General features: G+C 36.9%; 3 protein-coding genes across 7 annotated transcripts; 1 reads left to right on the plus strand and 2 right to left on the minus strand.

Moving 5' to 3' along the window:
• Positions 1 to 19,079: 19,079 nt before the first annotated feature.
• Positions 19,080 to 40,814, plus strand: LOC105198812 (basigin). The gene is made up of 5 exons (XM_011165652.3): positions 19,080 to 19,420; positions 36,118 to 36,381; positions 38,199 to 38,447; positions 38,644 to 39,091; positions 39,624 to 40,814. The coding sequence occupies exons 1-5, from the start codon at positions 19,345 to 19,347 to the stop codon at positions 39,667 to 39,669; spliced, it is 1,083 nt and encodes a 360-aa protein (XP_011163954.1). The 5' UTR covers positions 19,080 to 19,344; the 3' UTR covers positions 39,670 to 40,814.
• Positions 40,815 to 41,090: 276 nt separating this feature from the next.
• On the minus strand, positions 41,091 to 86,399 carry LOC105198813. Of its 5 annotated transcripts, none has more exons than XM_011165654.3 (18): positions 85,340 to 86,399; positions 84,626 to 84,673; positions 69,926 to 70,299; positions 64,232 to 64,302; positions 54,209 to 54,306; positions 54,014 to 54,137; positions 53,165 to 53,396; positions 51,443 to 51,904; positions 49,745 to 49,789; positions 49,006 to 49,548; positions 47,365 to 47,808; positions 46,495 to 46,637; positions 46,324 to 46,401; positions 45,739 to 46,081; positions 45,040 to 45,244; positions 44,747 to 44,934; positions 43,414 to 43,586; positions 41,822 to 42,262 (listed from the first exon to the last, which is right to left on the minus strand). In XM_011165654.3, exons 3-18 carry the CDS (start codon positions 70,110 to 70,112, stop codon positions 41,822 to 41,824), a joined length of 3,777 nt encoding a protein of 1,258 aa, XP_011163956.3. In that variant the 5' UTR covers positions 70,113 to 70,299; positions 84,626 to 84,673; positions 85,340 to 86,399. The 5 variants fall into 5 exon arrangements, with proteins under 5 accessions (XP_011163955.3, XP_039310640.1, XP_011163956.3 ...); XM_039454705.1 differs by lacking the exons at positions 84,626 to 84,673; positions 85,340 to 86,399 and adding exons at positions 42,666 to 42,891; positions 82,504 to 82,890 and having other exon boundaries at positions 42,090 to 42,262; XM_011165653.3 differs by lacking the exons at positions 84,626 to 84,673; positions 85,340 to 86,399 and adding an exon at positions 82,504 to 82,888 and having other exon boundaries at positions 41,091 to 42,262.
• Positions 86,400 to 96,276: 9,877 nt separating this feature from the next.
• LOC105198810 (protein espinas) lies at positions 96,277 to 113,320 on the minus strand. The gene is given in 10 exon segments (XM_011165650.3): positions 96,277 to 96,895; positions 96,999 to 97,414; positions 97,936 to 98,262; positions 100,305 to 100,624; positions 102,531 to 103,067; positions 107,697 to 107,831; positions 107,833 to 107,870; positions 107,873 to 107,920; positions 107,923 to 108,002; positions 110,925 to 113,320. Coding segments are annotated over 10 exon segments (2,676 nt in total). The 5' UTR covers positions 111,446 to 113,320; the 3' UTR covers positions 96,277 to 96,641.
• Between the last annotated feature and the right edge of the window lie 30,859 nt (positions 113,321 to 144,179).

The following is a 144,179-nucleotide window of genomic DNA, read 5'->3' on the forward strand; positions in this document are numbered from 1 at the left end:
TACTCAAAAATTTCAAACTTTGTCTGATCTAAACCTTTCGTCTTGCAATTTAGCGATTCGATCTATTATGATAAAAGTTAGAACTCTTTTGGGGGCTATAAAAACACAGAGATATTTGAGAAATTCGCAAAATAGTTTTACTCAAAAATTTCGTACTTTGATTGATATAACACTTTGGTTTTTCACTTTAACGATTTGATACATAATGATAAAAGTTAGAACTCTTCTCGTGGCTATGAGAACACAGAGATATTAAAGAAATTCACAAAAAAAATTTTACTCAAAAATTTCGAAATTTGACTGATATAAGTCTTCCCATTTTCACTTAAAAAATTCGATACATCGTGATAAAAGTTACAACTCTTCTATGGGCTATCAGAACACAGAAATATTGGAGAAAATCGGAAAAAAACCAATTTTACTCAAAAATTTAGAACTTTGACTGATATAACTCTTTCATCTTGCACTTTAGCGATTCGATCTATTATGATAAAAGTTAGAACTCTTCTGGGGACTATAAAAACACAGAGATATTTGAGAAATTCGCAAAAAAGTTTATTCAAAAATTTAGTACTTTGAATGATATAACTCTTTGGTTTTTCACTTTATCGATTTGATCCATAATGATAAAAGTTAGAACTCTTCTCGGGGCTATGAGAACACAGAGATATTAAAGAAATTCGCAAAAAAAATTTCACTCAAAAATTTCGAAATTTGACTGATATAAGTCTTCCCTTTTTCACTTCAAAAATTCGATACATCGTGATAAAGGTTACAACTCTTCTGTGGGCTATCAGAACACAGAAATATTGGAGACATTCGGAAGAAAACCAATTTTACTCAAAAATTTCGAACTTTGACTGATATAACTCTTTCGTCTTGCACTTTAGCGATTCGATCTATTATGATAAAAGTTAGAACTCTTCTGGGGGCTATAAAATAACAGAGATATTTGAGAAAATCGCAAAAAGTTTTACTCAAAAATTTCGTACTTTGATAGATGTAACTCTTTCGTTTTTCACTTTAGCGATTCGATCGATTATGATAAAAGTTAGAACTCTTCTGGGGGCTGTAAAAACACAGAGATATTGGAGAAATTCGCAAAATAGTTTTACTCAAAAATTTCGTACTTTGATTGATATAACTCTTTCGTTTTTCACTTTAGCGATTTGATCCATAATGATAAAAGTTAGAACTCTTCTCGGGGCTATGTGAACACAGAGATATTAAAGAAATTCGCAAAAAAAATTTCACTCAAAAATTTCGAAATTTGACTGATATAAGTCTTCCCATTTTCACTTCAAAAATTCGATACATCGTGATAAAAGTTACAACTCTTCTATGGGCTATCAGAACACAGAAATATTGGAGAAAATCGGAAAAAAACCAATTTTACTCAAAATTTAGAACTTTGACTGATATAACTCTTTCATCTTGCACTTTAGCGATTCGATCTATTATGATAAAAGTTAGAACTCTTCTGGGGACTAAAAAAACATAGAGATATTTGAGAAATTCGCAAAAAAGTTTATTCAAAAATTTAGTACTTTGAATGATATAACTCTTTGGTTTTTCACTTTATCGATTTGATCCATAATGATAAAAGTTAGAATTCTTCTCAGGGCTATGAGAACACAGAGATATTAAAGAAATTCGCAAAAAAATTTCACTCAAAAATTTCGAAATTTGACTGATATAAGTCTTCCCTTTTTCACTTCAAAAATTCGATACATCGTGATAAAAGTTACAACTCTTCTGTGGGCTATCAGAACACAGAAATATTGGAAAAAATTCGGAAAAAAACCAATTTTACTCAAAAATTTCGAACTTTGACTGATATAACTATTTGGTTTTTCACTTTAACGATTTGATACATAATGATAAAAGTTAGAACTCTTCTCGGGGCTATGAGAACACAGAGATATTAAAGATATTCGCAAAAAAAATTTCACTCAAATATTTCTAAATTTGACTGATATAAGTCTTCCCATTTTCACTTCAAAAATTCGATACATCGTGATAAAAGTTACAAGTCTTCTGTGGGCTATCAGAACACAGAAATATTGGAGAAATTCGGAAAAAAACCAATTTTACTCAAAAATTTCAAACTTTGACTGATCTAACCCTTTCGTCTTGCAATTTAGCGATTCGATCTATTATGATAAAAGTTAGAACTCTTCTGGGGGCTATAAAAACACAGAGATATTTGAGAAATTCGCAAAATAGTTTTACTCAAAAATTTCGTTCTTTGATTGATATAACTCTTTGGTTTTTCACTTTAACGATTTGATACATAATGATAAAAGTTAGAACTCTTCTCGGGGCTATGAGAACACAGAGATATTAAAGATATTCGCAAAAAAAATTTCACTCAAATATTTCTAAATTTGACTGATATAAGTCTTCCCATTTTCACTTCAAAAATTCGATACATCGTGATAAAAGTTACAAGTCTTCTGTGGGCTATCAGAACACAGAAATATTGGAGAAATTCGGAAAAAAACCAATTTTACTCAAAAATTTCAAACTTTGACTGATCTAAACCTGTCGTCTTGCAATTTAGCGATTCGATCTATTATGATAAAAGTTAGAACTCTTTCGGGGGTTATAAAAACACAGAGATATTTGAGAAATTCGCAAAATAGTTTTACTCAAAAATTTCGTACTTTGTTTGATATAACTCTTTGGTTTTTCACTTTAACTATTTGATACATAATGATAAAAGTTAGAACTCTTCTCGTGGCTATGAGAACACAGAGATATTAAAGAAATTCACAAAAAAAATTTTACTCAAAAATTTCGAAATTTGACTGATATAAGTCTTCCCATTTTCACTTCAAAAATTCGATACGTCGTGATAAAAGTTACAACTCTTCTATGGGCTATCAGAACACAGAAATATTGGAGAAATTCGGAAAAAAACCAATTTTACTCAAAAATTTAGAACTTTGACTGATATAACTCTTTCATCTTGCACTTTAGCGATTCGATCTATTATGATAAAAGTTAGAACTCTTCTGGGGACTATAAAAACACAGAGATATTTGAGAAATTCGCAAAAAAGTTTATTCAAAAATTTAGTACTTTGAATGATATAACTCTTTGGTTTTTCACTTTATCGATTTGATCCATAATGATAAAAGTTAGAACTCTTCTCGGGGCTATGAGAACACAGAGATATTAAAGAAATTCGCAAAAAAAATTTCACTCAAAAATTTCGAAATTTGACTGATATAAGTCTTCCCTTTTTCACTTCAAAAATTCGATACATCGTGATAAAGGTTACAACTCTTCTGTGGGCTATCAGAAATATTGGAGACATTCGGAAAAAAACCAATTTTACTCAAAAATTTCGAACTTTGACTGATATAACTCTTTCGTCTTGCACTTTAGCGATTCGATCTATTATGATAAAAGTTAGAACTCTTCTGGGGGCTATAAAATAACAGAGATATTTGAGAAATTCGCAAAATAGTTTTACTCAAAGATTTCGTACTTTGATTGATATAACTCTTTGGTTTTTCACTTTAACGATTTGATACATAATGATAAAAGTTAGAACTCTTCTCGGGGCTATGAGAACACAGAGATATTAAAGATATTCGCAAAAAAAATTTCACTCAAATATTTCTAAATTTGACTGATATAAGTCTTCCCATTTTCACTTCAAAAATTCGATACATCGTGATAAAAGTTACAAGTCTTCTGTGGGCTATCAGAACACAGAAATATTGGAGAAATTCGGAAAAAAACCAATTTTACTCAAAAATTTCAAACTTTGACTGATCTATACCTTTCGTCTTGCAATTTATCGATTCGATCTATTATGATAAAAGTTAGAACTCTTCTGGGGGCTATAAAAACACAGAGATATTTGAGAAATTCGCAAAACAGTTTTACTCAAAAATTTCGAACTTTGATAGACATAAGTCTTTCGATTTTCACTTTAGCGATTTGATTCATCATCATAAAAGTTAGAACTCTTCTAGGAGTTGTCAGAACTCAGAAATATTGGAGAAAATCGCAAAAAAAATATTACTCAAAAATTTCGAACTTTGATGGATATAAGTCTTTCGATTTTCACTTTAGCGATTCGATTCATCATGACAAAAGTTAGAACTCTTCTAGGAGTTATCAGAACACAGAAATATTGGAGAAATTCGCAAAAAAAGTTTTACTCAAAAATTTCGAACTTTGATGGATATAAGTCTTTCGATTTTCACTTTAGCGATTCGATTCATCATGATAAAAGTTAGTACTCTTCTGAGGGCTATCAGAACTCAGAAATATTGGATAAAAACGCAAATAAAATATTACTAAAAAATTTCGAACTTTGATGGATATAAGCCTTTCGATTTTCACTTTAGCGATTTGATTCATCATGATAAAAGTAAGAACTCTTCTAGGGGCTATCAGAACACAGAAATATTGAAGAAATTCGCGTAAAGAATTTTACTAAAATATTTCGAACTTTGATGGATATAAGTCTTTCGATTTTCACTTTAACGATTTGATTCATCATGATAAAAGTTATAACTTTTCTAGGAGTTATCAGAACTCAGACATATTGGAGAAAATAGCAAAAGAAATATTACTCAAAAATTTCGAACTTTGATGGATATAAGTCTTTCGATTTTCACTTTAGCGATTCGATTCATCATGACAAAAGTTAGAACTCTTCTTGGATTTATCAGAACACAGAAATATTGGAGAAATTCGCAAAAAAAATTTTACTCAAAAATTTCGAACTTTGATGGATATAAGTCTTTCGATTTTCACTTTAGCGATTCGATTCATCATGATAAAAGTTAAAATTCTTCTAGGGGCTATCAGAACACAGAAATATTGGAGAAATTCGCAAAAAAAATTTTACTCAACTATTTCGAATTTTGATGGATATAAGCCTTTCGATTTTCACTTTAGCAATTCGATTCAACATGATAAAAGTTAGAAATCTTCTAGGGGCTATCGGACACAGAAATATTGGAGAAATTCGCGAAAAAAATTTTACTCAAAAATTTCGAACTTTGATGGATATAAGTCTTTCGATTTTCACTTTAGCGATTCGATTCGTCATGATAAAAGTTAGAACTCTTCCAGGGGCTATCAGAACACAAATATATTGGAGAAATTCGCAAAAAAAATTTTACTCAAAAATTTCGAACTTTGATGGATATAAGTCTTTCGATTTTCACTTTAGCGATTCGATTCATCATGATAAAAGTTAGAACTCTTCTAGGGGCTATCAGAACACAGAAATATTTGAGAAATTCGCAAAAAAAGATTTACTCAAAAATTTCGAACTTTGATGGATATAAGTCTTTCGATTTTCACTTTAGCGATTCGATTCATCATGACAAAAGTTAGAACTCTTCTAGGAGTTATCAGAACACAGAAATATTGGAGAAATTCGCAAAAAAAGTTTTACTCAAAAATTTCGAACTTTGATGGATATAAGTCTTTCGATTTTCACTTTAGCGATTCGATTCATCATGATAAAAGTTAGTACTCTTCTGAGGGCTATCAGAACTCAGAAATATTGGATAAAATCGCAAATAAAATATTACTAAAAAATTTCGAACTTTGATGGATATAAGTCTTTCGATTTTCACTTTAGCGTTTTGATTCATCATGATAAAAGTTAGAATTCTTCTAGGGGCTATCAGAACACAGAAATATTGAAGAAATTCGCGTAAAGAATTTTACTAAAATATTTCGAACTTTGATGGATATAAGTCTTTCGATTTTCACTTTAGCGATTTGATTCATCATGATAAAAGTTATAACTTTTCTAGGAGTTATCAGAACTCAGACATATTGGAGAAAATAGCAAAAGAAATATTACTCAAAAATTTCGAACTTTGATGGATATAAGTCTTTCGATTTTCACTTTAGCGATTCGATTCATCATGACAAAAGTTAGAACTCTTCTTGGATTTATCAGAACACAGAAATATTGGAGAAATTCGCAAAAAAAATTTTACTCAAAAATTTCGAACTTTGATGGATATAAGTCTTTCGATTTTCACTTTAGCGATTCGATTCATCATGATAAAAGTTAAAATTCTTCTAGGGGCTTTCAGAACACAGAAATATTGGAGAAATTCGCAAAAAAAATTTTACTCAACTATTACGAATTTTGATGGATATAAGCCTTTCGATTTTCACTTTAGCAATTCGATTCAACATGATAAAAGTTAGAACTCTTCTAGGGGCTATCAGAGCACAGAAATATTGGAGAAATTCGCGAAAAAAATTTTACTCAAAAATTTCGAACTTTGATGGATATAAGTCTTTCGATTTTCACTTTAGCGATTCGATTCGTCATGATAAAAGTTAGAACTCTTCCAGGGGCTATCAGAACACAAATATATTGGAGAAATTCGCAAAAAAAATTTTACTCAAAAATTTCGAACTTTGATGGATATAAGTCTTTCGATTTTCACTTTAGCGATTCGATTCATCATGATAAAAGTTAGAACTCTTCTAGGGGCTATCAGAACACAGAAATATTTGAGAAATTCGCAAAAAAAGATTTACTCAAAAATTTCGAACTTTGATGGATATAAGTCTTTCGATTTTCACTTTAGCGATTCGATTCATCATGATAAAAGTTAAAATTCTTCTAGGGGCATTCAGAACACAGAAATATTGGAGAAATTCGCAAAAAAAGTTTTTCCAAAGATTTCGAACTTCGATGGATATATGTCTTCTCCGGAAGTATGCTGCACGCGTTCCCGGAGCCCCCCAGTCATGGACCAGGGCAGGGCCCCCGGAGAGGTTTTAGTGGGTATGTCCCCGCCGACACGTCGTCGGCGGGGAAGAGCCCCACATAACCACCAGGCCTCCCCCGAGGCCTGGGGTATGCGTAACGCATTTCCTCTCCGTTATCAAAAAAAAAAAAAAAAAAAAAAGGATATATGTCTTGCGGTCTCCTCCTTCTGCGAGCAAGTAATGCTGCAGAAGGAGGAGGCCGAGAAGGTGAGAGAGAGGCGGCCGGGGTGACGAATGCCCCCTGGCAACGCCAACAGTGGCAGGGGCGGCAGGGACGAGAGCCATGACCCAACTTGGCTCCCGCCCCGGCCGCCTAGGCGAAGAAAAACTGCCCCCCATCCTCCGGGCCCTAGTGGCCCTGCTGTACGGTGGCGGAGGGGCAGAAGAGCCGTGGCGGTCGCCCCCTCCCTCCCCACTATCGAGGAGGAGAGGGACGACGGCGACCGCCACGGAAATCATGATGAAAGGGAGCGACCCCCCACCCCTACGGCTGCCGGCCCAGCTTTTGGGACGCGCAGCCGTGGGAGGAGGGCCCCCCACCGTATTAGTGAACCCGGCGAGGCAGACCCGACCTGACGGTCCGGGGGGGTCGACTCCGTGACGTAACGCGGAGCCGTACCCCCCCCTGCCTCGCCGGGGAGGGGGAGTGGGAGGATTCTCCCCCCTCCCCCTAGGGTAGTCAGGAGGGCCGCGCCGCCGCACAGGGCGGCGCGAAGAGGCCCGGGGTTACGGCGGTGGCCGGATACCCCGGGCTCTACCACCAAACCAACAGGGGAAGAGGCGGGGGGGCTGGTGTCCCCCTCCCCCGACCTAGGGCTGCCAGGCCCAAGAGCCCTGCCGGGAGTGCCCACGTGGACGCTCCCGGCGCGACGAATCGGCCCGCGGCCGACCGGGTCCGGGGGTCTCCGGAAGTATGCTGCACGCGTTCCCGGAGCCCCCCAGTCATGGACCAGGGCAGGACACCCGGAGAGGTTTTAGTGGGTATGTCCCCGCCGACACATCGTCGGCGGGGAAGAGCCCCACATAACCACCAGGCCTCCCCCGAGGCCTGGGGTATGCGGTAACGCATTTCCTCTCCGTTACCAAAAAAAAAAAAAAAAAAAAGGATATATGTCTTTCGATTTTCACTTTAACGATTCGATTCGTCATGATAAAAGTTAGAACTCTTCCAGGGGCTATCAGAACACAAATATATTGGAGAAATTCGCAAAAAAAATTTTACTCAAATTTTTCGAACTTTGATAGATATAAGTCTTTCGATTTTCACTTTAGCGATTCGATTCATCATGACAAAAGTTAGAACTCTTCTAGGAGTTATCAGAACACAGAAATATTGGATAAATTAGCAAAAAAAATTTTACTCAAAAATTTCGAACTTTGATGGATATAAGTCTTTCGATTTTCACTTTAGCTATTCGATTCATTATGACAAAAGTTAGAACTCTTCTAGGGGCTATCAGAACACAAATATATTAGAGAAATTCGCAAAAAAAATTTTACTCAAAACTTTCGAACTTTGATGGATATAAGTCTTTCGATTTTCACCTTAGCGATTCGATTCATCATGATAAAAGTTAGAACACTTTTGAGGGCTATCAGAACACAGAAATATTGGAGAAAATCGCAAAAGAAATATTACTCAAAAATTTCGAAGTTTGATGGACATAAGTCTTTCGATTTTCACTTTAGCGATTCGATTCATCATGATAAAAGTTAAAATTCTTCTAGGGGCATTCAGAACACAGAAATATTGGAGAAATTCGCAAAAAAAGTTTTTCCAAAGATTTCGAACTTTGATGGATATATGTCTTTCGATTTTCACTTTAACGATTCGATTCGTCATGATAAAAGTTAGAACTCTTCCAGGGGCTATCAGAACACAAATATATTGGAGAAATTCGCAAAAAAAATTTTACTCACAAATTTCGAAGTTTGATGGACATAAGTCTTTCGATTTTCACTTTAGCGATTCGATTCATCATGATAAAAGTTTGAACTCTTCTAGGCTTTATCAGAACACAGAAATATTGGAGAAATTCGCAATAAAAATTTTACTCAACTATTTCGAATTTTGATGGATATAAGCCTTTCGATTTTCACTTTAGCGATTCGATTCATCATGATAAAAGTTAGAACACTTCTGAGGGCTATCAGAACACAGAAATATTGGAGAAATTCGCAATAAAAATTTTACTCAAATTTTTCGAACTTTGACTGATATAACTCTTTCGTTTTTCACTTCAGCGATTCGATCCATCATGATGAAAGTTAGAACTCTTCTGGGGGCTATCAGAACAAAGAGATATTGGAGAAATTCGCAAAAAAAATTTTACTCAAAAATTTTAAACTTTTACTGATTTAAGTCTTTTGTTTTTCACTTTAGCGATTCGATCCATCACGATAAAAGTTAGAACTCTTTTGGGGGCTATCAGAACACAGAGATATTGGAGAAATTCGGAAAAAAAATTTTACTCAAAAATTTCGAACTTTGACTGATATAACTCTTTCGTTTTTCACTTCAGCGATTCGATACTTGATGATAGAAGTTATAACTCTTCGGTGGGCTATCAGAACACAAAGATTTTAGAGAAATTCGCAAAAATAGTTTAACTCAAAAATTTCGTACTTTGACTGATATAACTCTTCCGTTTTTCACTTTAGCGATTCGATCCATTATGATAAAAGTTTGAACTCTTTGGTGGGCTATCAGAACACAGAGATATAAGAGGAACTCGCAAAAAAGTTACAGCTTTTTAAAGTTGGAGATTTTTGAAGTTGGCCCCCCCAAATTTTTATATAGTGTTTTTTTATTGCTTTAATCAACAGAACTTTTTTTTTAATCATTCGAAGACTCTAGAACTCTTCGAGGAGCAACCAGAACTGTGCATATTTTTTTCAAATTTTGAAAAAGTGGTGCCAACTTTACAGAGATTTTTTTAATTCTCTTTTCATTTGGAGGAAAAGATCTGTTAAGCCTTCCTTGATTCAAAATCAGTATATCTACCTTTTTATTGATTTTGTCTAGTCAAACACATATTCTTTCACACAGCTTTTCCAGTTTTGCTATTTTATCTTCTTCAATATTAGAGAAAAAACAATTAAATAAAATACTTTTTCTTGGAATTGTTGTACCGGCGGATGCAGCAAGATAAAATTCAAGATTTAATCCGTTTGAAGGTTTGAATCCCACGAGAAGGACACTTGGAGGACTCGCGGGGTAGCCAGTAACACTTTCACTTTCTTATTACCAGAAGTCATACATCTTTTAATGTGACAAATTAATTTTATAAGTCATTATTTTTATTTTAATTAAAATTAAAAAATTATTAATAATTACAATCTTGACTTGTTTATATTTAAACAAAATATTTGACGGTACAGCAACAGACAACTGTTTTGTGTGTACATTTTTTCCATCAAAATCAATATTTTCTAGAAGTATACTTTGTACTTTTTTAGTATTGTTAGCATTCCTATCTTTCCGCTAATGTTTGAAAAATTTTGTTTTTTGTTATAGATTGTAGTATACGAGACTGACAGAAACATGGCTGAATCAGATAATGGAAGACTCGACGTAAAAGATCTAAGTAGTTCTAACTTAAGATGTCTCCGTTGAGGTATTACTGCAGGTGCAGCGTTAGCACTGAGTATATTTTAAACTCTCTTTTAATTTATGTAATACTTATTTTGGCGCAGACATTTGATTCATAAGAATGCAGCAATAAGGTCTCAATCACGGTAAATTACCACAGAACATTTTTATTTCTTTTACATTGAGTATATTTTAAACTGTCGTTTTTAATTTATGTAATACTTATTTTGACGCAGACGTTTGATTCAAAAAGCTCCAAAGAATGTAGATGTAAAAGCTTTCAAATTATGTTAAAAACGCAAGAAGAAGTGATTAAGAATTTACGTAAAAAAAAAAACAAAGACTTAGAGGAACTTACTGTTAAGCAATACAACAAAGTTCGAGTATTACAAAATGCTATTTAAGATATAAAAAGTAATATCCGTGTTTTTTGCCGAGTTTGTCCAAGAACTCGGAAAGATATTATATTAAATTTATTACCACTTTATTAACACTTGTATAATTAAAAACATTTATTAAACATTAATTTAATATTTATTTATTTTTATTATACGAACGTTTTTATGTTTCAGAAGGCTCGACGCAAAAGGTCAAAGTTCGAGCAAAAAAATATCCCCGTTGAGGGATTACCCGAGATGCGGCATTAGCACCTGCAGTAGTCACAGACGTTCTTGTTTTACAAAACATGAATTTTGCACTCAAAGGTGCAAACGCACTTTTGAATGGAAAAATAAAGGGTCAGCCACGGTAACTTACCACAAGAACGTATATAAAGTATTTTTTTAATTTATGTAATACTTATAAGTTACTTCTACTTATTGTGTTTAACAGATAAAATTTCGTTTGGCTCACAAATAGAATAGTCACCTATAAAAACATTAAAACAAGATCAATGTAAAATTATTCAATTGGAATTAGAAATACAGAAAAAAAGAAATAAAAAGTTAGAAGAATTGAATTTAAAATTACACAACAAAAATCAAATCCCAGCCAGAAATGATTAGTCGAATCGACGTCGATTCGACGTCGATGCGTCGATAAATGGTCAATGGTCGAAAACTAGTCGATATTTTTATCATTTTCTACTTTGTCATAAAAATTGTTTATTGAGTAATTGCGAATATTTTTGTAAAATTTCTATTAACTTTTATTCAATTTTACGTAGATCAACATAAATTGGAAGACGAAGTATATATTTTACTTTTTTATTACATTGTTTTTATGCACTAAAAAGTCGAGATATCGGAATGCGATATGTGTTCTTTTGCATACACAATTAAATCAACATATAACTTGTATATAATCTTGATCTGCAAATTGTGTAGAGATGCATACATCATTTGCATGATTTAACAACTTTTTAATAGCAATAAATGGATCTTAAAAATTGTTACATTTGTTATAAAAGAATGATACTCGGAAAAAATTTTTTTTATATATTATTATTATAATATAATTATGTACACTTATATGTCAAATATGTCCGTATATATAATTATATTATATGTAATTATATACAATTTTATATAATTATATGTATATTTATTTACATATAAAGATACATAATACTAATATAAATTACATGTAAGTATATATAATCGTATATATTTATGTTTGGACATATTTTATATATAAAATATTTTTCCCCGGGCATTTAAAATGAATATATCACTAAGCTGCACTAAAATTTTTCATACACATGTATATTTATAATAATTTTCATATTTTATAACATTTATAATTATTATAAGAATTCATCATATTTAAAATTCTTCTAAAGGAATTTTTAAAAACCTTAATTATTGTCAAATTTTATAAGCTTTCTATGTAAAATGAGAAATGTAGAAAAAAGATTTTTTTATTATTATATTATTATATTATTATATTATTATATTATTATTAAATATACTCCCGAAATTCGCCCACATTGATGATTATCGTGCAAACAAGGTTGATAAATTACGACTATTACTATTATCGAACGGCAGTGTACGGTAATATAAGTATGCATCACTTACGCTACGCTTTTAGACTTGGCGCGAATTGCAATTGTGTCTCTTGAATGGTTGCGTCTTACAGTTGAGCGCTCACTGTTATTGGTGTATTCTTCAAGAGCTAAAGGTCTGTTTGAATATTTTACTATGTTGATTTGATTTCATGTTTTAATTATGAAATAGTTTGTTCTAGTTAAATAATGTTTTTTTTTTATTTACATTATTATATTAGGTATATTATTTTTCACAAATGAAAGTAAAAGCCAAAGAAGAATTTAAAATGAATGATAGTGAAGTATTGTATTCAGTTATGGCTGCAGCTATTAGTAATTCTCTTGCATGTAAATATAATTTTCGAAGCGATGGCAATCAAAAGAGACCTTTTTGCAAATTACTATTGTGGGAAGTGATTATAGGTGAATACGTATTACTTTATAAATTTTATTTGTATTTTTTATAATAGTAGGAAAATACTTTGTCTTCAAATATTTCTTATTTGTGTCTAGTAATTTTACACAAAACATTTTATTTCTAGGCGCAATTCATAACAAGAGACCTAATGTATTTGTTACGGATTTATCATTATACATAGGACAATGGTTAAAGAATGCTCTATATCAAAAACAAGATGATGCAAGTTTTGGAAGACGTGATAAAAAGTTTAAAGGAACAGATAAGCATTTCTAATTATATTTTGTTTGGCAAATACACATATGCATTTATATTTTTACTCAACATTTTATTCACATATTAAAGTAATATATTACAGTAATAAATAGCATTTCAATATTACTCACGTTAATATTACCTGTTATAATCTCATTTCTAGATATTCCCAGTGAGAAATGATGACAAAATCGACGTCAATTCAACATCGATTCGACATCAAAATCATCAAAATGATATTATTTCGATGTCGATTTGATAGGTCATTTCTCGCTAGAAATTAGTATTAATTCGACATCAAATCGACATCAAATCGACTTGTCGATGACTGGTCGAAATTTAAGCCCGTTTTTAAGTCGAATCGACTACACATTTCGACCGTCGATCGACCAGTGTTATCGACGTCGAATCGACGTCGATTCGACTAATCATTTCTGGCTGGGATACTGCGTAATATAATACAAGATCTGAAAGAAAATATGAGTTTTTTGCCGAGTTCATCCATGGCTCAATCAAAAGGGTAAGTAGAAATGGTATATTAAATATTTATTTGTTATTTACTGTTATACGTTTTTATGTTTCAGAAGGCTCAACATAGAGCAAAATTTAAATAAAAAGTCCCCCTTGAGGGATTACTGCAGGTGCAGCGTTAGCATCTGCAGTAACCACAGGTGTTCGTGTTATACGAAACAAGAATTTTGCACTTAAAGGTGCAAATGCTCTTTTGAGTGCAAAAATAAGGGCTCAGCCACGTTAAATTACCATAAGAACATATATAAAGTCTTTATTAATATATGTAATTTATAAGTTTACTTCTACTTATTTAACAGATGGAATCTCGTTTGGCTCAAAAACAGAGTAAAGAGCCACCTGCAAACACATTAACGCAAAAACATCAGCAACTCACTCGAGAATTGGAAACGCAAACAAAACAAAATAAAGAACTAGAGATATTAAAATTAAAATTAAAAAAATCAGAAGAATTAAATGTAAAATTATACAATAAAAATAAAATACTCCATAACATAATACAAGATTTAAAAGGAAATATGAAAGTTTTTTGCCGAGTTCGTCCACGAATAAGTAAATATATTTATAATAATAGCTGTTTAACGAACTATTATGAATTAGGGACGATCAGAGGATCCATGATTTCCTTTTTCACAAATAACGAATATTCCTCATTTTATTATGAGAAAAATGCGACAAAGCATAGAAATTGTTTCTGAGAAATATAACTCTCGAATGTTACAACCGGAGCGATAAGATTATTAAGATAGAAACAAAAAAAAAGAAATTGTGCGTTGACAAAATCAAGAGCAGTATTTGCTCAAATTACCCAAAGCATTGCTTTCGATATTCGATGGCAAATACAAGAACTGGCTATCGTTCAAGAATACATTTCGTGATATAATCTGATCGCAGGCAGAATTGTCGGACATAGATAAATTGCATTATTTGAAATTGACATTAACTGATGAAGTTGCCAATAAGATAAAGATTTTAACGGATGACGTAAGCTATGCGTAAGTGTTCGAATTACTCGAGCAATCATTAAAAGTAATCCCGATACAAAATGATCCGTAAGACAAAGTCAGGATTTAAAAAAAAATACTTGAGTTTTATTTAAGTCCGTCGACGACGGGAGATAAAATTGAGTCAAGATGTCTAACAGGAATTAGCAAAACTATAAATTAAAATTTATAGACCTGGCTTTGTCTGCCTAAATGACGTTTTGTCACGAACCGGAAGAGTGACTAACCTTAATAAATATAGAAAACAAATTCTAAGCAAACAAAAGATATAAAAAATCAGAATTGTAAATTTCCTTAAAATGAAAATTGATAGATCCCTAAAACGAAAAAATTAATAATCTCCTGGATACACGAACAATACGTTGTACACAAAAAATACAAATGGAATCAAGATTTGTACGTTACTAATGTCCAACAAAACACATAGGCCAGAAGAACTATATGAACACCTTTGAACAGCGCATCGCAACCGAGCCAGGGCGGCTACACGTTTAAATGAACGGTAAGTTTATTTATACTTTAGTAAGTTTACTTTTTTAATTAAATTTAAATAATATAGTTATTGAAAAATAATACAATCTTTATTGGGATATAATTGAGATCAACTTATAATTTAATTTAGAATACACGGTGCGGCAACCGTGTATACAAATAATAATATATTATATAATAATTCAATTTGTATTGTAGATCATCGAGATCACATTCCATCACAAAAATAATAACTACAAATAGACACGAGGTATCGACACGACTTCCGAAAAGAGATTAAAACGTGTCTTCACACGTTCACTCAAATTGTACAAGGAAATTTGAGTATTGCATAGATAAACTGCATTATTTAAAATTGACATTAACGGACAAAGTTGTCAATAAGTTAAAAATTTTAACAGATGACGTAAGCTATGCGTAGGTGTTGGAATTACTCGAGCGATCGTTTGAAGTAACCCCGATACAAAATGATCCGTAAGGACAGACAAGTTAAGATTTGAAAAAAAAATACTTCAGTTTTATTCAAGTCCGTCGACGACGAGAGATAAAATTGAGTCGAGACATCTAACAGGAATTATCAAAACTATAAATTAAAATTTATGGACCTGGCTTTGTCTGCCTGAATGACGTCTCGAATGACGAACCGGAAAAGTGACTAACGTTAATAAATATAGAAAGTGAATCCTAAGCAAACGAAAGATATAAGAAATCAGAATTGTAAATCTCCTTAAAATGAGAATTGATAGATCCCTAAAGTGATTGGGCGATGCGACAATTCGTTCCTCTTAGAATTAAGTAAATACATATGATTGAGGTTTTGAAAGAAGACACACATGAGTGCTACAAACATTTTGTCTCTAGGTCTTTAGCTAAGATCTTTGCGGCAAGAAGTCTAGAATATGACTGTCGAGAAGTTAAAGGCACCTAAAAAAGATAATGAATTCTTGAAGAAAAATGTTGAAAATTGAAAAGAGTAAAGTTTTACAATGCTCCTTCTTGCAACTTAGTATCTATTGTCGTAATAAAGTTATACTACAATTTTCCAAGCAATTCTAATTGTACATAAATCGACTCCTTAACAAATTTAATCGCTTTAGATATATTCATATAAATTATAATTATTAAATTTATCGTTTTAATGGTTAAATTTACCGGATTTAATTTGATAAATTTAATAATTGACGTGTCAGCATAAGAGTTAATATAACTTTATCCACCCATTTAGCCCTGCCGCCAAGTGTCGTTAATATATTTTTTCAGTATTCAAAGATCTACTCCTACTGCATCATCATCGTCCAGAGAAATACAATCATTGTTGTCGATATCATCAACAATCTTCGATCAAACTACATTATTTGTCATGTATCGTAAAGATTTGATTCAAAAAATTAATAAATTGCAATCTTGTTTACTCGCCATTGCCATCTTTTTGATAACATTTCCATCATTGCATTCATTCCATTATGTAATTCAATTTCCATATTACCATTCCATTGCCATCATTAACATCGAGAACATTGTCATAATTGCCATCATTTCCACCATTGCCATCATTGCCGTCAGGCTATATATATTGTCATTGTCATCATTTCCATTATTGCCATTCCATTAACATCATTGCATTCATTCCAATATTTCCATCCCATTGCCATCCCATTTCCATCATTTCCACAATTGCCATCGATTGATATCGAGAAGAATTTGATTAAAATCCGTTACTTTACTGATTAACACTTTAATACCTTATATCGTATATTATTATATAATTCTTTATTAATTTTTTTTTCTAAAGTTTTGATTAATCTTTACGTGATATTTCGTAAAAAACTGTTGAAAGGTTGTATTAAAATCAGATCAATAATCTTCACGTTTGTAAATTAGAGAATAAAAATAATACTCAAGTATCCATATATTTCATTGATTTTTATTACATTATTATTATTATTATTATTATTTATTGTGCCATATTAATCGCGCGTATTGTCATTTGTAAATCATGCGTATGCATGTATATGCCATTGTAACATAATAAAAAAAGAGTGGGCGCTTTCTAGTCTCTCTACGTCCCTGCGCAGAAATCGTCCGAAATCCTCTTTCTGAATTTTACGGTCTAAACGTAGCACGGAAAACGTGAAGGGTCGAGAGAGGAGTGAAGAGGAGGGTATCCATAGAGATAACATCGCCGCTTGCTCCATGTCTATCACCGCGATGCTTTCTCTCTCTAACTGAAGGAATAAACAATTAAAGGACAATCACGTTAAAAGAGAAAGAGAGAAAGAGTGAGAGAAAGAGAGAGTTGCGTCAAGATTAAAAAAAATTAAAAAAGCTAATTTTTTCAAAAGCATAATTTGAAGACATTTAAATAATAAAGAATTATGTAAAAATAAAAAGATGGTATATTTATTCGTGGAAAGATTTATTTCTTCTTCATCATATGATGCGATGTTAATTACAATTATTTTTTAAGTACTGCGTAAAATAAATGTTTCTTTATTAAAGAACCAAATTCTCTCTGTTACTATTAAACATCTTTTTTAAGTAAAAATATGATTGTGCAAAATATGGGCATAAACGTATTGATATGTATTAATATCAATGTTAATGTAAATAATTCAGACTATAATAAATAAAAAATTACGCGAAAGTAGACGTAATTAATCATTTGTGCACATTCTCGACCCCTGTTCTGGATGCAACACACGCGATACGCGTCAGATTTTATTTGCAGCAAAATGGATGTTAGCACGGACAACAACCTACATCCATTTCTCGAGAGATGGATGTGGGTTGTTGTCCGTGCTAACATCCACACTTTTTTTAACGACGGGTTGCAAAATGGATGTGACACGTAGTTCCCATTCTGACCAGAATAGATGTGCGTCACTAGTGTACGGGAGTTTCGAAGCGTTATAGGAAAAAGGCCGCCGTGGCCGCTCTCAGGTTCCTCTCTGCCGCTACCAATCACAAACGTTCCGCAGTTCCGCCATTCCGCATCTCATGTGAGCGCACCTTAAGAATTGATCAAGCACAGGCTGCATTCATAAATTCACTGCCAGTACTAAAAATCTATAGTATATGTTACGTATGCTATAAACAATAACTTATTGTAAATAAGCCTTAACATAAAACAATGGACCAATGAGAATCTTATGTAAATCAACATGGCGACTTTATGCTGGATGCCTATTGGTCCAGCGACCTCAGGCTATGCTTGTGCTCTGTTATGCATTTCATGCGCGATAGGCTTTACAGAGCTCTAGGGTAATACAAATATTACAAAAATTACACGGAAGTTGATCAGCCCTGGAGTCAGGAGCTGAACGCGGCACGTGACAGAACAAGACGAACGTGGACAAACGTATACTTTTGAGCTGTGGAGAAGGAAGGAGAAGGAGGCCCCGAGCAGAAGACAGCGGCCGCCATTTTTCTTTTGACATTGCCGTAGCTGTTGTAGCTCGCGCTGTGATATCTACTATACCGTGCTGATTAGTGTGCCTCTCTCCCCTCTCTCTTTTTCGTCCGTTGGGTGAACCGACGACGACGGTAACGAGGAGAAAGGGAGGAAGAGGAAGAGGAAGAAGGAGAAGGTGGAGGAGAGAGCGACGTCGACGACGGGGCGGCGACGACGACGGCGGCGACGACGACGACGGCGACGACGGCCACCCGGACGATCTCTGTGTATAGTGCGCATTAAGATAAGAGCCGAGTACAGAGATAACGATAAAACGTACGATCAAACGTCAGTGATAGATCGTGCCTGTTCTATCATTATCGGCGACGGCAACGGCAGCGACAGTAACTTCGGCGGAGGAAGAGGAGGAGACGGCAGAAGAAGAGAAAGAGGTGGAGAAGGAGGAGGAAGAGGAGGAGGAGCAACAGCAGCAGCAGCAGCAGCAGCAGCAGTAGCAGCAGCAGCAGTAGCAGCAGCAGCAGCAGCGGTGTGACGGACGTTTTCGCGCGCGATCGGAGCGCAGGGGAAATTCGCGGTTGACGAACGAGGTGACAGCCGCGGGGAGTCACGGTGGCAACAACGACGGAGAGGACAAGGACGACCGGACAACTTTGCACCATCAAGGCGACGGGCATCGGCGATCTTGGAGCGCACCACCGTTGCGCGACGACAGCAGGCATCGCTCGTCCAGGTGCCGCGTAGGTCCCTCTCTCGCCTCGCGACGACGACGACGACGACAACGACGACGAGGTGGGGCATCGTGCTCGTCGTTGGTAATCGTATTGTGCACGGTGCACACGGTCACGCGCCACCGCGTACGTCGGCAGCAGCGCCACCGGGATGGAGAGGCGAGCCGCTTTTGTGCTGCTGGGGATGCTATATTTAGCGGTGGGCACCCTCGTCACGGTCCAGGCAGGTGAGTCCCTCTCTCCCTTCTCTTCGACGGGCACACACCGGCCGCCAGCCGCCTCTCTCGACTCGCGTTCGTTCGTTCGTTCGTTCGTTCGTTTCTTCATTCGTCCGTCCGTCCGTTCCATGTTCGCGCACGCGAGCGACGGTTCGTTCCTTTCACCTTCGGCCTCCCGGTGTAACGTCGTCCCCGACGAGGCGCACCACCGATCGAGTCCTCTCGATCGCCACTCTATCGCGCTCCGGACACTACTCTCGTCCGATTCCTCGTCCTCTGCGCGAGGAGATTTCTTCCTAGCAGCACGAATTCCGCCGTGGTCGATAACGCACGGTGATTCACGCGGCTCACTGTGTGTACTTCGCGTACAGTTGATGATGCTAATCAACGTTCACGGTGATTGACGAAATGCAACGCTGACAGAAGGAGCGGTGACGCGTGCGAGACCTTGCGTCCTATCGCGCAAAAACTTGTCATCGTGAAGACAACTGTCCTCGGCTCACCTTTCTGGAGTACTCGATACATTTTCGGTGATTTTGCACAATAATTTTTCATCATAGACGATGTTTTATCAATATAGGCAGCGATACGACCAAGTCTGTCAATAAGAACGTTCTGTCCGCGCGACGATGCAAACTTGAAACGACCGGCGTCGCTTTTTTTATCACGGTCGTCCCTCATCGATTGGGCAGCTATACGTCGACCGCTTTTCGTGGCACGGTCAAACGGTAAACCAGAAATTTTTCCTAAACCGTCTTCTCGAGGATTGCGTCCGATTGACTCGTAAACGGCGCTCATTAAGACCCGACCGGGTTTGACTTCCGTGACAGATAGGTTTAATTAAACCCGTGTCAATGATTCGTCGTCGCCTCTCGGCTCGCGGACGTACGACACGAGCAAAAGTAATACGTTATTAATCATGCGAAGGTGGTAAGCGACGCGTTAAAGGTCGGATGGCGCTTGTACACACGTTTCGGAATCTTAAAATCGCACAGAAAGAAAAGAACATTCTTGTTTTGACAATATTTTTATTTTTGAAATGTTAAATATTGAAATGAAATAACATAGCGTTATTAAACAGACAGAAACTTGTTTACATGAAGGATTTTACATGTTTACATTGAGAAAAACATATTCTCATTCCATAATTTTCATAAATTAAAATGAACAATTTCAAATAAAAAATAAGATTAGCTTCAAGAATTAGAATTTTTTAACACTATTATTATCAAAACAATTATACCGCGCTCTTTAGATGACAATTAAAAATTGGAATGAAAAAAACAGTATTTTATAAAATTATAATAATTTTTGGATAATAAAATTTATTATCAAATTTTTGAGAGAAGATTAAATTAATAAAATGTTTAATTTAGCTCGTATTTTAAGAACAAAACGTATACATTAACAATAGGCCAAAATAAACGAGCGAAAGGATGTTAAAAATAATCTATATATTTGTATTTAAAGCAAATATTGATTTTAAGTCCTTTACAGTCGCAAAAATTAACCGCAATAATTAAACACGTATATATCGAAATTTGTTCATAATTGACTCTTTGAGATTAAATTATGTAAATTAAGATTTTCATTATTTCATAAATAATCAAGAAATTATATTTCTTGCTTATATGTATATAACACAATAATTGTTAAATAAAATTAGTTCTAGTTTGACTGTTTTATTCTGTGCGGAGCTTCGGCACAAAAAAGTGATGAAACTCGAGTGCATCTGCATCGATGAAAGATTAGCCTTAACTCATATATGTGTTACACATATTTTTCTTACATTGACGCTACTCTGGATGAAAATTTATTTACAAAATTAGGAACTTTTCTTACACTTTTAAGAATATTTTACATTTTTCTTCTACTTTGTAAATTGCAAAGTGTTAGAATAACTTAGCTAATACTACTTTAATATAAACAAAATTTTATTAAATGTTATTTTGATCTACCAAAATTAATAACAAAAATTGGATGAATCACTTGGAAAATTCACCTACAGTAACATTCCAGAATTAAGCCTATTGCACAATGAAAAGCACAGGCAATAAGAACAGGGACTAACAATAGGCAATAGATTTCGCAACTTCTGAATGATTCGCAGATATTTTTCGCGGCTTTTGATTAAAATCTATTATCTGTTGTTATTTCCTGTTCCTATTTCCTGTGCTTTTCATTGTGCAATAGGCTATAATTCTGTGCCTCATCTTCACAAGCTTTCTCAACCAAAACTATCTTTCTATTCGATTACCAATTTCATACGCGTACTGAAAAAGAAGTTTGGTTCAAATAATATCAAGTCTAAATGATAATTACTAACAATAAGCTTTAATAAAATAATTTTAATGAAATGAAATGAATTCGGTTAATATGACCATGTAATAATATTTAGCGACAATTTGGTTATTATTAATAGAATTATACAGGGTGTCCTATAAGTCTTAATTAATATTTCAATATTAATACTGCGTACTCTGGCTAGACGCAATCTGATTGATCAACTTTACTCGTTAATAAATCAGTAAATTGGGAAAGGAACTTTTACTTCAAAATTCCATCCTCTTTCACTCCCCGAAATATTAATGAAGAATTATAAGACACCCTGTATATTATCAAGGTGGATATTTATAGTTGATGCTTATATTTAAGATCGTCTTAAGTACAATCTTAAGACGTCATAAATCAATTGCAGAGTCTTGAGATATTACTTCAGATGGTCTCGAAATAAGAATCAACTATGAATACCGGCCCAAAAATATTTGGTTATATTAAGCAAACGTTTAATTGAAGTTATTTCGCCGAAGCTTTATTATTTTTACTAAACTCTTTTCAGTGAAGGCTATTTCAGGTGCTTCTATTAAAAAGTCGATTTGAATAGAGCTGTTGAAGCCGACGAAACTTTATGCCATTCGGGATTAAACACGGCCGTCTGTCGTCGATTGTTATTCTCCTATTTCGTATCCGAAATTTGCACGATAGATACGCGAAATGAAAGAAACAGACGAACGCGTCTAGCCCTGAATGTACGACGAGAGTACTGGGCCTATGGTTCTAGATACGAAAATGGAACATGTCGGGCTGTGTTTCTATCGAGCGCGACGTGGATTATAACTCCCGTTTAATCTGAAGACCAACGGATGTGTTACGTGGAATGGTTGCAGTGAGAAGTTGCAGTCTTCGCTATCTCGAGTACATTTTATTATAGTCTATCATATCTATCACACATGTGGATTTTGTCTGTAGATTAGATTGCTCGTTCAACGAATAATAACCGCACAATTTCGTAGTTTACCCAACGAGCATTTCAATAAGGAATTGTTTAAAGCTGCTTGAAGTCTTTGAAGTACTACATTGAGAGAAAAAAATATAACAAAAAAAATTTTACAGAACAATTCGGTAGGTCTTAATAGCTTATTCACTTATGTCAAGTTAAAAAATTTCTTAACTGAATTATTTATATAAATATATAAGGAAATAAATTTTATTCAAGTATTTTTTTTTTTATTTTAGAAAATATATTTACTGTTAGATTATTATTTTATATTCAAGATTTTTATATTAAAACAATTTTTTAATAAAAAAAAAACAATTTAATAACATTTTTAAAATTAGTAAAATTATTTAAATGTAAACAGTGTAAAAATACAAAATTATTTGCTTAAAGTAATATGTAAATTTACTTGTAATTTTTACCTAAACAAAATAGATAAATATTTGCATCAAAATATATGGTTTTAAGAAAATGTATTTTCTTTTAATAAAAAATTTTTTTTCTTACAATCAACGTAAACATTTTTTTACTGTAGTATCGCGACGCTCTTGTGGCAAAAGTGCAAGTCAACAGTGACTGTAAATGAATACACGAAACTAGATTTAATATCTTTTAAATTTTTGCTATTAATAATATTTTCATTATTACTTTATTGAGTGCACATTGCATATTTGCCAAATGTAAAGATTAATAGAAAAAAATGTCATTTGTGTAGTTTTATGTGTAATCCTTTGTTGAGTTTGATTAATTGTGCGATCAGAATAACTTTTTTGTACATTTAGTTCCTTCTTTACGAAAATCTGTAATCTGAGAACTTCTTCTCGTTCTAACATTATCGTGATATGAAAGATCAATAGAGAAAGTCAAACAACGTGAGACAGACGAAATGTAGATATAAATCAGTAACTGTCATGCGCGCAATGGATATTTTTTTATTTATAAGGAGATAAGGTTCACGGTTTTTGCGTGAGGACATTAAACCAGGGTTGTGCCATAAATTTCAAGATTATGTCTACATGAATTATTTACGTATTGTTCATGTTATGTTTTAACGAATCTTTTTCGTGTAGACAATACAAGCAATATAAATTATTATAAATTATTATAAATTAGATAGCACAGAAAAAGTAATTAAATTATAAGATTGTTAATATATCACTTTTTATTAGTATTAATAAAATAAAAATAATCATTCAAAATAGTAATAAAAGTATGTAATATTAAAAATAAAAACATAATGTAATATATAGAATGGAATATAATTTTTACTATTTCTGATAAAATTTAAATATTCTATGATCAGTAGATTATTGTTTACTTAGATGACACGTAAAACAGTTTACAAGATTTACACATTGTATGCATAACGTAGATTATTTATATTTTACGTGTAAATGCTTAACTCTGTGTTAAACCGACATTCGCGTATTTGCTTTTCCAACGTGATTTCGTTGAATCGCGTTGAAAACTTCGTGTTTACGGATACGCGTAAAAAGCGACTTTCGTTTTCTCGGTACGATCTTTCTTCGTGAATCGCTAATATTTACGACTCTATATTGATGTGTCTATCAAAACGATACATCAGTATTCGGGGGGGCAGCACCTTGAACAAACTTCTTGGCGCAATGAAACCGAAAGTTTGACTCTCGTTCGATTCTCGTGTAACACGTGTTCATCAAGCACAAAATGCACGCGATCGTGCATTAAACACGCGAGGATAAATTACGATCTTTTTCTTTCTCCCCTCGGAGCCTATGTTTCGTTCGAGGAAGCTTTAAGTACACGGATTAAGTACACTGACATTGAGAAAAAATGATATTGAGACTAGTTGCATAGTAAAATAGTTATATATATTACTAAAACTGATATTCATAATCGATTTTTATTTAAAATTGTCTTAAGGGGATACTCGTTTTTAAGATGATTTTTGAGAATTAATTTTATAAAAATAATTAAATTTGCAGAGATAATGTTTAATGTTTACATTTATTTATATGCAAGGTAACAACTCAAATTTTTGTAAAGCCTTTTTATTGAAAATTGTACAAAGCACAGAGGGACTCACACAGTCAATATCAAGATATGGATAGTAAAAATAAAATAAACATTTCTATGCAGTAAATAAAATCACAATTATAGCAAATATAATTGTTTTTTTTTTTTTACATTTGCTTACTATTTACATAGTAAGAATAACTAGTAAAAAATGTTTTGTGTTTATGTTAATAACTATAATTTGCATGGTTAAAACAACTATAAATATGTAGTTGGCAACACATCGTAAAGGACTATGAATTATAGTTAAATTATGATAATTGCAACTATTTTTTTTCTCTTAATGTAAGGAGATGGAAGGAATGTTCCTGGAGAAGAATTTTATTCCTATTACTGATTATCTTAAAGTGCAAAGGACATAACGATCTTTACATGTGATGGATATATCAGTAGATACTCTTTCAACTCGTCATGACAGACGCGTTTGAAATTTTAACGATGAGATTCAACAGCGGACGAATGGAAAGTTTCCAAGCGGAGGTGTTTATTAACGTAATTTGCGGTTTGTTGAATATCTCGCGGCAAGGCGTCGCTTTCTAGGTCGCTTTAATGAGAGTTATCGACACCAACGGGACGCGTTCTAAAAAAGTTTAGTCGATAATGCTGCAACTGTGCATCACGGCATGCTGCGCCCATCGCAAATCCATACATGCTGCTTCGGCGTCGTTTTAATCAATCTTTATTTCCCAGAATTCAATAATTTGGAAATCATTCATAATTCCATTATTTCATTTTTTTTTTTCATAATTTTACATTATTTATCGTAATACTTACGTATTATAGTAGAGAACGTTTCTGTTTATATTAAAACTGGTTCTTGTTAAAATTTTTATGTTAAATTTCTGACATATGCGCATGTAACTTCTAATAAATTGTTTAATCGTGTGATTGTTAATATAGTTTTAAAAGTATAATATATTAAATATTAAAACAAATGAATAAAGTGTACATATCAACATAATATATATTGTAAATATTAATTTCACTGAAGGAATGTGCCATCACATTGTGATTTCAAATTGTATCAAAGTATTTCTTTTTTGTATTAATTTTTAATATAATATTTGTTACTTTTTAATATATTTATCTTGCGTTTACATAAAAATTTTAGACCATTGGATCCACATATGATATCCGTTCACTGAGAAAAAAGTATTTGTGTGATATTTGTAACTATAATTGCATGGTAAAATAATTATGGTTAAAGCCCACTTTATACGATCTATAATTTGCAACAGAAGTCAAGACAATTTTACTTATAATGTAAGTACATAATTTTATATCAAATTATGTACTTACAAAATATTCTGTTGCTTCTTTAACATAGTTGGATTGTTAAAAAATATAACACGGTTATTAAGAAATAAATGTAAATATAATATAAGTATATCATGGAGAAATCTTTAATAGTAATATCAGTTTCAATAATATCCACAATTATAACAATGTTCAATCATAGAAATAAACATCGTAAACGTAAAAAGAATATTTGGTGTAAGTCATAATATATCAGGAAAGAGCAAAGTATACTTAACACCTCATGTTTATAGTTTTATCAACTATGAAAATTATATATTATATTATAAATTTATGATAATTTCAAATATTAATACAGTAAAATCAAATATTAATATGATATATCAAGATATGGACAGTAAAAATAAAAATAAATATTTCTATGCAATCTAGTGCTCACAATTATACTAAATATAATTTTTTTTTGCTTGTTATTTCCGTAGTAATAATGACTAATAGATATATCTTTCATGGTTAATGCAAGTAGGAATATACATATATAGTTGGCATTGAAAATAACTGTGAACTATAGTTAAATTATGATAATTGCACCCTTACACAAACTAAATCTAACATAAATGTTACAACTGAAAAATTATATAACATAACAATAATAGATATTAGAACAGTACAATAATAGATATTCTGCGATAAATAACGAATGCGAAATAATCTCGTCAACGTATCTCGTATCGATCCTCGCGTCGCTCTGTTCACGGTCATTAACTCTACATTAATCTTCTAAATATTAACATTTCAGATCGTTAGTTATACGCGCATCAATTGCTTCCAACTGTCAGCATTCAAAATTTAGATTTATTAACACTTAATATTTTTCTAAATACTTGAAAGTTCTGTTAGAACATTCGAGATTTTTGATAGCTCGGGCTCTACGTCTATAATATCCTCAGTACTGTGAAAAAGCATTTGTCGTCTAACGTATAATATTTTTTATATAAAGAGCACATGTCAGCCATTTTTATCAAAAATATTTATTAAGAAAATATGACAGTGACGAGGAGAAAAGAATAAAAGAAGCTCTTATCGGCTCTTCCTTGATCCTATATCGGCTATATCTTGTTGGATCTTTTTTGTATCTATACCGGAGGCGAAGAACATTTTTCTTTCCCCTTTTTATTATCGGTAATAATAATAATCGGTGCGGCAGTAATCGCGCGAACGTTACTTTCACGGCGGAGAAGGACTCTGTGTGTGTGCGAGGTGCCGTTGCCAAGGTTCGTGCCTCTCTGTCGTACAACTCGGCATCCAATTCCGCGTTCACGCGCGCATATAGATTAGCCGCGCGCGGTGTTTTGCAACGAGCGATCGCTCTCAAAATCGCGACGCGAAAGCGAGAGTCCGCGTGACACGCGGGTACGCCCCATCACGACCGGGTCGAGGTGGAGGACGACGCGACGGCGACGGCGACGGTGAACTATTCGCGCGCCGCGGTGACTTTCGTTGCGCAACGATCGACCCTGTTTTCCGTTCACCCAGAAAACTCGACTCGTCTCCCGCGAATGGTAACCCATATCTGGACTATCTGGAGTCTGTTCGCCGAGGGGGATCGTTATAGGTACATCAGTTCCGATATACGCGACGCGAGGAGACCAACGTCGACGGGAGAGACGGAGAGGGAGCGCGACGAACGCGACGAACGCGAGACGTCACTTTTGCATATCCGCCTGTTTGTGCCAGACGCGAGAGAGTGCGAAAAATTTAACTTGGAATTATAGCTTGCGCCGAGGCCCGCCTATTTTTACATCTATAAACCGCGAGACATGGCGAATCATAACGTCCCGAATAGAGACAGTATCGGCGCCGTCCCGTCGAAAAATTGCACGACTACCGTGACTTGGACATTTTGAACATCGTTCGAGTCAAGGTCGAGCTGCACGGAATTCACGCACATCTTCGAAAGACCGTTAAAATACACTCCGCACGTGGATGACACTGAAAATTGGTGGACTGGGAAAGGTCAACAAACTTAACTTACCAAGAATTTTTGAATTCTGAGCAGTGCTAAGAATGGATGAATTCTTTTTTTTCTATTTTGCATTTTTGTATTTTTACATAACTGGGCAAAGATAATGAAAAATTATCTTCAAGAGACACAGAGTTGTAATGCGTTTGTGTATGCGATTTTATCGTGATCCAACTCAGTTGTTTTCTTGATAAGCTTTCTATTTATGAATATGAAATGAAAGATGTTGAAAGGCAAGTGAGCCCGAAACATCCACTTTACGTTAATGTTAACTTTAAAATAATTTACATCTTTATATTATTGTTCATTATTGATCTGCCTCTTGCAATATGAAATGCGATTGCACTGATTGAGCCAAACTTCTATTAATTTTTGTCTTTTTCTTTTTATATTTTTGTGTACACCGAAAAAAATGTATTCTTTAAATAAGGAGACTGTATACTTTGCAAACTCTCTTAATATATATTTTTAATTGATAAGAATATATATTCTTTTCTAAAATATTCTGAAACTTATTAAGACTAAAAAGATTGATTTAGGTTACTATAAGGGATATCTTGAGGAAATTCTAATTTTTTCGGATAGATCCAAAAGAGATCCTTTACTGTTCTAGATTCGGTTGTAATGTAATAGTCCTCATGGAAAATTATACGAGGCGTGCAAAGCAGCTTTTTGTTTTTTCAATAATAGTCTTTTTCGTCCCAAGGAAGAGACTCCGCGAGTGGTTATTTTTTCCTCACGTTACACCCAACAAAAAATTTATTTTTAACGAATTTCCGAACAACGACATTTTATATAGACCATGTTTCATTTGGTGTTTGCAACAGTTATATCGTTATAATCAATAAGTTAATTGGCTCATATGTATAAGAACAATATGTTAATATACATATAAGCCAATAAATGAGCATGTAGATATAGATATAAATAATTCATTTGTGTAACTCTAACGTTATATCATTATAATTTAATATAACTTGTACTGTGTCGTGTTTAGCGCTCAAAACTTTAAACATCGTGACAATTAAATGATGAGACTTTAAGCCACTTTTTATTATCGTCTCATTCATTTAATTGAATGAGACGACAATGAAAAGTGGCTTAAAGAATTAACTCAATCGTCTTAAACAACACGCATGTTCTAAAGATCAGTATTTATAATTATTATTAGATGTTTAATCTTCATGATTGCAGTGGAAAACAATGCGTGTTCCAGTAAAGTTCAATATTTTAAAATTATTTCCTTTCATATTTGTGGAAAACAATTCCTGTAAAATCCTTATCTTACATATTCTTATAAAAATTAATCTGTTACTAATCGTTTAGAAGAATTCTTTCTAAAAGTTAAAATCCCTTTGTGTGTCTGTTTTAAAAGAGGCACTGCTATAAAAATAAGAGGGATATTCTTGAGAAAGCACAATTTTTTCGATGATACGTATTAATTTGTTTTCATAACTCTTCTGACCAGTTCGCGAAATCCAGCCATTACGTCTGGGTGGTCAAGAAACGTCTCTATTCTTGAACGCCAGATGAGAAAATGCTTACGTCCCATCCTGCAAGGATACATCTATTTTTACGGTTCCCCAACGTGACGCCGGGTCCCATAATCTTCGCGACGCGTTCGCAGTACGGAGGCCACGTTCAAGATTATAATGTCTCTTGAAACGAGAGGGCGAGTCTAGGAATATATCCCGAAAGTATGTCACATCTTGCCTTGATTATCGCACTCAAAAATCGCAACACTGTACGATGTGAAGTTTCAATGGGCACGTGTGAAAATGATTGCAAGCTGAAAGAAAAAGGCGCGAGCCTTTTCGTTTCGAAAGTTCTCCGTTGCTCGTAAAGTCGGTCACACGTCCAAGTAAACTTATCTGGTATACTTGTAAAGTCAGCTGAAACGTGTGTATTTGTAATAATTGTGCAGTTTTTATCTAGATGTCCTGATAGGTTTAGCGTGCTTGTGCAAATATGTATATGTGCAACTTAAAAATAATTATGTGAAATATGCACCAAAGAATTACCTTTTAACTGAAATTGAAAATCCAACAATGGTAATAAAAAAAAGCGATTAGGAAATAATTATTTTTACATAAGAACAGATTTTAAAGAAAATAAGTAAATAAAATTATTTCCTTAGTAACAATTTATGTTACGACTGTTAAGACTATTTTCGTGTCATAACATTATTAATATTAATTAATTAAGTTGGTAATTATAGATATGTAGAAGGAGCAATTAAAGAGCAATTCTTTTGTAAGTTTCAACATAATTACTTTGGGCATTTAATTAATATGCATATATTGCACTGAGAGAAAAAACAACGGTCACAATGATTATAATTTAACTATAATATATAGTTATTACAGTGCCAACTATTATATATTTACAGTTTTAACCATGCAAATTACAGTTTTTCATTATATTTATACGTAAATAGTTAAGCAAATGTTAAAAAAATAATTTATATTAACTATAATTGTGATTACATTTATTATATAAAAATATTTATTTTACTTTTACTATTCATATCTTAATATTTTTCTATATTAATATTTAAAATTATCATAATTTGTAGTAAAATTTTATCAGTAGTTGGTAGAACTATAAACATAAGGTTATTATTACTAACATGATAGCAGTAAAAAAGACTATAAAAATGGAGCTTGTAACACAATTATTTTATCATGCAATTATATCACTTTTTTCTTCTGTATGATTAGTGTATTATACATTCATTAACTCACGTAAAAATAACATCGTTGGCTCAGACAACTTTCTATATTTAATTATAATTACTTTTATTCGCATTCTGATTGGTCTGAATTGAGGTTGCCACGCTACATACGCTTCCGATTTAAACAAGCCAGTTTGGCTCAAGTAAATCAAACGAGGCTAAATTAAAAGCAAATCACATGAAATATTTCCTCAAATTGCTTGCTCAGGTCAAAATAACTGTGCAGTTTTGTTACCTACACGTTTCGATGGACTTAACGTGCTTGCGCATGAATACTTGATGAGTTTGCTTGTACGTGTGTGGCCGGCTTAACTAACTACGGACTAACAAGAGCAAGATGAAACGAAATCGGATGAGCAGTACGAGAAACGTCTCTGATTGGAAACAAAATTACAGGAATTGTACGGCTATTGATTTTCTTCTCCTGTGAGAATTCTTCGCGTGCGAGCTGCGCCTAATGACACAGTCACGCGTTGGGAATGCGAGGAATCGTGACTATACGTTCGAAGGATACGTCCTTCGACCGTAGAACTCGACTCGCCTCAAATGTCATTCACCTAAAATCTAATCGCTTCTTCCATAATCGCGTCATGCACGATTCTTTCTCGAAAACCGTTCTCTTTCGTTCGATCCGACGAACGACGAACTGCGCTTTATCGAGAATTCTTTCTCGACGGAGGAGGGGGGTAGGGAGAGGGGAGACTAAAAAGTGTAAGGGTTTCAATCGAGAGACATTTCGTCTTCTGGCGATTCACGGAATCTCGTGTACGGATTTTCAGCCGTGCGGTGCCGTCGTGAAGCGGGCTTAAAATAACATTCGTAGTTTATTGATTTTCTCGGAGTTACCATGCCCCGTCGATTCGCATTTGAACGCCGTCAGTCCGCCGGACAATTCCCCTTCTGTCGCCGGACTCTCGGCTGGATTTCGCTCTGGGGAAACGAAGGAAAAAAAAAATTGGAATATGAAATTGTTCGGCCGCGATCACACGATATCATCGAATAACGACTGGGATAATTCGATAACAGGAATCAATGCTCGGTTGGCGAGGCATAGTTTACGGTTTGCGGTTTATCCTATGACGCTCTATGTCGCGAAGACATGATGCTGACCATTAAACGCTACTTGACTGATTATCGTCGTGTCGAGCATAAAGCGACTAGGAAGATTTACGAACGCGAGGAATTTATGGCGAAATCAAATGCGGCTTGTGATATATATATACGAATATCGACTTGGAGCTTCGAGTTTACTTAGTAGCTCTAAGGTCTGTAACTTTTTAATGAACGATTGTCCTGAAGTATAATGGGTTTAAACAATGTAATTAAAGTGTAAATGAAACACCGCGCGATAAAATGAATACGTCCGAATTAAAAAAAAGGGATTCGAATTAACGATTGTTATACGAACGTATTTCATAAGAATTGAATTTTTCGAAACATATTCGATTCAAATTTTTTCTGTATCGTAATAAATTCAGAGAGAAACTTGGGAAGTTTTAAAATATTTGCGTTAAACTGCAGTGTAAGAATTAAAATGGACATTGAACGCGGTCAGGATAATTCTCTGCGATGAAAGAATAATGGAATGACACGTCAAACGATCTGTTGTCGGAATTTTTCCTTGTTCATTATCTAATTCTTTAAATGGTGTTTATATGTCTGTTATCAGCGTGTTGAATCTACAATAAGATGAGTTTCAAGCTTCAATATGTTCGGTCGACATTAATGACGTCATCAACATTTATTTTGACCACCGAGCTGTCGTGCCGCGACTCGAAAATAACGATTTACGCTCTCTGATCCATATTCTCTCTCGCCATGCCAGAGACCATGCTTTGTCACTATTTATCACTGTGAAACTATTATGACGCATGTAACTTGCACGTACACACGCACACGTACATACATCACCATGCTGGTATAATTCTGCTGATTCGTCATCAACGCATGACACTTCTGCTACCGTAAGAATTTTACTTGAGCTGTTTGATCGCGTCCAAAGGTCCTCGATTTCTATATAATATTATATATAAATATTATCTATATATAATAATATTATATAATATTATTATATTTATATATTACATTTATATTATATAAATTTTATATATAATTTTGATTGACTATATAATTTAATAACAGCTAATTCGAATTATTCTCTCAATGAGACAACAAATTAATAAAAAAACGCAAAATTAGCTTCTCATTGCAGAAACTCAAAAAACTGATAGAATTTAAAATCCTTTAATCTTTCTTCGGATACAATGAGAAAAGTATTTAATATAAAGAAGATGTTTTTTTGAATATATTTTTCTTAATTAAAAAAATATTTGTTAGATTTTAAAAAATGCATTCAAAGTAATATTTTTTATATAGTGATTTGTTAAACTCAAATTTTTTAATCTAAAAAAGACTTTTTGATTTAAAATGTAATATACAAAAATAAACAACTTTTTCAAAAGAAGGAAATGGATTTCTTTAAATATAAAAATTGTGATTTAAATACAAAAATTTATTTGTTTCCTACATACAAAACAAGATCTAAATAAGTTATTTTATAAATGTAAATAATTTTTTTACAAAAAAGATTGAATTTTTATTTTAAGTAAACAGTTTTTTTAATTAAATAATCAAATCTTGGTAATATATGAAATCAAGCGATTATTGACAGATGGATGCGCCGAAGTTTTTCTCCTCATAAAAACCCATATATAATAAAACACACAGTGTTGTTAGTTTTTTCAATCATGTTTTTATGGAGTGATGATGAAATGACACTTTAAATATGAACCCTAAAATTGAGATCCCTGAAATAAAAGCAATAAAATATTTAACAGTATACAGTATATTAAATACTCCTGTGCTAATGCATACTTGATCTAAATATTTAGATTTTAAAACAAAAAAAAACGAGAAAAATCATTATGTTGATTTTAACCAGCTGCCTTAAACGTAATATTTCGAAAATAAGCATAAGCGTTATAAAATAGAAATATCGATCTAGTGATTACGTCAATCACTAGATCGATGTTTCTATTTTATAACGGTTATGCTTATTTTGTTCTTTAACGACTCCTGTGCAAATAACGCTGCGCGCCGTTTTTAAAAACATACGTAAAAAATTTGAATAACGACGCCTTATTTTTAAACAAGATTTTTTTTAATAAAATTTAATATCAAACAAAGAAAAGTATTAAAATTACAAATATGTTATTGGACCGATAGTGTAACAACACAATAATAGTAAGAAAGCCTTCATCGGTCGTAGCTAGGTCTTAGTGCTTTTATTTTTTTTTATGTGATTTTATATACTTCTCCGAACTCAACCAGAATGTGCGCCGAATTAAAAGAAAAATATGTTTACAATAATAAATAAATATATCTTTTTTATCTCTTTCTGTTTTTCCGTTTCAAAAAGTTTGCAAAGTGAAGCTTCGTTTTGACCCCGTCAAAGTATATATATATATGTTTCCGAATCTTTGTAAACCTAGTGATACTTCCCACTATTTAGAAACTGAATTCGTGATATACTATATATATTAAAATACGTAAGCATTTTATAAAAATGAGATATAATTCAAATCAAGAAATATATCAACCTAAACTTTGCTAAAAAGATCTAATTAATAAAATTAATAAAATTAATTTGTTTATGCGTTCTCACGTGTTATCTGAGAGAATTTCGGGCGAAACTCACAATTAGCAGCTATTCACGAATGTTACTGACAATGAGAGCAATCAATTAGATTGTTATTAATTGTTTCCCCGCGTAAGAATTCCGGGGAATGTACATTGCTCTTTAGTGTGCTCGTTAAGATAATTATAACTGATTATACATGTGCGATCGATATCTGACTTTATGTGGACAGTTAACAATAAGAACTAACAATCGCTAGGAGCCTTCTCACAACGAGCACGCTGAAATGTGTAAACATATGCGTAAAAGCGCGTTCCCCGAGTACGGACGATCAATATTCAGATCGTTCTCCCTCGCAGTCGAGATAAGAACAAACATATTTCCGCCACGCCTGTTTTCTACGCGGCACGTCTATCACGTAGCGAGTTCTCCGGAGTTCAATATCGATCGACTCGCGCTGCAGACACAACGCTGCGAGCCTTGAGATTTTCTTTTCTGTTTTTAACTTGTAGAGAAAATAAACCAGTTGATTCGACTCTTGCGAGTCGGAATATTTAATATAGACGGATTTAACTGAAACACAGAATTTCTCCACTGTTATTGAGAAAGCACCTGATCAATATTACCTTGAATACAGAGCCGCGGAGTTACACAAGGGTTGCTAATGGCTCGTTCCTACGTTATGGGCTCCTCTTGCCTTTTATCCTCGCGAATTAAACTCTCCATCGTCTCCAGAATTAGTCATTACGTGAATATCATTTCATCCTGCGTGACTTTATAGTCACGCAAAGAATAGCCTGATACATTTTCCTCGAAAGGGCGAGCCTGATGTTTTCTGTTGAACAACGACAGATATAATTACAGGTAGCTCTTTACTTACAATTACTTCGACTTGCGACTTTTTAGATCTACGATAAGCTTTGTCTTTAATCACTTTTTAAAATTTATGTTTAACTCTTTGTACGCACGCTGTTTTTTTTTGGCGCTAAATTAATTTAATTTACAAATCAATTTTATTTACAAGTGTAAGAAAAAATTTTTCAGTGACTCTAACGTATACTTTAACATCTCTAAAAAAATATAATTTGTATAGTTTATTTAAAAATTATATATAAATGTTGTAACTAATTACTATGCTTTTAGTTTTTAAAAAAAAAAAAAAAAAAACAAATACGTATAGGATACAATACGCAGAGGATACGTATAAATCCTTAAAAGAATACATTTTTTTGTCATTTTGAAAATTAATATAAACATTTCTAATAATGAAATAATTATTTTCTATGAATATTATATAAAATAATATCACTAACATATCAGTTTAAATGATATAGCGACAATTTAACTTTAAAGAACTGTAGTTATTTGACTTATGAGTCATTTGACTAAGTCTCAGAACGTAAGTAAAGGGATATCTGCATTTAGCGCAATAATTATTTAAAAGGACACGTGATGTTTATTGTTTTCATTATAACAAACTTTATATTTGTTAATTCACAATTTTTTACTTTTATTTTGTTGTCCAAAATGTTAATTGCTGAAGATCAATTTAAATGTTTAGGCAATGCTTTTCTTTGCTATTTCTAAATTGTTTAAAATTTATAAAAGAAATTTATAAATTTATTCAATTTATAAACCGACCCAACTAAATTAAAGATAAAATTTTCATCGCAGTTCTCTTTCTGACTACGCAACTCTTAAATGTTTTGCTTTTTAATTACAGTGAAGTATGTGGGGCCAACGATCGTGCGCGAGGGACAACCTTGGAGTATCGAGTGCATCGATTTGAAGGAGAATGACAACGTTAAGTGGACCAGAAACGGTCAGACGCCGGAGGAGTTATCCAGCGGTCAATTGGTTGTCTCACCGTACAGCCCCGGTAAAAGCACCCTTTCGGCGATCCGTGCGACTGAGAACCATGAGGGAGATTACAAATGCACGGACAATCCGGACAGTACGGAGTCTCTCCATCTCTCGATATCTTTCGGTTCGTAGCATTATCAGACGTGTGTTGTACGTAGAGATGTACGAACTATTCAAATACGAATCAAATCGAATCATAAAATTTGATTTAACTCGAATTTAAATTTCTATGATTCGAATCCGAATTATTCGAAAATTTCGAATCTAAGAGGTTTGAATACGAATTGTATGTACTAATAATCTTATAAAATCATATTTAAAATGACTTTTTATATCATATTATCAGTATTATATTTTTATAATAAATATTTTTTTATTATTACCCGTATATTAATATTCAATTTAATAATAATTATGTTGTTGATTAAAAGTTATGTATCAACGATTCGATTCGATTCAATGTCAAGAAACTCTGATCGGTATACTCTAGTTATACTCTAGTTACAGTTTAATCATCTAGGAAATCTATCAGTAAAAAATTTTACTATATGATTTTCTTGCGACATCCCTTTTATGGACATAAGTATTGGCACATTTGAACGTCGGGATTTTGTATGTCTCTCTTTGTGTTTAATAAAAAGCGCTGAATTGTGTTACCAACATGAATACACATAATTTATCATCAATTGTGCCAATACTTTTGTCCTAGAATAAAACGTTCTAGAGAGACATTTTTAATCCTTAACTGCATTCATTTTCATTAATTTCTACATATAATTATATATAAAAAATTAAATGTTAAAAAAAAAATTAATATTTTACTGCCATTTTCTTTAATGATATAAGCCGTTTTACAGTAGCAACTACGTTGTGTTAATACTTTTGTCCAGTACTTTAAATCTACTGTTTTATTGTTACGTTTATTATACACATGTCTGTTGCGAATCCCTGTGAATTCGATACTAAATATCGATTATCGATTAAATTAATAAGTCAAGTATTTACACCTTTATGAAGATACGTGGCCTATATCGGAAATCTTTTCTTGACATGTGATAAATATTTGATAACTGATATCGATAAACTCTCAGTTATTGCTTTATTATTTGTATCAGATTATTTTATTCACTTTCCTTCTCGATGTATTCTCGATATAACTTATTAATATTTATTAGAGAAATAGAATGAGCTTATTTAACTAAAACTGACATCATTAATCAATAATTACAATATTTATTTTAATAAGAACATAAAAACTGTATTATTTAATAATAATAGTCTTAATAATAGTCTCATTATTATATTATTTAAATCTTGCCCTGTAATATTTATGAATAATTGATAATCTATGTTGATATATAATTCGCAACTATGTAATCAATCCAATTCTTATGAAGAATCCATTTAATTATTATATTAATCACATGTCTCTAATCGCACAAGATAATCGATGTCTTACGTCATACTCCATTATATTTAGATAACAAAACTCATTTGTGATAATTGAAATACATGACGAATATTTCATGCTTCAAAATCGGAAAAATTAATATAATAACATACATGTAGAAATGAATGAATTTATTCTATAAAAGCAGAATATATGAATTGTCCGCGTCTCTTCGGTTGCCGTGTTTCTCGGCTATTATTATAGAATATTTAGGACGACGTTCTAAAAATATGACTGCAGTAGTAGTTGTCGCCGTCACTCGTGCATTACAATATTTGAGTAATTTGTTTTTATGATAAAGTTGTGAATTATGTTATTTTAGTATGTTATACATAGAAAACAAATTTTTTAAATCGTTATCATAAAAATCTGCCCGATAATGTACGCGCGTGCATTTTTTATTTTTTTTATGAATCTTTTTTATTTGACGTTGCAATTTTTGTACGATTATAATTGATATACATTGAAAAACGTGTTTTTGTCTGATGCAGATATTAAGATTAGAGTACTTACGGCCAAAGATGTACCTTTGATACTTGAATGCGCAAACAAAAGCACCGGTGATAAAGTGCAATGGTTGAAGGAGAAGACATCGTTGAGCACAGCGTTGGCTGGCCATGAAGCTGCAGTCAAAATTGATAACGACACTGGTAGCCTGCAGATTTTACAGGAGAAAGAAGAGGTTTATGGAAATTACACTTGTAAAGCGGCTAATTCCACGATAGAGTACAGAGTCGTACGTGAGTACTCCGCCCAACGTTTTTAGATTTATAAAAGAAATTATTAGAAGCAAGTGGCTTATGCGGAAAATATTGTATAAATTTTATCTCCATTATTAAAGTGTTTACATATTAAAAAAAGGGAAAACTTTTTGTAAAGATTTGATTTTATGTTAAAAGGAATTTTCGTCTCACATTCAATGTTTTAAAATTTCAGCGAGGCCAGTGGCGCATCTACCAAGTGAATCTAGCAGTGTGGTGGAGGGCGAGAAGCTGCACTTGGTATGCGGTGGTAAACATAGCCCCGGCGTAAAGATTCATTGGACCTTTGGGGATCAGAATTATACGCGCAGCAAGGATCGCGTAAAGATCGCTAAGGATACGGAGAGGGGTACTTATGGCGCCGTCCTGATTGTTGAAAACATCAAGATGCAAGATCGCGGTCACATTATCTGCAGAATGTCGTATAACTGGTCTGATCCCGTATTGGAACATTCATCGGAGGCAAAGACATTCCTCAGGGTGAAGGACAAGCTCGCCGCACTCTGGCCCTTCCTAGGCATTTGTGCAGAGGTTGTTGTTCTATGCGCTATCATTCTAGTTTACGAAAAGAAGCGGAACAAAGCTGAACTCGAGGAGTCCGATACCGATCAAAGCCCTGATACGTAAGTTTATTTAGGAATGGCAATCTTTCCTTTACCAAATTCCATTATTTTATGATATAATAGAGCTAATAGTATGATAGAGCGATCTTGTATTTTTGCTCGAAACAGTCTTATTTTGGAACCTAATCCTGTCGATGAACCTTCGGAATGGCATGTTCCACTCCATGGACCCCTTCCATCCGATTTACCTCCAACACCACAGTTCCGATTCATCAAGAATGTTCACTTCGCACCCTCGGATAAGTTTCGAAAACACTGTACTCTAAAATCGACTCCAGCTTGGCTAAATTATTTATCTCGATTATTTACGAAAAGAAAAACACAGATGAGGATTATTTTTTCCTACTCCATTTCAATCCTATTCTGTTTTTTTTATAATATAATCAACTTATAGTATTTATGCTTCATATAAAACCTATAACATTTATAACTTTATAAAATATGACTTAATATAAAATATATATTAGTGGCTTTAGATGGATTCTGCATACTTACTACTGTACCTGATATTTTGCTTTCATTGAATTTACAGTAAACCGACACCCAACAAGGAGTCCGACGTCAGACAGAGGAAATGAAACAGCAAGGAACTAGAGCGATGCGATAGAAGCGGGAAAACGGGTTGTTATGTGTAGAGTGCTATAATGGAAACCTGTAAAGACAACAGAATACGGCTTTTGAATGAAAGAAACGTGTCGTCACAAACGTGGAATAAACACTGCAAAATGGACAGCAGCGGGCTTGAGTGGGCCATTTATAGTGCGCACCTGTGTAAAAACAGGCTTGTGCAGCAGACGCGTACGGAGCAGGATCACACAAGTTACTAACAAGTTAAATTAAGCCTTATTACGGTGTTCACTCCGTTTATCAAATGTTCGCCTGTTCATATTCTTTAACTACACCGCTTTGACCGATGGGAAGAGAGATGTGTTGAATTATGTATAAGTGCCGATGATGACACGAGTGCGTGCCAGGGAATGTAGGGTATGTGCGTATGTGTAGTATGTATATGCTTGTGCGTGTTTGGTGAAAGAGAGTAAAAGAGAGAATGAAAAATAATGCATGTATGAGTGGCAAGCTAACAAGTAATCAGACCGATAGATTGAAAAAGAAGCAGAGATAAAATGGCGTGCCTGCCGAGCGCGAATACGCGCGCAATTACGTATAATTTCTTACAAAGCGCTTCGAAATGTGTTCTGACGAGCATCGTAGCTTGGTTACGCGTTTACTCGTCATACACATCGTCCTATTGTCTTGCGCGGCGTTCGTATTCGCGTTCGTTGAACATGCTACATTATTAGATTTGCGTAGAACTCGTTTCTCAAACTTCGCACGTGTGACCGAAGAAACAAAAAAAAAAAAACTTTATGGTAGAGCCGAACATATGTGCTCGATGCTAGTTATGTAATAATAGGAACGCGGGCAGTGCGTGCTACAATTGACTTCCGGATATATGCTCGCATACTTTTAGAGATTGCAAGAGAGAAAGAAAATGAGAGAAAGAGATTGAGAGAAAGAAAATGAGAGAGGGAGAGAGAGTTTATCTTTGGCGTCGCCTTATATTCCATCGCTCGTGAAGATATCCCGGAAGTCTGGCTGCACGCGATGCCGTTGTTAATGACATTAATGTAATTAATAATGTAATATTATTGCCATCGTTACTACTGCTGCTACATCTATCGTTATTATGATTATTACAAGTATTATATCGTTAATTTTATCACTCTATTGTAATAATTTATAATCCGTACCAACACGATTCTCTATATCGACAATGTCGTCATTGTCATAGACATTACCATTTTTATCCATAACGACTATCAGCAATCGCTTCGCGAATGTTTTGCTCGTTTCGTCCTATCGTTATGATCACGCTACCACTTCTCTTGATATTCTCAGAGTATTTATAGACCAATTACATCTATAAGTAATGAAAACAATATGGAGGTAGCGCTTTGAAGATGAAGGTAATCTATTAAAGAAACACAGAACGCGTCAATTTTGTTTAAAAATGTACAAATGTTTTATTGCTCAAACACGCGTCCGCGCTTGCTCTATAGAGTAGGTAATATAGATGCATCCATTGAGCATGTCGATATTCTGTTGCGCGATATAAATAGACGCTTATTTGTTGAGATAAACTTAGGTACATGTTTTTTTATGGGTCTTCGAATTCTTGAATTTCAGGATCCTATTGAATCCTGTCATTCTTGGATCCGTGGGTCCTTCGAGTCTTATTTTCTTGATATTAAGCTATATGGCCCCTGGATCTTTCTTGAATCTTCGAATACATATTACTAGATCGTAAGATTCGTATTTCGGACCCAGGGATCCTGTCAGATTCTCGGCTACTACACATAAGACTTACTTATATAATTATACGGTTTCTCCATCGCAAAAGCACAAAAGTTTGACGAGAGTTCATGCGCTCTGTACAGAACTATAGGGCGTGCGCGCCCCATGGATATCTTCTTTGGTCGTAAGCGCCACTTCTATGCTTCCGTACGAAGCGACTTCCCTTCCCATACGTCAAACCCAGCGTGTTTCCAGGTCCTCGGGGAAGGGAAGTCACAGGAAAATAGAAAGAAGAAACAAAGATAAAGTAGCACCGCACAGGGGCTGCGTAGTCTTTTCTTCGCGTCCTCTGTCACTACGGTAAAACTCGGATATGTACAGATTGCTTCGATGAAGCGGATAAATTGTTCTTCGCGATTCGACCTGAACTCTTGTTTATTTCGGCATCTGATTGCCATAATCCACGTAAACGCGCACGACCTCGCCGCTATATTTTCGTTGGCTGGGCATAAAGTAGAAATCCGGCTGGTTTGCCTGGGCTGCCGCGCCCCCCGGATTGTGCATGCTCTTGGGACGCCCGTAATGATCCCTGCGATCTTGCGTGTAGTAACCATGCTGGATAGGTGCCGAGTGTCTGGCACCGGGTGCTCGTGGGAGACTGTAGGTCGCTCTGGGTCCGACCATCCTGTTGGGTCCCTCGACCGCGTCGGTACCGTTTATGCCAATCATACCGTTGCCGGTTATCTCCCTGGCTCTTGGCAGGCTGGAAATCGGTGGCGGTGGCGCCTTCTCCTCCGTCTCAAACGCCTCAAACGCGAAGTTCGTGTTTGCGCCGGAAGCGTAATCCTTCCAGGCATTACTGGCGATCAAACGTTCCTACGCAAAAAAAATGACATTTAGAATGCAAAGAATGTAGATAATCTTATGTAATTTCCTTTCTTTTGTATTATTTTTTCAAAATTATGCCTTATCATTTTTTAGAAATTGTGGTTTCTTATGCATTTCATAGATATCTATTTGCCAATTAACACATAAGAAAAGATTTACCCATGATGATCTATCGACACATATACTTAAAGAATATAGATACAAACATAGTTAATTTAATCATCCCAAATTAGTGCAAAAAATAGACAAACAGGAAAAGCTTGGTAGCGAGATCGTAAAGGCGCAGCGATTACATGCGATTACAGAATAGAAACAGCCAGATAAGAGAGCGAGTTAGTAGGATACCTGGATTAGAGCGAAAGAACGTGGGGACGAGTGTGATATTGCGCACCGATTATACTCGACGAGAAGCTCTACCAGCTGGGATTAGCCCGATGCATTTCAGACGGGGCGTAGTGATGCCGAAGCTGATGATGGTGATGATGATGATGGTGGTTGGTGTTGTTGTGATGATGGTGGTGATGATCGCCGTTTTGTTGTCGATGGTACCGCGTCGCGTTCGTGCGATGAATCGGGTTGGGCGCGTCGGAAGAAGCCAGAGGCAGCGAGTACACCCTCTTTATTGGTCGCAGGAAGCGCGAGTCATGCAACACAAGCGAAGCAAAAGGTGTCGGGTTCATTAGGGGATGGAAGCGTAGTTTTTACGCTACAGAGTGTTCCAAGAAAACGTAAGCGAACAACAACCTGGTCTTTCAGGCCACTTCCGTGAAGTAAGAGAAGAAAAGAGAAACGCAACATTTTTTTTTCCATCATCAGTTTTTTTCGTGACCTTACTTAATTGAGATTTTTTCAGCAATCGAATTATTCTAATTACTCATTACGATATTACAGTTATTTAGTTAATAGTTTCTACAATAAGCGCGAAAGTTTCATTGAAATGATGCTTAAAGTTTATTTCCCTCGAGGATAGAATTCCAATAGTGTTATACATTTTTCTTGGGACACGTTAGGGATCACCACAAGTTCGTTAGAGAGAGAACAGAACACAACACTCAGGAGGAAAATCTGGGGATGCGAGAAAAAGTAGAGAAAAAATACGTGAAGAAGAACGAGAAGTTTCTAATGCACACAGGACATACCTTGGTCGCTCGTCTCTTCGAACTCCTGTAGAGAGTGCAACTGGCCTGAAGTAGAGCGAGGGCCAGCAATGCTGCTACACAACCGACGACGATATAAAGCTTTGTTGCACTCAGGAACAAGTCCGTCGCAGAGGGTCGTCGATCGTTCTCGTCTTCCGTATCTATGTCGTTCACTGAAAATAAGTATAATATGTATTTTAACTTCGCAACAATATATCGACGGAGATGAAAATCTCTACTACTTTAAATTGATCTTCATTTCTTCATACTGCTAGCATTTAAAAAGTAATGCTATTTGAAGCTACATAATTGAATGGTATGATTTTTTTTAATTTTATGATGAATATTATATATGCGGGAACACAATGGACGATAGTCTGGGTGCCACAGGCGGATCTTCAATAATGAGGACCACCCCCCTCCCTCTTTGCTAATAATAATAATAATAATAAATACCATCATATAGATTATCGAAAAAAGATGAGAAATTATTTAATTTCGGATCTCAATCTCGAGTAGGAAATTATCTAGGGGAGAAAGAGTTTTGTGTTCTATTAATTTCTAGAGGTGTACCAATAGTTCGAATTCGAATTGAATCACAGTAGATTCAATTCGATTCGTTCTCGAATCTAAAAAGTTCGAATTCGTCCATTTTGTTTTTCCGTGCGACAAATTTTAGATCAATGTACCAATTTTCATGCTTAATTGTCGCTTTCCAACTACAACTTTTTCTTAATCTTTATTTCTAAATGTTATAAACTGTTCGAAAATTTGTATACACGATAGATAACTGTTTTTTTAAATTTGTTTCATAGATTTGTATCATTTTATAAAATTGAGAACAAAAATTTGAAAAAACTGCCTCATATTTAACATTGTAATTCATATGATATATATTTAATACTCATTTATCACTATATCTTCACACTTAGCTATATAGTATCTATCTCTTATAAGTTTTTATTTAGCATATAATTTTTTGTGATTATTTTTTAAAATTCTAGCGATTAATTGTCTTGTCTAATTAAAAAATTTCTCACGTTGTTAAAAAAACTTTATTATTACGTTTAAATTAGCATGTAATGTAAATTGTGAAAATTTATCATATTCGAATCGAAGAGATTCAATTTGATTCAATTCAAAATACCTGATTCGCACACTTATATGTATACATATAGCAGAATAACAGCTAGGTCATGATAATTATCAAAATGACATTAAAATAAATCGCGGTTGATCGAAAAGTCACTTAACCATTTTGGAATCATTTTGACGCTATTTGGATGTTATTATTTTGCTCTGCTTGAATAGTATTTAGGAACTTGATGCTTACCTCGAGGTGCTCTCACTATTAAATATTGCGGATCGACGCTGAGTGCTCCAACTTTGCCGGTCACAAGGGCCTCGCGCAACGCTTTTTCCGCCTCTAAGCCAGTATCCGCGGGTTTCAACGATCTGCCCTTGACCTCATTCTTGTCGACGATCAGGTTCATGCGCGCGATCACTCCTTGTTCGTTATCTCTGCAACGGGAACGAACGGGAATTACTAGTATCTTAATCAAACATCGCAACTTCTGTGGCAACTTTATTATTTCTATATTTATTTCTTCTTTTTTTTTATCTTACTTGCGTAACTCGTCCAGCCGGACTTGATAGTAGCCAGGGAGCTTCTCGAAGACCGGTCCGAAGCTCTCAGATATCCTGTTCGAGATCACTTCGAAGTCGGGACTGTCGGGTGTGGGGGCCATAAATCCGTCACCCAAGTTAACAAGCTTGACTTCAATATCGTAATGCAATCTCGGCGGTGCGGGCGTGGTTTGGTCTTCAATTTCTAGATTGTAAATTGAATATTATTAACGGTAATCAGACATGTACTTTCACGAAAAGAACCGTTCTGCTAAAGTATTTAAAAATTTAATTGGATATAGATCTGAAAATAATTTTGTTGGACTATCAATATAATTATGAAGGATGTTCAAACATGACTAGCAATGTTGCAAACAGCTTTTGATACAGCAACCAGTTGAGCGTCCCTAATTTAATCTAACAAAATTATTTTCAGATTTGTATCCAACTAAATTTTTAGATATTTTAGCAAAATCGTTCTTTCCATGTTGGAACACATAAACTAGCCTTAGTCATTATACATTAATAATCAAGAAATAATTTTTTAACAAAAAGTTTAATTAATTAGATGACAATCGCGCAAGCATCTAAATAATAATTAAATAAAACAAATATTATCATTAATCAATGACGCGTTTACGTTTAATAGTTGCGTCGAACAATTTTAGTGAGCAACTAAATATAGTGATCGATAGTTACCTTCCAGTCCGCAAGACTTGATGCATATTCTGTTTGATGATACGACCGGTTTCGCATCGTGTTTTCGTATCTTCTTATTGATCGGATTGAATACGCCTCCCTTCACCGGGAACATCATATACAGGCAGTGATCGTCCGTAAACGAGAGATCCTTACTATCCTTCGTTACGCGTTTTCTCGTAAACTCGAGGGTGGTTACGCCATTCTCGATGCGGCCGCTGATGTTGGTAATGTCCTGCGACAAATCCAACAACGGCGCGTTGTAGCCGCTGATCCAGGTGTCCATCACGAAAGCTCGACCATTCGTTTTATCGACCCAACCGAGAACGGCATCGGTCTGCGACTAAAAAAAAAAAAAAAACCAGTATTATCTAAAAATTTTATAAGTTTCGATTTTCCTCTTTACCCGAAACGTTTCTTTTCAAGGGAAAAACGGTCTGAGACGATCCATTTAAGTGATGGCTTTTCTTCTCAGCAAATTTTAGATTTAATTTGCGATTTGGTTGAAAGGACATCTGATATTGGAGCGACTTATCAAAGGAAAAAGCAAAATGTCCTATTTCTCTTTAATCTTTTTATTCTTACCATGTTACTGTCGTCGGAAAATCCAACTCCGGTCCACATATTGGTATTCGTCGTGGAGATTACGAACTTTATCAGTTCCTACGGAGAAAATTTTCCTTGGTATCAATTTTGTCAAAGTAGCATTGTCCGTTCCCGTAAAAGGGAACACCGAGAATATATGAGACAAATTACCTTTTTACCCTTGTACGTCCATTGTATGGCATATTCGCAAGTGCCATTTTCCGGTGAGCAATTTCTCGGATAACGCCACTGGCCACCGCAGGTACCATCTTGTGACGCCACACCACCGGCGAATTCTGGCTTTTCAGTTTCATCTGAAACGTCCAAAATATTGCATGAAATATTTAATAGGCGCCTCAAGATAGAAAAGTTTTAAGAATTAATGGAATATCTAGATTTATTTATCGTTATTCCATTGATATGACGTCATATTTAAAGAGAATTCATGAACATTTTCTACTCGTATACAAAGATGATATAGCGAAATTTCTTTAATTTCAAAATGTCTCTTTTAAAAAAAGAATTGATAAGTGTTCCAATAAATTATGAAATCATTACTATGTATGATGATATTTTATCAGTTAATTGAATAATAATTATCAGTTACTGATAAAGTAATCAATTTATTGAAATACTCTATCACTTTTTTGAAGGGTTAATCTCTATTTTTTCTTATAATATAGATTTTCAATATACTTATATTTTATTTGTAATTAAATTACTTAAAACTCTCCTTCTCATAAGACTCAATGCTATTTGAGAAAGTTATTTAAAACCATACGATCAAACAAATTTGAAAAAAAAATCAGAAGAATGTCTATATATTAATCATTTTCAAACTCATTCTCAAAATTTCTTATATTATGTGAAAATTCTTATATTATGTGAAAATAATTGGAAAACTTCCTTAAGAGCGAATAGTTTGGCTGGAAAATATTGACTTTGTTATATACGATTTACAATTTGAAACACCACGCTAAACACACGCGAGCATCAGTAATCTCAGGATAAACGCGGCGGAGGCTGAACGGATGAGCTCACCGAAGAAATTCATGGTGACCGCGCCTCTCTGCATTCCATGGCCGTGATATTTCAGCTCGTCGACCTTGTAGAAGTCTTTGACGCTGACCTTGGCCTTTTCGATCCCGCTAGCCGGCTGGTGTACGTATCTGCCCGGCTCTTGACCTTTCGCCCAAATCACCTGCATATTGCCGTCGCGGATCTCATGATCGGTCGGCTCGTTCGCGGCCAACTTCCTGCGGAAGAGCATCGTCGTGACGCCGTCGCGTTCGTAACCGAACGCGGCCGTCAGGCTGTCCCTCCCGTCCCAGTACGCGTCCTTGCGCGGCGTCGACCTGTCCCTCGTGTAATAATCGCCGATCCTGTAACTTGTGCCTCGCGCCGTGCCGATTATGATGTCCGTGCAGTCCATGGGGTTGAAGTCGTGCTTGGGCGTGTACTTGTGTCCCGGCGCCGGCAACGATGCTTTGCGAGCGCGAATAAATTTAGTTAACACAAATAGTTGAAATACATTGAGAAAATTCGCCGTAGAATTATCATGTAGAATATGCCTATGATGAAATTGAACGGTGAACTGAAATGCGTCAGACGTATATGTTTCGAAGTGTTCACGGCTTCGTTTTCGTGCGAGAAGAAATCAAGAATTTGTACGTACATTTCTTAGTATACTATATTTTCATACTGTTCGAGAATTCAAAACTGTAGATTATTTTTCTTTATTTATACAGCGTTCCTGTTAATTGAAATGGTGTTTGTATACATTTTAAGTTTTTTTAAAAGCTTTTGTTCTCCCGTTGAGTGCACTTCAGCCCCAACATAGGATTGATTATTCGTCCGGATGAGATGAGCCGATGTTATGGTAATGCGAGAGTTAAATGATGTCCTACGGTGTCGTGAGAGAAATCGTGACGGATAAAGATCGAGACACGTGCAAATTTCGTGTCGAAGTAATGCATGCTACAACCCGGAAGTTATCGATATTTACAGAAAAAAAAAAATTTTGTGGTAAGTATAGTGTAGCCCCCGGGGAGGGGGGCAGGAAGGAGCAACGTGAAGCGTAAGCGTTATCGACGTTTATCTCTACATACGGTTGTTTATTCTTCCCTGCTGCGTGTAAAGACGCAATTGGCGAAATTAAATCAATCGGGAATTTATACGGAGTTAGGACAGTTGCAATTAACATTTTACAAATAGCATCGACATCCGGTGGAAGCGGCATCCGGATGGAATAGATTATTCTCGCGTTCTTATCAGTACGCTAAATACGCTTTCACAACAAATATTTGCCGTTGCGGTCCTCGCGTTCCAGTCGTGCAAACTTTTACCGATGGCCGTACGCGGTTATCGTGAAAGTCGCGAATATCGAAAGTAATGAGCGATGTATTGTATGTACACATGTACTGATTGAATCGTTGAGATGTCTTCTACAACTACGAGAGATTTTGTATATTTTATCATTGAACTTGTTTTCATTAACGTAATGTCCTCGTATAATACGTGTTAAAATTATTGCAAATATTTTTCCGTTGCGACGTGAAAAACTATAAAGTTAAATAACTAAAAGTTAGAAAGCGAAAAATCTCTGGTAGCTTGGGAGTTAATGATATGATAGTATAGCGTTGCGATATGTGCGGAAACAAGCGTTAAATCGATCCTCGTTACCTTTCGTCGCTCCCGACTTCGGACCCACGCTTGGCTCTGGTTCCGAGCTGGGTTCTGGCTCAGATTTGGGTTCCGGTTCAGACTTTGGTTCCGACTCGGGACTAGGTTCCGGCTCGGATTTTGGTTCTGGCTCAGAACTGGGTTCTGGCTCGGATTTTGGCTCCGGTTCGGACTTCGGCTCCGGCTCAGAACTAGGTTCTGGTTCGGACTTTGGCTCTGGCTCGGAACTAGGTTCAGGCTCGGATTTTGGTTCCGGCTCGGAGCTAGGTTCAGGCTCGGAATTTGGTTCCGACTCGGAGCTGGGTTCAGGCTCGGATTTTGGTTCCGGCTCGGATTTTGGTTCCGGCTCAGAATTAGGTTCAGGCTCGGATTTTGGTTCTGGCTCAGAGCTAGGTTCAGGCTCGGATTTCGGCTCTGGCTCAGAGCTGGGTTCAGGCTCGGATTTCGGCTCTGGCTCGGAGCTGGGTTCAGGCTCGGATTTTGGTTCTGGCTCAGAGGTAGGTTCTGGCTCGGCGACTGCGCTGGACTCGCCGACCTGTTTCCCTGTGCAACAAAGCATCGTACGTCGTGCGAACTACCTACTTATTGGGGCCATCACCTCGTGCGTCGTGTCTCGAAAGGAGGCTATTGTTACAGAGACTACTGGGATTTCTCGGGTAAATCTACATATTGCTATTAAATTCCTGAGCAAGCGAGCGACTCATCGGAGTTGTCCTAGATATAAATATATAATACATACCGAACGCAGGGATAGCAGCTGATTTTGAAGATCTCCTCTTGCGACCTACATATAAAAAAAATTATTAACCAAACAACGATCCGCAAAAAATATTACATTGCAGAGATCACAAATAACTATTTTTTTTTAATTTTCTTGAGATTGAAAAAATAATTCCAGGTAGGCAAAAAAGTAATTTTTAGATTTCTAAAAGATATATTGCTATGTCTTGAGATGTCTTGCATCTTTTCAAGAAGTTTTAAAGAAATACCTGGTTGGAATTTAAAAGATATTTTGTACAACATTTTGAGGTATCCTTCAGTTATCTGAAGAGAAAGATATCTTGTAGAAATCTAAAAAAACATGTTATGTAACAAATATCTTTAAAATATTTTTTAACCCGTAATGGTCCAAATAATAACGTAATGGTCACATGGAGTCCACTGGACCCTTCTGCACAAAATCAGTCGCCATTTGCCAGCTTTTTCATATTTTATTGCAAAAATTTTACTGATCATACCTTGAGGTCTGTTCTTTATGACCCAATAATTTTTTAAAAATTAGAATTTAACACAATGAAACAAATTCAAATAGAAAAAATTGCAAAATTTGATTTTTTTACAAAAATATTTATAAAATTTTTAATTTTTGTTTGTAACGTTTAATTATAACATGGAATTTGCAATTTAAAAATAAAAATTAGACATGTGTATTTTTGACATTTGTGCATATTCTCCGACGCTTGTTGCGTGTAACGTATCATTATTCGGACGCGGATTACTTCTGTTTGCCTTGTCACTTTTTATGATTGTCATTTGTGTAATTACGAACTCCTTGAACTCTGCACGAATCATATATAACACATCTGAATACATTAACTAGCACCAATAACACGTTAATCACTGTGTAACCTGCTCGCGACAAACCGAGTAAAAACTTCTGAATGCATATCATGCATATCTCGTTAAACATGTTTTTTTTTCCATTAGAGGAACACGTAAACGTCCATTTAAAAATATCTTGGCTCTACGATACCAGCTAAAAATTATCGATATTTAAAAACTACAGTCTTCTTAAGTTTATTCTTTTTATACAAATTAATGATAAAAAGTTTTGATTGTGAATATCCAAATTTTAATTTTGAAACCAGCTACAAAGAAGAATATAAAAATAAATTAACTTATAATGGCTTGTGCAGTGAAAATGTGTTTGTTTTTCTGTAATTTTAGATAAGTAATTTTTAAATGAGTACGTGGTTTCAATTGAACTTTTGCACAAATATTTATTTGAGTTTTATTAGTATATATAAACAAAATTCGTAATGCTGTTTCCTCCAAATGTGCAAATAAGTAATATAAAACGTGATTTTACATGAGAATCAAAAGCAAATAAAAAATTAAATAACTTTTAAATTAGTAGGAGAATTATGTACAAATTTTACACAGATATTTAAACGTGATGAAGAACAATCTGTACAATTTTTAAATTTTTGGTAATACTTTGAAATGTGATACATACATTCTGTAACACGTAAGAATAATACAATAGGTATATGTCATACGAAGTGACATAAATTTTAAGAAACACGTGTGAAGACAGTTGTAATAAAATGTCCTTTGCACCTTCTAGAGATACTTTGCGACATAAACATTTTGCAATATCTACGAATACTTTCTTTCCGGAGAATTAACGACGTGATATAAGATAAATTGGTCTTACCTTGTTTCGTGCTGACTTGATAGGTCACGCTGGTCTGCACAGTGACATCAACATCCGGTCGCGATGTCACGCCAAAAGTCGTGGCGTCCGCCTTCGCTGATCGTCTCTTCGCTATCGATTTCTCGCCCTCCACACCGGGCTCCGGCTCCGGTTCCGGTTCTGGTTCCGCTCTCGGCTCCGGTTCCGGTTTAGAGTGTTTAGACGTTTTGTTGACCGGTTCCGATTTTGGTTCCGGCTGCGGAAGTGGTTCGGGTATATCCTTGATTATGGGAAAGGATCGACAAGATGGACCAAGATCGCTAGGCCTCCATCCGATACCGATCCATGTCGTGGAATTGGCCACGAGAATGCCCTCCAGCTCCTTACTCTCCTTTAGAATCCGCCAATAAAATATGACATCGTCGGAAAACCGCTTCATCGTGTATGATTCCAAATTTACATCGATGCTCTTCACTGGTGATCCTGAAAGTGGAATCGTCGATGGAGCAAGAGCGATTGTTACGGACGATTTCACCGCAAACTCGTGACAACAACGTTCGCTACGGCCCGAGGCTTTCTCAATCTTTTTTTTTCTTTTTCGTTTGATGGATGCTCGTTTCATACTGGCAACCATTATTGCTTGTTTTTAAAGATCCATTTAAAAAGTTAATAGATATTCTTTAACTAATGTAATATAATCGGGAATTATAGTTAGGTACAAAATCGATGGTTATTGAATTTTAATGATTTAAATATGTTGAATAAAATTTCTTTCTCATATTGAAAAAAATGTTAATGGCAATATAATATAAATTTGTTAATTTTTAATATACCATTGGTAATTATCACAAAGAATTTATACCTCACCGACCACTTCGATTTTCACATATATTACAAATAATACACGTATATAGTTTCTGCGATATTTCACTTCAAAAGTTTTTATTTTTTTAATTGAAAAGTAACATACAACATATTTCAAGTAAAGTAGTAAATAATTCAATTATCAGTTTTAATAATTTTAACCTTGACGTGTCATGTTCAAAAAGTATTTTCAATGTTATAATTATATAATTTTTATGTAACACTTCATTCGAAACAACGATTATATGTAGAGAAAAGTAAATTAACTAATATCAAAAACAATATGTTTTATTATTTTATTTTGTTTTCTGGGTGTATAATATGCAGAGGGAGTACAAAGTCCCTTCCTTGTCCGGAAAATAAGATAATAAAAATATGAAACTCATTGCCAATAAGACTTAAAAACCTGCGTGGCTACATGTCGAAAGCTGTATAAAAATTGACAGAATAGATGAAATCTATTGATGATAAAGTAACAGTCATACTGAAGAGATAGCGTACACAAACAACAAATAGGCAAATAAATAAAGATGTAATGTTTTAAGGTGTCGTATCTCAGAAACTGGAAGAGTCTGTAATGTGATTCAAAGAAGAACGTATAATTACATTTTAAAATATTTTTTCTAAAGAAATGTTATTCAACATAAGATAAAAGCAACAATTAAGCTGTGATAAAAAGTGCTAATTTTATGTTTTTTTTTTGTGTTTTATGGGGAAAAGCCTCAGAACATTTCTTTTTTCTTTCAACCACTCTATATCGATATGGAGACGTATTCACGAAACGTATTCGGTGAGACATCAGTTCAGTATAAATGTCTCAATCAGAAACGATCGCTCGGCCAACGGCCACACGCGAGAAATTCTTGAAGGAAAACTTACTCTTCGCGCAACCCGGACCGAACCAACCAGCGTTGCAGTAGCATTGCTTGGTAGGCGCGGTCGTGCCACCATTGTCGATGCACGTGCCCTGAATACCGCAGTCCGAGTCTTCCAGGCACTCCTCCTTAAATTCGCACCTCGTGCCGTGATAAAGGCGATCGCACCTGCATCTACCTAACAGGTGACGTCCGTGACCGCTACAGTCCTCCCGGTAGTCCTTCCTATCGCGGATCTGATCGGCAGAAAGATCGTAGATCATTCGGGAGAAAACTCGGAAGGCAAGGGAAAAAAGAATCTCTTGTTAATTACAATGGAAATCTTGGGTATGTTAAAAATTTAACAAGGACCGTTTTCAACATAAACATAAAATGTTTTCTATTATGTTTTCCTCATCGCAGTCTTTTTAATCCTGAAATGTTTGATTTTTTTTTTACATTAACGGCAACTGGATAAAAATCCATTTAATTAGGGATATTTTATATTTATTTTATATGCACACATTTTAATATTTTACAGATTGCAAATTGTGTTAGAAGAACTAAATTAACACTTCTTTAATGTAAAAAAATCTTATTAAGTGATATAAAATGTTGAGCTATTAAAATATCAATAACAAAATCGGTACTAAACTTGAATTTTAATTCAAGTTTACTACTTGAGTGAAAATTCACGCACAGCAGCAATCCGAGATTAATACCGAGCAAAGTGTCTATTAACGTCGCGATGTAACATGGTGCTCAATTTAAACGCATCGATATTCTCCATCGTTTCACTAGTAAATTAAGTTACTCTGCTGCGTTTAATCGGGTTAAAAGCTAGATTTTCCAAGAGAAATCACGAGAAACTCACGTCGATGTCGGCGCACGACCAAAATCTGTAGCTGGAGCCCCATTCCTCGGCCTCCCGCAGCAGCCTGATGGTGCAGTCCGTGCAGGTGAAATCTTGAGGCAGCTGCACGGCGTAGCTCTGTGCCCTGGAAAATCAGAAATGTCAGACTTAATCAAGTAATCCGGGATCCGGGAGGAAAACGTGTCGCACACTTACGTAGCATCATCCTCAACAAACTCGCTGTTTCGCGTAATGGGCGTCAAGTCGATCAGAGGTCTGTCGTAAAAGTCTAAGATCTGAAGACGAAAACCTCCCTGAAAGAAAAACACATGAACAGTGTTGAAAGAAAATATTTATGAAAATGTATAATCCTCTATATCCACAGATAAAAGATTCAATTATTCTATTATTCTTTTATACACATGTCAAAATAAAATTGATATAAGGACAATAATAATTGGTGTTAGGAAAAAAATATTTTATTCTTAAATGGAAAAATTCTTAAATTAAAAAAAAATAACTTTGGTGCTATTCTATTAATTTTCTCAGACAGATTTAAATTATACAATGAAATTTTGTAGCAAATCTTATAATCCTTCTGATTTAATAATAAATTGTGATCTAAAAAAAATTTGAAGAAGTAGATTTTTATCTAATAAAATATTGTATGACAAAGGTTGACAAGAAAGTTCCGCTTTGTAGATACCAAAAATAATTCACTCAAAGTATGAAAGGCCTATAAAGACTCGCTTTACGCAGAAGCAAAAGCCGCTAGGTTTTCCGTAAATTCATTAATTATAATGCATTGAATGCAAATCCTTCTTATGAGAGAGCATTTGTGTGCACAGTCCCCTGAACGGTGATGTCCAAAATTGTACAGCAGTTAATCATGAATTATTGTTATAACATCAAGCAAATTTTTATTCTTAAAAATTTTTAATTTAAAAATACATAAGTAAAAATTTATGTTATTATTTATGTGTTACATTTATCTCAAGACAATAAATTAATCTTATTTAATTCGATGGAGAATAGAAATTATAGATCTCATCTTAATATTGCTTTATTTTTAAATTAAATAATGTTGCAAAAAGATTAAAAGTATAAGAATATTTTTAGTCTTATTATTAAAACTTTATGGAACGTAGTTTTTCTATTTATTAGTAATTCAACAATCTCAATAAAAATCTCATAATTATATTTTTTAGAAAAGATTTTCCCCGGTCAGTTATTTTTTACTTAATATTCTATTTACATGATTTCACAAATTATAATGTTTATTTAAAAAAATGTTCTACTTAATGCATTTTGTATAGTGCTATCAAAAATACTTTTTCCTCTAACATTTTTGTGTATTGAATAAATAGCAAAACTGCTTTTCATAGAAATCTTTCTGAGAATATTGCACATCTGCAACGTTTATTTTCCACAGGTGACTATAAAAATATTATTAGTAAATTCAAGATTTCTATGCATTAATTTAATTACACTTAAAAATTGAAAATGGAAGTTTATACATTGATTACAAAATTATAATATTTTTTATCATTAAAGAGGTTAAACGTTGAAAAAATCAAAATAAAAGAATACAATAAAATATCGATAAATCCTTCATTTACAAAATACTAAAATTAGTAAAAAAAAATATTTTAATAATGATAAGACGATGCAATCTTTAGAACGCTAATTTCTTATTTATTATTAAATATTAATTCATATATGTTATTATTTATTATTAAAATCTTTATATTATTTCAGTTTTCCTTCACCCAAATCTTAAATCTTGACATAATTGACGTGCCATTCAACGTTAAAGACAGAGATTAAATAAGAGTACGGATTGTATTTTCATGTGGAGTAGGATGCACCTGTACACGTATCTAGGAAATAAAGAGTATACTCCATGAATCGTGAACTGAATGCCCGTCCATCCATCCATTTCTATTTTGCCCATTCATGCCATTCCGTTAAATTTATGACTTTTTTTCCATGAGTTCCGCAATAAATGACACATCATCAAAACGAGGCAACGCGGTAGAGCGGCTTCGATACCAGCCAATAGACGGAATCGATGCAAGCGGAATCTGGTCGTTCGATTTCTCGATTTTTTTTTCTCATTGAGTTGCAAGAAACATCGCGAATGATTCGTTCCGTCGCCGTCAATTGGCCACGCTATCTTCGATAAAATCAACAATAACAGATCAGAATTTCTCCACTTTGAGTTTATTGGCACAACTAATGTCATTATTCTATCATTTTCATCGACGTGTTAGCAACCATTAATAACTGTATTAAATTAATAACACATATTTAAAATTAAATTTTTAAAAACAATGAGAAAAATATCTTCAAATGTAGCGAAGTCCAAACCAACTAAATTTAGAAAAAATAAAAAATAGGTCTTATTATTTATTTGTAATCATAACAAAATTAAATACTAATTTTAAATAAAATCTATTTTTATGCTCATTTTTGACCTTCTTTAATTAAATTGCTTTATGATTGACTATTCGTTATTACTTAAGCAATGTAACATTTTCACAAAAATTGCAGTTGTAATTGAAGATAGCCAATTCGTTTTGATAAACTGTATTTTGTCCTTCAGTCGTAGTTAACGACGAAGGATATGTAAATTAGGATGATCAGGACAATGTTGAGGTTTAAGAGATTATTATGAGTTTTTCTTTTTACAAAGATTATACCGGTGACCACAATAGCGAATGTCGATTCTGAAAGAGAGAAATTACACGTTGCACACCTCGATTAAGTTACAATAGCATCCGCATGGCTATTATATCACGATAATCCTTACGTTGTCGCTTCCTACGGACAGCAGGACGGATACGGATGTTACTCAATAGCGTTTATGAACTTGCATCGGCCTGCATACGAACCCACCACGCACTTTTCTAACGGTGCTCGAGGACACGATTATAAAGAATCTCACGATGTCGCAACCGGTGGCGCATATCAATCAGTCGACCGACCCGCTTATTAGACCTGCTGTCGTTATGCTGCCGTCACTACTCTCGCGGACACCTCCGCGAGTCGCGTCGCGCGCTCTCAATTCGGGACACGTTTCATAAACCGCCAAGTGGGTGTTGCAAGCGCGTGATTGCGAGGCGCGTTTGCGCGTAAACGTTAACAGAAACAACGTGACTGAAAAGTGCCGTTCGCGCATACGTTTATAACGTGACTCCGTTTATCGCTATTAATCGATATCCTGATGACGCCTGAATGCGGATATTTTTGTAAAAATTCGTAAGATACGCGGACAACATGATTTTGCTAAAGTATCCAAAAATTTAACTGGATACAGATCTGAAAATTTTGTTAGGCCATCCAAATAATTATGTTAAACTCTTAGACTAATTGCTAGAATGTCAAAATTTTTTGCAGCGTTGCTCGAACATCCGTCATAATTATTTTGATGATCCAATAAAATTATTTCCAATCTGTATCTAGCTAAATTTAGATACTTCAACAAAATCGTTCTTTTCGTATAATAGAGAAAAGTAGCCAATAATGGCATAGTCTTCTTAGAACGATATCTCCTTAATTAACAAAATGCACCGAAAAAAGAAACAGCATCAAATATTAATACTAAATTTAAACTAATATTCTATTTAATGATTATTGTTTCATATATAAAAAATTATAGTCTCGTTTATATAATAAAACAATAATAATTTTGCTTATATATAATTTAATCTTCTCTTTAAAAAATTTGATAATCTTAAATTTCAATAATATATATATATATTTTTTTTTTATTTCAATATAATATAATAGAATTATATTATTTTTTTTTGTTTTTACAAAAAATTTTGCATACAACAAAATATAGCTACCTATTATCGATTGCTAATTTTTGATGATAAAACTTGAATATATTTCTCATAATTTTGACACAAAAATAGGAATTAAGATTACAAATTAAATAAATTACAAGCCTTAAAACAAGAGTAAATTCTATAATCTCATCTTATATATCCTTAAAAAATAATTTTAATATTTCTATTAAAATTAAAAATATCTGTTACTAAATGATCCTTTAAAAAAAAGAATTTCTGTTGAAATTAACATAATTTTGGTTCCTAGCTATATTAAAAAAAAAATTTTACAGATTCCCTTTAAAAATAATAAGAAAATTCTTAAGCTGATAATACAATTTTATACTTAATAGTTTTTAATTGAGAGGAGGGGGGAGAGTTGGAAAAAATTAATTTTCTTAACGTGACCGTTATATTTATCCATTGTATTTTTCGAGTAAAATTTACTGATTTTTATTTTCAAAACATCTAGATTCAGATTTTTATCTTATGATTTTTATTTAATAGATTATTGAATATCATGTGCCACCTTTGATGCGACGAGCATTCGCGCAACGTGGATACAAAATCGGTGGCCGTTTCGTCGCGAAACAGCGGTGTTTTCCCCCTTTTCGACAGGTCGTCGCCGCGCTGCGAAGGAGAAAGGGAAGCGACGAAGAGCCGCGGTGCCTGCGTGGTACCGCTTCGCACGGCGAACACACCTGCACTCTCAGCAGGCACGGTTGTTATTGTCGAATTTTTCTCGTGCCGCGGATATTTTCGCGGCGGTGGAGAGAGAGAGAGCTGCCGAGCCGCCGGCGGCCAAGATTTCAACCTGTCCCTGTCGTAACGTAATCCGCGCGGATGTTCATTGCGGGTGTACCTACTCTTACATCTCTTTGCATCGCGAAATCTTCCTGCGGATGATTACAAGATCTTGCAAAATTAGAAGCTCTTTCTCCGCATTTTTAACTGCGGCGACTATTGACATTTTCACGTTATATCTTTTAACAGAGAGAGAAAGAGAGAAGGGGGAGGAAGGAGGAAAGGAATATGCAATTCACTCATGAAAGAAGTGTTTCATTTTAAATTATTAAAATGTTTATTTTTAGTCTCTATTTTTTTAAAAATTTAACAATTTTTAGTATTAAATAATGTTAGATTCAAAATACTAAAACGTTTAAAGTTGAAACATTTTTAACAGCTTCAAATAATTTAGTATTTTAAATCTAAACACCATTTAAAATTAAAGCGATTTTTTTTTAAATAAAAATAAAAAATAAAATATTTTAATAAAATTAACACTTTTTTAAGAATTTTTAAAAATATCTATTTAATATGTATATACACTTCCTCACAATATTTTATTTTATTAAAATATTTTATTTTTATTTCTGTTTTTTAAAAATGTTTTAATTAAGGTTTTTAATATGTTAATACATTAATATTTTAATAAATTTTACTTACTACGTTTTTAAAATTACAATTCAATTCTTGGATTAATCCAGTGTCGATTTTTTTAACGAATTTCACTCTTTCTAATATTTATTGTTAAGTGCCTGTGGAATTAATATGAAGTCTCTCCCACGGTTTTTTGAAGTTTACGTATAGATATATTGTCCATTGTTCTATTATCACGTGTATCTCTTCTGATGCTTAATACATCCTGGATAATGCAATATTTTTTTAAAAGAGGGATAACTCGACTTTACTCTTACATTTCTCCGAGAGTTGCAACGAGAAAATGTAAATATTGGCCGATAATTGAGCTGCAAGGACGAAAGTCGCTCTCGAAAACGAGCCGGTGCACGGCGTTGAACGTTCGCTCCATTTCGCCGCACGCTTGGCCGGGCAAGAGAATCGCGTTGCGCGTTTTGCACGTTGAAGCCAAAGGCAAGGGACGACGCCTTCGTGTTCGAGCGCGATCGTCATCGGCGACGACGTTCGAGTTACGGTACCCGGCATACCGATCTGTTCTACCTCAGAGGTGCTCCAGGCACCGCGTCTACGTGTGCGAGGCTGTTCGCTCGCCTGTTTGCCTGCCTCCCTATGCCGCCTCTATTCGTCCTACTCGTAGATCTACATGCCTACGAGGAGACCAACGCTCGTGAATAATTCAACGCGCGTCACCTTGAGCGACGAGTGCGCGTAGGCAGAGAGAGAGAGAGAGAGAGAGAGAGAGAGAGAGAGAGAGAAAGAGAGAGAAGAGAGCCTCTTCGCGCCACTCAGCACGTCGTCGTCGTCGTCGCCTTTGTGATCCGCTCCTTTCCTTTTCGTAGAACCACGTGCGGACAAATTCGTAATGTTCTGCGCGCGGACGGCGTCGAGTGTCCGAGTGCTCGTTACGTTGAATACGAACGATCCACGACGGCGATTATACCGTCGAGCACGACGAGCACGTCGGACGAGCGTTTTCCCCCCATTTGCCTGACGATGCAGTTAATGAACAATGAGGAAGCTGTTGCTATTATTATTATTATTATTATTATTTATTACAATGCTTGCGCCTTTTTACTGCGGTAGACACGTTGAAAATACAAAAATAAATTAAAAGCTCTTCATTATCTTGAACTGTAAGAACGGTTACACTCGTTAGAAATATGAAATAAGTTATTGCCTTTAACTTGTGACGTTTTAATGATTTCTAAGCCTTTCAATTTGATGGATTTATATTCATAGCTCTGTAAGAATAGCAAAGAGATTTGTAGACGAGCCTCTTCCACAGCTGAAAAGTTTATAAAAATCAAGTTTACTAAATGGATGGTCCTGCAAGTTTGATGCAATGCATAAGTTTTCTTAACATATGACAAGAAAAGTAACACAAGTAGAAAATGTGAAATGTGCAGGAGTCAGAAAAGAAAATTATGCACAGTAGAAAGTATTTTGTATTTATGTTACAACCAATCCTTGTTAAAATTTTTTGTTGAATTTTTAATATATCCGAGTGTTAATTTAACATAATATAATTAGGTTACTTGAATATTTTATGTTAAATTAATATTTAACTTAAAAAAAAATTATTATAGGTGGATAAACAAATAAAAATGACACAAAACTGTCTAGAAACATTTTCAAATTTTAAGATAAATGAATAAAACGTATATGAATTTTTTACCCGTATATATTTTAATATTAATTATCTACAATATTATTAAACACAAGTTAAGTAACTTCCAGCTAATTGCAAATTGCTTATTTCTTCAAAAGTAATGTAGATATTAATTTTATTTTAGATTTCCAAAAACTTTTTTTCCGATTTGTGCCATTTTTCTCGACTTTTTTAAATTTGAATTTAACTTGTATTGACTTTCCCTGATTGAAAATCATTGTAAGATTACTATACCAATCACTGAACAATTATTAATAAATAACTGTTTAAGAAAAATATAAAAATGAGATTTCAAAGTAAATCGTAAATTAATAAATATTTTTTCCCTAATTTTCATGTAAATTTCACTGGAAAGTATCTTTTACTTAAAAATGTAATTATATTAAGTTCTCTTTATTTGTCTATTGGCTGATCGTATTTCAGAACACAAAATCCGCACATAAAACAAAATTCAAAAATTTCGACTCGCGTCATCTTTCTTGGGAACGTGTGATGTATGATCTAACTCCTCGTAATAGCGCTTTCTGCGAAGGCCTTGCAAAGGTCTCTCTCTTTTTGATTTTAATAAAAGAAAACGCCATGTCGCGTTTACGGTCCTGTATAATTCTCTGATAACATACAGTATCCCCTGTAATTTCCGACGCTTCACCCACCCTCCCCCCGTCCATGCTTTCCACGAAAGCTCGTAAAAGTATCTTTCTCTCTCTGTGTCTCGCTTTCTCGCAATGAAAGAAACGAGAAACGACACAAGAATTGATTTTAATAGAGCAAGGGCCATCGTTTACGGCCTCCTAAAGTTTTGATAACACACGGCGCCTCGTTAATCCCACGCTTGACGATCAGCTAAAATGCTTTCTCCGAAGCCTCGTAAAGCTTTCTCCTTCGGTCGACTTCGATCATAGTAATCGCGCATTCGATAAGATTGCGCATACAATCGATGAGCAATTTAAATTCAATTTATTCGGATTTCAATCTAGATTCTAATCTAGCGCCGAGAGTTGCATGAACTTTAATTTTAGTTGTCTAGAAAGCCTACGCCTTGGAAACAGACGGCCGTCATTATAGCCTACTATGTAACGCGCGCGTTGTAAAAGGGTTAATTACCGAGATATAAAAAAACAGACAAAAGAGAGAGAGAGAGAGAGAGACCTCGGAGAGTGCGGCGTTACGCGGATACTCGCGGAGCACGAAGAAGAATGCTCCATTATGCTGAACGCGTTTTACGCCCGCGTCGGCCGGGGACGCCGCAGCCGTCGTCACGCCGAGCCTGGAAAGTGGTCGGCGCTACGGAGAAAGTGGTCCCGATGCGATGTAATAAAAGGCACGGTGCGCGATTTTATCCTGTCTTCACGTAACCGCTGATACGACTTTTAAGCAGCCGGTAGCCGCCTCGAAGTGCGGATGTGTAACGCGCGGCGAGTTTAATGCCGACGGCGATGGTGACCGCCGGGCTGTATGTGTGTATTATATGCGTTACGTTTTGTTTTCCTTTCTCCCTCGCGCGAAAATCCGCGAGAAATCCGTGCGAGATATTTCGTGCGGCACGAGAGGCCCGGCGGTGCGATGCGTTGGTTAATTCATTCAGGAACGGGTTTCTTTCGTTTCATAGCGTTTCGTATAGCGAGCGAGTAGGCAACGCGATGCGAATGAAACGCAATAAGATAATTGGATATATATTGTCGCAGAAATAAGATAAAGCAGAAATTCTCCACGCGTGTCTCGGTGCCAGAAAATTAAAATGGAAATTTTAATACCGCAAAGTAGGCATACGTCGCGCACGATGTATGCCTACGTTGAGTCAGAGCAAATAAAATGAATGTCGTTGCTGTAAAATATTCAACACGTTAAAATTCCTCGAGTCTATTTTCGGTATTCATGAAATTTCCGTTACTCCCGCTAATTAATTTTCTGTCGACGACTCGTAAGACCTTTCTTCGTATTGTTGCAACGTTTTAGCAGTTCTAATACATATTGTCTGAATTTATTTTAAAATTATTACACGAAAAGAACAATTTTGCTGAAATACAGATCTGAAAATAATTATGTTGAACTATTAAAAAATTTATATTGAACGTTTGCTACTTGCTAGAATGTCAAAACTTTTTGCACCAGTATCATCAATTCTGAACGTTTTGAACGAATTACTCAAGCATGATGACACTGCGGCAAACAATTTTGACATTATAGCAACCAGTTTAAATATCCAATATAAATTTTTTAATGATTCTACATAATTATTTTCAGATCAGAATTTCAGCAAAATTGTCCTTTCTGTAAACGTAAATCAATTTTTATTAAAATTGAAATATTTGAGAGAAATATTTGCGTATTTACCTCCCCGTTTTTGAATACCTTAATTGAAACAAAAATTGACTTAAGTTATCTTTTAAATGACTAATTTATATATGTACATAAATTATTTTGGATTCCGATAGTTACGCGGAAAAAAACAGTTTTGAATTATTCCAAACTTTAGTAAATACAGACATGGAAATTTTGTTGAATCATCAAAATAATTATGTAGAATGCTCGAGCATAATGAGCTAGACTGAAAAAAGACGTTCTAGCAACCTATTTGAATATTTTACATAATTAGTTTAATGGTCCAACAAAATTATTTTTAGATCTGTATCTAGCTAACTTTTTAGAGACTTCAACGAAATCGTTTTATCTGTATAAGAACCATGAACCTAAGACCTATAAAGCCTAGCACTAAATAGAACTTAGCACTTTTACATTTATCACTTAAAAACGTCTTTACGTTTTAAAAGATATATATATCATAGGAAATATGTAAAAAGAGGGACTGGAATATTAGAACGAGAAAACGAGAAAGTATCAGAAGGCAGTAACGCGTTGTCTAGTGCGACAAAAATTTGTGACGAATTAGATGCAAATTAAAGATAATTGTGATGTTGAATAGCAAAGTGTAAATCGTAAAGAATTTTGTTTTCGTGATTAATAATTTTGAAACTGATTAAAAATATAATATTTAATTGCTTTGTTATTTTATTTTTAGTTTTGACCTTGTTATACTTATAAGCGTATGTCAAAGTTTAAAAATTTTGTGTTTATAAACATTCTATGCGAAAGATACATTATTTTTATAAGTAATTGACATAACGATTTCATTCTTATTTAGTTTATTTCAATATCTAAATAGAATTCATTTCATTATCATAAATAGAATTTAAAAAAAAATAAATCATTCCGCTCAGGTACCTCAGTTATTTTATTTTTTTTATTTATTTTGCTGCACCTTAGAGATCGCGTATAATGCGATAAAAATCTCAAAGGATTCGTGAGAGCTTTACTTACTCTGTGAGGATAGGCGAGGTGCCACGTGACGTTGAAATTGCTTCCTGCCAGTAACGACGTCTTGACGTGGCCTGAAAAACATTTCAAATATCAAAATTAGACTGTGACCGTAATTCCATGTATAAAGTAAGACAATGATAAATGGCTCCGCGTTCCGCATCATCGGCGATTAATTCTGAAAATTTGTCGCCATTAAAAGTCGCGACGAGGCCTGGTGCTGGCCTCGTTTCGGGTCTGTCGCAACCTGTTCCGGAGGTCACACGTATCATGTCGATACGTCGCGATCCAGAGACACTTCAGAAATATTCCGTCGCAGGACATTTCTCGTCTATTAATTTACATTCCAACCTTCTATCGAGCATTCCTTCGAATCGCCTTTCGAATGAAGCGAAATTTGAGAGCGAAAAGATATACCAGCTGTAGACCACGTAAAATTTCACCGCTCGTCTTAAGAAAAAAGCTCACGTAAAATAGACCTTCTACGTGCCTAAACGAATTTAACCACGCACACACGTTTATCGAATGTTCGCTGAGCAAATATTTTGCCAATTTGAGACTTATCGATATTTCGAAATAGGCAAAAACATGCAGAAAGAACAATTTTACTGCAGCATCTAAAAATTTAGCTAGATACACTGAAGAAAAATTTATTAAATTTCAATAAATATTTATTCAAATAATACTAATAAAATATTTATTAAATGTTAATATATATTATTTAGTACAAGAATCACTAATTTAATTTAAGTATAATTTTATCTTATAGAATAAATATTTATTAAACTTTAAGAAGTTTTTCTCTCAGTGTACAAATCGGATAATAATTTTGTGATGGGCCATCAAAATAATTATGTAAGACATCCAATAATAATTGCTGCAAACAGTTTTGACATTCTAGTAACTCAGTTAAATATCCGATATAATTTTTTTAATGATTCAACATAATTACCTATTCTCAGATCTGTATTTCAGTAAAATTATTCTTTCCACGCAGGAATCAACAACGCGGGACGAATATCTTCTCAGTGCAATACAATCGTGATATTCACATAATTATTTTTTACATCATAGTTTTCACTAAATACTTTTTTTTATTACGATAATTACTTCAGAAACAAAGGGAACGATCTCGTACCATAGAACGCGCCAAATTCGCGAAGCTTATGCATTAATTTAATAAAAATGCAAATAACTGATTACCCTCCGGTACTTTTAATCAACTTTTCCGGTATTACCGTAATAGCGGCCCCTTCCGCTTCCCCAAGCTTCTCCGGAAGGAAAGCGGTTCTTCTCTTCCACTGACCGAGCGGAGCCGTCGGAGCGGCTCGATTAAATTATAACCGTGGAAAGAAAAATTTATTGCCGCGTTCGCGCAGCCAGTATGCGTTAGCGCAATCGTAGAGGCAGTCAAGTCAAACCACGGCTAGCTTTAGTCATTACAATCCAGAATTGAATTGTGAAGCAAAGCAATATTAATAAAAATCGCGAGTGAACGTTCTGGTAGATTTGTACCTGCAGAAAAAATTTTTAGATAGCTTTTCCGAAGACATAAATTTGTCAGCATTATTTCTTAATCAAGCTTGAAATTAAAATTGAAAATAATAAACACTTTTTATCGGGATAGAATTATACTTTTTTCTGCTGTTTCGCAGCGCATTGCTCAATTTATTTGAGGATGTATGGGTCATGTCTCAAAACATTAGCAAAAATATAAAAATTTCGAAGAATATTCTAGTATTACATTTGAATGTCTGTGTAAAATTTGAACACGATTCTCTTATTGGTTTAACAGTTATTTAATTCTTTGCTCACTCTTGATTCTTATGTAATCGCATTTTGCAGTGCTTATTTGTATCACTACCAATTAAATCAAAACTTTCACATATACTAATAAAACTCTAATAAACATTTGTACAAAAATTCATCTAGATCCATTTAATCATGTAAAATTTATTTAAAATTGCAGCAAAATATAGTAATTTTCGCTGCAATAACCATTATAAATCCAATTCTTCATTGTTTTCTTCTTTCTAGCTAGTTTCACGGCCAAAATTCGGGCATTCACAATCAAAATTTTTAATTGTTAATTAGGAAAAAAAATAATCCCAGAGAAATCTTTAGTTTTAAAACTTCGATAACTTTTAGCTCGTATTGTAACCGAAACATCCTTAAAAACTTAAACGTAAAGTAATACAATAATAATTAGACTGCGTAATCGAATGGTGTCAACAAATGAGAAAAAGATACGATCGCAATCTTTTAATTCGACAATTATGGTCGACGTAAAATGTCGCTGCGCAACCACACGCACTTGTGTAGCGTAACGCGCGTTCGGGCCGCAATTTTCCACGACCGGTTACGCGACTTTTTCGCAATTTCGTGTGACGCGTGAGAGAATAAGTGGCGTGGCACAAATTAATCACCGCCCCGATAATGAGCGAGGAGGTGGTTAAATGAGAGCGCAATGGAAAGAAGTCTCCACGATGACGACTCGCCGTCTCCTTTTCTCGGGCTGACGAATAATTTGCGTTACCCACACGGGAGAGAAAATAATGATATCTCTCCTCTCCTGTCGCTTACGTAATTCGCGCGGTGCCATCTACGGCGTGGTCTTAATTGCACTTTCGCAAGGAAAAATGAGGGGGAGGATAGGAGGATCGATGACACCGAGCAAGGTAATTGCTCGACCTGGCATTGCTGCGCGACGAAACAATGTGAAAACGCCGAACGTAACGGTTACGATTTCCTTTTTCTCAGCTTTCCATCCCGCTGACTTTGTCGTTAGATCGAGTGACGGTCCAAAAGAAAACTAGGGAAAAAATTTAGAGACTCAAGAGAAAGAGAGAAAGTAAACAATAAATTCCCCCCCCTCTCTCCCCCCCTCTCATGGTTTTTCGAGATACACTTCTTGCCGCGAAAGTGTTCAAAAAGTAAGATCGATTCTTTGATTTTTAATTCTTTTGCTGTAAGCCTTGAAAACGAAGAGATGGAAATATGAAACCCTCAGTATTTTCTTAACTCAAAAGATTAAATGTCTAATTAACTATCAATGTTACTGTCACATCGTATCCATCTCTTAGATTTTACGTGCGTTCAATCTTGAAATTCTCTGAGGCAAAGAAAGGTTGTATTGCGATCATGAGTAGAGTCACTGCACCATGTTGCCGAACAATTACCAATAAATAATTGTTTAAGAAAAATGTTAAAATAATAAAACTTAAAATAATAAATTGCTAATTAACTGATATCCTTCATCGGGTTTACAAATCGATGATCAAATCAGTATTGATTATGATTTTTCTTACTATTTAATTTGATGACGATTAGATCCTTTATTGATTTTTTACACAGGGAAAAATTACTAAATTTTAATAAACACTGATTCAAATAGTATTAATGAAATATTTACTAAAAATAAATATATATTTATTTAGTACAAGAACCACTAATTTAATTTAAGTATCACTTTTTATAGAGTAAATATTTATGCACTATTAGTGAATATTTCATTGGTACCATTCGGATAAATATTTATTAAATTTTAGGAATCTTTTTCTCAGTATTGATGTTCGAGAAAAGATCACATTATCGATATTGTATCGATGTTGATATGTATAGACATATCGCTTTAAAATATAGAAGCTATCATGCAAACCAATATCAACCAATTATAGATGATTGGTTGATATCATATTCAAGTCAAGTCCAATATATAGAGATGCTGACTTTCGACTTCAGTATGATATAAGTTGAATGATGACTAGATCGTCGACGTTTACATAATACTTTCCAGATATCGTGATGAAATCTTTGAAATATTAAATTGTTTATCGATTTACATATGATTTCAACTTGATCTTAATATGATATTCATCAGATTTTTTATCTGGATGACTTGTGAACTTAGGTTCATCTCATTTTCATAAAGATTTGATTAAAATCTCATTTTTCTATTTGAAAATATAATCATACTAAGTCATTTTCACTTGTTCAGTGACTGATGCAGTGACCCTATCACGGTCAGTTTCGCTCTTCCCGTTAATGTATATGCGGCCCTGAGTATCGGCGGTTAGGTACGCGTAAAACATGAAAGGTAATGCCCGCGAGTACCGAGAGGCTCGCGCTCCCTTCATGCAAGCCGGTGAAAGTCGCTTCGAATCGGACTGACTGGCGGCGACGTCGGCGGGCTATATCCCCCCAACGGGATAGTGGGAGATCGAGCGTTCGCGTTAATGTCGTTTTCCCATAGAAACCCGTGCCTCCTGCGCACCGTCGCTCCATGCATTCAACCATCCCGCTCCCCTGCGCCGTTCCGCCGGAGCTGGAGACGAGCGCGCGATTCTTCTCTCGCGAAAAGCGCCTTCGCCGTGATTTCCGGAGAACGCAAGGCACTCTCGATGCCATCGACGGGCTTCCGACAGGGAACTCGAGTCCCCTGTCACGTACGTATTACATATACATTTCTATCTCCCGTGCGATTCCGCCACGAAGGTTAAGGTATATATTTGAGAGACTATTCGAAACTATATTACTATTGTTTCGCAAGATATTTTTTTATTACACGTTCTGTCTTTCAAAAATAACTACAAATTTAATTTTATTATTAGCAAATATATGTATTTGACTTATATGCTTTAAATATATTTTTTTTAAAATCCGAGGACAATCGAGTCTCTCGATTCATTTTTTACAAAATATCTATTGCATTTACTTTTCAATATTTAATAAATGTTTTTTTCAAATAACACACCGTGTCGCATGACGAATCGTCGGATGATCCTCGCTGAACTTTTCGTTCAGGCCGTTTGATATTTTGATTAAAAAGAGAAATGTGATTATAAAATAATTTCCGATATTATACATGGATAATTATGATGTATGATATGCAATATTGACACACTAGGCTATTTTCTTTTTACAATTTTTAATCATTGTAAAATGTAGTTTACTTAGCAAATAATAATAAATTTATTTATAAATATAATAAATACAAATAAAAATGCCATGGGTCTCACCGATGTGGTCATGGGTCAACCTATGCGGCGTGGTGAACAAGTCACCTAAAATTAATGCGCGACACGGAATGTGTTAATAAATTTCTTCGCTAAAAGGGGCGTAAGTCCAAGTTACGTAACTATATATTAATCTCGGTCAGCAATAAATGCAATAAGCCTTATGAAAATGACTAACTGTAGTCAAATATTTTTCTCACATTCAACTGTGATTGGTCAATTCCTTACGATTTAAAACTTCCCAGATAACACCAAAATCTAAAACCGGATCATAAGACTGTCTTTAAGACTATTTGTGGAAATGTGTCTTAAAAACATCTTTTAAACTCTGTTATTTGTGCTACTACATTGTAAATCGTAACTAAAGGAATCCTAAGACAAAGTCCTTGATATACGTTTGAAAGCTGGGATCTTCTAAATCGGAATTAGTGTGTTATTCGCTGAATGACAATAAACAGTCTAATTTCAATGCTACATTTATAACTATCAATTAGTTTTTCAGTGATAGTATTGATTCTGATGAGAGTACACTCCTCTTAATCGGAATCACTGAGTGACAATGAATGATTATCACAGTGATTATACCACTGCAAATCAGTAAGACTTCAATGATTCAGATTTAGAGAACACCGTACAGGCGGACTAATATGGAACAATAATAGCAATTAATTAGCAAACTCACCACGCGGCATGCCGCACGGTGCCGGCGTCCTAGCATTGTCCAAGAAGTCCAGATCGTAGTGCCTGGCACGTGGAAACGTCAGAGCCACGTGAGCGTGGGCAGTGCGCCAGGACGTCATCGTTACCAACGTCATCAGCAGCGTCACGAACGACGCGAGGAGCGTCGGGCGTCCCGTTCTTCGCGACATCCTTCCGTTTTTCGCAAGGAGGAAGTAATCTCTAGCAAAAAAGTGACACGCACGGCGTCCTTCGCGACACGCTTCCGCGTCTTCCACCAGCGATTTCTTTTTTCACACACCCGGGATGCACCTGCTGTTGAGCCCTTTCGTCCTGCCCATGTGCGAGTCCAGTTCTGCTCGCTTCGGCGAGGCCGATCTGAAAGTCGAACGATGAACTTTGTTATTTACGATTGATCTTCGATCTCAATCGCCGTTCGATCGCCGCCGAGTGATCGGCCAACGGCCACGGCCGCACTTTTCTCAGGATCAGTATCCGGATACGAAAAGGCGCGCGTTTACAACGCGATAAATGTTATTAGTCGATTCTCGTCTGCATTAACATCAAATGTAAAAAAAAACGCAACTCGCCTACAAATTAAACTTGCGTTAATTAAAAGATCAGGATGATTGACGTAAAGAGCGCAAACAGAACAAGAGAAACTTACTCACGAAAGGATAATTTTATTGGAATACAACCAGAAAATAGTTATGTTAAACCATTAAAAAATTTATATTAGATGTTTAAATTGTTTGCTATAATGTCGAAACTTTTTGCAACAGCATCATCATGCTCAAACATCTTACAATTATTTTGATAGCCCAACATAAAATTATTGTCTGATCTCTATCTAGCTAAATTTTTAAATACTACAGTAAAATTGTTCTTTCAGTGTTGAATATTATAGAGTGAAAATTGAATTGCTGCAGTTTTACGAGTAATTTGTCATTTTAATAAGAGTAAAAAATCACTTCTATAGGAAGTCTTAGTCGTGTGAGCGCAAATCCTACTTTAATTTTTATAGAATTTTTATATGACAGATTGCTCGAATAATTGCACAAGCTCAATTTCTCTTTGCGAAATTTAGAGAGCAAGTTTATGGTTTTTATAAGATTTAATTTATTTGTCGAACATGATCGACAATGATCGACAATGAACCTGATCTATTCTATTTTGAATAACTCGATCATATAATCTTCTCTTAAAAGTAAGAAGGTAAACACAGTGAAAGTTTCGCGTGTCAAGGTATGATAAGAAGTGAGAATTTTCACATGAGTTTGCTCGGGTAACTTTTTTTTTCGGCACGCGAGCACGTTAGATTTGAATGGAGGAGAGATTCGTGTGTGAGAGACGAAAAGGTGAAAAGTGGAAACGTTCACGTTGCAGATTGCACGATCGACTGCCTGCCTGGTCGCATGTTAATTCACCCGTTCGCGAACACGCGTGGGAAATGGCTCATGTGAAGATGGATTCCTGTCTTATGCGAAGCATCATCTCGCAGGACGAAGACGCACAAGTGCCGTAACCTTGCCGTCACTGCATTTTATTCGCGATTACGCAACACGCTTCGACCTGTAACACTTCATTTGATTTTATAATGCATTAAATTATAATTCGATGCGATGTTTTATCTTTAAATAAATGAAAAATTCTTGCCTCGAAAATTATTCTCGATATGATTAATGCATAACTAAGATTTTTTACAAATAATTTTTGATTTTTGTGTGAAAATTTTCCAATTACACATTCGCAGAAATATTGAAAAATCTAAATTTTATGGACTCAATCATAAATCTAATTTTAACATGTAAACACATTCTATATCTGATTGTAAGTTCAGGCTTATTGTTCTCTTAAATTTAAATATATAGCATTTCCGAAATTGCTATTTGTCAAGAAATTAAAATAATAAAATAAAAAATTGTTTTTGAAAAAGTAATTGCGCTTTCATAACTGCGCCCTCATTCTTACTAGCCTTTTTGAAAGATTATTTGTTAAATTACATGAATCTTAATTCGAAATGTAAAGCAGAATCGAAAATGATCGGTAGTGAACCGTTTGGTGAAAACGTGTTTTTGGTAATAACGAAATATTTAGATTTCAGCGTAGATAAAAGGAACGGATTCAGTAATAGTGAAACATCCATATTTCAGCGGAAGCATGCCACTGGAGCAAGAAGCGCACCTATATAAATACATTCTCAAATACGCCCGCTAGATCTTCGGTAGCTTTCGCCGTGTTAGGCGTTCGTTTCTTTGCACAACTTCGATGTCCGTTAATCGGCGATGATGTACGTCGGCATACCAAGCGCGAGAACGTAATAATTGCAAAATAAACACGTAACGAGTGGATCAGAAGAAGAGCCTGACGTACTCGAGGCGGTGTGGAGGAGGCAGATTGCAGAAAGAGGAGGAGGTGGTGAAGAAGCGTACTTTTCCTCGACCTGCTATCGATTCTCGCGATCATACTCGACGAGCCGGGATCTTACGGATCGCATAATTCGAAGGATACCCGCGTCTCTTACATGAGCGACCTCTTTGCCACCACCACTACGTCCTACTCCTCCGCTTCCGTTGGTGAGGCAAGTACATACGCGCACAGAAGGAATTCCGAGAGCAGTCGCCAGAACAAACGGAAAGAGAAAGAAGAAGGCTGAACGTGTTTCATGCTCGCACGTGGAGAGACGTCGTCGAACAATAAAAATTATTAAATTTCGCAGCGTGAATCATCCTTCTGACACCTCGCGGCGCTCTCTTGGCGATTCGCGGCGTCTCCTTTGTAAAAAAAGCGGTGCGCCACATCATTTCTAAATGGATGAGATGACTGACGTGGAACTGATTATACCCTTCACGTCCGAAATTTCTTCATAGTTAAAATATAAAAAAAAAACAATTAAATTCTTATTTTTCGGACCTTTCTGCCTCGAGTTTCTTCGGCAAGTTTTAGGAACTGCTCTATTAATATATGATTTCATATTCGAACAGTCTTTCTTTCGGTGAAAACATTTTTTAATAAAAATATCGCTTCTGATATAAAAAAATATTCAAGTTCTATTATTTATTACATTACTTATTAAAATTTACTATAATATTGTATCTTGAGATGGCTCTATGTGAGAGTGACAGACTCGTAAGTCAAACTTACACATTCTATATAAACAAATTTTTAAATTTGTAATCTTTAGCAGAAGTCAGAGAAATTTTTTAGATCCATCTAGGTGACGTATAGAGATTGATAATCCCACCCGCTCCCATTACTACTATTACTATTACTACTTATATCTCTTTCCGATATTCGGCGTTTATTTATATCTGCATGGAAAGAAAGAACATTCTTGTTTTGAGAATATCCTTATTATCAAAATGTTAAATATGGAAATAAGAACATAGTGAGGCCAATAACAAGCACATTAATGTGATGTATTTAAGATGTGTTATTAACCATAAATATTCACGACAGTGTAAAAAAAAATATATAAAAAAGCATTACGTTTCTATTACGACACAGTCTTCATCAGCAGCGATAAATAAATAACTAAATTCATTAATAATTAGTACCGGGTGAACATAATTAAAATAATAAAACTCAAGATTATCGTTATCAAATCCAATATCACAATATCGACAAAATAGCCAATCCGTGTGCAATTTGATCCATTCAATGATTAACATATTTAATGTTGAAGCGTTACAATAAAAATGCATATTAACTGTTTAAATCGGTTTTAATGTTGGCCTCAACATAACAATAACATATTATTTTAATCGCTGGTAAAGACTGCGTAATAAGAAATATAATGCTCTTTGTTCTATTTCTTCTTATATTATTTTCATGAATATGTAACTACGATTAATAAATGGCATTCTAAGTACATCACATTAATTTGTCCATTGTTCGTTTTATTGTTTCCAATATTGCTTCGCATGACACGAGCTGTTTATTCATTACTTATATTGAAATGAAATTTATATATTGTTAAAAAGACGTAACTTGCTTTAGAGCTGAAATGACAAAAAATTTTATCTAAAATATATTCAGATTATTTAATAATAATTTTTGTCTTCTATGAGTTGAAAGAAAAAAATATCGAAAGAGAAACCTAACAGTATTTCCAAATCAAGAATTAAAATTTTTTAATAATATTATCATCAAAACAATAATATATTGTGCTCTTTAGATAACTCTTATAATATTAAAATTAAAAATTTTTTTGTAAAAATTTAAAATTACTAAATTTTTTGAAAGATATTAAATTATATATGTATGTATAATCAGGATTATTATTGTTTCATATATAAAAAAAGAGTATTATTTGCTTATATAAGATTCAATAACTGTTAAATAGAATAATATATATTAGCTTTAGTTTGATACTAATGTTTCTTCTGTATGTGAGTCATACGTGGAAGTAATTAAAAATTAAACCGGGAAAAAGTACAGAGGAATTTACTTTCCGATAACGAGGATTAGACACACAATTTCGCAATGTAAATTCCGGCTCGATTTATTTCTTATGGATATAAAAACATGCACTTTTCACCGCGTACGTTATTCGTTGCGCATGGCACGCTCATGAGTCATCGAAGTCGAGATACCGCCGCACGTAGGAACGTGCGTATACGTCCGCATCGATGTGGCGAACAATGGGTACGCTGCAGCCGCCAGCCGGTAATTATCTCATCGTTAACTCCTCTTTCACGAGTCGCGGACGTGAGAAGCGGCTACCGTCGCGGGAACCATCCGGAGTCCCCCGAAAAGTTTCTCGATAACACTTGCGAGCATCCAGTCGACTTCGTTCGTTTATAGTATTGACGGTCTAAATAGATAAGAATATATTTTACTAAATAATAATAGGAGATTGAAATATATAAAAACACAAGTAATTAATGATGAGCCTTATTCGATAATAACTTTTTCATCTATCTTCATGTTAATGTTTCTTGTAAAATTTTATATATCTTTTCAGGTTCATCAAACTGCGCGCCAAATAAATTTTCCATCTTGAAACACAATTAGAATAGCAATGTCATTTTTCATTGATAATCAGTTTAATAATAGTGATATTAACAAGCATCTGTCACACCCTTCTTCTCCATCTTCCCTATATTGTAAAGAATTTATTGCCAAAATTAATATACATCTCAGGAATCGAACTTGGAACCCCTTTTGAGGGCGAGTGGTGTCTTACCCACTTCGATCACTAAAGCACGTGGTGATATTTATTGCAACAACAGTATAATATTTAGAAGAATTTGGGTGAAAGGAGGTGACAGATGTGTGTATTTGTTAGCATCATTATTATTAAATTCATTATCAATTTAATATCATGACATTACTATTCTTGTTCAACTTATATCTATGTTTCAAGATTGAAAATTTATTCGCAGTTTAAGGAACTCGAAAGAGTATCTATGTATGTAAAATCACACAAGAAATATCAGCACTAAGATGCAGCTATGACCGAATAAGACTCATCTATAATTAGATACCTTATTCATTTCGTTCGAAGAATATCTCTAGCACACGTGACAACACGTTCATACATCAAGAAGATGTGACAAACGCGACACATTTCGTGAGGAAACTCTTTCTCGTCGAGTTCTGTCACGCGAGGGTAGTCAAACGGCGTGAAAACATCGCGGATTGAAACCATCTGCGCGTTGCATAATTTGCAACTGGAATGGAACCGTGAAAATGCGGCGCATCGAGGACGATCTTCCCATCGTAGTGACACATCGAGCGACGTCGATTGCGTTGAAAGGTCTTATTCAGGAGTCGGATTTCCCCGTGGGAAGTAACGCGAGAGGAATAGATACGCGCGCAGCACGCGGCATTGTTCCCCAAACTGGAGGCAGTGAGAATGTACCGCGGCAGACTAATTGGTGAAAAGAAAGAGGCTTGTCTGCGTAATGGATAATTAAGAATTTCGCAGCGCGTGTTAGACCTGAAGCAAATTTTTGTTGAAAGAGACGAGAGAGCTTCTGAAAGATGCCTAATTGGAGAAAAATATTTTTATAGTAAAACGTCTCGCGTGGATGTCTAATTAATAAGAAAAAGAATGTCGACATAAAAACTAATTCATCAAGTTTCATGTCAAACTCTATGTTAGACTTCTCATTAAAATCTTATTAAAATCAATTTTAAAAAACATTTTAAATATCAGAGAAAAGTCCTATGAGGGCCAACGCAATGTCTTCGTTTGCTAAGAACGTTTTTCGTATTCCTCCCTATAAACGCGTAATATTATTTTTGTATTAAGTAATATTTTTGAAATATTAATAAAAAGTGGCTATATGTCCACTTCAAATAATATTATATAAATATTACTTGAGGAGTAAATATTATAATTTTATTTACTTCAATATTTTAAATTATCAAGAATATTATAAATTTTAAATGTAATAATTATAAAGTGAATAAGTATGAGAATATTTTCTATTATACATAATAATTCACATTAATGTTTTACCACAATAATATGCATAGAACATTTTCATAATATTCCACGGATATTATGTAAAGACGGATGTAACATTAACACAATATTTCTATAATATTAAGATAATATTAAAAATATTGAATAATATTCTCGGAATATTATTTTAATTTTTAATAATATGTGTATAATATTCTAAGAATATTATGTGCTCATAGAGATAGCATAGATATAACACATGTATATGTTACAAAATATTATATCAACGATATATTCGATGCTTACTGGACTGATATTGACTTTGTATTCCCAGTCTGATTTGCTGTGTGATAACAGTTATAAGAAGCAAAAAAGATTCTATTGTTTTATGGTTGTATTGTCTTCAAGGAACCAAAGTGAGATGGGAACCAAATAAATCGAACTGAACTGAAGGTCAGAGAGAACCGAAGAGTTTAAAGATACTATTACGCATAGGCGTAGCGTATATAGTTCCTTTCTTCGCCACGGAAAGCGAGCACGAATACCAGGGCATTCCGATGAAGTTCGTTCCCTCTGATGGCTTTGCTTGTGAGAAGCGAGCACGTAAAAATAACAGCTATTACGGAATCGTCCAGAGCGGAACAGCACGCAAGAAGAACTCGACTCTTGACTTATTACCGATTTCGCATGCCGGAAAATGGACGGGTCATTCGGCGGGAGCTGTCAACGCGAAACGGCGTGGTAGATGCGCACGTACCGGGTAGATAATTGATGAGCGAAGTATCGATGAGGTATGCATGCGAAGAAAGAACGAAGATGAACGCAGGTTGTCTTCCCCGCTTCAACCCACCCCACCTCAACGGCTGTATCTCGCGCTGCGCGCCTTTATTGATGCAAGTCATTATTTATTGTCGATGTATAGACGTATCAACGCGGAGATACATTACTTTGAAGTTATGATAAGGCTAATCGACGGAGACAACGAAAGACTAATTTTCTTTCAACACCCGATTTGTATTATAGAGAAGAAGGGACGCGAGACGTTATAGGAGCTGATGCGTTTTGGGAACTCTGTGATTTCTGTCTGAATCGAAAGTGATTCCGAGTAATCTGAGACCGGCGCGCACAAAAACATTTTGCAACGTGCGTGACAAATTCGATTAGTCACCAAAAATTCTCTCCGGATACACAGCTACGTAGGATGTTGCAAAAAGAGGACGAAAGGCTCAAGGTCTCAAGGACTTGATCCAATTCGACGCGTCTCGGCTTAGTCATTGAGTACTCGACCGTTCTCCATGTACTGATCTCCATCCAACCAGAAATGATAATGAAATCGATGTCGATTCAACGTCGAAATCGTCGAATCGACACCGTCAACTCAGTTTGGTTTCCGAAAATTCGATTGAGAGAAAAATCGTAAAAAATACGAATTAATGTTTTGTCTATAAGGTCATTGCACCAGTCGCTGAATAATCACCAATAAATAACTATTTCAGAAAAGTATTAATATAATAAAACTTTAAAATAATAAATTGCGAATTAATTGCATTTTATATATTTTTTCTAATTTTTATAAAGATTTTATTAAAATATTATTTTTTATTTAAAAATATAAGTAATTATATTAAACTTTTACTTATATGTTAATTGACTGGTGCAGTGACCTTACAAGAAAAATTAAAAGTCATCAAAATTTAAAAACTGCTGGTTTAGATTTATTTTTTCTTTTTTCTAAGCGCAATGACAAAAAATTTTGGTTGCAAATGTTTAAATTTTGGCTTTAAAGCCAGCAGCAAAGAAGAAAACAATTTGATCTATAATAAACTTTGCTGCAGTTGTAAATAAATAATTTTCTCAGCAAACACCAAGTTACAAGTGATACAAATATTAGTTGTAATTTCCCACTCAACAATGTAACTGTCATATAACACACTCGTTATATAACAGTTACATTGTTGAGTGAAAAATTGGAACCAACATTTGTATTATGTGTATGTAACGAGTAAACAGACCTAAATGAATTTTTGCACAAATATTTAATGGAGTTTTATTAATATACATATACAAAAATTTTGATTTAATTTGTAATGTTACTTACTCATAAAATTTGAAAATAAATATTATAAAACGCGATTTTACGAAAAATCAAGAGTAAATAAAAAAATTTAATAATTTTCAAACAAATAAAACAATTGTGTTCAAATTTTACACAGATACTAAAACATAAAACAACCTATGAAATATATACATTTTTAATAATGTTTTGAGACACGACATATACATTCTTAAAAAGAAGTATGTAAAACAAACAAAAATAACTTTTTATGTAAATTTGTATTTTATGTAGATTTGTACATAGTTGCAAGCTCGGTTGCAAGATTAGAGAATTTTTTCTCAAATACAGATTTTGTTATTATCATGGGGAATTTTTTGAGCGGCTAAAAAATTTAGGAGAATCTTTAGAAGAGGAAAATATAAAGATCTATAGTATTTTTATCCTTCCCAATTAACAAAACCCAAAAAAGAAGATTCTCCCAAGTCTCTGGCAACTGGCTTAGAGGCTACAGTGTCTGGAAATAAGGAGTCTGATAGAAGACTCACTCCGTCGCTATGCATTTCGAAGGTGCCTTTTAACCGCGGGAAGAATCGCCGATCGTTCTCATTGATACATCGAGCCGCGTGGACGAAGAGCGGCGTAAACGAGCAAGCGGCGCAGCGCCGGGAGATGGCTCGGCAGAAGCCGAGAAGAAGTGGGAGATTAAGACCGCAACGTACGTGGAACGGTTCTCCTTCGTTACGTCCTGGAAAGCTACCTGGCATTCCAGCGAACGCAATGCCGTTGATCTTGTTGACTTCCCGTTCTCACTGACGCATCCAGCGCCGGCGCTGAGAAACTCGCGGGGACCCGCGTCTCAGCGGGGAGAAGACGAACGCGGAAGTCGACGCGACGCCAGAAATGGCGAGTGTCCTTCGCTCTAATCGTCGGGGCCGCCGGGAATTCGCCCTCTTCGTCTGTCATCGAACGCAACGCCAATTTACTTCGTCCTTGGGACTTTTTTGCGCGAATTCTAACGACGGTTTCTTTCGGGAAAGTATAGAAATTAACAATTGCAAATTTTTTTTAAACCCTAAATCGACAATTCTTTGTGGGCATCATTGATAATTCCATCATCTTTTAAATATGAGATTAATTCTTCGCCTATATACGTGAGTTCGAAACATCCGCGATAACAACTAATAATAATAATTTTTTCCATCTTAATAATAATTAATTTTTTCCTTCATTCTCTCAATATTCAAAGTTTATTTAAGAAAAAAATATTTATTATAGTAAACAGTCCTCATCAAAATATGACATCGTTAATTAGTATTGACAGATGTTTCATGATTTTTTTCAAATTTTTTGAATATTTGATGCCAGACAACATCGAAATTTTTCAGAGACGTCTCAGAAAGATTTCAACTGAAAAAATGTAATATTTCAAAAAATGTAATATAACAAAATATTCGCGATTCTTGCACTTGGAATCTTGCAGAAGAAACATTACTAAAGTAACTTTAAAGTAAATTTAAATTTATTATTATATTCAGAGATTACACCTACACAGCACACTTTATCCAAAGAACGTCCCAAGGATGTTTTTAAAACGTAAGGACGTTCTTTGAGCGTTTTATGGATCTTCCTTAGATGGTCTGCGTTGTGCGAGACAGTTTGTTCTACATTTTTATTTATTTTTTTGCAATCTGTATAAATATAATAAATATAAATATAATTTCTGAAATATTATTTAATAAAAAAAAAATAATATATAAGGTAAAGAAAATAGCGTTCGACGTAACAGATTTGTATAGTCTATGGGTGTCAAAAAAAACACAGGCGGAGAGTTAATCATACTAAACTTCCATAATCTGTGTCCTTAGGCTTATTAAATAATTATCTAATAATCTTCATTACCTACTCATTTATTGCGTCTTACATAAACAAAAAACCAGGGAAAATAGCCGTGTGCGTCCTAACAAGGAAAAGAAGGAAAACAATGATAAAGAAAACTCGAACAGACTTCGCGACGTCGATTGCCGACTCGATGTCGAATCATACGAGGACGTTATTCGAGCGGCCTTGGCCGATCGGGCGTTCCTTCCCGATCACGCTCGTTTGCGCACCGCGGCTCTCCTACCTACATACCTGGACCGGCCGACGGTCGCGATGTTATCTCGCGTATGCGAGAGAAGGAGGCACGCGTACATAGCGCGAGGGGGCCGCAAGCCGCGAGACGTTTATGGAGAACGCACGACCGCGTCGCGGCACGGCGGCCGATGTATGTATTATGGAAAGCGAGCTGGCATTCCAACAAGCGTCGTCGAACTCATTAACATCCCGTGCTCGTTGATGGCGCAGCGTGGTACGGCACGGCGTCCCGTTTTCCCCCGAAATAAACAAACGCTACGCCGTCGGCATTACGACAGTGAAGCTGAATAGAAACGATAACGTTCTTACGTGACGTCCGGCGTAAATCCGACGCGGTGTTCCTAGGCCAGAAAAAAACCGGAATTGAAGTGCGACTGATCCAATCGATCCCGCACGCTATTATTGTGATTATCTTTGCGATTGTGGCTTATGACTTAATAAATTGAGTCATAAGCCGCAATTGACAATTGTTTTCTCCTTTAACGTATGTAAATATTACGAGGTCTTACGAGACGGCCAATTTTCTCTTTAGTTTAACAGCACGTCTGTGACTAGTATACAATTATTTATGAACAATAGACACGTTCTCATATTTAATGGTACAAATTGTACGAGAATCAGCGCATCTGTGCAGTTGTAAAAGTATCTATTCTTTCATAAGTTTCTATTTCTTGTAAATATAAACGCGTATAAAATTTTAATTATAAATAAAACTAATATAAAGTGCATTTAATATTATATTATTTTGTATATTAATCAAACTTCAATTTTAACTCTTCTGTTCTGTTTGGTTTTATTACACCCAAAAAATATATTTTATTAATGTTTTATTTATTTTTCTTCTTTAGTATTTGATGATTTCGTTTTTAATAGATTTTTTTCTATGAAAATTTTTTTATTTCTTAAAGCTTTTTTATCATATTGACATAAACAATATAGCAAATTCAAACCTAACAGCAGGTTTAAGCACCAAATTTTCTCCATTTTTGTTAAAGTATTTTTGATGTAATAAACAGACATACTGAAAAAAGTGAATATTACCAAACGTAATAATAGTAATCAAGCGTTTGGCAATAATTAAATTTAGTTGGTTTTGGTTATTATTTACGTCACGAAGAAAAGTAGATTGGGTGATTCAGCAAAGCTATAAATTGCTGCACGAGTTCAACATAATTAAGGAGATTTGATAGTTCAATAAGGAAATAATATCTGAAAGCAATAAAGAGTTAGAGCAAGTAATTTCTTCGCTACAATGAAAATTGCTAATGTAACAAGATTTCTTCATTACAGCAGCAAAATTATGCGCCATCTTAGCTAGTATGTTTTATATATTAAACTTTTTAATTTTTATATTGAATTGATTTTCATTGAAACTATTGAAAGTCGTCTTACCGTATTAACAGATTTACTGTGCTATTATAACAAATATGATTAGTTACATAATAATTGTTAATTTTATTGATTCTGTAAAACTTTGCTACTAATCTAAAAAAATTGGTTGAACTTATATTACGACTATAGATCTGCTGAATCAATGTGAAGTAGTTTAACAAATCTTTTCTTTCCGTGCAAATATTTGATTGAAATAATTTTATCAAAATCCTAGCAACTATCATCTAGACTTCATTATTATTATTATTGGACTTTCTTTCCAGTGAGCGCGAGTTTGCAGAGTTTGTACCTTCCGATTTCAATATCAGGAGGCAGGGACTCCGCGAATAATTCTCGTTAAAGAATCACGGGAGCGATACTCGACGATTGCGTCACGTTCGACGGGTAGTTAACGTCAGCTTATTTCTCATGGTGAACGTAACCAGCTACCAGATGGATGCCGTCGACCTCGTCGGGGCCGATGTTATCACGCGCCGTATGTATTTTCATTCAGTGTGCCGATCTCTGTACGATTGTGTTCATCGACTGTACATGACTTCGGAGGCATTCGAAGCGTCGAGTTTAGATAAGATTAAACTCAAGTTACCTGGCTTCGGCTTCGCGCGCTTCCTCACGTCCTTCCTTCGCGCGCAGAAAATTCTATCCGAGGCGTTTTCGCGCTGACACCATCGTCAAGAAAGAAGAAACGAGCACCGCTTTAAAGAAGATCCGAATCAAAGCCGAAAGAGAGAAAGAGAGAGAGAGAGAGAGAGAGCCTGATACCCCGGGAAGCTCTCTCAGCGCGCGGCCATTTTAGCAGCGGCTGACCGGATGTTCGCGTCGCGCGTCCGCGGGAGGTGAGAAATCGCGAGATCGATGCAGACAGCAGCACTACTTTACACGCGAGACGGTATCATTTGGCCACCGCGACACCGCGGAATCGCGTAGACGACTGACGGCGACTCGCTTCCACTACGCGAGCGAGCGAGCGGGCGAGCGAACGCCGCGAGCGAAAACTCACTTTACGCTCTCCTCCACTACCACTTTTGCCTCCCACCTCCACGAAGTCGAGGACTCGCTCGCCCGCTTTCTTACCTGACTGCCTTACCTCCTGGCTCCGCTGTCCCCCCCGCTACGCCTGCTAGAGCTCGCGCGCTCGCCCGAATACTTGCCTTCCTCGCGAGCGAGCGAGCGAGCGAGCGAACCCGAGTTGAAAAACTTCGGGATGAATTACGCCGGGGAGTACGACGGCGAGCTACTCCGCGCCTCCGGACCTTTACTACTTGCATGCCGTAGTAAATTCGATATCTGCGCAGAAGAGCGACCGCTTGGCATTCCGCGAGAGCCGAACCAAAACGGGAGTATCCACCCGTTCCGAGAGTCCGAATTTTTCAATCACGCCCTTTACGCAATAACAGGCCGCGCGGATGGAAAGAGTGCTCCAAGCGGAGGGCGGGAACGAGTGCAAATTCGTTCCGCGAAATAGAAGCGCGAAGCGAGCGCGATTCTACGAAAGATCGTAGAATAGCTGAGAATCTCGAGCACTTCACTTTTTTTTCCCTTTCAGTTGGAAGCAAGTTCAGAAGGCGAGAATCTAAATCGAAATCGGGCCAAGTTTCTAAAATGTGGAAAGCGAGATTACAAGGCTAGGAACCGTTGGCCTAAATCAAACGTGATATGAATTAAATATTAATTAATAATCTTACAACATATGACTAATCTCCGATGGAATTTCTGTTGCGTACGTTAATGGAAATAACGCAATTTTAAATACAACAGGTGTTGTAAGATAGCGCAATTCCAGCGCAGCGACAATATTGCGACGGTTGATCTTAAAATATCTCAGAAATATGCTAGATCCAATGAATCATAAATAAACGATAAAGCCGGTTTTCGTAACACCGGTGATAATATATGTTGCAATAAAAAATTAATTAGTGCTACATGCCTAGTAAGCTTCTGTGTATAAACGTAGGAGAATAAATGCACCTCGGAATGCACTTATGGTATATTTACTTTATCAGGTTTAAATAGGCATAAGCCTTCTTTTCTTCACATAAATATATAAAGAAAATTTTCTCTTAGAACTTATTATACCTTCTCGAAATCACGATAATCATGTGGAGAAATATCAATTCTATTGCTAAGAAAAGCGTTTACATTGCTTTTCTTCTTCTTGTAAGGATTATCTTTAATAAAAAAATGTTTCCTTGATTATACTCATTTAAAAAAAAAATACATTATCACATACTGAAAACAAAAATTTATATTTACTCTTTTGAACAATATTATAAAATTATATCGAAGAAAAGTCCAAATAATAAGTAAACTGAATTTTTATTTTAACTTCATATTTTTTATTGAAGTAATAAATTACTAAGATTCAGAATATACTGTGAATAAATTTGATACTTATGACGGATTAGTGATAGATTTGCAAATATATGAACTTATGAAATATTTAAAATAAGTAATATTTACTTAATTCAAATATATTTTTTCCATCTGTATATAGAAGTATTTTAAGCAAATATTACTTGTTTCAAGTAAATGATAAGTATATTTTAAAATATATTTTAACAATAGTTAAGAAAATATTCTTTGCGAAGATAACAGTAACGTTACTTAAAAAAAGAAAACTAAAAATTAATTAATCACTTTTCTTAACAAAAAAATTACATTTCTCTCTGCGTAAGACGACATAAACTTTGAAAAATTTTATAACTCACCGGACCGATGCGCAGCATCGAGAGGAGTTGTAACACAGCTACATTAATCTGTAAAGTGCATATAAATCCAAATTATAACAACGTCCAAAATAATTTTTTTTATTTACATAAACTTAAAAAAACGCAACTTTTTAGAGATAAATTAATTAAAACAATTGTAATGTGGATTATGAAATAGATGTAATATTTTATTTGTAAATTAAATCTACGCAATAACAAAGAAATATTTTTTATGGAAATGTATTTTTTTAACCGTTTTCTTTTTTGGCGTAGACGATTTTTTAAATTTAGGAAAACTTTAATAAATTAAAGTTTATGTGTTTTAAAAATAATTAGTTAAAGATAAAAATCAATAACATTTAAATTTATTATTTAACTTTATATTGTAATTTAAAACTTAGATAAAACTATCTACTTAACCCTGGTTATTTGAAATATCTACGTCTATTAAGCTAGCACAGCCATTTTAGCACAATCGAATACGACACATACAGAAAATTATTTGCTATTTTTTGCTAATTTCTTTATTTATTTAGAATTTTTTGCGACAGTCGTTTCGCTAAAAATAAAAGTTGTGCTAGCTTAACTCATTAAGCCCATAGACAGATCAGCAAAGATAGCCACAAAATAACAATTAAAAATAGGACCGCAGCATGAAAAAATATTGGAATTAATCATGAAGTAAATTAATTTATAAATCCTATACTCATTTACCTCGGTTGCTCCGCCGTTGCCTGGCTCCTTCTAGGTCCTCCTCCTCTTCCTCTCTTGTTCCTTTTTTATGGCACTCACTTACAAAAACACTACTTAGCAATACCTCGACGATCGCGCGACGTTTTGGACGACACTCCCGTGCACGACGCGCAGTTTATTACATTGCGACAACGGGAAGTTAACGCGAAATGACAAAAGCTATCCGCATCAGTCGTCACCCGTGACGCCGTCGGGGAAGTTAACGTGGCAGACGACGACACTCAAGTGCCAAGATATCGCACGGCTACCTTTACGCTGCGCCGCGCAGCGTAACATAACCTCTCGACCGGTTGACCGATCGGTCGGTTGCTAACACACAACACGGCGTCTCCGGACGATTATTATGTTCGCGTTCTCACGTACGCTGATAAACATACGAATTGAGACTGTAAACAAACACCCGCGGATCGAAAAATACGATCGACTAACAGCCGACGGATCACTGATGCCGTCGCTCGTACGACGAGTCTCGGTTGAACGATACACTTGTAGTACATATACGACGACAATTACTTTGATATGAAGATCGCGCGACACTTTGCACTTGCACGACACTTCCGATGTGTGCGATGCACAATTTGTTATATCGCGACAACGGAAAATTAACGCCAAACGGCAAACGCTATCCGGCAGCTGCGATTCGCGTCACTCTGCACCCGACGGCTGCAATGACGTTGGCTGACTCTCGAACGATGGGGACGCGCGGCTACCTTCATGCGACGCCTTCATCTCATCGCAACGAGCGACATAATCTTTGGTCTGGTGACCGCAATCGTTGCTAACGCACAATATGCACGCACGTCTCCGGACAATTATTACGTCCGCGTTCTCACGTACGCTGATAAACACACGAATTGAGACTGTAAACAAACACTCGCGGATCGAAAAATGCGATCGACCGACTGCCGACGGATCACTTACGCCATCGTTCTCGCGACGAGCTTCGATCAAATAGACTCCCACGATACTCGCGGTGTAATAACAGATTGCCAATATAATGGTGAGTACCAACGATAATCACTTTTATGAAGATCGCACGGCACCTTGCACGATGCTTTCGATCGACGCGCAGTCTATTAACGCCATTAGCAATCAGTGCGGTCATTACGCGACTAGCGCGACGGCGCGACCCCCTAGTAACTAGATGCTTACTTATAGGGGGTCGCGCAAGTCGCGTGGTGACCACACTGATTGCTAATAAACTGCGCGTCGATCGACATCGGAAGCATCATGCAAGATGCTCGGCGATTTCATCTCTCATATCAAGGTGGTTATCGCCCGTGTTTTCACGTACGCTGATAAACATACAAGTTGAGATCGTAAACAAACACTCGCGGATTGAAAAATGCGATCGACCGACTGCCGACGGATCACTGATACCGTCGCTCGTGCTCACCAATGCGCGCAAGCGACGGCATAGGTGATCCGTCGGCAGTTGGTCAATCGCATTTTTCAATCCGCGAGTGTTTGTTTACGGTCTCAACTTGCATGTTTATCAGCGTACGTGAAAACGCGGACGTAATAACCGTCCGAAGACGTGTTCGTTAATAACGGTTGCGGCCAACCGTCTCAACGGTTATGTATCGTGTGAAGGCGTCCGCGGGTTCCCTACATTCGAGAGTCGTCCGTCGGCCAACGTCATTGCAATCGAGTACCGAGTGACGCGAATGGCAGCTGGCGGATAGCGTTTGCTGTTTGGCGTTAATTTTTTGTTGTCGCGATATAAAAAATTGTGTATTACGCACATCGGAAGTGTCGTGCAAGTGCAAAGTGCCGCGCGATCTTCGTATCAAAGTAATTGTCGCCGTATATGTACTCACAAGTGTACCGTTCAACCAAAGCTCGTCGTACGAGCGACGGCATTAGTGATCCGTCGGCTGTTAGTCGATCGTATTTTTCGATTTACGGATGTTTGTTTTCAGTCTCAATTTGTGTGTTTATTAGCGTACGTAGATGGGCACAAGAACGTGGACACAATAATCGTTCGGAGATGCGCGTGTTGTGTATTAGCAATGACCGCGTCGGAAGGTTATGTTAGGCCGCGCGGAGTAGTGTGAAGGTAGCCGCGCGATTTCTTGGCGCTTGAGATTCGTCGTCTGCCGAGTTAACTTCTCCGACGGCGTCGCGGATGACGGATGATGCGGATAGCTTTCGTTATTTTGCATTAACTTTCCGTTGTCACAATGTAATGAACTACACGTCGTGCACGGGGGTGCCGTCCAGGATGTCGCGCGATCGAGGTGATTTATTGTTAAGTAGTAGTGTTTTCGTAAGTGAGTGCCATAAAAAAGCAACAAGCAGGAACAAGAGAGGAGGAGGAGGACCTGGGAGGCATCGTGCAACAGCGGAGCAACCACGAGGTAAACGAGTACACGATTTATAAATTAAATTACATTATGATTAATTTCAATATTTTTTCCTGCTCTGCTCCTATTTCCAATTGTTATTTTTTGGCTATCTTTGCTGATCGGACTATGAGCTTAATGAGTTAAGCTAGCACAGCCATTGTTTTTAGCGAAACGGCTGCCACAAAAAATTAGCAAAATATAGCAAATAATTAGTGTTAGCTTAATAGACGTAGATATTTCAAATAATCAATTAAGTAGATAGTTTTACACTGTTAAAAATGTCATGAAATTTAATATATTTTTAAGTTACACATTAAATTTAATATACATTAAATTAATGTACCAATAAGTGAAAATCTTGTGCATGAAATTAGTGCACTTTCAATGCACTTTTGACAACATTAAATTTACATTAAATGTACATTAAATGTTTTTTAATATACCTTCTTGAAATTTACTTTCGTTACTTTTCATTAAATTCTACTGCCGATTTTTAATAGTGTAAGTTTTAAGTTACAATAAAAAGTCAAAAGTTAAACAGTAAAGTTAAAAAATTATCTATGCTAAAAAATCAAACAATTAAAAAAAAAATACTTTTTCTTAAAAATATTTCTTTGTTATTTCGTAGATTTAATTTACAAATAAAATATTAAATCTATTTGATAATCCATATTATAATTGTTTTGAATATTTTATCTTTAAGAAATTACGACTTTTTTAAGCTCATGTAAATAAAAAAAAGAATTATTTGGGACGTTATTATAATTTGTATTTGTATACATTTTTCAGATTAATGTAGCTGTGTTACAACTCCGCTGCTGCGCATCGGTCCGGTGAGTTATAAAATTTCTTTACAATATGAAACATCGCGACGCTTAATGTTAAACCAGTCCACTCAATTTTTCTAATTTTTTGCCAAATAGCTTGAACCACTAATTTGGGGCGGGGGGGGGGAACTTTGGCACCTAATTAACACTTAATTTTATTCTATTATATTCTTGTTTATGCTCAATGAATAATAAAGACAGTGACCAATAACGCTTTGAACGTGAATCGGGCCGCGGCCTTAGTCAGTATGATATATCTTAACAGCTCTAACTCCCTAATTTTAACGCTTAATAACTCGCTTCGCGGAAGTAGGCCGCCTTGTTTTTCTTCCATATTCTTTCATTTTGGGTGAAAACGCGTTGAATGATTACATTTTTATTAAGATTTGGGGTGAGGCCCTTAAATAATTACTCTAAGAAAAAATTCTCTCCGTGTATGATCTACTTAGAATTTATGTAAGAAAATGCGTGCATTCCACTCGCTGAGTCCACAAGCTGCACCCTTGCCGTTCACAATGAGAGACGTGGAAATATTTTCGCGAGTGGAAACTATACTCTGCGCCACTTCCGCAAATCGAAATTACCTTGAAACGTCATAATGTGTAAATAAAAAAAAGGCGCGTTACGTAATTCCCGGGAGAACCGTGTCTCAGAAGCGATACTCGCTGGTGAATCGCGCCGAGCTACATTCACGCGCGGCTATCCATGAAATTTCGCCAGGCTTCGACTCGACCGGCTATCGGTCCGCGATCGGAATTTCAATTGCAAACACGAATTGCGAATTGTCCACGTTGGGCAATTGCGCTAAATCGGCGAAAACGCAGTTTCGCAGGGGTCAACCCGCGTTTCCCCCCGCGATCCGAACTTCGTCTCGAGTCCACATGTTTCGCGCGTCCAAACAGTTGCGCGCCCCGAATTATCGCTCGCGTTTTCTCCTCAGATGTTAGGCGAATTTTTCAAGTGAGACTTTCATTCGTAGCCGCATTGCGTATAGTCGTCGGTATGCGCGCTCGACAGAAGTGGCTCGCGCGGCCCCCGCGGCATCGATCGTCGACCGATCGGAACGCAAAACGAGTATCAACATCCCGTCTCGTGACGTCGAATTGCTCAGGCATGAATCCACGCGTCTCTCTTCAACGTCCTTTTTTTTAAACGATCACGGGATCATCTGAGCATCGTCGAAGCATCGTCCGTAACCCCGATACCGAGATGTTCGGCGACCGGCAGGGACCGCGGCGGTCCGTTAGCGGTACTCCAGTCCCAATATCGTTATCCAATTAGACGGGCGATCGGGCCGGCGCGACACGGCGACACGGTGCGACGCGGCGTACACAGGTGCACGCAGGTGCGCCCGCTTGCGTTTTCCCGTACGGCGTCGCTCCTTACCGGCGATCGACGGGAGATCGGAATGGAAAGTGGTGGGCGCGCAGAGGGACGAGAGACGCGATCTCGCTCGTTCGCTCGCTCGCTCGCTCACACCAATCGTCGTGATATCGGCCCGTACGCAACTCCGTTTTTGCGTGCCTCTTTGTGAGTCGCGCAGCCTTCGTTCGGCCACTTTTGCGATCGAAGGGAGAGCGGAGGAGCCAACGAGGATGGCCACTTAAACAAAATGTGTGGAACGTCTTTTTGCGTAACATCAGTAAGAAGCTTTAACAATTTATCGGACAGGTGTTGCTTCGAATAGAAAAATAAACGTAGATCCTCTTCCGGGTAGTGACGTAACGAGAAACGATGGAAGTTATGACTTATTCAGCGAGAGTTTTTTTTTATTAATACACGCTCGTTAAGAAACAAGTTGTACAGGCGCTTTTATCCATCAAGTATCCTCAAGATAGTATAATGATGCGGGACGGGGCATCATTAAAAAGTGTCAGTACCGTATGTCACCGACAAATATTAGATGATTACAGACATTAATAGGAAAGAAAAACTAAAAGAATTGAATGAAATAACAAGTTTCTTTCGAAATAAATAATCACCATAAATTGATATATAGAAAAAGGGAGAATATGGTAGAATATCATTTTGTGTTTTTTAAAATAACTTAATAAATATTAACGAGACATAACTCTTGTTAACACCAATTTGTTAACCATAAAGTTCTATCAATCACCCTACAGTTAGAAATTCCTAGGATATGTAGAGAGAGAACAAATGTAATTTATAATTTACTGAAGAGGGGAAAAAGGATGCTTTTGTTAGATAGCAAAGGGGTCATGGAATACTAACAACTGACGCCATAAAAGACACTTTTAATTGTAAAAAGTAAATGATTTTTCGTAAATCCTTACACCTTAACAAGTACGATAAAACAAAATTTTATGAACATTTTATGAAATATATTTTATTTGAAAAAAAAAAATAATTTATAAGGAATTTCTTTCGCTTAAAAAATAATTTTTTAAAATAATTTTTTTGCTGCTAGTAAGCACTATGCAATAGTGTGTCTATTGTCTATTATGAAGTTGTAAAGTTGCATGCAAGAGCGGTCTTAGGCCGTAATACAAATGACTCATAACTATCTCACGACCCCTTTCATTACATATTTTATATATCGAATTCATACACACATTATGGCATCAAATTCCATCACATTAATTGAAAACTACATTTAAGGCCTTCAAGCTATACGAAAGTTAAAAAATCAATATTTAACATATTTCTCTAAATTACATAGAGAGTACACACTTGTAAAAGTCGCTGCAAAACTGAAATTCAACTTTCATAAAAATATAACAAATACTAATGTTCAGTAATCATCTTACAATGTCTAAAATAGACTGTAACAAAATAATTTTAATAGTTACTCATAGAATTTAACGTAATACGAGATATCATGATATTTCCTCACGACTCATATGTATTTCATCCTTGTTTTTCCTCTACAAATACATGTATACATATATGTGCGTGTATATTATTAATTTTTTAATTACTTATATTCTTTTTTCTGATTTATTTAACGATCTATTTACCAATGTAAGTTCTTGACTGAGAATAACTGACAACGAATTTAATCAAAACGTTCTGTACAAATTTTTTAATTTAATTTTTAACTAATTTTTAACTTGATATACTTTTCACGAAATTTTTATGCTAGTTTTTTGATCTTTCTCCTTATATTTGAGTTTTTTATACATACATATTATACTTTAACAGTTATATAAACGGGGACGTATTACAAGTTAAGTGAACAGAGAAAGGAAACCCGAGCCATCCGTAAACACCTCCCGGAGAGGTACGCGTAAGAGGAGTCTCGCAACCTCGCGATACGGTCACTTCGCGGCGCATCGACGGCGACGTATCAGCGAGCGGTGGCACGTTGCGTTCTCGATCGACGAGAAATTTTGTCGGCGTGTTACGGCAAGAAGACGGTGTTACGGTGGACGCGAACGGGCGCGCGAGAAAGAGAGGAGAGAAAAGTTGGCTCGTTCGCTCGCTCGCTCGTTCGTTCGACCTCCGAAGGCTCGCTTGTCGTCCCGTAGGCTGAACGCGCACGAGAGGCTTTCTCCCGTGCGCGGCTCGGAATGCGGCCTCTCCCTCGGCCGGCCTCAAGGAAAAGGCACGGAGGCACGTCGTCCTTCCTATCCGCTCCCCTTCGCGCGCCGTCTCGCTCGTTCGTCGGAGGATCGCATCGTAACGATCGCGCGCCGTATTACGTGTCATCGATCAATCGCGAATACCGCGGGGCCCGATACGTGGTATGCCGCGTTCATCACACGGATAACGAGTAGCGTTGCGGTGAATGGACCGCGGGGATCGTAACAGCGATTCTGTATTTTTACATGCGTGATCTCGTGGCTCGTAAGCGCGCAACAATGATACGGCGGGATCTTTTCTTTTTGCCGAGGGAAATGCCGTCTGCGCATTGGAAGGATATAATTGAATATCGCTTGTATCCGTCAAATACAAACGCAATTGTAGTTGATTTCTACGATTTTTAATTCAGCAGTTATATAAGTTAGTTATACAATCCCATTCTTTTTTTTTTTTTTTTTTTTCATTTTTGTGTTCTTTGCATTTTTACGAGTGTAACATTTTACAATTGTGTAATTAGAAAGACTAATTTTATATGGAAAGAATAATTTATGCAAAATCTAAAAATTTAACTGGATACAGATTAAAAAATAATTTTACGTTGGATTATCAAAATAATTATAACATGTTTAAGCGTACATTTCAGCAATCAGCTTAAACGTTCAATATAATGGTTTAACAGCTATTTTAAGTGTATTTCAGAAAAATTCCGTGTGTACAAAAGAAACAAGAAAAAAAAATAATTTGAGAACTACCAAATTGAGTGAAATAACGCCAATTAAATATTTAATTAATTACATAACCAAAAATAATTTTACCTTCTTAAATATTTAGCAAGTATAACCAAATTTGGTGATAATAAATATTAGAAAAGTGAAATTATTTTTTTTTATATTTGGTATTTATTATTAATTATTTATTGGAAAATTAATTATTTGTCAATTTAGTAATTGTTTGACATTATTTCATTCAACATTTGGTAACAAAATAATTTTACTTTTCTGAACATTTAGTATCACTAAATTGGTTAAGCTTACTAAATGTTTAGAGAGGTAAAATTACTTTTGGTTATGTAATTAACCAAATATTTAATTAGCATTATTTCACTCAAGTTTTCGTAATTATTACCAAACATTTTTTAATGTACGTGGTAATAACAATCAAGCCTAAAAGATATTGACTAAGTTTTAATAAAACAGTTGTAATGAAATCAAACAAATGATTTACTAAACTTAAGAATATGCTAAAACATTATTTTCTTAATTTTAGTAAACCATGTGTTTACATATGATTATAAATGCATTTTATTAATTTAAGTAAATTTTTAAATAAATTATTAACTTTTAGTAAATTATGTTTGATTACTATTAAAATAATTATTAGATATTAAATATTTGATTATCTAACCAAACTCATTGAAATTATTTTTCACCAAAACTTGATTATTATTAGTAAATACTTTTTGTGCACTTTATAACTTTTGGTTTTGCTATCTGCGTTTTTTCTATATTTTTCTTCAGTTTTTTTTTTAAATTTTTGCGAAAGAATACGAATCCAAATGCGCCCCATCTGCTGAGAAAAATTCGAGATAACGGCGCTATGATCCTGTCCCGTTTCTTCGATAGATCTAAGAATCGTTCCGCCGAGATTGGGCACACCGCGCATTCTCTTTTGGGCGCACAATTAACGGGCGGCTACCGACTTGGAAATCACGCTCTGCACGCGATAGTTGCGTAACCGCGCGGCCTGATTCACGCACACATACACGCCGATTTTCGCAGCGCAAGAAAGGCGCGTCGAATCGCATTCCACGCAGAGGTGGTGCTTGGTAGGTCTTCCGGCGCCTCTCCTCGATCACGCCATGCACGCTTCCTGTACACAGATATATGTATTTAGTTGCAATTATGCATTTCGAAAAACTATTAATTGCCGAACAGCGATTGCAATTGCACCAAATTTGTACTTTCTATTTTTTTTCTTAGAACGGGAACTGTAACTGTAATCCGCGATTTTTTTTTATTGTAATCCTCTTTCGCATCTGCCGTTATTATATATTTTTGTTTATTTTTATTCTTTTTATTCTTGTTCATATAATCAAAATTTACTACAGCTTACGCACTGGAAAAAATTTGGTAATGGTCACCAAATATCTAGTGATGTAATATCAATTAAATATGTAGTTAATAGAATCAAAAATAATTTTACGTTTCAAAATATTTAGTAAGTATAACGAAATGTAATAATATTTGTTGTTATTTCACATTTTCATTAAACACGTAATATTATTTAATATTAAATAATATTTCTAAAATATTAATAAAAACGTTATTTGTTTAATCCTGATAGTGTTATACGAATATTAGATGAAGAAGTAAATAATATCATTTACTTTAATAGTTTAAATTATCGAGAATATTACAACTTTAACGTTTATAAATATTTTATGCATAGTAATTTACATTAATTTTTGACTACAATATTTATAGAACATTTTTATAGTATTAAAAAATATTGAATAATATTTTCAGAGTATTAATAATATTACTTTAATTTTTAATAACATTCATATAATATTTTACGAATATTGTATGTTTATAGGTTTGTTGCTATTGCTTATGATTTCACTCGATATTTGATAGCTAGCACCAAATTTTTTTTAGTAGGCCGTAATTAACTATGATTAAATATGAAGATAATATCTGTAACACAGAGAGATTGGCTGTCTCTAGCTGTTTCCATAGAAATTGCATTATAAAATAAAATAATTTTTGAAATTCCGCTAAATTATATCGAAATTAATATATAAACAGAATATTTAAATTATAATTGCCTATTAATCTCTTCTTCATCAAGATCTATAGCCATTTATTTAAGATATGTAAATTTTAAAAGAACAGTTTGTAGCATTAATTAAATATATCCTTTATAAAACCGTTACTGATCTATAATTATAAAAAACTTTGATAGGTAATTAAAAATAATTTTTTTTAATGTTCTTAAAACTGCGTTTTGAAACACGATTGATAAAAAATAAAAGCCAGGGCTTCTTTATGAGAAAATTAATAGGTAAAAAAAAACGGATAGTCACCTGTTTACAGTGACAAGGCTGTTACGCCTTAATAGAATACTCAACTTATCAGATCCTGACTCAAGCGTTTCTATCGTTCAAACAAACGAGATGGACATCGTTCCAAATTAGGCAATATATCAATCACGCACGATCGTAAGTGTGTCTATGTTAATGACGATCTTTCGAAAGATCCCAGATAGAAGAATAGGAAATTTCGAGGGCCTAATGGCTAGAATTTTGACGCGCTGTCAGACGCAATATCTCGCCGGGAGCGTGTAATGTGTTTGCCGGATGAGAGAAAGCATGAGTACCCTCCACGAGCCGTAAACTAATGCAGTGAATGATTGTCTCTAAGAGGGGCTACTACTTTCGCTCTTTCCGCCACTCGACCGTAAATTCCAATTTTCGCTCTTGTCGCTTTTACCTGAGATTTTCCATACCGTTCGCCTGTAAATATGAAAGCGAACGATCGATTTGTTCGGCTAAATCGAGATTTGCTTCGCGTCAGTGCAGAAATGCGCTGTATTCTTCTCCGTTTCTGAATTTATTATGAAGAAGCCTTTTGTGCGGCTTTCGTAATTTCCGCATCGGAAATTTAAATACAATTAAATCATAATTTTGTGCCTTAAGAAATCGAGGGAGAGAGAGCATTTATTTTCTGTCAATTAAAAAATTTAAGCGCTTACCGCAATTATCTAATCTTCTTTGATAAAGAAGAAAAGTGAAACTAATTAATGTCATGCGTTAAGAAGTAATACCGCAAAAAAATAATTATTTAATCGCATCAGAAAATCTTCCGCCGAGATAAACTGTGCAATGAATATTTCGCGTTGCAGTTCATCATTTGCAGCAACGATCACGCCTAGAATTTTCACCGATTAAGAAAATGATCCTTAACGACAGCGATTATCGCATTATCGCACTGGTAAACAATCGAATATAGCTATGAAAGGATAATGTCGCATAATTAGAAGGTATACTCACGTTAAACAGCTTCGGTTCTGCACGCGAATGGCTGTTCAGAGGGAGAGTTAGCGATACTCAATAATCAGCACATACTTTCATCGTACTTTCATTTCGCAGCGGGTAAAATGTCAGTGACAACAAGACACATGGGATTTATTATCATTGTCATTATTATTATCAAATACATTAATGGGGTATTAAAAATAGAGGGACGGCCGCGCCCGCTGGATCGTGGCGGCGTACCGGCGATCGCGTGTCCCGGAAGAGAGCTCACGATATTTACATAAATAAAATGAGTATTATTTTCACGTTGCCCGTACGCGTCCATGTGCTTCGCGTGCGTGCGAGGCGTGCTGCGATGCCGCAGGCGTCGACGACGCGCGACGCTTTGAAAGATACATCGAAGATGCGTCCACTTGGCGTAAGGAACTCTTTCTCTTGGATGTCACTTTCCCCTTAATTATCATGACGACAAGGAGGATGTCAAAACTCGTAGAGTACCGAAGGAGTTATCAAGATATGACGCATTTTTCCGTGTCCCTCTGAGCCTGGTTCGACGACGACGAGGAAGCGGGCGCGCGTTTCCTCGCGCACGCCACCGCATCGTTCGGCACGTAAGAGATCCGGACGCCGCCGTAAGCTCGTCGTGGTGGCAGCGCGTAAGCCGCGGCCTCGTCCGAGCTGCTGGATGAGCTGCACGTCGAGCAACAGCTCTCGGCGTCGTCATCCTCACCATCCATCCTCGACCTGGACGTACCTGCCGTTCCTGCAAAGATGTGTTTTAGTGAAAGAAAATATAACGTTTTGTCACTTATATATTTAAAAATAAAAATATAACTTTATTTCTTTAAGATAAGAATTTTACGTACCCCAAGTTGACGTGCTGGCGACTTCCTCGGGCTGCAAACTCCTCGATCGAGACACGTTCGTTCTCGACAACGACGTGGGCGAGGGCGACGACGACGAATTCCGGTCGTTCGTCGGCGAGAGAGGGATACGCGACGTCGCGCCGTGATCGTTGACATCTAGATCCCCCTGAAATCGCACGCGTCGCGACGTTGGCGTCGGCGGATCCGTCTGACTGGTTCCAATCCCGGGACTGGCCGGCGACGTCGCTGGCTCTAGCGTCAGTACGCCGGCGGACGCCGCGCCGGCGGTCGATGTCGATGCTGAGGCTCCCGACGACGGTCGCGGCGGTGGCGGCAGTTCCGGCATACTGGATGCGTGGGAAGGTGTGCAATTTTGGATGCATCTCAGGGGCTCCCGATCCCGCGCTTGCATCAGCCTGCAATGAAATTGCGATTTGCAATATTAATACATTTCTTGACTAAAAAGATGTAAAGTATTGTGTGTTGTATTTATTATTTAGGAAAAATATTGTCCGACACAACAGATCTACTAATAAAGATCCAAAAAAGATGTATAAAGTGGAAAAGTTCAATTTTATTCTTTTAATCTTACATTAGTTATTTAGTACATATAAAAATACATTTTACTTAGTTTATTAATTTATTTTACAGTTACTTCTTCTCTATAAAACTTTGAATTATGCTATTACCTATTCTGCCTAGGGTGTCCAATTTGAATTATGGTGCAAAAACATTAATCGTTACAAAATATGAAATAGTATTATAAAAATGACCATCTGATAAACGACACTAGTTTGTACTTATTAAAATTTTTAGCTTTTATTTAAGAAATATTATTCAAAAACAAAATAGGGTGCTGGTATTGGTGACTCCCCTCTACTTAAACTTAGCTAGCTCGCTGGTGCGTGAGCTATTGCGAGTAGTAAAGCAAACGTACCTTCCCAATTCGCTGCAGTTTTCGTCAGGATGAGAGCCGCGTTCCTGCAAGAGTCTCTCAAGGTTTCGTTCCAGAAGTACTCTGTCGAGGCCGCTGGGTCTGGAACTGCTGGAAGGAAGTCCTTCTACGCCGAACTCAGGGTTCAGAGTGTTCTGGGTAGGCGTCGTCGCCAAGGAAGCGGAAATTTGCTGATGTCTTCTGGTCATTCGAGGCGAGTTTCTAGGTGATCCGAGAGTATGCCTCGAGCCTGGAGGAAGAGGAGGTGGAGGCGGTGGAGGTGGACTCGATGAACCCTCACTCGTGGCCACTGTCTGCCTCCTACTGCTTCTAAACAATATAAAAAAAACAATGAATAATTTAGCTTATAATAATTTTATATACTTAAATCGTATAAGCATATTTGTTGCAGTTTTAAGTAAATAACTTTTAAACGAGTAACTGGTTCTAAACTTTTGCATATTTATCAAAATTTTGTCAGTACCTAAAAATTTATAATTGAATTAAAATGCTACATTTCAAATGTACAATAATATAAATACTATAAAACATGATTTTACATAAGAGTCAACAGAAAACAAAAAATTACATAATTTTTAATTCAATAAGAGAATTGTGCTCAAATTTTATACAGATATTTGTAATTATAGATATTACAATATAATAAATGTAATAATAGAAGAATCTATGAAATTTTTATACTTTTGGTAATGTTTTGAGATGTGCCACTTTTTTAAATTTCACATAGCACATATGTCTATAATTCTCGAAAGATATTAAAATGACATCAAAAAGATACGCATGCTATCTGAGAGGTTCTACCTTCCTCTTTCATATTTTAATTAAATGTATAATAACATGCGAAGTAAAATTTATTAAAATTTTTGTTTTGTTTTGCCACGGTTATGTTGCACGGTTAGAGTGCCACTAATTACTTCTCATTCCGAATTAAAATTATGCCCACATTTGCGGCATGCTAAAAATTCGCGACAATTAGAAGCGTAATAAAATTTAAATGCGACATTCGCTACTCCTTTGTACACGCCTCCGAAACGAGGTTCTTATGTATATGAGCGGAATTTAAATTCAACCACGAAAGACGCCGCTCTATAGGTGATGCATTAACATGTCTTTAAGCATATAATCCAAGTGCTCAATGCCTTGCCGATTTTATTAGCGATAATGTATGCGAACTCAAATGTCGCCTATAAAATACGTATCACTTGATCACGATTTGTATAAACCTATTTTTCTGTCACCTGTACACTGTGAAAGAAATGATTAGTATTTGTGATTATAATTGCATGATAAAATTATGGTTAAGAATTCCTTTTTTATATTATATATATTATTATTATGTTAGTAATAATAATTTTATATTTATAGTTTTACCAATTGATGATAACATTTTACTATACGTAAATTATAATTTCAAATATTAATGTAGTAAAATATCAACATATGGATAATAAAAATAAAATAAACATTTTAAACTTGTTATCTGCTTCGTTTCCAATGTTGGGACAAATCGGACAATTTTCTTTTTTTAATTTTTTCGTTGTGTTATAAGAAATATCATGTTTATGTATCATTTTATTACATTTATTTTATATAAAAATGCATATATATGGTAAAAATAAAACTCTTAAATCTCAAACCAAAAATAAACATTTAAAAAATTATAGTAACGTGTAATAATAAAATTAGTTTTTTTAATAATTTTTTTATGTATGAAAAAAAATTGATCCCACGGTTCGCTTCGATCTACCCTAATTTGCATGGTAAAAATGATAAAAAAACTACAAGTATAATATATAGTTGGCATTAAAAATAGTTATAAATTATAGTTAAATTATGGTAATCATTTCTTTCCCTCGGTGTATAACAAAATTAAAATGTTTTAAACGCAAACCAAAGATGATTAATAAGCGATTTAACAATTATTCATCATTTATCACGATTTTCAGTCTTAATCGTCCGGACAGAAAACGTAAGACAAGTCTACTTCGCTAATATGTCGACAAACTTTAATCTCAGTTTCAACGATTCTCCCGTCTCCATCTATCTCCGCTTCTAAAGCGAAACAAGTTAGACGGTGAAACCGGCTACATTAGTATAATTTATCGTCGCCGTAATAATTTCTCGGCGTATAACTACTCCGCTACTCGCGAACACGGGAAGCAGCGCACACAGCTCGCGAGCTCGCGCGTAATCGCGGGATGTTACCGGCGGCTATAATTTTTACGGATGGATCCGCGCGCGAACCCCCGCGCAGTCGGAGGCAGGACAATGAAAGCAACCCTCCGTGACCCCGGGAATCTCGCCTCGGGGCAAAAGGAGGTATGCGAGAGATCGCGCGCGGAGCACAGTACCTGAGGAAGGACGGCGGGGGTGGCGGTGGCCCGGCGGAGGAGTCGCTCGGTGTCGTCGGCGGTTCCCCCTTGCTACACGCTATGCTGCAGTAAATGGCACCACGTCGCGGCAAGAACGGTCGACCCAGGAGGGAGGTGCGGCAAGTGGCGCAGCAGAAGCAAGCCTCGGTCGCGTGCCAGTGTTGACCCTCGTGCGACATTTGGCCCTGGTCGACGCCGATCGGCTCGCCGCAGCTGTCGCAGTACTCGGCGAAGGAGGCGTCGAAGCACCTGAGACAGTACGGCCGGCCCTCCCGCATCACGTACCGCTGGCCGCCGAGCTGCGAACAGAGGAAGATGCGTGCGTTTCGCATGAATTTACGAATCATTTGCGAAGGTGGATCCAGATCAAGCAGCAAAGCGTGACGCGAATAAATGAACCAGTTTTAACGAGAATGGACGACGACTCGAGTACGAATGAGCTTGAATCTGCATCCACGAATACACTGAAAGAAATGGAAAGAACGATTGCATTGAAAAGAAGATTTGCTAATAATTATTTTCATATTTGTATTTCAACAAAATCGTTCTTTCATTGTACTTAAATATCATTTTTCGAGACATTAAAGGAAAGTATTTGCCACGTTTGATCGAATATGTCGTTCTTATTCGTTCATCTTTGCTAGTTTGATCTGGAATCACAGCTCTCTAGGAGAGACAGCGCATCGCTCGTTTACGAACAGAAATCCTACAGAAAATAAAAGACTTGAAGACTATCGCATTCGAGCGACGCGCAGGATTAGAGCGCTAGGAGTGAGATGCATCAATTTTTTTACGAATAAATATGTTTATACACGTCACATTTTAATTTGAACATATCAGAAAGGGTTTCAATTTCAATTTTAAAAATAAAAAGAGCTTGGAATTTAGCAGTGAGGAAGAGACGTGGCAAAATACATTGTATCGAAAACCGGTAGCGCATTCCTCAATCATAGGAGAACATAGTTGTCTTATCTCAACACGGAGAAGTAGGCATCGCTTCGGTGATAATGGCGTTACGCCGGTGACCGGTTATTCACTGGAGCATGTATTCTACATACGGGCGGCGGTGATCTGATAAAAGCGCAAGGTTCTTACAGTACTCGCTTCTCGCATACGTTCGCGATATAGATACCACGTTACCCCGCACTCTCTCAACCGGAGAGAATAACTCTTATATCACCACTTAGTAAATTGCGCCGAGTTAAATTTAAATAAGAATCGCCTCCACCCTCTCCCACTGAATTTTTCCCAGGTTTCCTTCGCGCGTGATAAATGCATCACAATTCACAAGTTCACACCCAAAGCCGAACACAACCGGTGCGGGAAAGAAGGCGAAAAGAAGGCGGACGCGCTGGCTTCTGTGTATCTCTCGCGAGCGACGCTATCTAAGTCGGAAGACGTATCTGGAGGAGATAGAGTCAGCTGGCGCGGGATTATGAATTGCTACGCAGCTGTAAATTCGATAGCGACGTAATCATTAACTCGGCGGCGCGCGTTTCCGATGTGCCGCGGCACGACCGCGCGTGTACCGTTAGGTCGAAACGATTCGCCGCGGAGAATCATCTTATGAAAAATCCGATATTCTACATTTATATATTTATAAGCCCGATCCCCCAGCACTCTGCTGCCGCAACCAGTCCCTGTACGGGGAGAGAAGTTACGCGTGCGCCGTTATGCTGCATGCCCCCGTATTTGTAACCGTCACACGCGAATGTCTTCATTCGTCGCACCTTGAGAGATATGGAACACATTTCATAATAAATATATAAATATATTTAGCTATCTATGAATAAATGTCGAGAGTAGTCTCGTAATATTGAAAATAATAATTTTGAAAAATTCTTGTTCTCCATTTTAGAAAATCGTTTCTTATTTATAGTCCTACTATTATACTAGTTTTAGGTTAAAATTTAACCGTTAAATTAAAGCTGATTAAGAGGTAGCGATGGAGAGAAGAAGCGAATAAATAACAAGTAACAAAGAAATCTACTGTTTCTTCTACATCATTAGAAATGTATCAGAAAATGTGCAGTTCCCGACATCACATGATGACAAAGTGCTCTATTTTGCATTTTTGTTATTATATTATGGTCTGTAAATGAAAACAGTAGAAACTAAGCTTAAAGAGAACAGTAGACAGAAATCTGCTCTCTACAATGACACATAATCGACACAGCATTTTGCCAACTGGGCATGTATTCCTACCTGCCGGTCGCACTCGAGACAAGCGAAGTGGCGCATATGCCACGCTCTACCCTCGGCCTCGGTGCACTCGTCGGCGAGGATGATCTCGTCGCAGGCGCAGCAACGCGGCTTGAGGGTCTCGGCGTGGTGACGGCCGCAGTAGAGCCTGCCGTCCCGCCAAAAGTAGATCAGATCCACCAGCAGCTGACGGCACACGCAGCAGACGAAGCAAGCGGGATGCCAGAGGGCGGCCGGGCCCGCGCGGCTCGCCGCCACGGCCATCTCGCCGGCCGCGATCGCGCGGCCGCACTCGCGGCATCCGGCGCCGTGCGGCCGCTCGAGCTGGCTCGCGTGCCCGCGGCCGAGGGCCTCGCGCTTCCGCTGAGCCGCGAACACGCGCAGCTCGCGCTTCTCCTCCTCGGTCAGGCCGCTGCAGTAACGCGCCTCGTTGTCGTGCGGCGGTAGCTGCTGCAGCAGCTGCTTCACCCGCTCCCGCTCGCCGGCGCTACCCGCGTACGGGATCTTGTCCTCCGGCAGCGCGCTGAAGTACAGATGCACCTGCGAAAACAGACGCGCGAATTGAGATTGGAGTCGCGAGGAGCGCGAGAAGGCGGAGGACAGAAAAACGGAGTGTGTGCATGCGGCCCGAGCAACCGAGCGTCATATACCGTAAACGCTCACATTGGGGCGGGCCACGCGCGAACGATAATGCGCGCCTATCGCGAAAATTGCACGAGACGACGACCTATAGTTACTTTAACATCAAGCGTGGGACGCTCCGTCGTATTTGAAGCGTGCTATCTCCTCTTAACGGCTCTCGGAGTCCCGACGACGCCACGTGGTGTGTTCGCCAAGTGGTTTCACGAGTGTTGCGAAAAAAAAGTAACATTTCTCACAAGATTAATCGAGAAGACGGATATGAAAAAAAACAAAAATTGTAGTCGGTGAAAAAGAAGAATCGCCGGACCCGTTTGCCCACGTAGAAAAGTCACTTTTGAACATCAGCGTTACATCGTCGATTATTAACTGATCACTAAAACCGCGCGACAGATTCCCTAACTAATGGTCCAGCTGACTTTCTGTCCCTTCATCGATTGCATCGCCGCGCCGATCATGATATATATAGACAAGGCAAAGAATTTAGTGTCAACTGCAGGTGACGTTAACCGATGGTCGTTGAGACTCGCCCTGGCCGTCGCAAATTTAGATAAGTATCGGGATGGGCACTGTCAACATACCGAAGAGACGAAGGAAAACACTGTCGCGCGGGTTTATACTACCGAGACGGAAACCTGCTTGCGGCGGGGCCAACGATAAAAGGGAGTATAGGCAAGGCACGCGAGGATAAAAGTATGCGCGCAGTTTTATTTCCAGCGTATACTCTTACCAGGATACGTACCGCGAAGGGTTTGATGTCAACGCAGGTATTTCCATAAGAATATCGCCCTGGAGAACGAAACCGCGCGCGTGCGCGCGCGTTTCGATAGGAATTTGCACGTAATCGAGTTTCTGCACAATCTTGCGGTAAATTTCCCTGCGTTACGACTCGCGTCCGTTTATGAGTGGCAATAGCAACGTCAGTTCCGTGCATGCCATTAAACACTTGGCGCCGCGCGCGTGGGTCTTATGCACGTTCCTTTTGTGTGCGCTAACCGTTCGAGACGTCTACCTCGCGAGGGTTTATCAAGATACGCTGTCGATTAATAACAAAATAATACAATAAAATATATGGGAAAGTAAATATATTATATGTATCGCATCCCCGCAAGAAAAGTGATACAAATTTTTCGAATGATATACGGATTTTGTATCGATCTTCAATCAAGAAGTGAAACAAGTTGAATTCAAATATGTAAACAAAAAACAGGAAAAATAACACAAATAAAAAAAGAGTAGTTTTTAGGTGTCTAACGTTATAATAAGATTAATATCTACATTACTTTTGGAAACTTAAAACATGCAATTTATGATTAGCTTTAAGTTAAATTATGTTTAATATTGCGGTAAATAATTAATTCTGAGAGCAACTATCAAAGCTTCGTTACAGTTTATTTAGACATTATAAGATGGTTACTGATAATTAGTGTTCACCGTGTTTTATATAAAAAATAAATTTTAGTTTTGCACGTAGCAGTGATTTTTACAGGTGTATATTCTCTACATAATTTTGAGAAGTATGCTAGATATTAATTTTTTAACTTTAGTTTAGCATAAAGGCCTTGAATGTGACTTTCAAATAATGTAATAAAATTTAATGTATGCCATAAAATGTATGTATGAATTGGGCATATAAATTTATATCATGCAATGAGAGGGGTCGTGAGATGTTTGTGAGTAATTTGCATTACGAACGTAAGACCGCGACTTTACAAGTCATAGTGGACGTTGCATAATGCGTAGTAACAGCAAAGAAATTATGTTAAAAAGTTGTTTTTTAAGCCGAAAAAATAATTATATTAAAAAAAATTTGTTTGTAGAAATAAAATACATATATTTTATAAAATGTTCATAAAACTTTGTTTTGTGGCATAACGTGTAAAATTTACGAAGGTTCATTAATTTATGATTTCTTTTCATCATTAAAAGTGCTTTTCATGACATTAGTTATTAGTATTTCACGACCCCCCTGTTATCTCACAAGCACATCCCTTTTTCCCTCTTCAGTGAATTGTATATATATCCGTTCTATCCGATAAACTTCTACCTATAGGGTGATTGGTAGAATTCTATGGCTAACAAACTGGTGTTGATAAGAATTGTATTAATATTTACTGAGTTATTTTAAAAAACAAAATAATATTCCCCTTCACTTAGAGTCACTCTATATTATAAGAGTAGCGCAATCCTTTCATCTAAGCGATGCCGACTTCAATCGCCATTATAGACTTAATAGGTCTCTCATCCAATGAGCGTTCAGTGATTCTAGTTTCCACACTTTTCAACAATGGAAAAATTTCCAGCATTAAGTCCAAAATGGCGGTTGTTTGCGCTAACCCTTATAATATAGAGTGACCTCCCTCTACCTTCACTCCCTCTCCCCTCTCTCTATATATATTATATATGTGTGTATGTATCGGAAACTGAGCTAGAAAGATACTAGTGATTTAAAAAAAAACAGAAGCAAAAAAATATATTTCCTTCCTCTTTAAATTATTACGCGTATTAATAGTCAATTCTTAAAGAAAGTTTATTAAGAATATATTGCAAAATTTAATTCAAAAGACTAAAAGTGAATTTCAAAGACGTGAATTATCAAGAGTTACTGAGTTTACTACTATGGAGATATCGGTATCTTCTGATTCGCGTGAGGATTGCACGTATTACTGGCTGTCACTCGTTATGGAGACGCAAAATCTTCGCGAATTGCAGCGCGAATTGTTGTGCTTTCAGATGCACTCAAGATCGCGCGAAAACGCGAATTGACTGCATCGTCGTGCGGGGATAGGGAGGGTGGTCTTAAGAGCGCGAAAAGCTTGTTGCGCGGGATTATCGTCCCCTTGCCGAGAACGCCGAGTCATAATATATAATGCGCGTTAGACGTAATGACACTTAAAATGAGTAAAGAAAACGCGCGGACGGACGCCGCTAGGACGCGCATCGAAAGCGGGAAATAAAAGCGGGAAGGAGGAGGCGGACGAGAAAGAGAAGAAGAAGAGGAGGAGAAGAGGAAGAGAAGCGGATTTGCACGCATCGCGCCGCGGAGTCGCGAAATAAACGACGATGTTCGCGCGCGGCGCGTATAAGCCAGCACGCATTGTCGAGAGAGAGAGAGAGAGAGAGAGAGAGAGAAAGAGAGAGGACTTTATTCCGCACCGTGCCGACGCAAAACGCTCGCGCTTAAACCAATTAATGAACGACGAGTGCGTTAGTTAGCTCCTTCGGCGGGAAGGGAATCTAACGTGGCATTATCCGATTGTACGCCATCGTGCGTTTAATTAAATAAAATGATTTCGTTTTTGATATTTCGCAACGGAGGGTATTCGTACATACGAAAGGGTGCTTTCCGATAAATATTTAATTAGAGAGAAACCTACGAGAAAAAAGGAGCGATGGCAGTTTCAACGATGAAGTATTGACGATTACAGAATTATTCCAAAAAAGTCAAAAAAACAAAAACTTTGTATATTAAAAAGAGAACTTCAACCGATATGTAAAAACACAATATAAACGAAAAGCCAAAGCGATGGAGTCGTCTGCATTACAAAAACATCATTTTATTAAACAAGTTATATTTCGTATTGGTTTTATAGAAATGTAACTCTTTTATAGAATTAAAACACATGATAATGTATACGACTCTGGTCTATTTTTTATCAAAAACAGGAAAAAATTTTTTAATTACAGATTTTTTTTATCAAATATTAGTTATTATTAAATTGACTTTTAATTTAATCAGGTGATATTACTATTTTATGTTCAACTTAGATCTGTATTTTAAGAAAAATTATTCGGCGCGCAGGTGAACTTGAAAATATAAAATTACACTATAAATATCAACATAAATGTATAAGATCTAGCTATGACATAAAAAAGCTTTTCGTATAACAAAAACTTTGCCGAAAGTTTTTCTTAACGAGTTACGCGGCAGCTTGATCTCCGAAGATGTTCCTTTTCGAAAACAAAATCTTTCGAAAGAGAAGATTGAAGGGTACAACTATACAGTTAATACATTTTGTATCTTCTGCATTCTCTTCTGCCATGCCCTTTTTCGGGTGAACCCCTCGATTACGCTTTATCATCGTTATACCCAGCGAGAGCTTTCACCGGCGCGCAGTCTGATGACTCACTGCGCTGTCGTCGTTCACGACGGTAATCGTCCCGGCGATCTGGAGGCCCGCACTCGCGGTCACTGGTTCCCGGCGAGACGAATCGCCGGCGACACCCTCGCATTACATGCATACACGACACGGCAAAGAGGCCTCCGTCTGCCTTTTTTTCTCTCCCATCTCAACAGCGAATTAATTGATCTCTATTATTGCACAAAGTATAAAGTCCTGTAAAAATTTGTGCCCCGTTTACTCGGTTTACTCAGCCTCATTATTTTAATTCTCGACCTCTTTCGAAACGATGCTACCGCATGCTACCACACTCGTTGTTGTTTATTCTTTTTTAGGAATTTTTAGCCGACACTCCATGCTCACAGGATTTTATTATCTCGGGATAAAATAAATTTATATTCCACTCTACCTGGTCGGGCCTCAACCCAGGTGGCACCCACGTGTATTCTTCGAGCGCGCAGCCACTGTCGTCGTCGCTCTGCGAATGCCTTTGGTGATGCTGCATCAGAGCCTCCTGCAGCGCCAGGCCGGGCGGCGCAGCTTGGTACCGGGCTCTTGAACGGCTCCTGGTGAGGCGCGCCCCGGCGCCACTCGGGAAGGCCATGGCCATCGCCATCGGCGGGCCCGGCCCAGACCGAGTCCCGAGGGACCGCCCGCCTCCGTCGAAGTCCGCTGGTGCTCCTCTCGCGGGCACCTGCAGCTCCTGCACACTTTCCTGTAAGGAAAAGAAATATATTCATAAAAATGACAGTTATTTCTTTAATGCCAAAATATATTTTCAAATTGTGTTGCTATATCGTATTTGACGGAGATTAATTAAGGATGTATAGGACAGTTCTCAAAAAACATTAAGAAAATTATGAGAAAATTACAGATTATTTTATATTGCATTTGAAAATAGTATAAACAATTCGACGACAATTTTCCATCTGAATAAAAAGTTATTCCAATAAAAAGTAGACATGTGCGCTCTGATAAAAATATAATTAACAATAAAATAATGAAAATAATCTGAATGTTTTTAAATACTTTAAATATTCAAAATAATTTATGTAAATTTTCATTGTGATATATAAAGAAATCAGTTCTGTAAAATAAACAAAATTTATTTATTTATTTACAAAATAATTAAAAAGACAATCACAATAAAATTTCATGTAAATCATCTGGAATGCTTAAAGCACTTAAACAAAAAATTGAAATTTTTATTCATATTGTAAAAATTAATTTAATTTTTAATAACAAATACAGTAAATAAACTTTAAAAATATTATTAAATAAAAATATAATCTTATTCACACAACTTTCATATGTGTATAGTTTATTAGAAGTGTTAACATTAAATACATTTTTAAATTTTATTTATTTTGCAGGGACTGTACATCCTTAAATCATTCTTTTTAATTTTTTAGAGAGCGATTGTAACATTGTTATTGCCAGTATCTGTCATCTGTTATAATTGTTGTTGTATTTACGTCGCATTAAGTTACCTGGTCAAATAAATTCTTTGTAATGCCTCATTGTCTAATGGGAAATGAGACTGCGAGAAATACATGTGGAATATAATAGATCTACAATGTATGTATCAAGATCTCAAGATAGATGCAGAAGGATTCTCACGGGAGTAATCCTTGAGTCGCGCAATTGTGTTTCTGAGTTCATGTTTCCCTGAATTAAATTATACAGGCCTACAATTTAGGATCTTCCTATTATTAGAGCCTGGAATCTTACCTAATTACAGACCTAAATTCTGTAAAATCTACTTGGCTTAGGGTAGCCTAGAATTCTGGAATGTAGAATTATACGCGCAAGTCCGAAATATATCCAGAAATTTCGCTTATGATTCATAAATATTTCTGCCCATACCAGTTCTCGTCACGTGTGTGAAGATATAAAAGGAAAATTGGGGACGTAATAACGAGAGAGAAATAGAACGTGATGCACGACAAAATAGAATAAATGACGAAATTACCGCCGAGAGCGCCCGATTCCTCGCTCGAATAAATCGATACGTTTCAATCTAAAATTCTCCGTTCCGCGAGCGTGTAAGGAAATCGCACGTACTGTTCCACATGTTCTGCACCAACGAACGCTAAAGCTATCGAAACATTCGTGCGAGGATGTCTTCCACTGATTGTGAGTACAACCGAGGAACGATTCCTGATTAATACAGGTTTCGCTGTGGCCTGTGTAAATATGCCGTTTCCAGCCGTCGAAGATGGTAAGGCTGTTAAACGCGGAATTGCGTTCCAGATAAGCCTGCATGAAGGCAGATAAGGTAATAAAAACAAACTGATGATAATACGTCCAGCCACACGGCGTTTGATTTTTACTCCTCGAAATCCCCGTATCATTAAATTCTTGGTTCGTTAAATTTAATTTCTATGAATATGTATCATGTGATACTCGATTCCAATAGCAATGTTGTAATGTGCATGTGTAATATATTATTTGAAACGTGACTTTATGTTTCCTCACACGTTTCTAATTTGTAATACTAAATACTACCACTACTTTTCAATGCTTTGAAAACTATTTTGTAATTCAAATTAAACTTGTACTGAAGTACACTTAAAAAAAATTTTAAATATAAAAGGCTCGGTTTGATTAAAAAAAACAATAATAGGTTACGAGCTAATATTGTTAGGTTGGTGTAAAAATAATTGTTTTTGTTATTTTAAACTTTGACGCTTATTTTGGAATGAACTTTGATTTAATAACCTTTATGCTATTTTAAAGCGTGAAATTTGCTTCACTGATTTATGCTAATGGTTTGTTTTCAGTTTATTCTTTCTATTTTAGGCTGTCAAATTAAAGATGGAAAAAAGGACGTTTGTGCGACCCTTCTCATCTTCAAAGCTCTCGTCTTCGTTACGAAGTTTTTAGAACCAATGTTGAGTTGTATGTTCGTTGATGGTCCTCTGACCAAATGCTTGGTTGATATTGCGAGCAGTTTCTGCTGCTTTACATCCCATTCTGAACTCAATAAAATCGTTCGAAATGACTTTTTTGCCATCTTTAGTTTGACAGCCTAAAATAAATAAGAATAAACAGTGAAAACAAACCATTAACATAAATTTCAGTAAAGCAAATTTTGCGCTTTAAAATGGTTTACATATTACGTGAACACATTTATATAAAAGTTAAATAAGTATCAAGCATTAAAGTTTAAAATAATAAAATCTGCAATTATTTTTGTACTATGACCTATAACATCACTAATATTCTAAATGTGTAGTACAAGCGCGTTTCAATAAAATCTTGAAAAATTGATTAGATTAAAAAATTGATATAGAATTGAAAATTACTTTTTTATATTTATAAAATATTTTAGACTTTTTCAAAAGTTTTTCTCACACACACACACACATACACATATTAACGTGATTTACAAAGGATGAACACCTCTCAACTTTGTTAAGAATTTCAGATTTATATCCAGAAGTATTCCACACACCCAAAGCACAGATTCTTCACCTAATACATAGATTTCGGAATAAACGCTCTATATTTTATCATACTATCGCACTGCATATATTTTTGTAACGCGGCTTCCCTGAATTTAAAGGGAAATTTTACATCCACCGAAGAAATGTCCAAGGAGAAACATTCCTCTCGGTCAACAACGGCAACTTACTCCGAACAACCGGCGGCCGCATCGTAACCCGAATGCATCGAACCGCAGTCGACTACGCGGCCACATTCCGCGTCCCCCGCGGCACGGCGACCGAAACTGGTCCCGTCATCATGATGAGCGCCCTTCAGGAACTCCACGCACTTCTCCGTAGGGCTCGCGCGCGACGTCGTCAATGCCGGACAGCCAACCACGGCGGCGACGACGTCGTCAACGTCGTTATCGTTGTTCACGCCATTTTCGCGATTTCTCAGAAACGCGTCCAGGTAGTGATGCTCGGCGTCGGTGATGGTTGGTAGGTCGTAAACTCCGGGCGTTGCCCAGGGCGCGTCGATGCCGACGGGACGTGCCGCGACGTCCTCATCGTTCTGGCCGACACTATTTCTGGCATCCTGGTTGTTTTTCCTGCCGTAGAGTTTACGCAGGTACGCTTCCTGGTGGCTTCTGGTGGCCCAGCATCCGCCCTGCCACCATCGCTTCGAACCGAGCACCGCCGTGCGTCTCCTCCGTGCCAAGCTCGACATGCTTCTTCCTACGCGACGAACGGCGAATGCGATGGACGAGCAATAGCAGCAGCAGCAACAGCAGCAAGAGCAGCGGCAACAACCACATCCGGACCGACGACCGACGAGGACGGTGGTCGTTAAGATCGATTTCCACCGGCGGTCTCTTCCTCCGCGGGCTTCACGGCGTAACCCCGTCCCCGACGGTAATAATCGCCGTGGCCGAGACCTTCTAATCTAGGAAACGCCGGCGGGGACCTCTCTCCTTCCTTCCTTCCTCCTTCTGCCCCTCCTCCCCCCCCTCAAGGTATATTATGTCCCTTTTCGCGACCACCGCCGCTCGTCCTCTCGCCAAAGCTAATAAGGCGACGCTTCGGGCACTCGAGACACACCGGGGTTTTTGCTTCTACGTAGAAACCCTTCTGCTGGTATAAGAGTATTAAATGCCTTTCGTGGTACGCGCTCTTGATTGCGTCTGGAGCCTGACTTTCCGGCGTTCCTAGAAGCGATGGCTCGCCGCGAAGAGGCGTTTGCTCATCACGAACAGAGTTTTTATGCTGATATACACACTCTCTCGCTCTTACATTCGGAGTCTTCTCGGGGAGGAGTTAATGAGATGTACGTGCTTCAACTTATCTCTCGTCATTATTTTTTCCCCAACGTCAATTTAGTTGATAGTGATAGACGCTAATCGGTCCACCAAGATGTCATCGCGATATCCGTCACTCGAGCTTTCCTTCTCGCTTCCCTCGAATGCATTCTCGTCAATCGCCACAAAGACTTTCCGACATCCGTTCACCTTCCTCGGCAGCTCTCTCCATTATCTCGAGATGTCAACGGCGCTCGCGCTCTCAAGAATTTCTCGCATCGGTGCGTAACGGATGTAGAGAGGAAATGAGAAAATTCGCGCGCGAGACGCTGTCGCCGAGATGGAAGTATCGGAATAGAGGCGTCTCGCGTCGCGTCGGACGGAGCGGACGGAGCGAGAATGCAGGGTTCAATCGCGCGGTGCCGCGGCACCGTATCGCCGTCGTCGTCGTCTCGCGAACGTCTCGCCACCGGCAGGATCAGACTCATCGCGCCGTCCGTTCACCATCTCTCTCTCTCTCGATTGGCACGCGCGCTCGCGAAACGCGAGCGAATAACCCGCGACCTCAGTCTCGAGCAATAAGGGCGACAGAGATAGCGGCGGCGAGGGAAGAAGAGGAACGAGCTGATCGGAGAGAGAACGAGAAAAGGGAGAGGATCGAGTGCGCTCCGGCGAAAGCAGTCGCCGTAGGAGGTGAGGAGCGCGGGAGGGAGGGAGGAATCTCGTGAAAGATAAAGAAAGAGATAGATAGATGTGGAGTGAAAGAAAGAAGAGGCGGCGAGCCGCGGAGAGAGAAAGAGAGAGAAAGGGTGGGTAAAGCAGGTCGGAGGGATGAGGATCAATCTGTACGTATAACCGGTAGTACAGCACGGATTAACGTTTAAATACGCGACACCTATCGCGCGGTACAAAAGCGATCGGTCGGCCGGGATCCGAGATACGCGATCTCACACTCGCGTCTATCGAAGTCACTCTCACGGCGGGGCCTGATTGCGGCCCAGATGCGCGGAAACTCGCGTGCGCGGATGACAGCCGCTGATGATTCCGCGTAATCATGCGGAATGACGATCCGTGGTCGTCGATCGGGCGCTTCCACTGCGTTTATCCAGAGCACACTTCTCGAAGCGTAGTCGTTTTAATCGCGACACTCCCTTGTCGCGCACGAAAACTCGATCGCGATCGCAGAAAACATAAGCGAACGCGATTAACGCGCGGTGCGGTACGGCGCGGCGCGACGCAACGCGCATTAAAACCTTCGAGAGGCGGCGTCCTCGTCCTTCGTTCTACCGGCACGGGGCGTGCTGAGGCCGAGCGGACACTGAGCATACTCTGGGACTCAGCGGGCCCCCGTGTCTGCGGGACACGGGGCGAGAGAGGGACAGGCTGGGGCCCGCAAGCGAGTGCCGGCCCCGCGCGAGGAAGGAGGAACGAGCGAGCGTGCGAGTGCCGCGTCGGTGCGTGTAACTCTCCGACGTTACCAATACGCGCGCCAACTCCCCTCTTCGCCGGAGAGAGCCTTCTTCTCTCTTTCTCTCTTTCTCTGTCTCTCGCTCTTCTCGATATATTTATATTCGTTTCTAATACGCGCGGCGTGTCGGGGCCCGACTCCTCTCGCCGTGGGCCTCACCGTCGCGTATGCGCGTCCCGCGACGGGCCTCGGGCCGCTTTGCTCTGCTCTGCTCTGCTCTGCTCTGCTCTGCTGTGCTCTGCTATGTTCGACTCTACTCCGTTCTGTTCTCCGCGAGGAACAACCTTTGCTACTTCTGCAACGGTGTCCTCCTAAGAGACACGCCGCGTTTCTCTACGCTACACGCAAGGCGACACTTCGCTCGCTCTTCCGTCGCGATTAAGTATCTGGTTGGCTAAAAACGAAGATAAAGACGAGTATTTCCACGCTGCGGGACAGCCAGTCGCATATACGATCCTTAAATTGCTGCAGATGGGAAGACTCGTCCCGCGGAGAAGACGGAGAAGACTAATTGCTTGCAAGTAGTCCGTGTTAAATGGAACTGATAACGCGGCCAGACTCTTTTCAGTTTTTATTTCTGGATAAGAGGTTTCGAGTGCAAGTGTAACAAGGGATCGAAATAAATACGTTATTTGCGAGATCCACTTTGGATACAACTTTGCGTTTAAAGTAGATTGTACATTCATAAAACCCGGCTTATACTTGTCTCGAAAAATTCTCAGATATGTACATACTCTCTAAATTGGAATCAATGTATTATTCACTGAAAGATAGTGAACAGTCAGTAATTACAGTTACTATACAACATACTTGTATAGTAATATAATATGTTTTTCAGTGACAGTACACTGATTCGGTCAGTGAGAGTACACCCTTCTTAATTAAAATCACTGAAAAATAGTGAATAATCACTGATTACACAGTTATAAGTATATCACTGCAAATTAGTAAAATTCCACTGATTCAGATTTAAAGAGTAAGTACGCGAAATCCTTTTTATCCGATTTCAAGAAGAAAACAAAATTCAACTTTGAAGACTTTGGGATGATGTATTATCTAAATCCGTGTCAAATCAGGCTCGGTAAAAGATAGGCTAATTCTTGTCGATCGTGTTTAGGTACAAATCCGAACTTGTATTTCGATGGGGTCTTCCACTTGTTTCACCGTTCGGATATCGTCGATTATCCGTCGACCCTTCGTAGGGACATCAAGGGACAGAGATAGAGATAGCTCGGAAATGTCGGACCACCCAAATCGAAAACTCTATTTCTCGTGTATGTCCGTTAAGTTATTAGCTCCTACTTTTACGTAAGCTTCCGTCTATTTCAACAGCATCTCGCATTCATCCTTCACGCTCAAGCTAAGTCTATCTTTGAATTAACATGTTAATTAGATGTATAATACATGAGCGGCGCATACTCGTCGATTTCATTCCTCTTCATTCTCGAAACATTATTATAGTGTATTCTTTTTGGACGGTATTAACCGTGAATTAATCGCGAAGAACAAAGATAAAATTTTATAACGCAAATTCACCTCGTCGGTTTAATTTCGAAAGTGTTTTTTCCCAGCAAAAAAAAAGGTTAATGAACGTTTCTGGTAACATGTAACACACAAATATTCTCTCGTTTATATATATAGCAAATTCGCTGTTTGCTGATTTTTTCTTTACGCTGTTGCTTATTTAACTGTACGTCCATTACGGTATTGTCGTTTCTTATTTGTCGTGTACGTTCTTATTCTCACGGAACTTTCCCTAAAACGACAAAGTATCCAGTCAACCTATTTTTCTCACATGCTCGAGCGATCCCGTGATGCTTAAAGTAGGACGCGTTATGTTCAAAGACACGCTAACGTAATCAACTCGCGGTCGTATCGAAGACTCGTCGGTTTGTCGCAGCTCAGTACCAACCTCCGCCGTCCATAATAGAGGTATCCATTGCGAATAGTGTGAGGTTGAAAAACACGAATGTTCTCGTCGGATTGTGGGCACGTGTAATTGGGTCCATTCGTGAGAGATGTAACACAGCGATTCATTCGTACGTGCGCGTCACGCCTTCTCTACGAGGCCGATTGCCTTGCCGTGGATCCGGTCCTTTAAGTAGACCTTAAGGTTTTCCCGTGTCGGAGGTGCGATCGGCGAGAGCACGTCCTCGCGGAGTTCACCGCAAAAACTGTCACACGCCAGGCGAGGCGGGGCGAGGATTTCGCTCAATGAATGGCGGCGACCGCGCAAAAACCGCCGGCGGAATGCCACTTGGCGTTAAATAAGACTCATAAGGGAGAAACGACGATAAGTCGGGTGACGTCGAGCGCAAACGTGCCGTGTCTCATTGCGGATTATTCTATTAACTCCGTGCTTCGTTTCAACGAAGCTCAGTTATCGGGATCGGCAAAGATGGCCTGTGATATCACGCGAGATCTTCGTCGAGTTTCATTTTGATAGCAAATGCGTACAAAAGAACTTTGTTCATTTTATAGATTCGAGTTTCTGGCATATAGAGATGAATAGTACGTCGAATTTTAGATCATGAAGAATATATTAAAGCTGCATAAGTGCCAACGGCTACAACAACTGCGGATTAATGTTATGACCTCACCGACGTGAGATATATTAATTTTGTTAATTATATTTGCAGTATGTTTTTAATTAACTGATAATTTTTAATTTAATTAACTGATACTTCTAGAATCTTTTTTAATTCCTCACCGTCCTCTTCACAATATTTATTTCTACGTCCAGGACCTCTCCTCGCGATGACGGTACAAAAGTACAAAAACAATTTAGTGTAGTTTGTTTGAACATATTTTATTTGACTAACAATAAGTCCCTTATTAGCTCTTGGTATCAAATTATGCAGGCTAGCTCTTACTATGAAGAGTATGTGACCCAGGATGGACAATGTAGAATAAAACGGATAACAGCTGATTATCTTACAAGTGTTACATTCCGATTTTGATAAGCCTTGAATATGTTGTAATCTAGATCAAAATAAGAGACACATACTTTTTTATACGTGTCCACACGCTCTTGAAAAAAAATCGGTTTTTTAATTTCTGAACTAATACTATCGAAATGGTAAAAAAATATAAAAAAAAATTCAAATAAAAGTTTTAAGGTTTTTTATGTATTTTAGAACAGTTCACACAGATTTTTTTGGAAATGTCTTTTTTTCAAAATTCTTCCTTTCTAAATTTCAAGAGCGTATTTCATCCCTTAACAGTCGTATGGATACATAAAAAAGTACGTGTCTTTTATGTTGATCTAGATTACAACATATTCGAAGCTTATCAAAATTGGAGCATAACGATTGGATAAGTTTACTTGTTAGTAACTATGATATTGAGGCCGTGATCCAATTATTACTTATTAAAGTCAGAATGCAATCTAGACATGTAAATAAAACACGGTACCACGACGTCTACATTGCAGGAGAACATTACGGTAAAGGAAAAAAATGTTATCAGAAAAAAACTGTACATGAGAAGATAAGAATGATGCTCGTATTTTAAGTTCCTGTGCTCACATCATGTCATTTATTTGGTATCTTATAGGACATGTTAAAAAAATATCTTAATGAAGACAGAATGTTAATATATTTGTTAGTCTCGACAGCTCTGATAACGAACTGGACAAGTAGGACAATATTTTAAAAATATCAGAACTGCTTTCTACAGGATTGAGGCTCTAAAGTTACTTAATTTTTTGATATTTCTATTATTATTTACAAATTAAAATCCAATGGAGTATGTATGCCCAAAATCAAGTCAAGTTCTTTACATTCGTAGTAGCGACTTTCCGCGCGAAGTTCGTGACACGCAATCGGGGGTCAATAAAAGTCAAGAAACGTAATTTAATTTCTAAACTTAATTGAATTAAATCGGAAGGTTCGCCTGCGAACCTGTCATCGCCCGTTCGATTTATGAACGCTCGAAGATACGTAAAAAGATAATGATCCTGATATCGGACAAAGAGCGAGTCTCTTGCTCACTCTTTCTTCCCACCGGGATATACTTAGCACATCGTTTTACATTCCGGCGGCGACGGATTTCTCCGCAACCGTCTCGCGGCAATCTAATCGTAAAAAGGAATTTAACGACTCGTTAATGACCGACGTTCACGGGAGGGTGATTTTCCGCGGATCAATAAATTTTTACGATTCAAGGCAAGATTCGAGGTGTCTCCCAAGGCAGCTCCCGCGCTTCTACCTTTCTCTCTTCTTTTTCCTCGTTGTGCGTCCGATAGGTGCCCACGATAAACCGATACAAGGGAATTTCGCCGAGGCGGTATTTTTCTCGCGGGATCGATTTCCTGCGCGGTTAATCGCGGATCCGCCGCGCGCCGCCCTTCGACCCAACAGGCAAATGCGATATCCGGTAACTGCGTCCGTCCAGCCTCCGGCGTGTAAAACTACATTGTGGAGATCGGCATACTTACTTCTTGCGGCTGCCGCGCAGATAGAAATTGCTATTACTTCTCTTAGAGCGAGAAGCGGCCGGCGCACGGCGCGGCGTAATCACCGCGTGCGCTATGGGTACCTTCGGCAAGCGGCTACGCTGGTACCGCAACCGCGGCGGCGTGGCCAATGTCGCACGACGGAATTACCGGCTGTATGTACCGTGCCCACACCGGTGGAGCCCAGGGTTCTCAAACCGCGGAATTTTTGCGCGACCGACAACGGCCGGCGCGAATCGACGAGCGACGGACGCGGAAACGCAACGCGACTCCCAACCCGCGCCTGCATCTTAATTAACTACTATATATCTCGCGAGAAGCGAGATACGTTAGTATATATAAATGTACCTTGTGTCTATTAACTTTATTATGAATAAGGAACAGTATTTGTCGTTATCTATGTCAAATTATGTAGGTACTTGTCTAGATAAAGAAACAGCTTCATCTTATCTTTATTTAGATTATTATAATGTTTATTATCTTCATTATAATCTTAGACAAAATTGTTATCCTTTTTAAATTATCTAAGATAATATGAACAATAATCAGAATGAAGCATTGTTCTCAATCTCCAAGTTATCCTAACAAGAGAATTTTTTAAAGTGATATCAACAAAATTGTGTTTCAAAATTCAATATTAAAGATCTCTAATGTACGTGTCGTGAATTATCGATTTTTAATACTGGCAGGGTATATCGGAACATAGCTCAGATTGCATAAAAGTACAATATAATTGCCCAAAAATAGGACAATGTTATTGTTCTAAAATTATAAATTCGAAAACTTTTGCAAAGAACTTTGTCAGTCATTATATGGTATATATGTCAGTTATATATTCCTTCTGTTTTTTAATTTTGATTTTTATTTGCGTATTGAGATTCAAGTCTAAAGAGTAATATTTTTATCAGTTTGATTATTTGACTTTTGTTAAGAAATAAAGATAAGAACATACTGTCATATCCTGAATATTGCTCAAGCGACATCATTTAAAATTATATGGATAAAACCGTATATAATTGTATTTTCTATCTTGATAAACTAAATTTAAATCATCTTTATGTTATCTAAGATTTACTTGTAATTTATTTTTATCTGGATTATCTAAATTGAAGTTATTTAAGAACACTGATGAGGAAAGTATGTTTATAGATTGTCGTCATAAAACTACATAGTTACGTGATCCTTTAAAAGACGTAAGTGTTAAAGTAATCAAGATACTGAAAGTTTTGATTTTTGTTGAAAGCGCAAATTAACATGGAGTTACGTACTGCTTGTATATATGAAATTTAAGATAATGAAATTAGTTTGTTGATAAATTTGCGGATAAAGCAATTTGAGTTAAGCATCAAAGAAATGAGAGAGAGAGAGAGACATTGTAAATATCAAGAAAACTAGCAAGATCTAGAAGATTGCGGAGATAATCAAGAATACAATTCAACGTAAAGTCAAAGAAACCAAGAGGATTCTCCAACGTACATATATAGCAATCCCATGTTTTGTTTTCGCGGAAAGCCGTCGTCGCACAGTTTGAGTACCCCTGCATCTAGGTGCATCCTGCTCGTGCACGCGAATAGCTCGACCTGTACGATCGTACATGCCGCTTACAACGCGTTCATCAACGTCGACGATCAAATGGATTTTCGCTTATACAGACTGATGTATCGCTTATACTTAGCGTCATCGCCTCGAACGACTATATCCGTTTGGGCATTACATTGAGTCGTATCATCAGAAAACGCCTGGTTTGTAGCGCGCAGTGAGGTTCTCTGTATACGCAAATTGCCAATTCGGCCTTGTCCTTTATTCGCTTTGTTTCTCGCAATATTCGACGCGGCACCTTTCGATCAGCGTTTACACGCACGCGCACACACACACACACATGTTCTTTTTATAGCATCATGGTGGCCTTAAGGAGGTGTGACCGAAAAAACAAAATGCTTCAAAGTGTTTAAAAATTAAACAAAATATTATTTAAAACGAAACTAATATTATATTATATTTCAAAATTATATTTCAAACCGGTTGATCGTGTAGTTTTTACGATTTAGAGTTTTGTACATGAGTTAAAGTTTTGTACATGGAATCTTGTGACACATGCATTGAATAACTGATGTCAAGTTGTGTTACTTTCTAAAATATTTTGAAATAGACAAAATGTTTTTGTATATTCTTGCAAAAATTTAACCCTATTCATTATGTAGTTTTTTTCGTATACAAGTACAAAAATTGATTAAATTATACTTATAAATTATACTTATAAATTAAAAATAACTTTTGATAAATTAAAAAAATATAATGAAAAATTTGGTAACGCTGTTGAAAAAATTATTACAAAAATGTTAATTGAAAAGTTTTATTAATTAAGTTGTTATAAAATGCCAAATTTAAATAAGAATTGAAATGTACAATGATATGCAGTAAGCATTGTAAAATAGGTTGCAGGTTTATCTATGTAATTATATAGTCACTTCCGACATTTTTAACGGGAAAATTAAGAAGATGCATAAACATTAAAATCTTATTAAGTTGATGCAAAAATAATGTCGGTTTTTAGCGAAAAGTGGAAGGTTACAAACTATCATTATTTTCGCATCAATCTAATATTAATGATTATCAAAAGCATTTCTTTAATTTAATTTTACACAGTTAAAAATAATCTCTTGGCATCCAAATCATGCTAAAATTTTAATAATTTGTTATGCTCTCAATAATTTACATACTATATATATTATAAATCTTTTGTTGAAATTGTATCGATCATACTGCCTTAACTGCGTTCTTCGAAAATATCGCTGTGCGATGCAATCTGCTAACGCTTTTATTCTTCTGCGTTATGTTTGTAAGAATTGTACTTGAATCAAGCCGACGCTTCCGAACAAGCGGGTATATGAATGCGCCGCTACGTTGCGAGTCGTCCGCCCATCACCTGTTTCGCTAACACGCAGGTGTTCCGTGAAAGTTACTCTACTAGAATCATTCTACATTCATTGTACACATACTAGGGTAGCTATGCAACATTACTCGTATAATTCTGTTCCATTAGTATATAAAACTTATTTTATTATTAAATGACATGTCGATCATCTTATTATGTTTTACTGAACTTGCAAATTATTCCGGAAATATAATTAGTAAGATAATCAATGTAATATTTAGAATTTAATCTTAATTTTTTACGAATATCAAAATTGTATATTACTGACAAGGGAATACAACTGAACAATGTGTTCTCTAATTGTAATAAGCTATATGTTAAAATACAAAAATAAGAAACACATTATCTTTTTTAAGTGATTTCTCGAACTCAAGGAGATGAAATACCTGTTTACAAAAAATTAGTTTGATACGATTTTATTAGCTCGAAATATAAAAAATAAAGAACAATTCTTTAAATAAAAGTAGAATAATTTTAGAAGTACTTTAATAATAATGTAAAATTAAAAACAAAATTCAATAAATGTTAAAAAAAATTATTACTATTATAAAGTATTCTTGAAACCATTTAACTTTTATTAAAAAATGTCTTTCTACTTTTTATAGTTCAAACAGTATTTGATTTGAAAGAAAATAATTAATTTTTTTCAAAGAAATATTTTATCCGTTAACGTATAAAAAAAAAATTTCAAAAAACAAATGTCTTTTATCTTGGTTTTATATTTGAATATCCAAACATTATATTAAAATCGGAGAGAAACACCTGTTTGTGTTCCCTCGTGATAAATTTCAAGAATATTCTATTCGTCTATTTTTCGCGGAAGTAACCAGCACCTGCTGATTGATTTTTAGTGATTTCTATTCCGACGAGGACGGACGAAATCGAGGGACTCTTTCGAGAAAGGTGACGACGCAGGTGTATCACGATGCAGTAGAGCGAGAAGAGCGGAGGTACCCGACGCGTGCGCTTGCTCGCTTTCTTTCATTCCCGCGCTTCTGGAAGCGAGACTCGACGGCGGCCGATGATGGCAAAGAGGACGACGACGCTACCTCGCTCCCCCGTTTCCCACGACGGCTCATTACGGCTTCCCGACCCGCCGCCGCGTCTGCCGTGGCATTCCCGAACGGAACGCATCGTTCGCGAGTAGGAGCCCCCGCGCACCACGCTCGACTTCTTTTCCGTTAAGAAACTTGGGCTAACACGTTTCGTAGAACGGGATCTGCAGGCGGGGAAAGAGGCTCGTTTCAATATTTGTACTAGAAACGTGCGGCGGGGGCGAAGACCGACTCTTACACGCGAGTATCGCGTGTTTTCCCTCGGAAAGGATCCGGAGGACATAGCACAGCAGCGCGAAGCTGCCAGCCGGCGGAGCCGGCTCTCGACGGCTACCGGGAATTGGTTTTGCCTTATACGATAATACTCCTCGAGTCCGTCCAGTGCGCGAGGTGTCCGCCGGAAAAGGCGGTAGCGGTACCCCGACGCACGAGTAATTTGCATCTGATTTCTTTTTAGCGGATAGTCACTTAACTCGTGACTAATTGGTTAAATTATTTAACACACCGAGTATCGTGCGGGATGGTAGAGGAAGCTTAGTAGGCAGAGGCCTTGGATGCAGGTTTTTATTGGGAGCGAGTTTACGTCGAGATTCAGACGGAGGGGGAGCGACCTGCCTGCCGTTGGCATGAAACTTTTCGTCGGGATAACTATGCACAGAAGAATGCTTATATACAAGGGGAGATCCATGTACGCATCTCGCGGGTTTGGAAAAGTTCGATGTTAAAATACAGAATTTGATGTTGTAAAAGTAACATTCCGATGCCGATGAGTCAAAGGGTTGAAGTTATAAGATTTTATTTTTCTTCGTAAATATCTTCTTATATCTCTTCTCTTTTTATTTCATGATTCTACAAACTAAATTTCTTTTTTATTTCTTATTTTTACGACACCAAAACTTTATATTTTAATATTAAACTTTACAAAATAAATAATAATATTACACTGATGAGATATAAAAAATGTACCCTACACAATTTTGCGTGGCAAAATTGTAGTCTAAAATTATAATTTCTTCTTAAATTACTTACTCTAAAATTTAAATGACAACGAGAAAAGTATTTTTAGAATTTTTTATAATGAAACAAACTCATCTGTTCTATTTCTTTCCATTTTCCCACAATTCACAAAGTTAATCTTGGATTTGACACTTCTAGACAGTGTGGTTGAGAGTTAAATTTCCCGCAAATTATATGTATACTTTATTAAGGATGTATGAATCATATCTCAAAACATTACCTAAAATATAAAAATTTCATAGAATATTCTAGTATTACGTTTAAATATCCATGTAAAATTTGAACACAATTCACTTACTAGTTTAAAGATCATTTAAATTTTTTGTTTATTTATGATTCTTATGTATTAGTAAAATCGCGTTTTGCAATACTTTGCAAGTTTCATGAGGAATTAGCATTACCAATTTAATAAAAATTCTTACATATATTAAAAAACCTCTAATAAATATTCATACAAAAATTCATCGATATTCACTTAGGGCTACTTCAACTAAACTTTGATTAAATTAATTAATTGATTAGTCCATTGGATTTTAACCAATCGCATTTGTTTGTTATATGAAATGATTTGTATATGTATGTATGAATATTTATTAGAGTTTTATTAGTATATGTAAAAATTTTCATTTATAATAATTGGTAATGCTTTTTCCCCATCAAATTTGCAAAGTATTGCAAAACGCGATTTTACATAAGAATCATAAGTAAAGAGAAAAGAAATAATTTTTAAACTAATAAGTGAATCGGTCGATTAGTTTAATCAGAGTTTAGTTGAAGTGGTCCTTAACCGTTAAAAAAAATTTTTTTTTTAATTGTAGCAAAATATGGTAATTTTCTCCAAAATCCAATTTTTTATTGTTTTCTTCATTGCAGCTAGTTTCACGGCTAAAATTCGGGCATTCGCAATCAAAATTTTTGGTTGTTGATTAGGAAAAAGAAAGAATAAACCTAGAGAAGCTTTCAGTTTTTATAAATTTCGATAACTTTATACGTTTATCACAATTTCTTTTGGATCTTCTTGAATTCATTATGCGAAAAATAGTATTGGTAACACATTGCGAGAGTATATCTTCTTCTTTTCTCGAATAATGTAAATACAGCGTACATACATAAGACAAGTATCTTAATTAGCTGACGATCGAGCCAGTTGAGATAACCGTAAGAATAATTTTCATGCTGTGTCAAATTGTACGGCGACAAACGACGTTAATTAGTAAAGTATATCCATAAATATAATTGTTATCTGTTTCTCCGAGATCAAAGCCAGGATGCGGAGGATCGCCATGATGCGCAGGTAGGACGATTTTCTCAGCGGACATCTGTCGAGGCGCGCGCGAGCGCGATACTCCTCTACAATTCTCATTATACCGCATTCTTCGGGATAGTACGGCGTAAATCCACGGCGTGCGAGATTTATGGTGCGGTACCGGTGCCGACACTGCCTTCAAAAGATTTCTTCCCTTCTTTTTCTCTCGATCTCGTGAGGCGATCCCGCTATTTCGGAAGCAGGAGGAGAACACCGCGCGGTAGGCGAATTACACGAATGCGACCCGGATGAGAGCCTCGCTGCCCGCGTGTATCATCACTGAAAATAGTTACATCCGGTCTCTCCGGGGTTGGACCAGAAACCGCAACGGGTTAACGTTACAGCAGTCGCGGAAAATTAGCGAGGCTTCTATGCGGATGCGTTTACGCGATGCAGCTTACCGCGACGAGTATTTCCGACGAATATAATTGTCGGGCTGTTAACCACGCCTCACGGAGAGATGAGCCTGCGTTATTAGAGATCGTCTTTCGCTTAATTTGCGCGTATAGATTTTCATTGCTACCTTGCGAAGCGTTGCGCGATGGATGTGCCTGCCGCTGCCGCCGCGCCAATACCGCCACGCGATGCGTAATCATCGCCGGATCACCTCCTTATCGAGGAACGAGGGCGGAACAGCGATCTCGGAGATTCGATTGCCAATCGGTGAAGCGTGCGCGAACGTTTAACCGGGAGTCTAAATTGTATGGGACCGGGAGTCTAAATTGTATGGGATGAGCTTCTAAACACGTCATAATCAGGAGGCACGAAAGCCGAGTATAAAATTCTCTGTAATTATTTACTACTATTATCTATTCAATTTTGAGATTTATTAAAATATATTTAAGAAAGTGTATTCTCTTATATTCTATGCGTCTCAAATTTGTATACTTTTTATTATAATAGTTATCGAATTTTTTTACGAATACAAAGATGATCTCTCTTTCCCTTTGTGGTCACGGGTGGTCAATTGAGCTCCACAACAATTTAAGGCTTTATATCTCAGTTTTTTTATTAAAAATATTTTAATTTAAAAAAGTTATGATTTTTTTAATAAAATTCATTTTAAAAAATGTTTACTTTCAAGATTTTTTTAAAATTTTGTTACGATTATGTTTTATAAAGACCTTTATAAATCCCTGTATTTCTATGCTTTACAATGTTCAAAGTATGTTCAGTAATTTTTTTTTATTTCAAAAAAACAAAAACTGTGAATACGGCAACCGGTTGCGCTGGGGTTCTCGATTTTCACCCTGATGTCACCTTTACAGAATTTTCAAGAGATATAACCACGAAGGGTTAATAAGAATTTATTAAAATTTATTATTTAAGAAACATAATTTTAAGACGATAACGTTTAATGCCGCTAAAGAGATATTTTTAGTAACGTAAATTTACATTTACGATGCAAAACTTTCTTTACAAAATAACGAGAATAGCGTTAATCAAATAATAACTGCCGAAGCTTTTTCGGGCAGGATACACGAGTGTTGCATTAAACAGAAATATCGCGTTATAGAAAGGTCAAATCGGCCATTTGGATGCGAAAGAAACGGAGAGAGAAAAATCTTTAATCACGAGAATCCGTCATGGCGCTTATCTGTTTATATATGGCGCGGAAAATAACTTATGTTCGCGAAGAGTCAATAAACACTCCCCGCAATATCGCCGCGGTCGTAACGTGCGCATCTTCGAAGCGAAGGATTTCTTTTCGTGGGGAGCAGCGCCGCCAACTTCGAATTCCCAATTATACGATATGGGAGTCCGTGAGGTCCTTCGCCATATCGTCGCATCGCCCAATCTTACGACTCCAATAATTTACGTTAACGACGATCGCCGCGGAACGATCCGCTATTAACCGGCAGAATTCTAGTCTCCGCGGTAAACGCCGAAAGAGCAATGTTAATATTCCCTCATTCGCGTTAAATTAATTCCTGGAAGACCGGGATATCGCGAAGGCACGTCGTTTCTCAAGCTACCGTGGCGTAAGAAACCACAAAGGTCCTGTAATAAAATATAAACTTGAAGGTAACTGAGGGATTGTATCGACAGGATACATAAAAGAATAAAAGGAATTTTAAGAATGTAAGGCGTATGGCACAAGAAGGCTGTCGTCAAAACTTTAATCTCTAATTATTAGGATTACTGCACCAATCGCTGAACAATAATAACCAGTAAATGACTGTTTGACGCCTATTTCTATCAATAAATTAATTTTGATCTCAGTTCAATTAATTTTTTATCTTTTCTTATTTTTAGGATTAGAAAAAGATAAAGAGTAAATTAAACCGAGATTAAAGTTTCTCTACGTTGATGAAAGTAAACATGAGTGAGAAAATTATAAAATATATTGTCCGGGATAAAGTTGCGCATATTTGAAGCGCCATACGGAAAAGCCCACTGAAGTTTGAAGAAGAACTTTTGCCAGGGTGCGCGCCAGCTATTTTGTAAACATAAATCGCGTCAAGTATTCTATCATGGCTACTCATGTAGATTTCGAAGCTCGAAATTCAATTAGCATCTAAGAACGCCACTGAAGCGCTTAGAAAATTGGTGAAGATTATAAACCTTTGTACCGTGCAGTATTGGTACTAATATTTGAGTAAGGGAAATTAGGAAATTTCAGAGTAGCGAGGAGAGGGTCAGCGTTCACAGATTCTCATTGACAGCCAATTAGTTGAAGCAATTCAAGCTGCTTTTAGTAAATCAAGAGCATGGAGCGGAAGGAAAGTCTTTGTCGGCTAAATTGGGAATTCTCTATTCCACTGTGCACGATGTTGTGACTGGAAAAGTTTAGGTTTTCGCAAAATTCATGCGAAATGGGAGGGCTCACACCTGAGCACCTGGAGAGACGTGTAGCGTACTCAAGATTTAATTACATGACTGCAATCAACAAAAAACCCGTCTTGATCGGTCAAATCGTTCATTTTTCGTAGTCATTTAACATGCGCAACTTCGTCCTGGACAACCTAATATTAAAATAATAAAGCTTCAAAATAATTAATTGCAAATTAATTGATTTTACATCTTTTTACATCTAATTTTCATACAGATTTAATTAAAATATCACTTTTTACTTAAAGATGATATTACACGAAGTAATTGTTATTTGTTCATTAACTAGTACAGTGACCCTATATATATATACAGGATTAGTCCTGCCATTATTATAATCTTACGCTATTGTATAACGCAATATAAAATTAAGTTTATAATATTGAGACTAAAGCCTAACAGGTGCTCCATTGAAGAGAGTCTATTAATAATAATTTAGCTTAATGATAATAAAATTTATGAAATAGTTTTAATTAAATGTTTAGTTGATTTAATAAAAAAATATGGTAACTATTACTAAACATTTGGTTTAGTTTATTCAAGATTTGGAAAGTAGTAATAAGGCGTGATGATTGTAATCAAATCATATGGTAAATGTAAAACAAATTTATTAATATGATCTTACTAATAAATATCGAATGATATAGTAAAGCTTCTTGACAATAATTACTAAATTATTTTGATTAATATTATCAAATGATTTCGTATAAGTATCAATTTATTTAATTGCAACAATTAAACGTTAATTTTGTTTTTATAAATATTTAGTAATTATTACCAAACGGTTGGTTATTAATATTGTTTGATAATATTTATTAAATGTTCTATTAATATGCTCAACAAAGTATATTTAATAACTATTGTTAGGCTTTTTTTCAATACGACAGTGACGAATTCGCTATTCATATTTAATCTTTGATTTTTCTCTGCGAGAGTATTGAGTATATTTCCAATTTAATCGGAGGCAATAAACGAGATTCAATCTGAGAACGAACCTCTTCGTTATTCATCGCCACTCGTCCGGTGCAACGCGACAGTAGCGGCCGCAGGAATTCCCGCGGCTAGGGTGGGGAACGAAATTCTGCGAATATTCGCACCTTACGAGTGCGGTCGGTCTCTCCTCGAGGCTCACGCGTTGATCGAAACCGCGGTTTTCGATCGACGGGAACGACCGCGACGACGGCGCGCAGCGCGGCGCGGCGCGGCGTAGCTTGGCTTCCACAACTGGAGTTCTAATCTCGGCCGGTCGGTGGACGGAACTCGTTCGGTGCACCGGAGACCGGAGGAGGTTCCGCGAATCGCACTCACGCGAGCGCGAAGGGATAAGGCAATCCGCCGGCAGGGGAATTATGCAGATTGCCGGTTGGAATCCATCTCCATCGGCTCGCCCGAACGTACGTGAGTTCATCCGCGCGGCGCGGCGCGGCGCATGCACGATGCAGCACGAGGTTTGTGCGAACAGCAACCGTGTATATATATACATGTATATACAATATGTATGTAGCTTTTCGCTTCGTTCGTTCGTACGATTGCCCGTCCGTTCGACTCAGTCGACCTTCCGCGATCTGCGCTTTAATGCACGCTTACGCGACGCTGATCGCGGAGCGCCGCACTGCACGCGTGCACGTTTTTTTTTCTTTGTTTTTTTGCGTCCGGACATTATTGCGCCGAGCCATCCGACACTCACGACTTGATAAATGAGCGAATTAATCGCCGTTATTAACGGTAAAATTACTACCTCTTAATCGCACTGCGTTAACATGCCTCGCGCCTTCGTACTTTGGCCACCGGCTCGAGGGGCCGACGCGCAAAAAGCGCGCCGAATTACATACGTGTACATCACGTACGTATAATGTATCCGTAATCCGAGATACGCGTCAGGATGCACCGTAGCGAATTACACGATCGCGAGGGTGGAAAGGGCGGGGAAGAAAACGCGAGGCGTTTCCTCTCTCTTCGCGCAGAAACGACGGAAATTTCGCGTCCAGTCTCTTCCTCGCGGCGGCGTCCGGGATGCTCCTCCTCTATTTTCATTCCTGAAAGATCGCCCCCGGCCCTGCTCGCGCGATCCGGTTTACCTATCTCGTCCAATAAACATCGGTCCGTCTCTCGATGGAAAGTTTCTGACCAAGTCTTTCCTTGCGTGCAGCGACGATGCAGCGTCGCTTGACCGTGAAAAGCGCAGCGCGCGCAAGTTGCGAAAATAAAAGCGCTCTCGCGAGTACCGTTCGCGATCTCGCTCCCTCCTAGTAGTCTGTCTTCGAAATGTCGGAAGGAATTATATGCCTTGTTGACAGCACACCGCTAGACTCCGATTAAGTATAATAATAATGTTTATCGAGGTTATTGGGTCAATGGACTTTGACTTTTTGCATAAGTTAACGCGGATGACGAACAATAATCGTTTACGCGATTCAGAATTAATTGTGCATAAAAATCATAGAGGAAAGAACTCTTATGGAAAAATACTATTGATCTGTTGAAAATGTGGAAACTATTGAAAAACTGTTCCAACAGTTTTTTTTTTTATAAGGGGAGGTGCAATATTATTTTTATAACTCAATAAAAATTAACTCAACATAATTATTAACATCAGTTTGTTTGAGAATATTTCCAATTTAATTGGAGGCAATTAATGAGATTCAATCTGAGAATGAGCCGTAGAGTCATGGAGTCATAGAGATCTACTAGCCAGTTCTATGACTTACAGAATGAGTCATAAAGTTCTACCAATCGCCCTATAGGTATACAGCATGAATGTAAATTACAATTTACTGAAGAGGGAAAAAAAGATGCGTTTGTGCAGGGGAAAATAATAATGTCATAAAAAGCATTTTTAACTCTACAAAATCATAAAAAAATAATCCTTTATAGCGCCGGTACATTAATAAGTACCATAAAATTAAGTTTTATTACAATATACATTTTATTTGAAAAAAATTTTTTATTAATTCCTTTGGATTAGAAAATAACTTTTTAAAATAATTTCTTTTCTGTTAATAAGCATTACGCAACGTCCATGAGGTTATGAACACGCAAGAGCGTAATTCAAATAACTCGCAACTCGTCTTACTACATGATATAACTTTATATGCCAAAATCGTACACACATTACAGCACTCATTAAATTTAATTACATTATTTAAAAGTCATATTTAAAACCTTCAAGCTAGACTAAAGTTAAAAAGTTAGTAATGCACTTGTCAAAATTACGTAGAAAATATACATTTGTAAAAATCACTGCTACGTGCAAAATCAAAATTCATATTTTATAAAAACGGTGAAAACTAATAACCAGTAACCTTCTTCAATGTCTAAACAGATTATAATTTTAATGGTTGCTCTTAGAGTTCAACGCGAATTATACGAAATCATGATATCACAGTATTTCATCATCCCATACGTATCTCACAACCCCCGTCTCTTTTCTCTACGGATAACACTTTTAGGAGTTAACTATTTTACTTTGTTAAATATATTTTATTTATTTTGTTAAATTAATAAAATGTGTTTAAAAAAATAAAATTTTATTAAATTTTATTAAATTTTGTTAGACACCTTTTTCACTCATCTAAGTTTGTCCTAAAATTAAAGACTCTCATAAACTTTGTTTTGGGGATATTTCGATCAACTCCGATTATTCCAACTAATCGACGATTAACTCACTTAGCAAAGTCGCCAACATAAAAAAGTTTACAACAGTTTATTATTAGTATAAAGACGAAAAATTCTCTTCTTTTCTCTTTACAATCAACATATGATCACATCTGATAAATTTTTAGTTTAATAAATAGAATTATTAATTTTTTATTATTTGACGAGCTGTTGGCAACACAGCTAACAGAGCTAATCATCGACTAAAGCTAATCAGAGTTGGTTCTTAATGCGGTTAATCTTCTAGACAACTTCATTTTCTTTATTTGCATGGCAGGCTCGGATTATACTATTTTAATTAAACTATTTTAATTAAACGTAGATTAAAACAGATAATTGGACTAATGAGTAAAAAATATAAATTAATCCCACTCAGAATCTTCAAGGCGGCGACTTAAACGTCGAATGCGGATTTAGACTGAGATTTAGCGACGACGGGCACGGATTCTAGTTTGAGATTTTCCGGGCGCAAACAACGGCGCCAACGGTAATGGCCGCGATCACCCATATCTAAAGAGGATCATCGCGATCATGGGAGAGAACTCGTGCGAGGTTCAGGTAGTAGCGACGACCGGCTGCCTGGGCCGGCTTCTCGGCAGGCCCCGCGGGGAAGAAGGTGCACGAAGAGAGGAGAGGACGGGAAAGGATCGCAGCCGAGAGAACGAGTCGGTCGCGGCTATAATTTAGAGAATAATATACTCTCCGGAGGCATGCATTAAGCTTCCCGTCTCCTCGGGAAACCTCGAGTCAGACTGAGACGGAAGGAATGAGAGACAGAGAAATGACGAGAGAGAGAGAGAGAGAGAGAGAGAGAGAGAGAGAGAGAGAGGCCACTGTGCGCGTATTAAATCAAAAATACAATTTGTCAGTTAATTTCTCCGCGCGATTAACCGAATGTTAAACGTGTGTACGGCCGCCACGACGGCGGCAGCGGCGATGATGGCTGACGAGGACGACGCCAAAACGTCCTTCAACGCGACTCCGGAATTTCGCATCGGCCCGCCTCGGCGCCGAGGAACGTAACTCTTATTCACGCGCGCGGACTCGGAACCCGCGAAGAGAGATCGCGTCGCGCTCGGCAATTCAGGCAGCAACAGTCGGGGCCCTGGCTTGTCCGGAGCTCGACTCCGCTCGGCTATGCTATACCCCGCGGGAAAGAAGGGAACGCGAAAGAGAAAGAAAAAGAGAGAGAGAAAGAAAGAAAGAGCGAAAGAAAGGATACGAGAGGGAGAGGGCGAGCTGTAATTTAGAGAAAAACGTTGGCCGGAGAAGCCGCGGGGCCCTACTTTTCGTGCTGCCCGCCGACCCGCCTACCTGGCCTCTATTACGCGCGCTGGATCAGAAACAACCTGCGCGTCCATCGAGCAACAGCAACCTACATCTCCCTTCCTTTCCCCCGTCCGGTCTCCCGTGTTTTCTCGTGCCGGGCCCTATTCCCTCCTCTCTTTCTCGGCCCGCGGGCCCCGAGGACCCCTTCCTCCGTGCGCGGCGGGTGCTGGGTGCTCGTTCCGATCCATGCCCAGCGATGCATCGCGTCGCGTCTCGTCGCTGCCCCGTGAGCACCCGTGAGCGTGAGCTCGAGTGAGCTTAGAAAGGACGCGTCGTGGAGAGAAATCCAATCAATCCACGATTACCCGCGCACACGGGGCAATAAAGGGATGAGCAAACGCGAGAGAATGCGCGCCCGAACGAGGCCGCGAGTTCGCGCTTCCAGGTGTTTGAGGTCCGGGGGACGGGCTCGTGGATTAACGCCTGCTGGAAATTACATTTTATTTGCTCGCCCGTCGATCCCGACCCTCCGATAATCGCGTTTTGCCAGCTCATTGCTAGAGAGATGGATCATTATTTTATATTATTTGATACTTGCCGCGCGCCGTGCGCGTCGCGTCGGCAATCAGCAAATATTGCGGTATACATTTTATCGTCGCAAAATAAAATTCTACTTCAAAGTATCATTCGTCGGGGCAACGCATTTTTCGCCAAAATAAAATAAACGGAAAATGTGTGCGCGCGCGGAAAAGATTGCTATTTGCTTTCGCTAATCGTCAATCAATCGAAGACTAATTGAAATTTTGAAGATAAATCTGATATAATTGCTTCATACCTCGTTCTCCTCATTATTCGATGAAACGCGGCTCGTTTCGTACCAGCGTGGTCTATTTTTATTCACCATCTGCTCGCTTAACTTGAAGATAAAGTAATTACTTGCGTCCAGAACAGTATCTTCGAGGAGCAACCGTCCGAGCCTCTTGAAATAAAATGAAAGAGGAAATAGAAACCTCGCCGTCCGTAAAATCTGGCCGCGGTCGTTAAAACTCGCCGTAATTCGTTTAATTGAAACGCCAATTTCGCCAAACTCATTGTCGAGCGCGTCGATACGCTGTGTGTATCGATCGAGGCGCGGCCTCGTTCAATATCTCGCGGGGAAAAAAAAATTATTGCCGCGATACAGCGATTAATATTGGACCGAACATCGAAGCTAATGAAACGTGCAATGCACTCTCGATATAGGATGCGCTACATTGAGCCTCCTCGGTTAATGGCTGAAATTCCATAAAACGAAAGCGAGAATCGCGTGCGGGGCGACCAAGCAGACCGTGGAGGAATCCGTCCGTCTTCCTCGGTAGCGGAGGTCGGGGGCAGCGGCCGCGATTCGCAGCTACTTTAAGGCTCCGACGTCTTTTTCCACCCGCGAGATTTACCGAGAAGACCGAGGAGGAACAAGAGCGGTTTGTTAATCCCGCCGCGGCAGGAAAGAGAGAGAGAGAGAGAAAGAGAGACGCTTTTTGCCGCTCGCTCCCGTAGGATATTGCGGCGCAACGCTCGTTCCACCGAGACCGAGTCCGTTCGAGCCTTAATTATGAAGCGACGATCGGTAGGGTAATAATTTCGAGACGTTAAGCCACGTGTTTGTTCTGCGGGAATTTATTTATTAACGGTTAACGATTACTTCACTCGCGGGTGCGATTAACGCCGACGCGGGGAATGGGATTATCGATGCAAAAAGAGTCTCGGGTTGCATGTATATTCTTTAACGATCGACCTCACTTCTTCGCTGATTGAGTTCTTTCCTTTGGGTCTTCTGCTCCCCGCAGGTGCATTCGTCAACAAAAAAAGGTGGAGTGCTCCTAATGAACTGAGTTCTAGGTACTTCTAGTTAAAGAAGCTCTTAATGATGGACTACATCGATGGGCGCACTGATACACGGATCGTGCGAGATACATTCTCTATTGGAGATCTTCAACTTCAGGATCTTGGATCACCGGATGATAGATCTTTCAGGGTCATGAATTTTTTAGCTTTTAGATTAATTGGATGTTTTTTTTTCAGGTCTTCACTAAGAGAGAAGTTTTTGGTATTTGTGACTATAATTGCATGGAAGAGAATTATGATTGGGAACTCCATTTTTAGAGTTTTTTATTACTGCTATAATGTAATATTAGTAATAATAATCTTATACTGCGACAAAATTTTATATATTGTATTTTATAAACTATGGCAATTTCAAATATTAATGTAGTAAAAGATACGAAAATACCAAGATATATGAAGATAAAAATAAAATAAAGAATTTTACATGGTAAATGCAATCATAATTATAATAAATATAACTATTTTTTAAACATTTATTTAATATTTACGTAGAAACAATAACTAATAGCTATATTTGTATGATTAAACAACTATAAACATACAATTGGCATGGAAAATGATTACAAATTATAATCTAATTAAGGTAATTGCAAGTTTGTTCTCAATGTTTATTTTTAAAGACGTATTATCTTAATTTTTATCTATTTTTTTTTACGTGTAATTCGACTTAATTTTTAAAGAAAAATTTTATTTTTTATTTATTATTATAAAAAAATATAATCACATCGATTATATATTTGTCTTCGTTATTTTTCTTTACTGTGCTAACTTTATTTTAGATTTATTACTTTATCACATTACTGTATTTTTATAGCAGTTTAATTTTATTTTAGATAATGTATTTTTTAAATAGTTTAATTATGCTAGATAAAGGAAAAAAATAGAATCTTTTAAATGCATACGTTGCATAATAAAAGTAATTTTAAAAGAATAATATCATTAATTTCTCTTTCAGTTATCATTAAAAGTTCAAGTGATGTTTCAGCCGTTCTCTACAAAAAGAGATGTTTAAATTCAAGATGAAGACATAGCCGAACGGACAAAGATAGCGGCGAGGCATACAAAAATACCAGTCCGACGATGAATATATTCGTGTCAGGAGAGATAAAAGAAAACGAATACTCGGAGCTTGTCTGCGCGGGAGAGATTCTCGTCGTCGACGAAGTAGGTAGGAGCGGGTTACCTTTGAAGATCGGTATCGTCGCCAATGACAAAAGTTCATACCGTCTTTCATTCCGAACCTATCTCAACCGTAGACTTTCACCGTCGAATAATAGATATTATCAAAGTGAAATCTGTCTCTCTCTCTCTCTCTCTCTCTTTATGAAAACTATAATAGATCCGTGACAAGTACCCATATTTTGTTATGATGAATCGTATCTCTATGTATAAATACTTTCACGCAAATGCAGGATGTAATTTCAAGTGCTACATATTTCATCTAAATTTCTATATTTTTTGATAACACCCGGAAAAAACAATCAAGGTTGACTCGTAGCATTATTTTACTTATAGTTGTTAATAATCAAAATAATAAATAATTCCAAATTTAGTCGACAAACTGGCAAATTGTTTATTGGTTAAATCTGTTTACAACGTTTTGTTTCGAACAAATTTAACTACTAAACAATTGGCCAGTGTGTCGATTAAATTTGAAATTATTTATTAATCATGGTTGAATTAACATAATGCGTTAAGCACATTATGATGAAGGTTATTATAAATTATATTGTAAATATAATTATTATAAATTTCTGGTTATTATAATCAAATATTTTGATGTGCAATCAAAACATTTAAATATGATAACTATAAGAATTTGGTTGTTATACTCATATTTTGGACCAATTCAACTAATTTTTTTAGTGTAGGTAACGATCTAGAATAAAATATTTTTATATTGAAATTCTATTTCCATTGATTGCCGCTTGATTTTCGAATTAATCTAAATCGAGATAACTCAATTACAACGTTAAAGTTAGACGCACCCGAATAAGTAGCTCGAATCAACCGTTTAAAGTATATCCGCCGTCTGTAAGGAAAGCTTTTTAACAAAAGAATCCGATGGTATCGCATCTTGATTCCTTCGCGGACAGGTATGTTTTATAATCATGCGAGGCTATTACATCGCGCTCCTTCGTGCATCCGCCTACGTAGTAATAATACGTGACTTTCGGCGATGAGTTACGTCGCGGGCGAGCGGCTTCTCGAGGCGGGCGCAGGCGGGTGCGGTAAATCCGTCATGGGGCCGTGACAGATTCACCTTTGTCAGGGCGGAGAGTAAAGGCGAAGAAAGCCGGCGGCGCGACCAGGAGGCGACGACGAACGGGAAGAACGGGGCGCGAAAATGTCTCGACATCTGCTACCTCCCTCGCCCGTTGGAAATTATTAATCCCGTCAAAAGTACTAAATCATATCTCTCACGGAGAGGCTCGTGCCTCCGAGAAGCGTTTCGAGGATGACGGCGGAGGGCGAGCGAGGGGGAGGCAAAAGGATGAACGCCGACGCCGACGACGACGACGACGACGACGCGGCGACGGCGCGGGCAGCGAAAGCGACCTTGATTTAGGGTCGTGGAAACCCTTCTTCCTTTGCGGACCCCGACGATATTTATGGCTCCGGAAAGTATTTCGTTTGAAGAGTGGAGATTCCTCGGGATGGGCACAATCGCGCGGAACGCGAGCGAATTTTTCATCGGACGAGAGCAATGACGAGAACGTTAATACGGACGCTTGTTTATGTCTTAATTCTTCCCTCGCCCGGGGCGTGACCGCGGAATAGCGCTTAATATCCATCGTTTATATCTTAATCTGGTTACCGTGTAATGGACGCCTCCGGGGTGGTCTTCTGCTTTTATGATAAACCGTCCCGAAAATGGAGACACGCGAGGGGCTGACCCCGCGCGGAACATAGAGGCGGGGTGTACGGGTATATTACTAACTGTCGTGCTGTCACGATAAGAACCACGACGTTTACCGCGCGCAGCAATGCGTGTTAGGAGGATAAGCCTTATCCCGTTTGATGAAGACGTGAACGTCTGATGACTTGAGAGAAACTTTCTTTATAATTGACACGATAGTCGTCGAAACAACTTAGGGAACGTCGTCTCATCAATTCTCCGTTCCTTTTAGGTTTTTATCACAGCAAATTAATTGATTCATTGGCTTTCATTAACCGCGATTGCTAGGGCGTTAATTGATAATCAGTAATCGTCCATTTCACTATCGTCCTTCCCACGGTGCTTCGTAGAAGCGCGCTGGCCGTCGCCCGCGCCGCGCCGCGCGCCGAAGGTAACAACGAAGAAGATACGCAACTTCAGTAATTTGTTCGCTATGCGAGACCGTGAATACCATCGTACGGTGCCCTTTTGTTTTACAGATCGTCCCCTTTCGGCGCGAATCCACCAGGGACCGAGAGAAAACCGGCAATTCGACGGAGCCTGCGGGGACCGGCCGGCGGCGCGGCACGGCGCGGCACGGCGCGACGGAGGCATTCCCCGACAGGAAGGGCGCGTTAAAGCAGAGAAATGCACGAGAAAATATCACGCTTAATGAATCGCTCCCGTGCACTGACCTCATCTCGCGCGGTAATGGAATTTCAAAACACGCGAAACGCGCCTCTCTGTCGCACGTTCTCGGCGCACACCCCGTCGCCCCAGTTGCGGTCGCCTGTCATCTTCCACTACTACCATCTTGTTGCCCGTGGCACGGCGTTAACGTCGAATTGCATTTTTCATTCCCCTTCTGATTACGGCGATTACGCAGACATCGTGTTTCACGCGGCATTTGCTCGGGAATGTCGAATCTTTTGCCACAAGCTTGTTTCCGTACACTTCTCGAGTACACTTCAACGTCGATAAACGTAATGCAATAATTATAATATTAACATTTTAGAAAACTTTGCTGTTTCTATCAATAGTGACGGTCTATCAATAGTGACGGTTTTAAAGTAAATTTATTAATATCAGGTTTGTGCATAAGTTTCCATGTTTAATTGGCGCCAAGATTTAAATGTAACCTTTTCAACTAGTTTGTGTTTTTTACGTTAATATTGTTGGTCATTTGAGCCTTCATATAGTTTATAATTGTTTACTTAAACATATTTTTTATTTAATTAAAAATGAAGATCAGAAAAGTGCATATTCTCAACACTGTATGCTGCATTAGTTTCATCGTGGAAAAAGTGCCGCTGAAAAAAAGCAGAATTTTTTACGAGACCTATGACGAGTATACTATTATATATCTGAAAGTACATGCCGTTCAAAAGGTTTCAAAGTGCAAATTTCGACGTTAATGACAAACCTCGCTGTAGACGGCCTCAAGATATGAAAGTCGAAGACTTGGAAGGTGTGCTTGCCGAGTTGTCGAAGATGCAGCCCAATCGTCGGTAGAGCTGGTGAAACAGTTTGCCGTTAATCACACGACTGTACTTCGACACTTACATGCATTGGGAAAGAACCAGAAGGAAAGAATGTGGGTCCCACATCAATAATCCGAAAGAGCTATTGGCTCAACACCTGCATCTCATTATTTGCTCTCAACAAAAAGGAAGAATTTCCTATAGAAAACTAATGCTGAAAAATGAATATATTACCATAACTCTAAACGAAAAAGGGAGTGGTTAGATTTAGAATCTATCTTTGATAGGCCCAAAAGGACTTACTGTATGAATATTATGAGTTACTGCGAGCGGTACAGCGCTACAGTAGCCAATTGTATTAGTTAAACAAAAAAATTCAAAAGAAAAATCGTGGACAAAGAAAGGAAATTGAAATGTTATCTTACTTCGCACAACGTTCGGCCACATGTTGCTTTCGCAACTACGGACACCTTACTAGAAAGTCCTATTACACCCATCACGTAATCCAGATCTTGCTCCTTTCGATTTTTACCTATTTCAATCAATGAAGTATCATCTCTTCGATATACGATTTAGAAATAAGGTTCATGAAAATGGATCGACGAATTTATCGCAAGATCACTCTTCGATCGAGGAATGCATTGCTTGAAAAATACTCTAACATTGTAGCAAGCGACGGAAGATACTTTGATTAAACATGTAAATATTGTTGCGTTAATATAAATACACAAACAAAATTGCCAAGAAAACCTCAGGATTTTAGATAATAATAATATAATATTTTTACGGACAGCATATTTGAATAATGAAAAATCTAAATCCAAACCTGGATTATTATAGCTTTTACGAAAATAATATAACAACGTACAATATCGTCTTATTGTGTGTGATATTATCGAGTTATTAAATATACGATATTATACATAGCAATAATACGCGACATAATGTCCGGTGATTATACATCATTCATCGTCAAGGCGTCAATATAAATACATATTATTCTATATTCCAATCATCCTCTCAGCTTGTCAGGGAGGTCCGCAAAAATTTCGCAACAATTTTGCATCTCATAAATAGCGGACAATATTTCAAGCAGCATCATCAACTATGATCAAGGATGCGCGCGACAGAGCCTTCTCACCCGTTCGGTACATACTAATCAGAGCCGCGCGTAGGATTAACTTAATAGCAATTTAATCGAAAAGCGGAAACGGCCGTTTAACTCGCGGGATTCGATCGGGATCGAGCGTGTCTGTCTTATCGTTAAACAGTTTCTTAATCGAGGTCCGACGTTACGGACTAATTGCAGTTGTTGTCGGATGCCCCGCGCGACTACAATTATCATCACATATGAAATGAGCGCGCGTGATCCGTCGACGGCGTTGCGCGTACGGTAACGGTACACCACAAACGCGCGGTAATTTTTAAGACGAGCTTGGAGACGCGCGTTTCAAATGATGGCGTCTACCTCGAAGCGCTTCAGCAGCCAGCAGCGGCAGTAATACCACGCTTTACGACATCCCGAGGAAAAGAGAGTAGGCAAATCGAAATGACTCTGAATGACCTGGAATCTGGGAAACATCGTCAGATCCGCTCGACGTTCTCCGCATAACGTGCTCCGATCTCATAAGGAAACAGTCTGCGCATCCTCTTACCCATTCGCGATACCACGTCAATGTGTACTTGGCGTAATTTACCACAACTATGTGAATATCTTTATGAAGTAAATTAAGGTTTTTTTTAGAGACACACATCGCATTTAAGAATTAAAGGCGGAAATTAAAGATAAATAAGACAATCGTTTACAGGACGGGATATTTCACGTAATTTTCTTTTAATTAAATGAAGAATACAGTTACAGCCTAGGCATTCACGGATTAATGTTTTTCATAAAGATCGCACTAAAGAACGAGTTACTTATAAGTAAACCTATCATTGCTCAACAAATTTATTAAAACTCAGCACAATTGTAGAGTAATAAAAAATAGACGTGTACTTTTTTTATGTACAAAATATATAGAATTTCATTTTAATTTCAAAATAAAAATTAATTGTTTAAAGCCGAATAATGAAAGTCTTATTTCTCTAACACGAAAAAAATGTGTCTATTACTACTTCACAAGTGTACTAAGTTGCAATAAATTTTGCAAGTAACACAAAGGCAGGCTTACTTGTTAGATTCGAGTAGAAATAAATTTGATAACCTTTGTTTTCCTGCATATAACATTCCTACGAGATCCTACGCGACCGGATCGGATTGCCGGAGCCTCACGACAAGCTTTACTAAGTTCTGGCCACCTCTGTAAGCCGGTCACGCTTGAAGCGGAGATGTCCGTGGTTTCATAAATTCAGGCCAACCTATGGTCGACCCATGCCTTGAATCGTTACGATTCAACAAGCAATATAATCGTGTATTTTTAGGCTTTAAAAATATTCTTATACTTTCCCATATTCCTATTTAATGTATTAAAATTTTATGCAACAATTTTTCTTAAGATTAAAAGTGGCTGTCAAAATGGTTTCTAACGATGTTTCATATATTTTTTATTCACCGAGAGAAACATAATTTCTTATAGCTAAACGTGATAATTAAAGTGAAACTATCAAACCTTTTTTTTCCAAGAAAGTAATACCGCTTTTAAGTTTCATGAAATAAATCAATATTTTTTAGTCATTTTTTACTAATTTGAATCTTGTGATGAGTGAGTGAGAAAAAAAGAGAGAAAAAGGAGATTAAATAGGAAACTTGTTTTTATTAACGAATAAATTATTTGCAAGATTTTTAACGCATTTTTTTCGAAACAGCATTTTTAAAAATTGTTGTAATAATTCGTCTAATTTTAATCCGATTGGTACAAAATTTGTATAGAATATATTTATATTTTCATTTTTCCTTTACAATCAAATAAGAATTTTAACTTTTTTATTTTTCTAGCAAGAAAAAGTCTCGAAAAACATGAAAAAAATCAAAATTCTTTAAAGTTTTTTTACTGTTTGTGCAAAAAAATCAATTTTTTAATTTGATTGTAGTTCCAACGAGAATTACATTGACTGAGATTAAGAATTCTTTGAATTTGTGTTTGTGATAACGTTTGCATCTTAAATCATGGCAATAGTGAGACGTTGTTAATATGCCTTCACAGATTTGCAAATAATTGCCAAAAATATCTTTCCTAATGTTTGAAAAAAATTATAAAGAGTACTTAAATAACAAATGATATAACAACGTAATTAAATTATATAGAAGAATGAAATAAAATTTGATTTACGCAATAAGTCGATTTGAATAATCGATTTCCGACGGTTGTATGATATATTTCGCATTTTCACAACGCACGTAATGTGTCAGCTCGATAGCTAGTCTTTGCAACCCGGTCACGTTCGCCTAACGAAAATCCACAGTGTTAACCGTCATTCCGCTGACGGCCAGTTTATGATTGGTACGACTCCCTGGACGGTCGTTGAAACGAAAGCGGAGAGCCGGAAGCACGCTCGCACCCTCGCCGCGCGACGTTCGCTCCGAAGGCGGCCGTTCCGCGCCGCGCGCTTAATTCGGTAGCATCACGAGATATATTAATTAACGATGGGCCCCGGACTTGCAACCCAATTTAGAAACAAGCGCCTTGTTTGCATACAACGAGCGGGGTTCGTGCGAACGCACCCTCGTAGCGCGAGTACGCGCAATCGACTCGATATAAATAGCTATCGGGCACGAGGGAGACGGGAGGGTCCAGAGAGGTAGGGAGGATATAGAGGTGTTTCGCGCGTTAGAGCCCTTCGTGAGTGTTTAACGAAGAATCCCGCTGTTAGTAGCCCGGCATTAACTCTCGTTCTCTCGCTCTTTCGCTCTCTTCTTATCCCAGCCACTCGAGCGCTTCGCCGCCGGAACGCGGGGCCGGGATGCCATCCTTAAATGCCGCGTCCGCACTTTCGGACAACTTCGACTTCGCAAACAACGTCAGGTTTTCAGCACCCGGCGGTCGAGCCTCTGGTTAGGTTCCGTGTAATGAACCTTGGAGAACCTCAAGAGAATTCGGGAGATGAATGAACTCTTGAGATCGATCCTCGAAGCGACGGAGGACTGAAAGTCCTGTCATAGCCGTACGTCAAATAAATTGTGAAATTTTGTAATCTCTGAGACGATGCGAGATTCGTTTCCAAAAAATACCTTTTAAATTAAGATGTGTTAAATGAATTAAGATACCATTTAGACAACTTTGATACATTGATACTGTAATATAGATGCAATTACATCGTCTAAAATTAGACGATCTTGCTCGTTAAGAGACATTTAACGTAATTAGCGTAATGTATGGAACGGGACAAGACAAAGTTAGTTCGTACCGTATATTGCACACGACGCCGATGCAATGCGATGCGATGCGCGCGATAAAGGATTAACGGATTGCCCGCGATAAGCGCGAGTAGGCTCTTCTCCGGTCGCCCCTATCTTTCCAGCCCCGCTAATAAGCTTCATTGCTATATTATAACCCCCGATGCGCGCGCGTGAATGCAAATAATTCCATTCTCTCGTATTTCAAGATAGGTTTCGAGCGAGAAATTATTGTGCGAAACTGTAGTAAACGCTATATACGAAAAAAACAATTTTACTAAAGTATCTAAATATTTAGCTGGATACAGTGGACTATCAAAATAATTCTTCAACGGATGTTCAAGCATGATGAGTAATGCTGCAAAAAAATTTTGACATTCTAGCAATTCAGTTTGAGCGTCCAACATAATTACTTTGATGGCCTAACAAAATTATTTTCAGATCTGTATCCAACTCAATTTTTAGATACTTTAACAAAACCATTCCTTTTGTGTATAATTATAATGAATTGTACTCATTTTCTGTTATTTTGTTTTATTTTATATGTTAACCCTTACAAAAATAATTCATCACTTTTGCACCTCATATGGACCGTTTTTAACCCTTTCTATAATTTTTATGCCCGTTTCTTGCGTTCTCAAGCACGCGCAGTCTATTGCGAAACAACATAAAGAGTATACACGAATATGCATAAGTATTTTTGAATATTGCCTATTTTCAATACTCGTTTATCAGTTGATGAATGCCAATACATTTATACGTTCCTCTTTTAATTACGAGAGGAGGATAAAGTAGGATACCCACGTATGTGTATTTTGCCTAAATTTATTTTAATTTTTAATATATTTTTAATATCTTTAAATATATTTTAGTAGCTTCCACTAATTCACAGGCAAGTGGTACGACGTAATATTCAAGTATTCGCGAAAACTTTGCGTCGAAAATTTCTAGTGCGATGTCTTTTTGACGTCTTATCTTTTTATTACATAATAATAATTGTAATCTTTATTGAATCGTGCGGTTTCAAAGTGCACAATGTGAATGCTTGTGAATGGTAAAGAGTATTTTGTACACTCGTAGCTGAATACATGTTTTTACATCTCTTTACACAGCACATTTTTACTACTAAAAAATAAGTACGTTATTACTATTCGGATATTCTCGTATACAATCCGCTTTAATCACTTATTTTTCCGGAAAAAGTTTCTGTTTACGACTTGTACTCATTGAAATAAATGCACGTTTTCGTTATGTAAACTAACTGTTCTCGCGGTCTGAAAATGGTGAAATATTTTTGTAAAGGAACGCGTGAGTCGGATTTACAATCATCGGCCAACCGCCGTAGAATCGTACCTCTTTTATACGGAATCGTCCGCGGATTTTAGATTGCATTCGCTCGCGGAGCTATGCCAGTCTGGAAAATTCGTATCGAGCATTCCTGCGTTTTTGCGGTGCAATTAATGCCTGTATTTTATGCATTCAACTAGTTCCGAGTCGCCCGGGGATCTCGCGGAATTTTCTGACATAGCGCGCGTCCGACGTAGCGACGGAATTATAATCGCCGACCAAGACTGGGGCATATTAATTGCTCCCGAGCA

The sequence above is a fragment of the Solenopsis invicta genome, chromosome 11 (genome assembly GCF_016802725.1).
Source record: "Solenopsis invicta isolate M01_SB chromosome 11, UNIL_Sinv_3.0, whole genome shotgun sequence".
Taxonomy (NCBI): domain Eukaryota; kingdom Metazoa; phylum Arthropoda; class Insecta; order Hymenoptera; family Formicidae; genus Solenopsis; species Solenopsis invicta.

Coding starts and splice junctions, on each gene's coding strand:
- LOC105198812 (XM_011165652.3), top strand. CDS start 19,345: ATGGAGAGGCGAGCCGCTTTTGTGCTGCTGGGGATGCTATATTTAGCG. Junction 19,421..36,117: donor CCTCGTCACGGTCCAGGCAG/GTGAGTCCCTCT, acceptor TTTTAATTACAG/TGAAGTATGTGGGGCCAACG. Junction 36,382..38,198: donor CCATCTCTCGATATCTTTCG/GTTCGTAGCATT, acceptor TGTCTGATGCAG/ATATTAAGATTAGAGTACTT.
- LOC105198813 (XM_011165653.3), bottom strand. CDS start 70,112: ATGTCGCGAAGAACGGGACGCCCGACGCTCCTCGCGTCGTTCGTGACG. Junction 49,790..51,442: donor TCAAGTCAGCACGAAACAAG/GTAAGACCAATT, acceptor TTTTATATGTAG/GTCGCAAGAGGAGATCTTCA. Junction 49,549..49,744: donor AGCTGCTATCCCTGCGTTCG/GTATGTATTATA, acceptor TTTGTTGCACAG/GGAAACAGGTCGGCGAGTCC.